The sequence below is a fragment of the Tamandua tetradactyla genome, chromosome 2 (genome assembly GCF_023851605.1).
Source record: "Tamandua tetradactyla isolate mTamTet1 chromosome 2, mTamTet1.pri, whole genome shotgun sequence".
In the NCBI taxonomy this organism is placed as follows: Eukaryota; Metazoa; Chordata; class Mammalia; order Pilosa; family Myrmecophagidae; genus Tamandua; species Tamandua tetradactyla.
Window position 1 is genome coordinate 38,984,225 of NC_135328.1, and position 144,179 is coordinate 39,128,403.

The window sequence follows — 144,179 nt, forward strand, 5'->3', positions numbered from 1 at the left end:
CAATATTTATAATCAAAGTTCTTCCATTATCATGGGGAAATACAAACTAAATCCACAAGTATATGTCTCTTTATTCCCACTAGAATGGCTAAAATTAAAAAGACTCATAATTTCCAGTGTTGATGATGATATGGAACAACTGGAATGCTCACACATTGCTTATGGGATTGCAAAATGGTACATCCGTTTTTTAAACAATTTAGGAATTTCTTACAAAGTTAAATATGTACCTACCACATACCCTAGCAATTCTATTCCAAGGTAATAAAATGCAAATTTATATTTACAAAAAACTTTTTTATAAGAAAGCCCAGAGAAGCATTATTTATAATAATGGGAAATGGAAACAGTCCAACTTCAATCAACAGGTATTTTTGAAAGGCTCATAATATGGAATGTTATTCAAAAATAGAAATGAGTTTTGATATGCAATAATATGAATTTTTAAGACATTATGTTGAGTAAAAGAAGACAGACACAAAAGAATATATAGTGTATGGTTCTATGCAAATGAATCTGTAGAACTGGCAAAACTAGTTTCTGTTAAAAGAAATCAGGCAAGTGGTTTCTTGAGTGTTGGAGTGCATAAACCCCAAGAGGAAATTTTCCAAGGATACAGAAATATTCAATATTTTTATTTGAATGATGGTTGTACAAGGATATACATTCTTAAAAATCAAACTGTACGCTGGAAATATATGCATTTTAATTAATTTTACCTTCAATAAACAATAAAAGAATCTGGAGTCGCTAACGTTTGTTTCTTGAGCGCTTTCAATTTGCCAGGCCTTATTCTTAGCGCTTATATGAAGCGTGGCATTTATTTCTCACAGCTATCTCACAAGGGTGGGATGCTTTTCCTGATTTTACGGAAGGGAAGTAGAGGCACTGGAAAATTAGTCAAGGCCAGATTGCTAAAATGTTGCAGAGCTGAGAGTCGGTTCCAGGCAATCTTAAACTGAAGCAAGGACTCTCACCATCTATTTTGTACTCAAGCCTTCTTGAACATATACAACCTTAAGTACTGTCACTCACCTCAGAAAAATCCAAAGTCACAATCTATGCCTGTCATTTCTGAAAAGTTACCATCATTTAAATGTTGCTTACAATGGTAACGAACACTAAAAGACACCTGCAATAAATGGTGGGGAAAGATGTTAAAATTTAAATGGCAACTAGAGGCTCCAGACAGCATACTTGAGCTGCAAGCAGGGAGGCAGGCTGTCAGGAACCCTCAAGGGGAAAAAGCTTCTCAATGTGAGGTTGATCAGGCAGCACCTAGAATACTGTAAACAGTTCTGGGCATCTCAACACAAGAGAGCTGTCAAGAAATTGGAAGAGATTCAAAGAGCATCAGGGAGCATGACTAAATGACTGGGGGAATTGACTTATGAGAAAAGATTAAAAGAACTAAGTACTGTCTGCATAGTGGAGCATAACTAAGGAGGGACATACTAACAACATAAATATTTGAAGGGTATGCACACAGAAGAAGGAGAGAGAGATTGTTAATGCTGCCCCATGGAAGTATAAACCCAAATTAGAGGAAGGAAGGCAGAAATGAAAATGTTGTGCAAATATCAAGAAATATGTCCTAACAAGGAGGTCAATTAGTCTTTGAAGGAGCTTCCCAGAGGACACATAGAATTCCAGTCATCCAAGCCATTGACAATCAGTCCTGACACAAAATAACAATATTCTCACACTCTTGGGTCTAGAAGCAGAAAAATGTGCTTCTATGGAGGAAGTCCCCCTACTACTTGAAATATATTAGGAATAATAATGTTAATGATATTTACAGTGCTTCAAATATTTTCATATTTAATCCTTACAGCAATTCTTTGTGGGAAGTATTCAACTTGCTTTCCAAAATGGGATGCTAAGTTTCCGAAAAGTTATATAGATCTTGCAGCTGCTAAGGTATAAGGCAAGGATTCCTGTTTTAAAATTCCTGTTTTAAAATTTTCAGTTTTTATCTATTCCACGAATGGATAGATAGGAGCAGGTTCCGTGTTGGCCGTTCTGAACATAAGACCAACATTTTTCTGTCAGAGAAGAGCCATGACAGGTTAATGTCTGATGCAGTACAATCTTAGCTGGATTTCAGGACAGCAAATATCTTTTCAAAGGAATTACAAGGCTTCAAAAACTTTATTCTGGGGAATGTGTGTCGCCTCATGCAGTTTTACACTGGTGGTACTGAAAGCCTCATAAAAATTTTCGTATATTTTGATTCCTTAATTTGTTTATTTATAATTTATTGATTATTCATTAACTAATAGATATATGTAGTGTAATATATATGCACTGGACATTACTCTGATAATATAGCTATATAGCTATGAAAAAGTTGAAGTCCTTGCCCTCAAGGAGCTTATATTCTACTTGGGGAGAAAGATACTGAAGAAGTTTGTATTTAAGGGAGCGGCAGGTGCAGTTAAGAAAGATAAAACAAACTGAGGTTATAGATCAGGATGGGGGTTCTTATTAGTAAGATCGCATCTAGTGTTTGGTGAAGGTCATGCTAGAAAAGTAACATCTGAGCAGGAAACTCGATTGAAGTTAGGGAGTAAGCTACATGAAAATCTGGGAAAGACCATATCAGGCAGAGGGAAGAGCATGTGCAAAACTCTGGGGTGGGCTAAGGTGGGTTGTCACAGGAATTCACTGTGACTGAGTGGAGCAAGGGAATGGTAAGAGATGACATAGGAGATGTAGGCATGGGTCAGATCCTAAAGCATGATATTGTGATTTTAAGTTCTCTGTCCTCTGAAAATGAGGAAGCCATTATAGGATTTTGAGTGGGCAAGGAATTTGAGCTCTCATATGTTTTAAAGTAATCATTTTGGGTGCTGTGCTGAACACGACGTAAGTAGAAGGACCGGTTAAGGGTGTTCTGCAGTAAGTCAGATGAGAGACGTTGGTAGCTTGGAAAACTGGGGTAGCAGTAGGGGAGATAGGGAGAAATGATCAAATTTTGAGGGTGTAACCAATAGGATTGGTCAATGAGTTTGGTATGGCGTAAAGAAATGGATCATTATGTCAGAGATCATAATCCATTTGCATTTATTTCTCTTATTGTCAGTCCCTTAAAAATAAATATTAATCAGTATATTTATAGCACCAAGAAATGTTTGGCACATATTAACCAGCTAATAAATGTGAATTTATTCAATGAAATGCTAATCTTCTATTTCTGTGTAGCATAAAGAACAGCCAACTGAGAGATCTGCTTATGTCACTTCACATGTCTCAGTCTCTCCATTAATATTTTGAAGATTTGGGTTAAATCATTGGCATTGCCAACTATTTTCAATTTAAGGCTGTAAACCTTTGAGAAGGGGCGATTGCAGCATAATCAATAAGGGTCCTGTTCAGGATTAAGGTTTGCCTGCAATCAAATCTGAGCTCTGCAATTTATTTGCTCTCTGAACTTGACCGATTTACTAGTACCTTTACTTCCTCATCTTCAAAATGAGGGTTTCCCTAGAAGCTCCACACAGATTTTACAAGTGGTTTTGCAAATGGACATAAACAAGATTCTTGGCTTGGATCCACTCCAGTTTCATCAAGAAGAGTTCTACTTTTATCAGTGTCCATATTGATTCTCTATGAATGGGAAAACATTTGTCAAATAATACCTATGGTCTCTTCTAATTTCATGCCTATTGGTTCACTCAACAGAAGTTTATGGAGCACCCACAAAATGAGACAGGCAATGTGCTGGATGCTTTAGATATAATACCAAATTTAATAGGTGGAACTCTGCCCACAGAGGGCTAACAATGGAGAACTATATTATTACCTAGGAAGTCCACGGAATCCTAGAGGATCTGTATACTGTTTCAGAGAGCCAGGGATTCTCTGATATTATACATAATGTTTTTAAATTTTTCCTGAGAAAATCATGTATTATTTTCATGAGAAATTTCTTTAAAAACTTGTTTATTGAAATATGATGAATCAAAGTCTTTTTGGCTCTTCAAAAATTAAGAACCACTAAATGTCAGGTTTAAAATGTATTCCACCTTTCCGTATTCTAACCTGTGTGCATCCTATGTTCTATTGTTTCTTCTGCAATTTTGCTAAGAAGGTAGAAGGATATGTGGGCAGTAGACACATGTAGTGTTTTTACTTTACATATATAAACACAGATTTCCAGTAGAAATTTTAAAAGTGCAGGCCAGAGTGACGTCATCAACATAAAAGCATAAGACATCCCCTGTCAAAGCCTCACCACAGATTTAACAAATGAAAGGACAAATCCCAACAAGAAAAAGCCCAGGAACAGATGGTTTCACAGTTAATTCTACCAATTATTTCAAGAAGATTTAAAACCAATCCTCCCAAACTCTTCTGATAAATTGAAGAGGAGGAATCATATACTACGAGACCAGTATCATCCTAATACCAAAACCAGATTAAGATAGTACAAGAAAAGAAAATTACAGACCAAATACGAATATATGCACAAAAATCCTCAACAAAATACTTGCAAATTGAATCCAAAAGTACAATGAAAGAATTTTATGCCATAAATGGCTTTTATCCCAGATATGCAAGGTGGCTCAACATAAGAAAAACCAGTTCGCATAATATACTACATTTTAAAAATGAAGAAGACAAAAAACCAAATGATCATCTCAATTGAGGAAGAAAAGGCATCTTGACAAAATTCACTTTCTTTATAAAAACAGTTAGAAAAGTAGGAATAGAAGGAAACCTCCACAAAATTATGAAGGACATAAATGAACAGTTAACATGATGCTCAGTGGTGATAGACCGAAAGCTTTACCTTTAAGATCTGGAACAGTGGTCAAAACCACTGTTATTCAGCATTGTACTGGAAGTTCAAGCCAGAGCAGTTAGGCAAAAATAAAGAAATAAAAAACATCCAAATTCGAAAAGAAGAAGTAAAACTTTCACTATTTGCATATGACATGATTTTATATATATATACACATGCATATATATATATATATATATATATATATATATATATGTAGAGAGAGAGAGAAACTCCTGAAAAACTGCAACAAAAGCATTAGAGCGAATAAGTGAAATCAGCAAAAGTGAGACAGTATAAGATCAGCATGCAAAAATCAGCAATGCTTCTATATACTAGTAATGACCAATCTGAGGAGGAAATCAAGAACAAATTCAATTTACAATATTAATTAAAAGAATCAAATATCTAGCAATAAATTTAACCAAGGATGTAAAGGCCTTGTACACAGAAAAATACAAGCATTGTTAAAGGAAGTGAAAAAGACCTAAATAAATGGAAGGGCATTCCATGTTCATGAAATGGAAGACTAAATATCATTAGGATATCGATTTTACCCCCAAATTATTTACAATCCAATGCAATAACAACCAAAATTGAAACAACCTAGTTTGCAGAAATGGAGAAGCTAATTACCAAGTTGATTTGGAAGGGTAAGTAGCCCAGAATAGTCAAAACATCTTGAAAAAGAAAAAAGGAATGATGTTGAAGGGCCCACACTTTCTGATTTTCAGCCTTATTACAAAGCTACTGTAGTCAAAACAGCATGAGTCTAGCATAAGGATAGATATATGGACCAACGGAATTGAATTGAGAGTTCAGAAACAGACCCTCCTATCTAGTACCAATTAATTTTTGACAAAGTTGTCAAATCCACTCAACTAGGCCAGAATAGTCTCTTCAACAAATGGTTCTGGAAGAACTGGATATTCATATGCAAAAGAAGGGAAGAGGTCCCCTATCTCATATCATATACAAAAATTAACTCAAAATGGATAAAAGCTTACATATTAGAGCCAAGACTATGAAAATCCTAGAAAATAATGTAGAGAAGCATCTTCAGGATCTTATTTTAGGCAATGGGTTCTTAGATTTTACACCAAAAGCACAAGCAATGAAAGAAAAACTAGATAAATGAGACCTCATAAAAATTAAAGGCTTTTGAGCATCAAAGTATTTTTTCATGAAAGTGAAAATATAACTTATTCATTGGGGCCAGTATTTGGAAACCACATATTGAATAAGAATTTAATATTCAGAATATATAAAGAAATTTTGCAACTCAGCCACAGAAGGACAAATAACCCAATTTAATAGGAATAGAAATTTCTCCAAAGAGGACGAATGGCTAAAAAGCACATGAAAAGATGCTTAGTATCACTACCTATTAGGGAAATGCAAATCAAAACTCCAATGAGATATCATTTTATACCCCCAGAGCAGCTACTATAAAAAAACCCTCAAAATTACAAGTGTTGGAGAGGATGTGGATAAATAGGAACACTCATTCTTTGCTGGTGGTAATGTAAAATAACACAGCCACTATGGAAGACTGTTTGAATGTTTCTCAGGAAGCTAAGTATGGAACCACCATATGACTTGGCAATCCTACCACTAAATGCACACTCAGAAAAACCGTAAGCAGGGACTTGAACAGATACTTGCACACCGACATTCACAGCAGCATTATTCATAATTTTCAAAAGACGGAAGCAAGTGTCCATCAACCGATGAATGAAAAACAAAATGTGATACACACATGCTATGGAATACTATTCAGCTCCAAAAAGAAATGAAGTGCTGATGCCATGCAATAGCGTGGATGGACCTTGAGGATATCATGCTGAGTGAAATAAGCAAGACACAGAAGAACAAATATTTTAAGAGCTCACTGATATGAATTAATTATCATAAGCAACTCATAGAGTTGGAATCTAGAATCTAGATTACCAGGGGTAGATTGTGGGTAGAGAACGGGGAGTTGATTCTTAATTTGTATTAAGCATCAATACAAATTTTAAAATAATTACATACAAATTATTAAATAAATTTCTATTTAGGTTGATTGTAAAGATTTGGAAAAGGATGGTGGTGATGGTAGCACATTATTGTGAGTGTAACTAATGGTACTGAACTATATACATGAATGTGGTTGAAAGGGGAAGTTTTGGGTCATGAATGTTATGAGACTGAAAGTCAGAAGATAAAGCATGGGACTGTACAACACAGTAGACTAGATAGATGAATTATGGAGTTTTGAAAAAAAGTGCAGGCCGAATCCATACATAAGAAATCATCCCACTCTTTCCTCGTTTACATATGCAAATTGATAAAACATAAAATAAGATATGATATACCAGAAAATACTCACTCAATTGCATTTCTTTTTTTTTCTAATATTGATTTCCTTTTAAGAAATAAGTTGTTTAAAGATAATCTCCTGGAGAGAGGACTCTGGCTGGTAAGAGGTTCTATTCAGGCATGAGAAGGAGTTAAAAGTATTTAGGGTCACTGCCCATTGGAAATCAATCAGAAATGAAGATAAATCACTTCTACCATTGTAATGGAAGTCATTGGGAAATAGGATTCCATTTACGCAATTTGGATTTGTACGCAATTTTTTAGTTTCTTTATTATTGTCAACAGACCTGAGATCTATTCTCAGTGCTACCACAAATTAAGTTAGTGATAAAAAACAAATAAAAAAACTCAGTTATTCTAAGCTTTAGTTTCCTTATCAGTAAAAACCATACTTAAAGTTCCAAGTTCATTGGAAATGTATCTGTTTTTTTTTTCAAATCTAAACCTCTAATACTAGCACATAATAGGAATAATAAGTCTTAAACAAATGAATAAAAAAATGGATGAGTGAAGGGTTTGGAAACACCATCGTATTTACAGGAGAGCTCCTGTAAAGAATTAAAGACATGAACTGTGCATTCTAGCTTCCACAGTTTAAAGGTTATGTGCATGACTTTAGAAAATTTCCTCAATTTTCTCTGTTTAATACTAATATATTTAGTATATCATTTCTCAGCTTAATACTAATATAGCATAAAGAAGATGAATTATAAGAATTAAATAAAATAATATATGTGGAAAAAAATTTCCCAACAAGAAAATACCTATGCAGTCCTTATCCATTCCATTATGATCTCCGAAGTAGACTTTGAGTTCAATTATTCTCTGATTGTACTTTTATCAATCTTTGGAGTCCAAGAAGGAAACTAAGAATTTGTAGCACTCCATTTTGCTTCCCACTAGTCAACAAATCTTAGCCAATAAAATCTAGAGCAAAGACCTGAGAATCATGGCTGCTGCTGAAGCCCAAACATGTATTTCAGTTTTCTTCTTAATTTCCCTCCTTTCTTAGCTAGTTCAATTGTCAGATAATATAGATAGAAAACAAATATAAAATTCCTCTGAACAAGCAGTGCATGTTCTCAAATTACATTAAAATATATTAAATATAATGCATATATATACTGTCTTCTTCATGAAAATTGCCAGACCTATTTAGGGGCTTAATTCAACTCCAACCTTCCTCTGAGGTAAAAATGTTTTTCAAGAGAAGAAAATCTGGCTTTATATAGTATGCTTCATATCCTGGATTCCAAAAGAACATCATAAAACAACATGTTAGAGCCTTGTCTTATAAGAAATGCAGCCAGATTCCAGAACATTTGTACATCCAGTAATGGGTCATGCTGAGTTCTGGTCAAGTGACTGTTTTACAAGATGGAAATAGCATGTTTTGCTGGATTGGGACTACAGAGAAGGCTTCCAAAGGAGTAACCAATTAACAGGATATGCATGTAGTGAGAAGTGGAAATTTGAGATTCAATAAACCAGATGCTAACAGACAGAGCTATATGATAAGAAATGGAAAATATGTAAAGTAGCAAAGTGAACAGTCTCAGCTCTGGAATTTCTACTCTTGCCCTAGCTTAAGCTACATGTGGGGGTCAGAATTCATCAGCTCCTCAAATCCAGCTGTTTTGAAGAGTGTTGCTATTTATATCTGCAGTGTACCTGCCATCTGCAATGAAGTTAATTAATCCCAAACACTTGCTGAGCTGTTTTATCACTCCATTTCACTAGTTCTTTTAATGGTCTTGTACCCAAATCCACAAAGCAAAAATCACCAGTTAAGGTGACTCATGCCACATTCCAGCAATGTCTAGTGTATCTTCCAATAGTCCTGTGGAGTAGATACTATCATCCCAATTTTATGATTGAGAGAAACACTCAAGAACTTTGAAACTGAGAGGTAAAATTCATTTTCTATTATGTGTGCCCCAAATCATGCATTTGCATAGTATTACTCTTAATACATTGTCATATGATTTTTCCATCCACATATCCATCTTTTAAACTAGACTATGAATTCCTTAGGGGCTGAAAGACCATTTCATCCATCTTTATATCACTGGTGCCTAGAACAGAGTGATTGCTATTTAAATTTTGGGGATGAATATATAAATGCACACAGGCATGAATTAATTAAAATGAACAGTGTGGACTGTTCTCTACTTCTTTAAAAAAGGGACAGTGTATTTTTCCCAAAGTGTGTTTCATGAAATTTAATGTGATAATCTATGGAAAATGAAAGGTTCTAAGGTCTAGTAAGATTTTACAACTTAAAGAAAACTCCCCTCTAAATATTTTCAAAACAGACTCTGAGAAGCCACAGTAGAGAAATTTACTTAATTTCATCTGGTTTTCCCAAATTTATTTGATTGCAGATGCTGTCCTCCTTCCCTTTCTCCTCTTCCCCCCCTTTCTCCTCCCCTTTTTTCTTCCATAATCATAAAATAAGTTAACATTCCCCCTTCAAAATAATTATTACAAAAACAGTAACTAAAATCTCTGGGCAAGAAAGTTATCTGCCCTGAGTCTTTTGGATACTGTCTATAGCCAGTCTCCTCTTTAGGCAACTTCCATATGAGTTTCCAGAGAACTAGGCAGAAGACATCTCAGAGGTGATATTCTTTCTCTGAGTCATTTGTCATATTCTTGAGAGTTTAATATAAGCATTTGATAGTTTACTTTTCGCTGATGACTGTAAGATTCCAGGGAACATTAAAAACAATTGAGCTGAAGCTTCGGGTGTGTGGGTAAGGCACAGTGTCAGTACCTGCATCAAACACTCAGAGTGTTTTATTGGAGAACAGAGGCAGGCTCAAAGCTCTGTGTATTTTTCCAGCCTGAAGAAGGCTGAAGAAATCACTAGTCAGTTCTTAGCACTGACTCACAGTCCCTGAAATGGTGAGGATGGAAAAATCACTGTTCTGAGTAGCAATAAAATGAAATATTTCTGAACACCTTTCCCTGACAGGTTTAAAAAAGCAAAGGAAGCTAAGGAAGGAGGGCTGCTGCCTGTGAAAGTCTGGGATGAATGTATTGAGAGCAGTTATTTTAGTGGCACTGGTGATAAAATTAAATGGGGGCTGTATGGGAGATGTACTTTTCCTTGGAATGTGTTAAGACAAATGCAGGTTTTTAGAGGCATTCTCTGAGGCTGGGCAGAGGTGGCAAAGCATTCAAAATCACAACAGTGGCAAGGCGAGGTGTGGGAAAGAACAACCAAGACACACTTTGCAAAAGCAGAGGAGATAACAGTTAAGAAATCTAGGGCAAATGGTACAATACCCAACTCTAGCAGAACAAGGAAGAAAGAGGAGGAAAATGGGAAGAAAGAAATAAAGGAAGGAGAGAGCAGGAGGAAGGGGAAAGAAAGGAAGAGGGATAGAGAGAAAAGAAGTAGGAATGAACTTAAGGGAGGAAGGAGGAAGGAGAGGAAAGAAAGAAGGCATGTGTATTTGTCACTTCAAATGAACATGATACAGCTTAGTTAAACTGAAAGAACCCTAGGGTCACACTGACCTGGGTTAGGAACCCACTTCTGCACTTAGTAGTGTGGATGTTGGAAAAATTATACAACTATTCTGAACTCTGGTATCTCATTTTTGAAATAGTAGAAGTATCTATCTCACTGAGTCATTTTAGAATTTAAATTAGATAATGTACATAAAGTACTTAGCAACATGCCTGATATATCATTTACATTCAAAGCAAATTCACTTAAAAGAATGAATACCATAAATACCCAGGCAAAAAGTGAGAAAAGCAATATTCTTGGCATGATGAGTTCTACTATGCATGTTAGCTTATGTTATTATTTTTCATAGTAGTTGTGCCATCATCATCTCTTATTTCAGATAAAGATAAACCTATGATTTATGTCTGTGCTTCTGAAACTGTATTCTGTACACCATTATCCCTACTGATGGCTCATGAAAAGAAGGAAATGTTCTGATTATATCACCTTTGTCCAAATCAGAGTAGTGGTTTCAAGAAACAGAGAGCCATTCCCTTGGGAAAGGAAATTATGGGGGTGTTAGAGAGTTGGGCAGAGAACCCAAGTTCAAAAAGAGGCTGCTGGATCCCTCAAGAATCCCAGACTAGGAAAGAAATCTGCAGACAACTAAAAGGGCCCTGCACACAGTGAGCTTCTCCATCTCTCTGGGTGGACAGTCTCTAACATCTGCTTTTCTTTATGCAGGTCATATTTCTCTGCCTCTAGATGCAAGTGGGCTGAATCATGCTGCTCTACCATGGAGGTCCTGGGATTTTATAAGCACCGTTCTGGCAAGAAGACACATTGAGTCCCAATTTCCCACCTTCAGGAGAAAGACTGATGTGCCCAATTTGAAGCAGGAAACTTCCATGGTTTAACAACCTGAGAGCAGAGGGCTGAGGGAAGATTCTCAAGAAAGGGAAGAAAGGGTTAATGTCAACAAAAAGAAAAACATCTTTGTCCTTAGTCTTTGGTGAATCATTATGCTGATTGTATTTGAAAGACACAAAAAACTTCACAAAAGAAGTCTGTTCATCTTTGCTTAGCACAGCTTTATCAAAACTTTTTGGACGACAGAACCTTTGATTAACATCCGAACACACAAAGAAGCATCTATGATCCATGGGACAAATGGGATTTTAGAGCTAAGGGAAGAGTCATGGAGATTTAAACACAAAAGGACAATCACAATCATTGGTTGTACATGATCCCATTTCACAAGTGAGGAAAACTGAGATTTAGCGAAATTGAACAATCTGTGGTCACAGAGCTAGGTCGGGTCAGCACTAGTACACGAATCTAGTTCCCTGAATTTTTAGCATTATACTCTTATCCCAAACCCCACAAATTTGCAAGAGCTACTGTCATTGATGTACCAGCAGATAATACCTGAAGCTGGCTACCATCTTAACTCTTAACCCAGTAAACTCACAGGGATTGGTATGTTGAGATTGCATTTTCAAAGAAAGCCCGAGGAAAAATCACATTTAATTCTCATGGCTGAGATGTGGCTGTTCTATAAAGTGAAAGATCCCTAGAGAACGAATCCAATATGATACTCTTCTGGACTAAAAATTCCCTCAGCTACTATATTTATTAAAAGTTGGTAGAAATTATCAATCACTAGTGACCTTTTCCCAGATAGATTCAGTGATGGGCAAGTGAGCATTTTAGAATGTGACTGAACTCAGTATCCAAAACACTCCCTTCTTCCAATCAGCCTCTCTCTTCCACACCCTGCACACATAAACAATTCCATATCCTGGCTTCTTAATTTTATTGCAAGATCATAAATCTTTGAATAAATATGCTCCTAGATCAGCTAGTAAAAGGCAATTAGACGTTTCATTTGCATCCAAAGTATAACTATTTTGCAGGATTTGGCTCTTTAGCAGGGGACATATTGAAATATAAGATGAAGATAACAATGAAACTAGTCTTTACTTGCTCAATTACCTTATGTGATACCTTGCCTGCCTCCTGCTACCTTCAACTTTTATTTACTCTGTTGTGTGACTTGGCTACATCAAGATGACTGGAACCAATCCTGCATCACGATAGAAGGGCTCAAGAACAAAATATTTCATTCCTTTGGAGGGATGAGCACCAAAGTAATTTTTCTGGGATCTAGCCCTAATATATCTTGCTTCTAGTAACTGTATTCCTGCTCTGTTCTTCTGATTAGATAGCTGCCTTCTACTAGTTTTAGTAACTTGATCACGTTTTGTTCCTATGAGCCTGAATCCTAGAATGGATAACATGTCAGGTTGTGTTGCAGTTCAGACACCTATTATTTGAATCTCAGGCTAAACTTGCCAGCTTTGTGACCTTGGAGAGGTCCTTTAAACTAACCTAGATGCACTTATCATTTTTAAAATATGGGGCTGGTTATATCTATGATATAGGTTGTCATGAAAACCAAAATAAATGTTGCATATAAAACACCTGATGTTCCACATGCATTTAAGAATGATAAGTACTGATTTTGGTACTACTCTAGGCCTTTCAAAACTGGATACTTATTTATTCTTTTATTCCTCTTATTCCTCATCACCACCCTCCCACTATTCTTTGGTGCCCCTGCCTATCTCCACCCAGAGTTCTCAGATGCCAAAGGGCCAAAGAATCTCTGGGAGTGGGTTTATTGATTCTCCTTATGCTTCCAGATTTACCTTCAAATACCTTTTAGTGAGATAAGTCTGTAGCTATTGACTCCACAAAGTATGTTAGTTTTCCAATTTTAGAACCTGCCAATCTGATCTCTCTCTCTTTTGTACTTAGCTCCTATTATTAGTCTTCACATTGGATGGACACCTCACAAGCCATATGCCATTGTCTATGTTCTCAATTACTTGGCAATCGATTGTCTCAGAAAATGTGGGACAAGATTTTAAAAAAATGAAGCAGACAGATACTAGTACTTATGCCAAAGTTACTGCAATTTATATCTTCTATTAAACTTTCTCTACAATTAAATTCAGTTTGAAGAGTCTCCTGTAATGGGAATCAGGGACACAGATATTGCATAAGTAACTTCAGCAAGGCTTTCAAATAAACAATAAACTTGCAAAATATTTAAATTTCACTTGGGATGAAAATGTCAATTGGACATCAAGACGTTTATAAATTTTTTACTTATTTATTTTTAATTTTCACAAACATTTGAGTGAGTGCATTGTCTGAGCAATCCCCTTTATAGTTGCTGAGGGAAAACATAAACATGTCTGCAACGGGACCTTACTCTTTCAGGAACTTTCTCTTTGGTGAGGGAGACAAAGTTGGAATAGATAATCCAATGACTAAATAGGGAAAGATGATGGAAATTCAAAATGTGAAGCAGTTAATCTCAAGATTAATTTGATTAACAAGACTAACTTGATTAAAGCACTGTCATTTTGATGGAAAGACGCTACCTTCAAATACAATCTGAATGGTGTGGTCAATGACACAAAACATGATAGTATGAGGAAGTCTTCAATTTCATAGCAATGGAACTTCCAACATGGTAAAATATCAGAAAAAAATATTAATAGCAAGATACAAGGAGGAGACTGGCTCACGACTTTAACCCAAAAGCCTGTGATAAAGAGACCAATAACACATATCTGATTGAGAACAATATCATACAATGAAGGCACTGAACTCCAAATGAAGGTGGATGGGCAACTGGTACTGTATTGAGCACTAGCTGTATAAGGATAAATCAGGATTTGAGTCTACCCTCAGAGAGCCCACGTTCACATAAAGAAGACAGGAAGTCGATGAATTAGGAATGAATTTAGGGGAATCATAAAGAAGTAACAGAAGCATGCATTGGTAACAGAGAAAGAAGTGGGCTGAGCACAAGGGGTAACACTTGGGAGAGGGCAAGTGTCACTGGAGAAAAACATCAAAGGATCAAAGAAGCTTTCAAAAGATGGGGAAAGGATACTCCAAGACAGGGAACAACTTGAAGGGTGAAGGAAACTTCACTGAAGAAATAAGAAATATGTCTGATTTTCAGTAACTTATAAAGGGTCCATTGTTATCAGAGCCTTGCTTAAATTGGTTGAAACTGATCTTCAGGTCAGTGCTGTGGAGGCCATCCAAAATGCGACTTGGGTTGAAAATATAAATTATTTCAATAAATATTAGGGGGAAGAAACATGGGTTATTAAGATAAACTGGGTATGTGTTGAAGCACAACCTAATCTTTTGAAATATGCATAAAAGAGAATAGAAACTTTACACATTATGTATCCTATAGAAGTTGACTATTTAAGATGACAGAAACATTGGAGCAGGTCACTAAGCTATGGAGACCAGTCTTCATCCACCCTTGGTGATGGAGCAATCACTTATGGCTCCCATTATGAGTTCTTAGTAATAGAGCTGAGACTGTGGCTTTGAGCCATTGAATATTACTCGGTCAATGACATCCTTCAAGTGATATTGAGCAATGTTTGGATGAAAGTCTGAAGTCCGTAAGAATCTGTTTCAAGACCTAGAATTCCTTAAAGAATGATATGGCTTTCATTCACATGGAAACTGGTCTTTCCAATTAACCCTGACCTCCACTTTGATAAATGATCAAGACTGGAGTAAGTCTGGTTATACTCCCACGGTTGAACAATCAGCAAGATTTGACGTGCTGTTCACTCCTTCCTCCTCGATACACTTCTTTTCAGTTATCTTCTAGAACATCATACTCTCTTCATTTTCTTCTGTTTTCACTGCTTACCCCTTCTCAATCTCCTTTTCCAGCTTTTCTTCATCAGACAGGCTACTTAACATCAATGTACTTTCCGACTTAGTGTTGGACTTTTTTTGTGATATCTACCCACACTCTAATCTTACCCCACAGCTTTGAATATCATCTATACTCTGTCGGAAAGAAAGCTATACCTGAAAGGGAATAAGCACTCACCTGATTGTGGAGGAGAAAAGAATTTATTCATGATCTTGCAAGAATAGGTGCACACCAAAATACAGTGGCAGGCATGCCAAGTGACAGAATGGCACAGATTTTATACCCAAAGCTTAACATCCAGGTCTCTCCCCCATTTCTCTGCTGATTGTTATCCAAGGAGTTTCATGTATCCAAGGAGTCTAACTAATTCAAATCTTCTGCCCTTTTGATTATATTTTACATCACAAGGACCCTGGTCATTACTTGCTCAAACTTGGTTTTGCCAATATAAGGATCTGGCACCAATTCTAGGCTTGTGTCAGAGGTCCGCTCCTTTCCCTGCCCATGAGACCTGTCTGAGCTGGTTTTGCTGCCTTTTGTTTAGTAAGTTTTGTTTCTCCCATTCTGTGCCATTTTAGATGAAAGCTAAACTTAATTCTATTCTCACACATATTCCATGTCTAAAGTTCCCCATCACATCTAAACATGAGATTCACGTATACTATTGCCTACCTAACATCTCCTCTTGACATTTTAATAGTCATCACAAACATGAAACGTCTAAAATGTATCTCTGTACTTCCCCTACCTACAAAGATATCCACTTAGAGGCTTTCTATTTAAGTTTTGGTAACTTTATTCCCGTTTTCTCAGGCCAAAAACCTTGGAGTCATTTCTCTCTTTCTTACAAAACTCATTTCCAATCTGCACATATTATCAAAATATAGGCAGAATTTGATCATTTTTCACCACCTCCTCTGCTACCGTTTGGTCCAAGCCACCATTGCCTCTCGCCTGGACTATTGCATTAGCCTCCTGACTACTCTCCCTTTTCCTACCTTATCGTCCCTATTCCCATCAATTCTGAATGCCACATCCAGATCAATCCTGTTAAAATGCAAGCCAGAAAATGTCACTCCCTGTTCAAATCCTTCCAGTAAATGGGTTCTTGTCTCACTGAAAGTACAGTGGCTTCCAAGGCCCCGGGTGATCAATGTTCAAACCTCTCTGATCTCAACTCATTCTTTTGCCAGTCACAATGGGCTTCTTGCTTTTCCTTAAACATCAAGAAAAGGTAGTACTTGCTCCTTTGAATTTATTGTCCCATTTGCATGTAGCACTGTTTCCCAGGTATGTAAATGGATCATTCTCTTATTTCCTTCAGGTACTTGCCTGGGATAGCCATAGTAGGAGCTCAGTAAATACTTGTTGAATGAACGAATGCATGAATAATAGATTCTAAAATTACAAGAATATAATATGCTAGAGCCAGAAGTAATCTTAAAGAACATCTAGGACAAGTTAATTAACTTTACAGATGAAAAATTTGAATATTTGGAAATGAACTGATCTGAGACAGGAACATAGGTCTCCTAACATGTAGTTCAGCTGATCGCTTTTCAGGCTTTATAACTCCAGAACCAAATACAATGCTTGGCCTGGAGCATGTGGTCAATGAGTTCCTTTTAAGTGTATTTGTCCCTCACACAGTACTGACAGCCTTAATTTCGGATAGGTTGTGAAGCATTGATAGGTGGCATACATGATGTTCAAAGGTTATTTTCACTGTATGATTCTATGGCATAGTCATCCTAAATCTCCTTCCTAGTTGCTGTAATCATATTTTTCTTCCTTCTTTTATCTCTTTTCTCACTCTCTTTTCAAAGTTTTTGTGAGTCTCTGAAAGCAAAGAACATTAGAAAATAATCTCTCTTTGGAATGTGAAATAAAGAACTTTAGAATAAAATATAATGATTATGCATCCCTGGTAACCTGGCCAGATTCTTGGCCATCATTGGCATGATTAGGGGACCACAGGAGGGCCACTTTAGGTAGACAGAATTGTTGATGGGAATTAGGTGAGCGTCCAGGGGATTTAGGTTGGATCAAATTTACCAGGAATATTTTAATTTCTGAAATCCTATTTTTAACATTTTATCACACCCTCTTCCTCTTTCCCTAGTACAATTCATTCATTCTTTCATTCAGCACTTTTTAAAGTTCTAATTGTCTTTGTGTCATAATGTTGAGCATAATAGACATACATAACATCACCCACACAAAGTTACAGCCAAGTGAGGGGCAGACTTCAGTAAAATAATTATATAAGCTGACCATAAATTGTAGTAAGTATGATGAGTGAAAATAGCAGTTTGTCATGAGAAGATGTAACTAGTCTGGGAGCAAAGAGCCCCAGACATGAAGAAGTCACAGCTTAACTAAGACCTAAAAGATAAAGAACTTTTGAAGGTGGGGAGGAGGGACTTTTCCAGGAAGGGGTGAAAACCCATACAAATATTCTGAGGAGTAACAGTAGGGAGTTGTCAGCTTGGGTCACTGAGTAACTGAGAGAAGACCAATTTTACTGGAGTTAAAAGAACAAAACAGAGACAAGGCTACACATGTAAGTAAAGACTAGATTTTTAATCTTTAGGGGTAATGGGGAAGGTTTGAGATGGTATGGATTGAGTTCCTATAACTGTATCAGTGTATATGAACGAACACATTTAGATTTTCAGATAGAGTCATAAACAGGATTAGTTGTTAGTGGCTAAAATGAGAAACTGTTTTTGAACAGTACTTTTATCTAATTCAGACTTTCCCCAGATGCTATTACAAATCTGTACATAACAAATGAAATTTTTTAGCTTTACCACCACATACGCACATATTTTACGTCTTATTTTCCTTCTATAGAATTTCAGCTTAAATATATTTCCATCTTTGTTTTCCAGAAACCTTCCTAGTGTTTAAGTTAAAAAATAAATGAGTTCAATCTCAGTTCATGTTTAGGTTTTAGCAACAGTTCAATCCAGGTCTTGATTTGCCTGAACCATTTTATCTTCCCTGAGCAATATCAGTCTTGCCTAGATCTGCTCCTCAGATGAAATAGAGTTGATAGTTTCAATTTCAGAAGAACTCATATTAGAAGCTATTTCTCTTTTAAATAATAACAGAATTCCAGGCAAAGCTGGTCAGGCGGCAAAGTTTCATCAAGCTGTGAACGATAGCCTAGTGCTGGAATTGATTCAGATGTTTAATTATTCGTTGAGAGAAGGTTGTCTGGAGGCTTCACACAAGAAGAGCCCTTATTGATTTTATTATTCAAGGAAGGTAATAATTTTTATATTTTAAAAAACAAACACCAATTCCTCTGGTAAGCAATAATGATAAAATGTTTGTCAAAATACTCCTAGCAACAGGGAGAGTGAAGGGGCCAAAGTGCTCCTCTCCTTTATTTCATGTCATCAATCTTGTGGTCTCCAAATCTGTAGGGAATATCCCGATAATGTAGGCTGCATTCAAGATATTCTTGAACTTCAGAAAAGATACACCAATTTCTTTTGTATTTATGTCAGTATCAGGCTGATGTCTTGACTGTGTGCACTGTAATAACGAGCCCAGCCGCTTTAGACATCAGCCTATACTTTCTAAGGAAGCTTGCAGTCGTTTAACTTAGGTATGTAATGATCATGGGAGGTCCAAGGTAACTGGGTCAGGTAGCACAAAAAGATTAATGTATCTCATATGTTGTCAGTGAAACAAAACAGATGAAATTTGCAGAGAAATTGAGAATAGATAAAAGAATGAAAAAACAATGTAACAAATTGAAATACAGAAGTATTGTGATATAGAACAAAAAGTATTCATTGAGTTGAATTTGGAAATTCTACATTTTAGGTCTGGTCCCGCTCCTAACTAATACTATATTTTTGGGAATATCACTTTGCCTTTTTTGGGCTTCAGTTCCTGAATCTAAAATGAGACTAACAAAAAATCCCTCTGAAACCCTTCCTCAAGCCAGTGGTTTTATAAGGCCCAAAAATGGTAGAAGAGTTTGGGAGTGTTAATAAAGTTGGTTAGAGAGAAATTAAAAAAAGGAATGAAAAGAAAAAGCATATGCATATTTCCCAAGAATGATGGGAGAAGGAGGTGGGATGGAGTTTTCATCACTGAGATGAATGGACTTTTAGAAGAAAACCAATCTGGAAGGAGAAGTTTATTCTGAAAAAATGCACCATTCATGCTAGAATTAGGAATTCCAAGCTCACCTTGGTAGAACATACTACAAACACTAAATTTCAAAGGTGACAAGACTCAGTTGTCCAACAATTTAAGTTGTATTTACATGTTGCTGGAATATGGCTAGGAATCTAAAGAAATTAGATTCTGTTTGGAATTCTTTCTGTTCATCAGATTTAGAAGAGCTGTACATTCTACCCTTCACCCCCTCAATTTTCTGAATATCTCATTTAATCTTGAAACATAAGTATTGATAACCTCACTTTATACAGGATATGTGAAATACTGAGTTAGGATGTAACAGCTGAAAAGCCATGCAAAGCCAATATATATGTCCTGGAATTGGTCTTTAGCTGTTTCCATAACTAGGTGAGGACTACTTCCAAAGTGCTTTCTCCCCTCTGAAGCAGAAGGTCTTCAGTGAAAGGTATGTGAACTTGCATCTGAAAACCACTGGGACCATAGTGAACATATGTTAGCACTCAAGGAACTGCCTCCTACAGTGTACAGAATAATTTCTTAAATATCTCCTGAGCTAACTTCCCTGCAAAAGCACAGGAAAGATATAAAGGAGTGAACCCAGAGTAGGCTTATTTAATGATAAAGGGAGGGCACTGATTAACGATCTTCAGTGGTGAAATGGTAATGGGACTGGAAGGGAGATGACATGTTTGACAGACAGGTTAGAGGTGATTGAACTGAACCTGGGGGCTGATTGGATCTGGTAAATGAGAGACAGGAAGAAGTCCACAGTGCTTTTTTTTTAGCTTGGTAACTGGAGCAAATATCACATATGGGAGAAATTCATTTGTGTGGGCGAGGTCCTTTCTTTTTCCAAGCTATCTGTCTTACAACAGTGTTTACGCATGTAGTTTCAAACACCTGATGATGCCTACTTTGTTGCTTTTTACCCCTTTGAATAAGTCTCGTTCCAGGTGGAGAGTTATCCCAAAGCTTCATTTTCGTTTGCCTACTTAGAACAAACAAGAACAGGCAAAGGAGGTTGTTCATTGACAACTAGGTTGGTTTTTACTGCCCACTGTAAAATGGTATGTTGGCAACTATGCCAGTCGTGTCTTTATAGAACAGCCTGAAAAAGTAGATCCTTAAATTTTACTTGAGTAATTTGAGCAAAATAAGATTTTTATGCATATGATTGAAGACTTTGTGGCTCATTTAGAAATACATATTCTATTTTTTTTAGGTTTTGCATTGATTGAATGAAATAGCATCATTGTTAGGCTCTCTCATACTGTTCAATTCTGGGGCTGTCAATCTTTTATCACTTGAGACTAGGAAAGTATGAGAAAATTTAGTTATTTCTCTAAGATTTCAGAGGCTGTCCCTAGACTCCAAGGATTAGAATGTATATCCTTTTCCAGGCCCTTACCTCTCTCCAAATTGACTGGAATCTGCTTTAGTTAATATTGGTACATGACATGAGAAAAACATACAGTCCTATTCATTCCTCATTATTCTGAGGAGTGACAATGCCCAAGACTTGGAAAAATTTCTTATTATCATTCGACATTGATATGACATTAAGCTTCTGGTAGGTGTTGGTTTAAAGGAAGAGGCCATGGAAATAAAGAAAACCATAATAATAAAGGCTCATATGCTTTGGGAGAATATCAACAATTTAAATTATTAAACCACTGAGCTATTGGGACAGAAACAAACTCAAGTCTGAAGCTGAATTCTTCTGTGACCCCAACCCAAGCAGTGGAAAGCAGAGAGAAGGGGGAAAATAATGTTTTTAAAGTTCAAATGCCTCCTATCCTGCTTGTGAGGTTACAATCATTTCCCATGAGCCCTATACCTAGTGTGTCTCTTTCAGTCATAGATCTATTTACTTATTCTGAGAACAGTCCTTAGGGAGCAGAAGAGCTAAACAAGATTGGAAGCACGCTCTGGAAGAGGAAAAAGAAACATCATGGTACTGTTGAAAAAAATTTTAAGTGGAATTTTCAGCTGTCTTCTACAGATTAAGAAAAGAAATGTTCATTTAAATTGCCATGGGTTCAGGATATACAGTCCTTAATTATACTCCTTCACTACATATTATGAAATGCATTTTGGAAATTAGTCATAGAATGTGACTTGTTCAGGCAACATGATATTCTATTCTATAAGCAGTATAACACATTCATATTTAAATGTTATATGTATAGTTAGATAGGTAGGTAGATAGAGAGATGTTCATATGCTTATATAGTGTATACCAGCACTTTGGAGCTCTTGAGATGTACCTTCTTCCCTGACAACCTCTTCCTACCCCAAAATGTTTGGGGTTCTTGAAACACATGTATATCAGGGACATTGCTTTCAGAGTTTCTTGAAAGCTTTCTTCTTCTAAACAAATAAGAGAGAGAGGTGGGAGGTGCAGTGGAAAGCGGAGAGGGAACGAGGAAGGAAGGGAGGGAGAGAGGGAAGGAGAGGTGTTTTGAATCTTTCAAAATGACCTCAAGATTTTTGCAATGTGGTCTTGTGCAACACCCACCATGAATAATCTTTTTCTGAATCTTGCTCATGTATCACCTCTTAGAAGGATCTCTCCTCTTCACCTGAATAATTGCTACCCTGAAAATGAATGAATGAGTTAGTTACATTTGTGAAATGATTTGCAACATTTGAGGATCATGTCTTGTGTAAATTACAAAAGCAACAACACATAAACTGGTTATTAAAAATAATTTATATATATATATATATTTCTCTTATTTAACAAAGCTATTTTTTAAAAAAGGCAAGACTAGGGTCCAATGTTGCAATTCTATATTCCCTGTTTTTCCCATAGTGTCTCCCACATTGACAAAGCAAATATGTCAGCACTTACCTCATTTTACGTGGACATCCATTCAACATGTTAACCTTGAGTGTCAAAGCTGGAAGACGCATTAGTGATTTTGTTTATGGGTCTGATTTTCTACATTTCTCTTCAAAGTTCCCCTAGACTTAGATTTTACCAGGATAATTGGATAATCACCTTTTTTATTCTTTGATTGCCTGCTGTGCATAGCTTTTCATCCATGTGTTATTGTTCTTGGAGGAAATAGAATTCCCTGTCTTCTACTATTATCAAAATTTAATCAAGGTATTTTGATGAAGAGAAAATGTGAATTGAGCTTCAACTGCTTCAGTTTTGCCATGAGAAGAATCTTTCCTACCAAGGTTGGTCAACTTCTTTGGCCAAATAATATTTTCTTTCCCTTCTTTTATTCTATTCCTTCCCTCTGCTCCCCTTTTTTTCCATGTTTCTGTCTTTGCCACTATCCCTTCATCCCTTATGTCTTCTTAAACCTTTTCTACTTCTCCTGGTCTGTCTTATTAGATTTTTCTGTCACTGCATTATGTATAAATCATAAGAATGATAGTTTACTTCTTTGTCTCCTCCTGCCAGACTACAGATATTTTAAAGGCCAGGATTTTTCAAACTCCTAGAAACCAAGCCCAACCTTCTAGATAGTAGTTTCCGATAAATGTTGATTAATTTAAATAGCATCTCTGAGAAGTTTGGAAGATCAAATTAGACAACAGGATCTGATAGTAAGTGAACATTTATGAGTGAAGGTCCAATCATGCTGAATCAGTTTCATTCCCTTACATAAGTGATTATATATATAAATAATGTTTCCATTTCTGGCTTTTGCATATGTTTTTCTCTGTCTGCAGAACTCCCAAAGCAGATAGGAAACTTACCTGTCAAAATCCCATTCTTCTCCCAAGTCTCAGCAGATATATTATCTCTTCCAGAAAGCTATCCCCAGCCCATCTCTATCCTCCATTGAGGTAAGAAACCTCTCTAGTGCTCACATAACATTCTCATACTTTCATCATCGCAGTCTCATTACACTGTGCTATAAATAAAATAAACCTAAAATCTGTCCTAATGCTCAGCCTATGGAGGACTTACAAAGAATATTTATAAAATGAATGTATGATTGCTAAATGACCGATGTTAGTGAAAGATTATTTACCTTTCCATGTACACATATATTTGAGACAAGCTCATGTTTATCCCTAAAATTGTCCTACTGGTATTCATTTGCCTTCAGATAAGATTTTTTGTGTGAATAAAAACTGGATTATTTAGTTAGTCTGTGGGGACTATAGTACATAAGCCCATATAGACCTATAGAAGTTGGTCATGCACGTGAACCTCATCTATCAGGTGTATCTTTTTTGAAAAATGATTGACAGCAGTGAGCTCGGACAATGTGGATGAAAGTGTTTCATGGAAACGCAGATTTCTATAAACAAGCAAGGCAGGAATGTGGCTAGTATTACTTGTTGTGAAGACAAGTTCTTAAGATTTTCTAAATTGTGACTGGAAAGCATGGATAATTAGATGTGTGGTTCTAGGACTACAATACAAAACCTTCCCAACCCAAGGTTTTCTAAAATTTAAAGTCTCTTTAAATTTTAAACCATACAGATGTCTGTCAAGCAGATATAAATAGAATTGGCTCTTTTGAACAATTAGATATTATCCCTTGTTTTAGAAAATGATTGACCATATCAATTTTGCTACTCAAGCTCACTTATTCCAAAAGCGATGGTTGATTCAATTCAGATCAACTAAAAATACTAAACAAAAGCATCACAAATGAGGGAAATTTGATCTAGGTAATAAAGAGGCCTCTACATGCAGATGGACAGAAAAAGGACAAAAATATAAGAGGGAAAGAGAGCTCATGCTTTAGCATGTGACTGATTTATTTAGTGAATAAATGAAATAATCTAACCATAAAATGTACTTCCAGTAAAATGAAGAAAAGAATGACACTGTTGAGGAAATGAACCTTAAGAGAAGTGACAATATTCATTAAACCATTACCTTGATGCTGACAATCTCCTCAATGAGATTATCACATGCCAGCCCTTACAGCCTTAGTGAGTCAAGAAATGGATAACCTTTACTAAGGTTCAAATGCACAATCAGAAAAGAATGAATAATTGACCAATTTACATCTTAAAATTGTTTATTGATAATATAATGATCACATTTTATTTATCCCTTTTTAGAGACTTGACAGAGTGAGGTCCAGAGCCAATAATGGTTATTTGGAAAGGGAAAGATAAAAGAAAAATGAGGGAAGAAAGAAGGAAATTAATACTTATTAAGGTCATGATAGAAACCATTACATTTTGGGGTGCTCTGTGCATCTCTGTCTATACTTTACAACAACCTTATTCATTATCCCTATTTTGCAAAAAAAGGAAGGACAAATAAAGTAGCAAGTTTCCAAAGACCAAATACCTTTAAGGATTTGAGGGAACTGATAAAGATGAGTGGAGAATGGGAAGCTCAGAAACAATGTGGTAGAATTTGGGAGTAGAAGGAACTTAAATAAAGGAGGATGTTGGAAACATCACACAAATTCCAGAATCTGTACTGCAGCAAGACACAATGTGAATGGCTATCAGAGAGGATTCTAATAATTAAAAGTATCTGAAGCATATTTCAAAAGCTCCATTCCTCAACTGTGTGGGTAACACAGCAAACCAAAATCAATTTTGTATAGATTAGAGCATGGATTGTGAATTGCTTATTCACTAACTGAATCTGGATGACTATGGCATGCACACTGCTTCTAAAGCTTGGGACATTTCAAGTAAAAATTCAGTTGCTAGCTTTTCTTGAAATGAGGCATATTGGGCCTACATTCCCATATGGCAACAATCACTTGGATAAAAATATGCGTCCTTTTTAAATAGGGCCTGCAGTCTCGCATTTGTCATTCTCCCTCTCCAACCTAGTTAGCCATTTGTATTATTTACATGGCTCACAGAAGATTACAAGTTTGTGAAATTAACTTTTCTGAAATCAAAAGTATGTTTGAACACTTGTGCATCAAATCCTGTGCTGATATCGAGTAGAGAAAGGTAAAGAAGATCAAGAGAGAGGTAATAAAGGAGTCTGAACTCCCCCTCATAGTGTTCAGACTCCAGCTGGATAGACTAAATCATTATAAAAAAGAATGAAATATGAGAATGCTTCTATTAGAACTAGTGGAAAGTGCTATGGAATCACAGAGGAGGGAGAAATTAATTTCTTTGGGGAAGAAGGGAAATATTCGACAGCGGAAGTAATATTTAAGAAAGATATTGAATGAGAAGCAAAGGTTTACAAGTCATAGATTGGAAAGACATCCAAGGGAGGAGGAAATAGCAAACACAAGTACATACTCAGGAAGAAATAAGAAATTGAACATGGCTATAACAGTAAGTGAAAATTGTGGGTAGGGAGTAATGATAAATGAGTCAAGAAAAGGAGATGAAAAAAAAAGACTGAAAACTGTTAAAGGACACTCAGACATTATTTTATAAGCAAGGATGGTCATTGGAAGGGATTTGGGGGGAAGGCTGGATGGATCTGATGGTTGGAGATAAGATGAAAGAGGTGAAAAGGGAGTTCAACTAAAGTTAGTGACAAGGAAAGCAGAGAAGACAGATTTAACAGGCATTTTTTAATTTAATTAAACATTAAACAAACTAAAAGACTGAAAACTGTTAAAGGACACTCAGACATTATTTTATAAGCAAGGATGGTCATTGGAAGGGATTTGGGGGTAAGGCTGGATGGATCTGATGGTTGGAGACAAGATGAAAGAGGTGAAAAGGGAGTTCAACTAAAGTTAGTGACAAGGAAAGCAGAGAAGACAGATTTAACAGGCATTTTTTAATTTAATTAAACATTAAACAAACTCAATTTAATGTTAATTAATTCAAAACAACATTTGTGAATCTTGTGTGTCTCAGTAACCATGGCGGATATTGGTACTAGAATCCTGAACACGACCCTGTCATCCTACCCACCATCATGTTGCTGAGTCTCTATCTACTCTATTGAATCAGAGTAGAATCAAACAGGAATAGTTGAGGCTGGAAAATGAATAAAGATAAGAAAGAATGCATTTTTAAAATGTTAAACAAGGGCGGGCAATGGTGGCTCAGCAGGCAGGGTTCTAGCCTGCCATGCCAGAGACCCGGGTTTGATTCTCAGTGCCTGCCCATGCCAAAAAAAAAAAAAAAAAGTTAAGCGACATTGAAACACTTTTAAGTACTCTGAAACCATGCTTCTTTCTAGGTTCATTGCCCTTCCAATGGAGGACTAGTAAATAATTAATGAAACATTGACTGTTTGGTTTAATGATCCCCAGGACTGGAAATGCAATTTCAAGTTCTGGATTGATCCCAGAACAGTGAAATTCAACTTTTTTTTATGCCCTAGTTTTTAGTCCCAATGGGAAATTTGGAAATGCATGCAAATGTGATATAGGTACATACATATATATATGTGTGTGTAGGCATATTGTGTTAGTTTGCAAGCTTTCTAAATGTGATATATCAGAAATGGAACAGCTTTTATAAAGGGAATTTAATATGTTACAAGGTTACAGTTCTAAACCCATGGAAATGTCCAAGTTAAGGCACCAACAAGAGGTTAACTTAATTCAATGAAGGCCAATGGGTCGAGAACATCTCTGTCAGCTGGTAAGGCATGCTGATTCCTTGTTCCTGGGCTTGAGCTTTCAGCCTCTGTTCCTGTGGGGGTTCCTCACTTTGCTTCTCCAGGGCTGGCTTTCATCTCTTGGCTTCCCTTGGCTCTTCCAGGTTCTGGTTAGCTTAACATTTCATGGCAACATCTGCTGGGCTCCAAACATCTCCAAACATCCGTGTCTCTGTTCTCCATGTATCAGCTCTACTCTGAGAGGCTTCTGTCACTTCTGTCATTTCTGACTCTCTCCAAAATGTTTCCTCTTTTAAGAGATTCCAGTAATCTAATCAAGACCTACCTGTAATAGGTGGAGTCACATCTCCATTTAATCAAAGATTAATACCCACAATTGGGCATGTCACATCTCCACAGAGATAATCTAATCAAGCATTCAACCTAAAGTGATGAATGGGGATCAAAAGAAACAGCTGCTCCCACAAGATTGGATCATAATTAAAATATGGCTTTTCTGGGGTACGTAATACTTTCAAACCAGCACACATATGTATTCACTTTTTGACTATTTTGCTCTAGTTTGCATCTTCATTGTCTGCTCTTGTAACAAGGTAATGTTTTCTAAATACCTACATCTTAGCTCTGAGCACAGTGCCTTGCTATACTTTTACGAAAGTTTCTGTTTGGAGGTAGGTAATGTACAGTAGAATAAAGAAAGAAGAGAAAAGAAAGTTTGATTTGTTAACAAGAACCATTTCTTAACCTGTATTTTCTTACTTGTTGGCAAGAAATAAGATGTCTCAATCAGATCCCTATGTTTGCAGTGTCCTCTTTGCTATTTCTTCCTTGACCTTCAACTTTTAAAGTTTTGCTTCCTTGACTTCAGAAGCTAACCTTTAGGGAAATAAGAAGTGGATGTATGGGATGCAAGCTTCTGCACTTTCAGCAAATTCTAACCCTTTCTTGCCCAGAACTCTGTGAATGGAAAATAACCAAAGGGTAGTTAGTGACTCATCATTACCTGGGTGAGATGGAGTGGGGGGCAAGGGCACGAATTGAGTATCAGCAGGCCTATGTATATGATATTAACAAGTCACTTGCCCCTTGTAGGTGACAGTTTCCTCATCTACAAGGTGGGGGAGAGGCTGGATGTTCTGTAAAGCAGCTCTGGGCTCACATAGACGAACAATTCAAGCATAGTGCATTTGCCAAAATAGGATTGGTAGTTTTCAAGCCATTGCTTAAACAAGAAGATCTTTTCTCCAAAAGACATGGTACAATCACTTCCTGGCAAATTAGGGTGAAATGATCTTTACCCTTACTTTTGGGTCAATCAATTCTTGCTTTAAAATGTATATATCTTTGGAACCATTGAGGGACCATTAGTCATTTTCACTTTAATATGAAAGTGAAATTAAAATTTTCTGTGTTTAGTCCTGTACAGAGCAATGTTTTCTAGTGCCAGGGCTTTCTGTGCCTCAGCTTCCTCATTTGTAAAATAGAGTTAGCAATAGTAGAGTAGTTGTGAATGGGTTGAACTTATTTAAAATGTTTAGAAGACTGCCTAGCAAATACACAGTAATTTGTACTCATCTGTTTTTACAGTTAACACCTGAAAGTATAAAATTCCACAGAATAGGTGTTTTAGACTGTGCCTGTGCCATGATATCACATGTGCTGTGCATGGTGGAGAGTGGTGGTCAGCGATGGGAATGAATGCTGGTTGAAATTTGTGATGGTCAAAGTAGGAGTTTAAAAGGTGGTTCTTTAGATGCCAAAAGAACATCCAGTCTTTCCAGGGTGCTTCATTTGTTCACATAGCCACTACCAGCGAACACGGCTTAAATGTCGACAATGGCTGGATGACTTCAATGTCCTTCAATTTTTGACTTAAGGAATGTCTTTCTGCCCTAAGTTAAAATATTTGCATAGTGAGAGACTCTATCTCTGAGGTCAATTTTAAGTTCCTCTCCTGTGATTTTCAAATTTCAGAATGCCTCATTTATGTTTACATCTTTTTTTTATTCCAAAGCATACCTAGTAGAATAAAATCCAAAACAAAACACAATGTATACATATTGTCTTCTTTGTGCAAATACCCTCTCCAGTAAAGAACAGGTGTCATCTGATTTGGGTAGAGCTACATTCTCTGACAACTTCTAAATTTACTATCACTTTTAATTACACTATAATCAATTTAAGATGCAGAAATCTTAAGAAATTGACTCAAGTTCTCTAACTGGTAAATTCCAGAGCTTGGATTTAAATCAGATGTCTGGGACAAAAATCCATCCTGCATTTTAAAGTGTGTTTATAGCACTTTTAAAATTTTTTTCTGAAACTTAGAATAACTCTGGATGATGATAATTAGGAAAACAGATTACTGATTTAGACCTAGTCAATCAGAATTTTTGTAGAAGAGATCTTGTAATCTAGTCATTTAATAAGCATTCCCAGGTGATTCTTATCATCAATAAAGTTTGGAAACACTGGATTGAAGGAATGGGGAAGAAAAGAATGAAAGCCACCTATGCATTGCAAGACATTCAGAAGTGTGTAATCTAGCTATGTCTGTTTCCAAATAAGCAAATTGTATGTAGAATCCAAATATGTTTAAATAATGGTAGAAAGTATAATAAACCACTCCTGGAAGGGAAAAACCAAAAGTGAGTCACAGAGAGATGATGCATACAAGTATACCAGAGAGTCTTCAGAGATTTGGGGTTGCATGGATCTCCCTAAGATGATCAGCCACTTCCAGGAGGCACACTTTTTCTGTATGGAAGTTCAAGGCCTTGGGTATCAGGGCTATAACAAATATAATGCTTCCAGAGAAGAAGGTATAAAAATAAGACCAAAGATAATTTTCCAAGCTGATGAAGGGAGTGGAAGGGAGGAGAGAACGTCGTTTTCAGGCCAATGATCCCCTTTACACAGCTGCTGTGAGCTGTGTGAATCACTGAGCGCATTTCAAGGAATGGCTGTCAAGTGTCACTAACTGATTTTCACTGCAGACAGGCTGTAGGGTACTCAGGATCTATTTTGGGGAGGCCACAAGCAGAGAAAGCTTGCTGGTGCCCTGCAAGCAAAACTCAGCTACCTCTGAAAATGTGGGGGAATAAAGCCTTTAGTCCAAGCACATTTTCCCCTTGCTCTGATTCCCATCACTTAAATTTCTTCTCCTTCATTCTCCATTCCCTCCTTTCCTATGCTATACTGTCTTGTTGGGCAACTTCACTGCATTTCTGGCTCCTAAGTCAATGATCAGAGCAAAGATATTGGAGTTAGAAGAGCAGGGTTCCCTTTGATTGGCTGTATTCCTTCAGGCAAATTAAAATTCCTGAATCTCAGCTGACTCAACTGAGAAATGGGGATGACATGCTAATTTAAAGGACTGTTTCAGGTATAATTGAGATTATGTTTGGGGTGCTCCTTTATAACTTTTATAGTGCCAAATCACCATCAGCTTCATCTCTTTCTCCCATCTGCCATCCTTCTTCTCTATTCTTGCCAAATTTCCTCCTTTCCTCTTCCCCTCCTTCTTTGTCCATGGATATCACTTGCTCCTTCCTTCTTCTTCCTTTTCTTATGGCTTACATTTCTTTCAACCTTCTCCAAATATGATTAAAATCAAAGAGATTCTCCTGCCTTAACCATCACTGTCATAATAGAAATGCAGAGAAAGTATGACAGGAGTGAGCTAGTGTTTGACCTTAATGAGGAAGCTCATTTTGACTGGATATATGATTCTTAAACAGCCTGTATTAGTTATCCATTGCTATTTAACAAATTATCCTGAAATGTTGTTTAAAACAATGTACAATTGTTATTTCTTATAGTTTCTGTGGGACAAATATCCAAGGGTGACTTAGCTGGGAACTTATGACTCAGGGTATCTCATGAGGTAGCAAGCTGTCAGCAAGAAGTGCAGTCATTTGAAGGTTTTACTGGGGCTGGAGAATCTGATTCCAAGGAGGTTCATTTACATGCCTGGTAACTTATGCTGCTGTTTGGAATGAGACATCATTTTCTCATGGGCTATTGTCAGGAGGTCTCAGTTTCTTGCCACATGGGCTGCTTGACTGAATTTATGACTTGGCTACTGACTTCCCCCACAGTTAGTGATTGAAGAGAAAGGAAGGGGGAAGCTACAATGTCTTTTTTTTCCTAGCCTTGGAAGTCATACTCCATCATTTCTACAATATTTTGTTGGTTGCACATCAGTCTTGTCCAATGTGTGATGGTGTGAATATCAAGAGGTTAGAATAATTTGGGAGCCATCTTGGAGGATGGCTACCACAGAAGTACAGAGGAAACTGGAAGTCAAATGATGGGTTGATTGAATATCAGCCTAAGGGGATGTTTAGATAAAATTTTTGTTCAACATGGTTACCTATTGTAGGCTTTGGGTAAGGAATATAAACTGCTTTTAAAAAATCTTCAGGAGAATAAAGTACATAAGAATAATTTGGTACAAAATAGACTCTTCCTCCATATATTTATTGCTAGTCATTATAGAAACCATGTTTTTTTTTTCCTTGAAATTTCAATGGGGAGGGAGGGCTTAAAAGTGATCTGTATCTCTGTATCAGATATCCAGCTAATTGCCAACCCATTTGCTCTTCCTGGGAAAACAGTTTACCTGCATTTCCCAGCCTCCCTTCAAATTGGGTATTGACAGTGAATTGTATGAGAAAGTGATGTTGCAGGAATGAATATCCCCCCAAATGTTCAGCAATTTAATACAACAGGAAACTTACTTCTCTCTAATGCAATATCTGATGCAGGTAAAATAGGATTTTCCTCCGTCCTGATGACTTAAGGAACCATGTTCCAGCCATCATATGATACTGTCATCTCGAATCATGGTGTCATCTTGAATCATGGCTTTACAGTCACAGAGGTGGGGGAGATGAAGGGAATGGTACAGAATATTTTTCAAGGCAGAATATGGGAATGATTTTATTACTCTTACTGACATAATTTTAACCAGAACTCAGTTACATGTCCTTTGTGGTAAGAGGTATTTGAAAATGGAGTCTTCCACATTACCAGAAAAAAATAGAGTGAAATAAGAGCTAGTGCACATGTTGCATTATTTTTTGCCAGTTAAGTGTCTTAAAAACCTCCCAGATGCAATCATTTCTTTCCCCATTTGCCGTCTAGAGGTTCGTAACCTGGACTTCCTTGGAAACCTTCTACTGAAATTGGCAAAGCCTCCTTTAGCCTTTGTCACTACAGCAGGCAGAATAATGACACCCCCCACCCCACCCCAAAGATGGCCCCATTCTAATTCTCAGAACCTGTGAATATATCACCTTACACAGAAAAAGGGGCTTTGAAGATGGGATCAAATCGAGGATCTTGAGATGGAAAGATACTTTGCATTATCCAGGTAGGCCTAAAGTAATCACAAAGATTGTTGTAATAGGAAGACTGGAGAGTCAGACTCTGAGAAAGAGAGGTGATATAGAAGCAGAAATCGGAGTAATGCAGATCACAAGTCAAGGGATGCAGGCAGCCTCTGGAAGTTGGAAAGGCAAAGAAAATTATTATTTTTTATAGCCTCCAGAAGGAATGCAGTCCTACTAACCCATAGAAGACTTCTACCCTCTAGAACTATACGATATTAAATTTGCATTGTATTAAGTGAGTAAGTTTGTGGCAATCTGTTACAGTAGCAATAGGAAACTGATTCATCCCTGAATGGCTGAGTGATGCACAGCCCAGGAATACTCATATTGGACTATTACGAATGAAAAAAAAATTCTATTACATTAAGCCACTGAAATGTTGACATGTGCTTATAAAAGTGTGTAGTATTATCCTAAATATTATACACTATAGTTATTACATTTCATGATTATCCTTAGAATTTATGTGGTCACCAAAATGGATATTACTCTGTCTCTATTTTTTCCTAATTCAATCATCCATTTTCTTCTCACTTTCTCATAGTCTCAAGTTCAATTTTTTTTCATCTCCTCTTCCAAGGTAATCTGTGTGGCTGTGTTAGGCCCAGAGTGATAGATTTGCCAAAAATTTTGAACAGTTATGCATTTTTTTCACGCACAATAAATAAGGTAAATAAATATGGCAAAATAAACAGAGCATTTCAATGAAGAAATTACCAAAATGACAATTTTAAAACACAATTAGCTGCAGTACATCTGTTCAAACACCCTCATTCCCATTTTTCTCTCTGAATTTCAGTTTCCCCTTCTGGTGGTCCAATTTTAACTGACTTTGGAGTGGGTTTAATTGGTGGCTAGGTTGGAGTTTTAGACAAGATAAGGGAGATTGTTTATATACCAATATCGTTTCACTAAAGTTTGCTCATTTTTCTTTTTTGTTTTATGAAAATGTAGATAGATAGGCTCACTGCCAAAGCCAGAATGCATTTTCAAAGTATTTCACAATTGTTCCTACCCACCATTTCAAGTCCTGTTTTTATTCTACCTTCCACTGGGATAAATGCTAGTCAAGGTAGGCTAGAAGCAATATATTCCAAGGCTCTGTATAATAACGGAGTTGTTAGATATAAAGTGGCTAGGCAACTGAGTCCCTTAGTTACCGCTTGGAGATGAGCTACCTGATGTAGAACCCATATTTGGATATTTGTGAGAGTGAGAAGTAAACTTTAACTCTGTTAAGTCACCAGTTGTCTTACTTTTTCCAACACAGATGGAAGAAAAAGTCTGGAGAGTTGTCAGGGAATTTTTTAGGCAATACATGTTGGTGTGGAGCACTACTCCTGCCAAAACTCTATTGCAGTGGGGCTCTGATGAACATAGAGCAGTCTCCGAAAATTGCTATTATTTAGTAAAATCCCTGGTGCACCATAGCATAAGGAATGCTATGACTTTAGCATATAGAGTACATTGGTGTGGTGGTTTGAAGCTGTATGCAGTCCAGAAAAAACATGCTTTTAAAAATTTAATCCATTCCTGTGGGTGCAAACTCATTATAAGTAAGAAATTTTGATGCAGTTCCTTCAGTTAAGGTGCATCCCACCTCAATCAGAATAGGTCCCTATTGTTGATACTTATATACTGGAGCGCAGAAAGAGGCTGGATGTCAATAGAACCCAGCCAAGAAGGAAGAGACCAGGAGACACTGCCATGTGCCTTGTCATATGACAGAGAGCCAAGGACTGCTAGCAGCTAGCCCCAGAATGCCAGTCTTCAAAGAGAAAGCCTCACCTTGATGATGCCTTCATTTAGATTATTACTTTAGCCTCAAAACCATACGCTAAGAAATGCCCAATTGTTAATCAAACCCATTTCATGATATTGATTTGAGTAGCCTAGGAAACTAAACTAATTGGGAATGTGGAAATATGGGTGAAGTGAAAAAATCTGGGAGTAGAACCACCACACCATGCTATCTTAATTCTTCTTGTGCTGGTTTGAAAGGAAGTATGCCCCCTAAGAAAAGTCATGTTTTAATATAAATCCCATTTCTTAAAGGTAGAATAGTCTCTATTCAATGCTGTGTATTTGGGACTGTGATGGGATCATCTCCCTGGTTGATGAGATTTAGTTAAGAACAGTTGTTAAACTGGATTAGGGGATGATATGTCTCCACCCATTTGAGTGGGTCTTGATTGGTTTATTGGAGTCCTATAAAAGAGGAAACATTTTGGAGAGAGAGACTCAGAGAGAGCAGAGAATGCTGCAGCACCATGAAGCAGAGTCCACCAGCCAGCAACCTTTGGAGATGAAGAAGGGAAATGCCTCCCGGGGAGCTTCATGAAACCAGAAGCCAGGAGAGTAAGCTAGCAGATGACGCCGTGTCTACCATGTGCCCTTCCAGCCGAGAGAGAAGCCCTGACTGCGTTCGCCATGTGCCTTTCCAGATGAGAGAGAAACCCTGAACTTCATCGGCCTTCTTGAACCAAGGTATCTTTCCCCGGATGCCTTTGATTGGACATTTCTATAGACTTGTTTTAATTGGGACATTTTCTCAGCCTTAGATCTGTAAACTAGCAACTCATTAAATTCCCTTTGTTAAAAGCCATTCTGTTTCTGGTATATTGCATTCCGGCAGCTAGCAAACTAGAACACTTCTGCTATAGGAAATTGAAAGATAAGCGCCACCAAATCAGAGAAAAAACAAATATGATGGTCCTTATAGGTTTCTGTCCAAACCAAGTGGTCTTCTGTGATTGATGGACACAGCAAAATAATTTATATTTAGAAAACAGAATCTGGCACCTGCCTTCTTCATGGATGTGTGTAGTTTAGATAATTGGCAGCAGAACTCTAGCCAATGACCAGGAAAAGTCAGTGGGAAACTGAAGTAAGGTAGAAAAGAAGGCAAGAAGAATAAAATTATGTCTCAAGGCAGATATCAGATAAGAAATAGGGAATTGTGGTCATAGTAAAAATCAGCTGAAATTTGGAGCAAGATTCTTGTCTCAAGTGGTTATAGGAAACATTAGTAAGAAAAGAAAGACAAAATAATATATGATCTAGGGCAGAGATTAAAGTTTGCTATGCACATGCAGGTGTTATCAGTCAAGGACTCTTCCATGAAAGGAGCATGGCTAAATATGAAGACTATATATTTTATTTAATATTGGTTTAGAAATATGCCAATTCTGAGGGGGGAGCTATAAGTTCTTGTTACCTGCAGCAAGAACACCAGGATCTGAATGCCAGTATAGAAGGAAAGTGAAGACCTGGTTATCTGGTGAACAACCCAAGGCATCCTACAAAATTTCTCTTCCCATATCATTGGCAATGACATAACTGGGAAAACGACATGGCTTCAATCCAAAATCAGCTCTGCTATAGAAATAATAACTACTATGATTTCAATGCCTACCAGAGGCTAGACACTGTATTATTTCACAGAACACTCATATGGAGTAGGATTTTATTATTCTACTTCACAAAAGGGGGAATTTAAGAGAGTTTGCCTAACTTTCTCATGTTCCCATAAATGTTAAGTGACAGATGTGGGGTGAAAATCCTAGTCTGCCTCTTCGTTTTCTATCATGAAATACTGTCTTATTCAAAGTTTTAGGGCAAAGGAGATTGTGAAGTAACCGAGTGTCCTGGACTGCTTACAATCAGATTGTGAGGACATTAGAGAGAACCTGGTTGAACTTCATCCTTGAATATAGAGGACAACCAAAATGAAGTGATTTGCCTAAGGTCAGACAATTGGCCAGTGGCCAAACCAAGAGTTTCCAAGTGTCTTATTTGATTTAAGCACTATGCCCACTTGCCCAGTGTTTAAAACTTTCATATAATTATTTTCCAATCCTTCCCATTCTCTATTTTTGTTGTACCTGCCAAGCTCTCAGCCCTGAAGCAGCCAGGAAAATGTCTTTAAGTCTAGCTCATAGCACTCCTCTTTGCATTGATTTTCTAGGAGATTTATGACATTGACCCGATCTCAATGAAGAAACTAAATCCAATTCGCTAAGGAATTACAAGCCTGTCTGATCAATAATCTATTTATCTCCTTCACTTTGCCATCTTTAGACACTCCACACTTGTCATGGGAAATTGAAAGCATTTTAAAAATATAATTATGCAGCCTCAGGAAAGGTCTTCAATGTTTCCAAAGATTTTCAATTGCCTTTGAGGAAATACTACCCTGGTTTGGATAATAAAGATCTCAGTCTGGTCAACAGCCAAGTGTCTAGCTTGGACTCATGAATAGAAATACAGTATTAGGATATTAGGGACCCACAATTGCAGCATTTTCCATACTGGTAACATACTATCTAGGAGTTTGAGTCCAGTTCTGGGAGGCCGATTTTTGACCCACCTAATAAATGGAAGCATATCCAAAGAAATTTAATAGTGAGGATAGTAAAATATTTTGGGACATGATGAATATTTGAAGTAATTTTAAGTAATTGGATATTCTTCAGTGGAAAAAAAAATCCTTCAGTAGAAGATATCCAAGGAAGCCCTGGGTACCAACCTCTAGATAGCAAACAGAGAAAGAAATGATTGCACCTGGACACTTACCGGCAAAAACAATGCAACACGTGTACAAACTCTTGTTTCATCCTGTTTTTCCTGGGCATATGGAAGACCCTAGTTTCAAGTACCCCTTGCACCTAAGAACTGAGTTCTGGCTAAAATAACGTCAGTAAGGGTAATAAATATCATTCCCATATCTGACTTTGAAATCTATTCTGTACCATCTTCATCATCCCCCCACCTCTGTGACCATAAAGCCATGATTCAAGATGACAGCATCATCTCCATGCCATCAGAGAAATCCAAACCAAACTCTATTTAATGACCTCTCAGGAGTGAAGTATGCACATGAAATTGGAAGCCATGGGTGTGAAGTTAGAATGAGCGTGCCAGATGTTGTCCTTGTCCTGTATATTGATGCACCTAATCCATACAGCCTGCTGCTACCACCTTGCTTACATTGGCCCCTTGTACTTGCTCTCTTCTCGATTCTTGAATTTCCAGCGACATGCTATGAGTTTAAAACTGACTGCTGATCTCTTCAGAGCAGTGATGCCTGAGATCCCTCACTGGGGCTGCTTGGACTATGAAAGTTGGCTCTATTTTCTCCAGTAGTTGTATGTGTGAGTTTGTATGACCATGTGCATGTATGTTTTGCATCCCTGGGTAAAACACAAAGTCTCTATTTCCTCAAAAAATATTTAAGTCTTACTATAGCAGTTGATAGAATAAGTGAGATTAAATGTTAATACCATCATCATATTATATTTATTCATAAAGATATTACTTCATCCTACTTCACACCATTTCTGTTGCTTATCATGATTGCTTTTTTGATTCTTAGGAGTATCATGGTACTGCTAGATTCTTTGCCCTAAAACTAGCTTGGATTCCTGAGGTCTGCAGCTCAAAACTTTTCATATGCCTAAACCTATCTGACCCCAGTTGTTCCCCTTGTGCCACCAATACTCCCATTCATGCACTTATTCCTTAAATTTATCATTCCTTGAGCATATCATATATTTTACTATTTCTTACCACTGTTCATACTATTTCCTCTCTTACTCCATTCCAACCAGGTAACATACTACCCATGTCCAAAGCTCTGCTCAAAAATTGTCCTCTTGTTGAGACATCAGTGATTTCAGGCTCTCTACAACTCTTTTTATGGGGCTTATCTCACCTTAATTTTGGAGTAATGATGTGTGTGTTTCTATGTCTCTAACAAGCACCTCGACCGGTGGTTCTCAAAATTAAATGTGCATCAGAGTCACATGGAGGTCTTTTTAAAACACAGATTTCTGGGTCCCAACCCAAAGATTGATTCAGTAGGTCTGAGGTGGAGAACAACAATTTGCTGTTCTAATAAGTTCCCAGGGGTTGCCAAGTCTGCTGCTGGTCTGGGGACCACACTTCAAAACACTAAATACTTGGTAAGTAGGGTCCATGATATCTGTTACAGGTGTTAGTGGGTTTACAATGTTAGCTGGTGGCACTACTGGCATTGTGAGTCAGCTAATTCCCTATTTGGGAGTGGAGGATGAGTTCTGTCTTATTCATTGTAGGCTATTTAGCAGGATCCCTGGCTTCCACCCACTAGATGCCAATGATATCTCCTGAGTTGTTAAAACCAAAGATCTCCTCATGTTGACAAATACCTTGCAACTGATAACCATTGGACTAGAAGATACAGAAATACCTTAAGCTTTTTTGTTGCCAATTAGTTGACATCTCAAGAGAGCTAGCGATGCACACCCCAGTTAAAATCAAATGAGAATAAGAATTTTGTTTTTGTTTAAAACAAGTGTCTGTGCCCTATTTATCCCAACATGAGGCTTCAGTACAGCTGGATTGCAATGCAAGTGATTCTATCACACTATAAGCCAAACACTGGATCTTGGAATCTTACCATTATATGACTAGACTCATGGTACAGGAATTAAAGTTATGGTCTTCCCACTTATGTGCACAGCTGGGCCTCCCCAAGTTACACTGTATTCTTTTTGTTATATCCACAGCATATATGTGGGGAGGCAGTAGAAGATATATAGGCATGCAAGGAAGCATGGCAGTTGAATACACAGTGGCTCTGTGCAGTGGTAAGCATGGCCCTAAGAGTTTCCTGTGATCTGAAGGATTCATCTGTCCTTTCCTTGGGAAAGAATAAAAAAATAAACAGGCAGAGAGGTTGCAAATGCTCCATTTTCTGGTTGTCCCTCCCTCTCCATCCCTTGTACAGAATAAACATTCTATGTTTGTCGAATAAATATTTGAATGAACAAACATGAGTAAATGAAAGCTATGGAGGAAGCTTAGCTAACATTGTCTTGAAAGTGCTGCTCAAATTGAAAATTCTACTTTTCTATGTGCCTTCTGTCTGACTTCTCAGAAATGTGTCGCAAGGCCTCCTTTGGCCTTGGGGGCTAATATCTGAAAAATATGATGGTGACACTCAGACCAATTTCAAATTAAAAAGTAAGTGCAGGGGACTGTTCTGCAAGGGATTGCTAAGCTGAGGGCATTCTGACTTCACCTCAATTTCAGCAGAGCAGTTCTATGTTCATTTGTTTTATAAGAGTTTCCAGATAAATAAATACATCATACATGCATACATACATACATAAATGAACAAAAGCTGACTTCCCATAAGTACCTCTTAAATGACTAATTTGTGCCATGTGTTGCATTCACTATTTTCTTTTTAGCCTCACCACCTGGCCCTGTGAAATCAACATTAATGCTTGTGTTTTACTCAAGAGAAGATCAAAGCTCAAAATGGTGCACTGACTTGCCCATGTCTGGGCAACTGGTTAGCACCAGACACTATCTCTGAGCCAAACTCTTCTGATTTCACGTTCTTGCTTTGCTGATCACAGAAATCTCAGTGAGCAACACCCCCAAGCAATACCCATCTCCTATGTGGCTAGGCTTCCTCCTCTCCAAGGATGTGTTACTGAGTTAGCTCCAGTGTGATGATGACAGCACTGTGCTTCTTCCTTGTTACAAGCTCAAATATTCAGGTTTAGATATACGACTCTCCTCTTTGTGCTGAAAACGTCTAGACAATGCAAGTACTACCAGGGCCTTGAACATCAATAGTCATAAAACTTGAGATCCAACTGGGCTGGAAGGATCATAATGCATATCACAATCACTAATAACAGTAGGTGAGATTTATTTACTGACTATCCTCACCCACCAGGCATACCACTAAGCTTTCTATGTCAGTGATCTCACATTATCCTCAGGACCACCCTATAAGGCAGACACTATTATTCTCAGTATTTTACCAAAGAGGGCATGGAGGCTTGGGGCACTGGTACTAAGCTCATTTTGCAGAGAGGCTCAGAGGAGGTGGGTCACTTTTTCAAGATCAAAGGTGCTACTAGAACCAAAGTATTCTTGTCCCTACTCTTACAACTGTTTCCTCTAGAGCAGAGTAGGATTAGGCTGTTTAAAGACATTCTGCATTTTCTACAGAAAGTCTGTAGAAGATACTTTCTGTGTCTTTTACAGAAAGTCTGTATACCTCTCCTCGTGAGTTGTCATGAGCTATTCAAGGATGTATATGGCACTCTCTGTACTTTCAGGGGTAGGAGATAGCAGCTATAGACCTAAAGAATCTTTAAAGACAGATAATTCTGGACTCCAATCCCAGCTCCAATTTCTGTGAAATCTTCAAAAAGCCAGTTACTATCTTTGGGTCTCAATCCCCCAGGATAACAATTTTACCTTTTGCATCATTCACTATAATAATTAAATCATTTGCCCTCTTGAACATGCAATAACCATTGAAAATGGTAGTGATCACTGCCTTGATAGCTGGAAGAACTAGCAGCCTGGCTGGGGAATTAATCTACATGTGTGCAAAGAGAACCGACAGCATTGAAAAGTTTATGTAAACCACCATATACTTTTTTTTTCCACCATATACTTTTAATGTAAGAAGAGCTAAGAGGAAGGCTAACTCAGGATGGGCTAGAGAATGATTAAAACAATTTTTCCCACGAAGAATGCTTTGGGGCAGCCATTGCACTTTCCTTTTAGAAGGGAAGTTAGATAGAGAGTCTGGAGCTCAGAGACAGAAAAGTACTGCATAGTGGCAGATCAGAGATTTGGATTCTGTTCTTGTTTCCAGTTTAGTGCATATGTGATCAGTGATCATTTTATGGAGTGTTTGGGCCTTAAAAGATGAGAAGTTTTGGCCAGGCCACGGTGACTCAGCATGAAGAGTTCTTGCCTGCCTTGCTGGAGACCTGGGTTTGCTTCCCAGTGCCTGTCCATGTGAAAAAAAAAAAAAATAGATGAGAAGGTCCTCTGGGAAAAGAGAGATAGGACTCTTATGTTAGAGCTTGTTTTACATTGAAAGACATGCATTTAATATGTCCTTTTCAAATTTTCTTCATTTCTACCATCCTCTATATAAAACGAAAGGAATTAATATTTTCTGAGAAATCAAATCTATGCCAAGATAATTACATGTATTATATCATTTAATTCTCAAAGTAACTCTGTGAAGTGGGTGTTCTCCTGATTTTAAAGATAGAGAAAGTGAAACCCCAGATATGTTAAATTACTTGCCCAAGATTATACAGTAAATAACTTTCAGAGCCCCTCTAACACTCTTGCCTTTTCTCGAGCACTATCTCCTTCACACAACAGATGTTGGCTAGAATTTTTCTTGGTACCTGTTTTTCTAGGCCAAACACACTATTTCATGTTTTCCTCTCTCTCTCTACAGGGTTTCTCAGCAATGCTACATTTTAATCTTGTAACAATGAGAAATAAAGAGAGAGAGAGAGAGAAATGGGATCTTTCTTCCAATGACTCCATTTCATTTATTTTTTTTTTCTTTTTTACATCCAAGATTTGCCATAGAAGCCCAGACATTAGGTTGTTTTTATATACAGTGGCACATATGAGAGAAACTAACTTTTGTTCTGGAAGAAACCATTGGAAAATATTCTATGCTCCAAAATAGCATATTTGGAGCTGTACAGAAGGACTGCAATTCATAATGCTTCATATGTCCCCCTGTGTGCTCACCCAGGCATCCTGATCTTGAAATGCTTGTACAATATTTGTCCCAACTTCGATCAAATAGCTCATGCCTTACAATTTTATTATGAAGGATAATCCATCTTGTACATAGCACCAGGCTGTTCTCTAAAATACAATTGTTACTGGTCATTCAGGTACATACTAGGTACCTTTTGAGGTTTCCCCTAGACGAAAGCATAATGGGTCCTTAGTAATCTTCTAAATATTTCGGTCCTATCTGATTCAATATTTCTGTTTTACTTGTGCCCTATTCCAATTCTATAATGGATTCCAAATTGCACCCAATCTCTTTGGGCTTAGATAATTTCCTATTGAAGGTGAGAACTAGAGGGATTTTACATATGTATTCTTCATCTAGGTTCATCACTGGGCTTAACAGCTTTCCATCCTCTGTGCAATTATGCACATGAAACTGTGACTGAATGGGACATGTGCACGTTTCTAAATGAAGAGCTCATAGTTATTTCCATAGTTATTTTTCACCACTATCACATTAAAAGGCTACTGCAGGATTTTTCAGTCACTAGAATGTTTATGGATTATGATGATGCTCAGGGAATATGCAGCCTTTCCTATCTTATTTGGCTATGAAGCCATTTATCATGAAGTACAGGAGAAGCTAAAATTCTGGGGCCATCATTTGAGAAAGGTATAATGACTGTTCTTCAAATAGTGATTTGGTGATAAAAACCCCTTGTTAAAGCTTAAAAACAAGTCCTTTTTTCTATTCTCATAGATCCAAGCTTTTGTACCATTTTAAAATTATAACACATCCCAATTTTCATTCATTTTGTAAGATTCTACCAAGCATCTGTTTTCTACACTGAACCCTACAAGTTTCTACAAATCACAGTTTTCGTGGAAGACGTTGATTCTGTCTTTAAGGAGATCATGAATTAGGAATAATAATTTTGACATATAAAACACCTATAACTTCAATTTGGTCACCTATTCTCCAAAATTCTTTAATTTATCTGAAAACAATGGTTCTGCATCAAAATTCACATTCCAATCAACCCTTCAGTCTTTTGCTTCAGTATTCCTATCATATTCTATATTCTGGTTAAATGGGATGATTCAAAATATTTTGTTTGACATTTCCCAATACCTGTGACTTTCCACATATTGTTCCTTATGTGTAGAATTTCCCTACCAATTTCTTTTATGTAGATAAGCCCTAATTTTCTTTCAAAGAGAAGTTACTGGAATCCTACATGACAGTCATTCCCATACTTTTACATGCCCCAAAACTGCAGAAAATACTATACCTATCTTCTCTATGGGGATTGAATCATGATGGTGTCCTTCCTGATAAATTTATCAGTTTAAATATGGGCCTTTTACTCAGATCTGGCCAATAAAGACTGCAAGGAAATTTCTGTTGGAGAGGCTTTCAGAAAAAAAAAAATCATTGTTCTGAACACATTAATTAAACACATAAGAAGAGCAACCCTTTCTGCTCTGGCAGTGGTCAATCAATATGAACCTTAGATCAACTGCAAATAACTTGTGTCTATGAGGAGACCTGTTTAAGGGGACAAGTTTGCATGCTGAAGGCAGCCAAACAGAAAGCTCTTAGGAACCTGGTCCTTGATACATTTGTTGAACCATTGAATGAACTAACCTAAACTCTATCTCAGAGACTTGTTATGTGAATAAAATGTCCTAATTAAGTTACTTCGAATTAGGTCTTTAGTTATTGCAGGCTGTGTCATTCTAGGTGGTACAATTATCAAATTCTGGCTTTAATTATATCTTTCCTTTGAAGAATTCTTTGCTCCTCCAAATTTAGATAATAAAATCTATTCCTCCATATCTGATTCATAACCAAACCATCCTGTTAAAGTACTATGCTGTTAAGCACTAAGTGTGCCAGTTACCAAACTGTTTCTTCTTAGCTCTGATTTCAGTCTTTTTTATTCTGCTTATAATTCCAGAGCTGACCCTATAAATATTACTCCTTCTGCCATTCCTATATTCTTTGGCATTCTTTTTACCCCTACTGGCAGTTAATACTTCTTTACTGGTTAATGATTCTTTATAATAAAAGTTCCCTTTTCAAATTACAGGTGTTACTTTCATCTGACCCTGACAGACACACTATGATACACTAGGCAGAGGTAATTTGTTCCCACATTCTGCTTAACATGTAGTCGATTGTTCATTGATTCAAGGAATACAGGTAAAATGCCTACCTGTAAGCACTGTCCTGGATCCTGATGGTTAGGTGATTGTTCTAGTTTGCTAGCTGCTGGAATGCAACACACCAGAAATGGACTGGCTTTTAATAAAAGGGGATTTATTTTGTTAGTTCTTCAGAGGAAAGGAAGCTAACTTTCCACTGAGGTTCTTTCTTACATGGGAAGGCACAGGATGGTCTCTGCTGGCCTTCTCTCCAGGCTCCTGGGTTTCAACAACTTTCCCTGGGGTGATTTCTTTCTGCATCTCCAAAGGCCTGGGCTGAGCTGCAAGTGCTGAAATGAGGAATGCCGAGCTGCTTGGGCTGTGCTACCTTGCGGTCTCTCATTTAAGCACCAGCCAATTAAGTCAAATGTCCTTCATTGCAGCAGGCACGCCTCCTAGCGCCAACTGCAGATGTAAATGAGCAACAAATGAGGTTCATGTACCATCGGCTCATGTCCGCAGCAACAGAACTAGGTAAGCTCACCTGGCCAAGTTGACAACTGAATCTAACTACCACAGTGATGAACAAATAGGTGCAGTTCCTAACCACACTAAGTTAACAGTCAAATTATTCTTACATTCAGTCATTTAATATTTGAACACCTACAGTATACTGGAAACTCGGCGAGGTGCCAGAAATAAAAAAGTAAAAAGACTCAAGTTTGCTAATTTTGTGCAATTTAATATAAACACATAACCAAATACTTGCTTTAAATTATGATAAATGTGCTATGAAGAGAAAGAACTATATACTGTAACAGAGACTATCGTGAGGGCCACATATAAGGAAAAATTACTATGAAGTTTAGGAATGACATCTATAACACTGAAGTTGAGAGCTTAAGAATTTGTCCATTGAGGCGGGTAAGAAGTTGTCAGTTGAGGAGAGCAGAACAGCGCAAGTAAAAGGAAGATGTGCAAAGGCATAGAGAAAGGAAAATGTATTATACTTCCTAGGATCTAAAATCCTAGCATAACAGGTGTTGTGAATAGTGGTATGAGAGAGGGTTGGACAGTGGCAGTTCCAGATTAGTTAGGGCATGGTAGCTCATGGTGAGAAGTTGAGGCTTTATTCTAAATGTGATAGGAAACCACTGGAAATCTCTAAGAATGTTTGTTAATATGATCTAACAAACATGTTTAAAAAGAAACACGTTGACTATTTTCATGGTGAATGGATAGGGAGAGGTAAGAATTAAAGAAGAGAACCAGTTCAAAGGTTAATGAGATAGATCTGGAGAGTGTAATGTGAGAGAAAGAAGTTCAATACATATCTCTAGAACAAATATAGGCTTAATTCCAAAGAAATATATATAAAAGCATAATTATGTAATACAGGCTGAACACACAACCATTAAGAGGATGGACAAAGGGATTAAGATCAGAATCACGGAGAGGCCATCAGGACACCAGACAGCAGCTTGTTTTCACACTGTGGGAGGAAGTTGGTGTCTGTACCCCAGGGAGAAGCAGGCAGGCTCTTCTCTTTGTTTTTTTCTCTGCAAACACTGGACTCCCTACAGGAAGGACACTGCTGAATGCAACTACCTTTCCCATACTCATGATTGCTTGTGGTTCTGATTAAACAGCCTCCTGGCAGGAGGAAGCCCTTTCTGGGAAGGGCAGTGAGAGGTTTGCTATTTCCCAGAAAAAAACTGGCAGTCTTTAGGCCTTGCTAATAGTAGCTGATGAGTTAATTGTCAACCCTAACAAGCCTTCCTTCAAGAGGCAGAAATAAACACAGGCAGGGGTTGCATGAAAATAGCCAGGTGCTCCGCTCCAGTCTTCCCAGGTTAGCAAGAGATGGGCAATTTGCTGTTCTCGCCTAGGGTGAATTGGCTGGTCCAAGTCAGGGAGTTCAAGATGCTGAGAGGAATGATTTAAGAGCAAATGCAAAGTCACAGTTTTCTCTCCATAGGGTACAAGTGCACCTTGACTAAAACCTCTCCTGCCCTGTAATTTAAGCATCAGGCATCCTCCCTCATGCCCTCGCCTGGGAGCTGGCATCTACTAGAACAGCAGTGAAGGGGCTGAGGCTGGTCACCTCTGCCCCCCTTTTGGCTAACACACACTGAAAGTTTCCTGCTCGAGTCTCAAACCCTTAAAACCTTCCTTTTATGTCCCCCACACATCCGAGAAAAGGTTTCTCCTCAGATACCAAGCCACCTTGTACATGTTAGTTTTGCTTTTAGGTCTTGACTTGTAAATTTGTCAAATAATATTTGCATGCTGATTTCCTGGTTCTAAGGGACCCTTTATTTAAGAGGGATTTTGCCCATTCATAGAATGATAAAATGTTAGAGTTGGAAGTTTCCTTATAGTTTATCTAGTCCAAAAATTGAAAATGACAACTTTTCTGTATGTTATTTTTGTCACTTACTCTGCCCATGAAAGGTATCTCTAATCAATCATTTTATACTCTCTCAGTGATCATAGGTATGGTCTCATTCCTTCTAATATGAGCACCATTTTTGTTTTCACCACCAATCTTTTCATTTGGATCAGAGGTAAAATCTCTGTGTTTCGTAGTTAGTACTTTAATTTTACAGATAAGGAGAAGCCAAGAGCACGAATAAGACTTTGTCAGCATCACACAACATGCTATTGTTAGAGCTAGAACTAGAATTAAGGTTTTCTGGGCCCCAAGATGAAGCTCTTTCCTTTGAGCATTGCTGCAATCTCTAACAAGCAGAATAGGGCATTTATTATGACACACATTCTAAGGTCCTATCTGCAACTCTCCTGTCCTCTGGTCGTCATTAGTTACTCAAACACTTATTCTTTATCTAACATAGAGCTAGGTACCCTGCATGATGAGATCCTCAAATAGGGAATACATTTTTCTAGATTTCTCCCAATAGACTAAATTAAGGATCGAGGGAGTGTGGTAGTAGGTTACTGACAGGATTTACAGGTGTCCTGAAGGAAACTCTTTGGTAGACACAGATTATTGGAAGCAGAAGGAAACACAGACTTCAACCCTCTCATCCCCTAGACACAACATCAGAGAGTTGCCCACAGTCACGCAATCATCAGTGTTGGAATCAAGGCTACACACTCAGTCACCCGACTCAGTAGACTGTGCACTGCGTCCCCGAACTGTCTCTGTGAGCTGTAATAAAGGGAAGAGGGAAATTTATTGGTCACTTACTATCATCTACTTAGTGATTTATAAACATCATCTCATTTCACCACCAAGATCCTGTGAGAAAGGTATCATTCTCATTTGCCCATAAGAAAAGTGAGACAAAGAGTTCAAACAGCTTACTCAAGATGATCACAGCAGATATTACTATTATTCATTCTTATGTGGTCCCTTCTCTCTTCTGAGCACAGGAAGCCTCCTTGCCCTTGCACAGAGATATTCAACCAATTCTAGACAATGAAGTCTGAACAGAAGTAACGTGCCAACTCCAGGCTGAGACAGTGAAAACCAATGTGGGTTTCACATGCCCACCTTCCAGCTCTCTCTTACCCTTGCCACAGCAATTGTGGAGGCCTCTTGTTGCAGTGATGAAGCTACAAGACAGAACTGCTGGAATCACTGACCATTTCTTATAAGAAAGCCACCATGGAGAGTTGCTGAGTCCCTGTTATTTGTTGAGGCACTGATTTGTCAGCAGTTGTTTATTACCCAAGCATGGCTTATTTTATCCTGACTAATGTAAACCACAAAGCAAGAGAGTTTAAAAATCGAGTCACATTGGTTGGTTTTCTTCCTGTTATATTGGAAATATACCTTGACTTTGCCATTTAAACAAATTATAAATGTCTTCCAGCCTCATTTTCCTCGAATATGAAAGAGTTATTGTGCCAGCTACTTAAGATGTTGCAAGAATTAATTGAGGCACTATATGTGAATTATGTGAAACATGATAGGCACTCAAATTTTAGTTCACCGTTTTCCTCAGCTCCCTCACTCTGTTGAAATTAACCAACTCCTCCTCTGGATACCTTACATTTTTTGTCATGTATTTCCCAGGCTCAAAGGCACACAGGGAGCTGCTAGCTATGACTGATTAGTAATTTAAGCTGGGTAGAGTGAACTGGAGATCTCTAGACCCTAGAGGAAGCAACTCCTGCTCACATGCAGCTTGTGGTTGCTGTGTAAGATTTTATGGTACAGGTCAGAGAGATACCAGAAATCCTGAAATTTTTGTGAAATCTATTTTTTGTTTTAATTTAGGAAACTGATTACTGTTTTTGTTTTTGTTGTTTTTCAGTTAGGGTGGAAAAAACAGAGTTTAAGTCAAACACACATATCTACAGTCAAATAGGCCTGCTGACCACTAGTTTGTAAACTCTGCATTGAATTTCTAATAATGACCCTCTATATCTTGCTTGAAATTTGTCCACATGAATGCCGGACTCACTGCTCACCAACTAGGCAGTGAGTCCCTTTCATTTCTGAAACCAGAAATGGTTGGTAACTGGTGGTTACCAACAATAGGAAAAAAAGGTAGATTGAGGGGCTAAAATGGGTTAAATTAGCAATGCCTTATGAATGGTAGACTTTAGGAACTGGGAATTTGATTAGACAATTTAAACATAATTTTTTCCAAATCTAAAAAATAGTTGCCTGACGTTGTTTCTTCCAAAAAAGGCTAAGAAGTGCCCTTAATGTGGGTTTTAATTAAACTCTGCCCCATCATTTTTTACATTCTAATGTCAAGGCTGATGAGTGGCCTGCCTTACAATGCAACCCAAAATCAAAGGTCCTTAGAGAGCTAGTCCAGTGTTCTCCACTGAAGAAGCGCTATTCCCTGAGGGCATGTAAGAAAATCTCTAAAGAGAGGGTAGGCCTGAGATAGTTTACAAACATGTACTCTACATTGTCTACTACTTTAAGTTATTTTTAGCAACAGTCATTATTTTAAAATATAAAACCATCAAAGGAAGGTGGTGAATCTGAATGTGGGGGACCTAATAATAACAATAATAATAACAATAATAATAATAACAATAATAAGAGTAACTTTCATTTATTGAATGTTAAGCATATGCCAAGCATTATGCTATGTACTCCACCAACATTATCTCATTTAACTCATAATGCCTTCAGAGTTAGGTACTAGTACTGTCTTAGTTTTCCAGGACCGCTATAACAAATACCACAGTATCATTGGCTTAAATAATAGGAATTTATTGTCTCATAGCTTTAGAGGCTAGAAGTTCAACACCAAGGTTTAGGCAGGATCATGCTTTCTCTGAAGTCTGTAACATTCTGATGATGACTGGCCAGCAATCCATATCTCAATCTCTGCCTTGGTCATAGGACCATCTCTCTCCCTATCTGTTTCCTCATGATGCCTATTGACTGTGTTCAAACTTCCTATGCTGATAAGGACTCTAATGATATTGGATTACAGACTCACCCAGATTCAGTTAGCTAACATCTTCAGAGATCATATCTACAAACGGGCTCACATCCACCGGGCTGGGTATTCAGACTTGAACATATCTTCTATGGGGGACATGATCTAATCTATCACAAGTACTTTTATCAGTTTTCAAATGAGGAAACAGAGGCTCAGACAGGTTAAATAACTTGTCCAAAATAGCATAATCTGCAAGTTGCTCAGTAGGAGTTTTAGCTCTCTATAGTTCCAAAGGCCTTGATTTAACAAAATGAGTGCTCTTTCCACTATCAACTCTGACTGTACCACTCATCTTTTCCAACACAATCTCTTGGTAGGACTCTACTGAGGTACATCAATGAAATCTATTCACTTCCTTTGAGACCTCACAGGTAACTCTTAGTGACATATCCTTACATTGATATAACAGATTTCTTCCAAAAGTTCTTAAACCCTTTGTAGGTGCTAATAATATATTTTTATATCAGCGTCCCATTTTCTGATAGGCAAATTGAAGTATAAGACAGTTAGCTATTTTATCCATGATCTAATTCATTTAATTACTACAAAAGTTTAAACCCAGGACTTTATTCCACTGAGTCTTAAGTAGATTTTTTTCAATAAATTCATTAATATATTCATGCCTGTTTCCTTATAGTAAAAATGGGCATAGGCCAGTACAATGGTTGGCTCAGTGGTGGAAATCTCACCTGCCATGTCAGAGACCTGTGTTCGATTCCTGGAGACTGCCATGCCAAAAAAAAAGGGCATAATAATAGACCCTATGTCATAAAATTGCTTAATAGTAGACACTATTGACCCATAGTAGGTTCCCAATAAATGCTAGTTATTATTATTGGTATTTAATTACCAATATTCTTGTTATCTGAATCTTTTAGCATCTACTTCTAAGCACTAAGACCTCTAAAATATTCATACATATCTAACAAACATGACAGATGAATAATTATTATCCTGCAGTAAACATCACAGATGATCAGTTATGAGATCAGGGACACACAGGTGATCAAGCTGATTCTTTAGGGTACAGTGATAGAATGTTATACGATGAAAACATTATATTTAGAGCATAGGAAAATATTGTGAAGGATTTTGAAAGATGTTCACCCATCAAGGTTATCTCTGCCTCTTATTTTATTGTCTTTGTATTTTATAACCCTGCAAGCTATAGAAAACTGACAGACTAATAATTTCAGTTCATAGAAATACAAGTTTTGTCCATAAGGTTATAATCTTCTGTATATTGCAAAGTTTTTGAAAATTTGGAATTTAAAAATTCATTTGTAAATTCATGTCAGCACTTCTTTACTGGCCATAAATGTGTGTAATATTGAGATTTCCTCCGAACCAGTATTGACACTTTACTGATCCTCTCATTAATTAATGGCAAGGGAGTAACATCAATGGTGTGTTTATTTTATATTTATTTTTGTTTTATATTTATTTGAGAGGCATAACTCTACCGTTATGAAAAAAAAAACACTTTTATCAAGAGTCAGAAGTCAGGCATACTACATCATTTATTAGAGTATAACCTTAAGCAATGATTTAAATTATCAGCTACGAGTTTCTTTTTTAGCAAAATGGTAGAGAAATTCCTTTGATATTTACATGTATATTACCCCACCCACCTCGTTAAATAATTTTGAGAATCCAGTGGGAAAAAAATGAATGTGAATATGGAGAGAGTTTAAGTGTTTCGTGGTTCAGCAATTTGCTGATAGAGATAGAAATACAACCTGGCTAGTTGCTTTGTAGTTCATATCCTCTCTGGATTACCCTGTTTTCCCATAAAGAGCAGAACATATTGGTCTGAAGTAAAGGCAAGTTGATAGCTAAGTGATTGTGTATGGTCTCTACAAGATAATAAGTTTAATAAAGAGTCCATTAGGATGGGGCTGCGAGACAAGTGGATTTGCTTTGTAAATAATCCCTCACTGTCTCAAATGCAACCATTTCTTTTTATACAGCTCTGGCCCAGAGTGAGCCCTGATGGAAGAGCCAATTCTAATGGAATAAAGATGCTGAATTCAGAGCTCACACATGCAATTTTCAAGTTTAAAAAAAGCTCACCTAATCTTATGTTTCTCTTCAACATACCACCAGCTTGAAACTGCTAAATTTAGTGAAACAACTTTCCCAGAGTTGTGAACTCGTCATGACAGAAGAAATTTTTAAATCATAATGGCCAGTCCCTCTCCTTCACCTTTGCCAGTTTAACCTTCATCTAAGATGACATTTACATCAGATGCTTTTTATTTGCATTTTTGAATATTTTTGTTGTTTGGCCAGACACAACACGTGATAGATTCACACTGAGCTTAATGAGTGGTAGGGATTCCAGTTCCTAAACTGAAGAGGTAATATGTAGGACTTAAAATTAGACTACTGTGTCTCAACCACAGAGAGAACAAAATCATCTCAATGTATGCTCCCTAATTAATCTTGACAATTTGATTTTACTGTCTCATTTATCTAAGAACATAAACTTTTCATCAACAGTCAAATCTTAGAAGGAGAGAGGTAGAGAGAAGAGGGGGGAAGGTGGAAGGGAGGGAAGAAGAAATGGAAGGAGGTAGAGGAAGAAGGAAAAGAGGGAGGGAGGAGGAGGATGGGAGGAAGGGAAAAGAAAGGAATGAGAGGATGGAGGGAAGGAAAAGAAATCTATCCTTTTTCCTGAAGAGCTTACCTGAGAAAACTAGCTGTGTAACTCCTCTGGGATGTCATGACTCCTCCATGGGTGTCGTTTTCCTATTGAACTGTAAGGGCCCTTGAGTTGCTTATAGTTCAGAAATTCTAACCCAGACCATGAAATGACTGTAGCTTACAGGAATGCACTTCACGGAGTATCGGAATGCAAAGGAACTCTCCACAAGTACCAACGGTGAGGGATATTTACTACCTGTGGGTGAGGAAAGAGACCAGAGCTCTACAAAACTCACCAAATATTAAATGGCTCACTTAAGGCCCTTGTTGGCCTTTTTTCTGGCTGCTAATTTATCAAACCCAAATTCCTCTTTATGTTTCTTGACTACGTGCATAAAGCAAAATGCTATGTGATATGAAAAATCAAGCTGCATTTAGGGAGCCTTTTTAGAGTGGTGTTAAAAGGCTGCTATGCATCTATTTTGGGGAGATACACTAGCATCCCAAGGGAGCACAGAAGAAGAATAGGATTGAGGGTTAATAATCTACCCCTATTTTGACCATACTCATTCTTGAACATTCTCTGGAGTCAAGAGATTGACAAGATAGAGGGAGGTCCCAGGGACAAAACAGACAGGGAAAAAGACAGGTAAAAATGGTATCATCATCACCATCATTGGCTTCCACTCTATAAAACCTCTTTCTATCTCAGCTTCTCTAATTTTTCTAAAGATGTTACACTCTAGGTAACTACTCTGCTAACATTAAACTCAACCCTCTTCTTGCCAGCTCATGGCCTGCTACAATGCTGTGAATTATTTTCATCATAATGTCCCCCTTTCCTCTCCCAATGTCCACCTTACTTCCATATATTAAGTAGTAGTTACTTATATCCTAGGAGATAGGCACTAATTCTATGTCTGTTTTATAAATTAAGACACTTAAATAACTTGCCCAAATTCCCCCAGCTACATCCAGTTTTGTCTGATCCAAGAGCCTTGGCAAACACAGAATGCTGCTGCCCTCTGGAGCAGGGTCCTGAATCACATCAGTCAAATTCATTCCTTCCCCCTACTCTCCTCTTTTCTTTACTCCAGGTGTTTCAAATGCTAATGTGTATGCAAACCACCTGGGAATCTTGTTAAAGTGCAGATTCGGATTCAGTAGATTTGGGGTGCAGCATGAAATTCTGCATCTCAAACAACTACCCTGGTACTGATGATACTTTGAGTATCAAGTCTCTAGACAAAGTTTACTTTGAAAAATTATGTAAACTTTGTATGACTTCAACTGTTTTATGTAAAGCACCGAGGTCTGTTTAATTAGAATGTTTTATTTGGCTATTATCAAATACATAGCACTGTTATCCCATTTTAATTTTTACTGTATATACTTTTTAATATGAAATCCAGAAAAATAATGTTCTATAATTTAAGTCCCCCAAAATATCTTGTTTGGCATTTTATACATATCAGACACTCATGAAACTTTATAGAATTAATAAAAAATGAAGTTAGGTATGTAAGGAGCTGCTAGCGACAGGAAGGTGCTGAAGTTTCAAAGATGATCCTGGAATACATTGCTGTCCCCATGACCTATCCATAGAAGGAAAAGGCAGGTCTTTTGCTAAGCATGGGCAGCTATTTGAAACAATACTAGGTAAGTGAAGAGAGATGGTATCGAAATGGAAAGGACATATGATTAAGGTTTGCGTGACCTGACATCTGGTCTTGGCTGCACTTCTAATTCTCTGTATGATTAGCAGAGCATCACATAACCTCCAGAGCTTCCTTTAGCAATGAGGAGCTATGCTGCATTAGATCCCATCCAACTATGACTATCTGTGAGCTTCCAATGCTCTTTGTTGTGGGAACAGGAATAATAGGGACACAAGGGCAGAGTGTGCTATGGCGCTTCATTCTGTCACCATTCTCAAAAGAGGTAAAAAGGGCATCCTGTGCTATGGGCATCAAGGCAGCTGCAGTTGGTCTGCTGATTTTGGTCTTAATCTGTCACAGCTGCCCATAAACTGTGGCTGAGTTGTGGGTGCTGGAAGCTGCTCAAATGAGCTCTATCAGTGATCAATTTGCTACCCTCTAGAAATTCAAGATTGCACTTCATTTACTCAAAGAATGAACTGTTGCAAGATAAAATCTCTGCCAACATAACTGAAGTAGATCATGTTTCCACTGTGACTCAAGCAGGTGAGTGTTGTTGTATTCCCAGGCACAACAAGGGTTGTACTAGGGGAAGAGGTGTAGATGATACATGGTGTTTGGTGCCTAGGGAAATGTTTCCAGGCTCCCAGTGGTACTTAACTAGGATAAAAAGATTCTTGGTCCAGGCCAAATGAGGGTCAATGATTTATAGCTGCAATATTCTTAAATGTTATAACTAAATGCTATCCTATTATCATCTGCGAATTAAAGAAGATATCTCCTTTTATTTTTCTCAAGACACATCTGTGTTGAAATATTTAGCACAGTGCCAAGTAGACAATGTACATTAAATGGATAGATTCATTAATTTAACAGATTTGTTGAACCCTAACCTAGGAATTTTATATCCAAGTGTTTTGGTTATTAGAGAGCTGTCACTGTTGTGGGTTGACTCAGGTGTCAACAGGGGCTGGTCATCTAAGAATTGGGCAGTACTGGAATGTCTAAGATGGCTCAGTCACATGATGTTGGCTGTTGGCCAGGAGCTCAGCTAGGGAAGTCAGCCCAAGTGTCTCAGATCCATCCATGCCAGATGACTTCCCCATGTGGATAGGGGAACATAACATGAGTACCTAGAGGCAGGAAGAGGAAGTTGTCAGGCCTTTTAAGGCTTAGCTTCAGAAGTCCTAGAACATTGTTTTATTGTTCGAAGCCAGTCAAAATGTCAGCTCAGATAAAAGAAGAGGGGAAATAAGCTGTAAATCTCTTTATAGAAGAAACAGCATGCAGGGATAGGGAGGAGAAGGATGGTTGGGACATTGTGGTGGCTTGGAGCATGTTCTGAGAACATGTAAAACATGTTATTAATTTTGACCCATTCCTGTGGGGGTAAACTCATTGTAAATAGGACCTTTTTATGAGGTTATTTCAGTTAAGTTGTGGCCCAACTGAAGTAGGATGGGTCTTAATCTTATTACTGGAGTCCTTTATAAGCAGATGGATCTCCTTTTGCTTCAGACACACAAAGAGAAAGCCACAGGGAGAAGCAAGAAGCTGGAGTTAACAGAACCTGGAAGAGAAAAGAGAGGATACTCCCATTTGCATTGCTACATGACAAAAGCCAAGGACAATGGATCGCTGGCAGCCAGCTCCAGAATACCATGGTCTTCTAGAAGGCAGCATCGCCTTGGTGATGCCTTGATTTTGGACTTCTCCTAGCCTTAAAGTGATGAGCCAACAAATTCCTGGTGTTTAAGCCAATTCATTAAATGGTATTTACTTTAGCAGCCAGGAAACTAAGACAGACATCCATTTAGATAAAGATCAAATTTTCTATCACCTGAGTTAGTCCCTTTAGTTTACATATGGCACTAGAACTAAAGGCACAAAAAATATACAAACTAGATATTTTTAATTACTAAAATTAAAAATATTGACAATGGCAAGTGCTGACAAATTTGTGGAGCAACTGGAACTCTCATACATGCTGTTTAGAATGTAAACTAGATAATCTCTTTGGAAAACAGTTTGGCAGGTTCTTAGAAAATTAAATGTACACTTATTACATGAACAAGCTATTTCACTCGCAGAAATATTTCCAACAGAAATATTAATATATGTTCACACATATAACTATAAAACACACAGTGAAATATAATATAAACTGTGAGTTATACTCAACAGTATAATTAAAATAATATTTTTTCATCAATTGCAACAAAATTACCACACTTGTGCAAAATGTTAATAATATGGAAAACTATATGTATAAAGAAGGGGGTGTATGGAAACCCTATACTTTTTGCATCATTTTTCTGCAAACCTACAACTGTCCTAATTAAAAAATGAAAATAAATGTTGGGCATCACTATCCAGGAGTATCCTTCCCAGCCTACCACAGGAAATATATCAAAAGCTAATTCTTAACAGAGCTCACATGCCGATATGTTGCTATATATATTATAACTGCCTGGTCTATCTCTCTTTTATATTATTGGTATTAGTTAATATATAAACACCATGTAATTCTAATGTGCTGTCATTGTTTGGAACCACTGACTTTTAGAAGAGTATATATGAGAAACTTGTGTAAAGATATTCACCCTCACTATTATATATTAATAAGTGATGCATAAATTAAAACCATGACTTACCTATCAGAATAGCAAAAATTATAAAATAGGCTAACTTATTGGTCAGGCTGTTGGCAAACTGATACTGTCATACATTGGTGATGGGAAGAAACATCAGTACAACAGTTCAGATGAGAATTTGGCTATACTAAAAAAACGCATTTACCTTTTGATCCAGACATTCTGCATGTAGAAATTTAACCTATTTTTATCCTCCAGAAATACTAATGTACATATATGCTAATCATTGAAGGATGTTTGTAATTTAAAAATACTGGATACAACAACCTAAAACCCCACAGACAGTTGAATTGACTATAATACATTTACACAATGGAGTACTATAGCGTGTAGTTGAAAAAGAATGAGTACTATCTCTACGGACTAATGTGGAGAGAGTTGCAGGATATACTGTTAAGTGATAAATGCAAAAAAAAAATGTGTCTATGGTAGCTACCTTTTGTGTAAGAAAGATGGGTAAATAAGAAAATACACATGTATCTACTTAATTTTGCACAAGGAATCAGAAGAATGCCAACTCTGAGACTAATGAGATTTTTTACCAATAGGGTTGAGTGTGAGTGGGGAGAACAAACTGAGGGTGTAATGACACTTTCCTGTGCATAGCTTTGTATATAGTTTCACCTCCTTTGGTACTAACTTAATGTTTCATGTCATTAAAAAAATTAATAAGAATAGAGAAGAAAGGTAAAATAGAATATGAACAGCAACACATGTTCCTCATTGAATTTCAAATGAATAGCTTCACTACACTGAAGGGGGAAAACAGCTAACCCACAGTCTTTTGAAATAGTAGTTTAATAAAATTATCAGGTGATTTTAATGTGCAGGGACAATTGTAAGCCATGGACATAAGAAAAAGTAGTATATCTTCCCATAATTTGCAGTGAGAAGGATAAGCATTCTTCTTGAAGTCGCCCCTTCCCAATTTCTAATTTCTCCTTATTTTTCATTGACCAGATTAGATCAGCAACTATCCCTGAATTACTGGCTTAAGCTAATCAGGCTCTAAAGATCAAAGATGAGGTAAATCCCATTCAAAAGATAAGTGTCCTGGGCGGGCAATGGTGGCTCAGTGGCAGAGTCCTGCCTGCCTTGCCGGAGACCTAGGGTTCAATTCCGGGAGCCTGTGCATGCCAAAAAAAAGATGAGTCCTAATGGAACAGAGTGATCATCTCCCCCAAATCCATGTGATATTGCTTAAGAAAAGAGAAAAACAGGAAAAAATATATTCAGGGATGATGAGGGGAGGAGACTGATACATCCCTTTGGAAATTTTGGGACAGGGATAAAAGAAAAACTGGTCCAGGAAGCTAAGTATGCTATTTTAAGTGAATAGCAATACACACTGTGGAATTCAGGAGAATATTCAGTTCTAGAGTTTCTAACTTTTAATAAGGGAGATGACTGGTAGTTAGATTGAAAACATAGGTAGGGGATTTTAAAGATCCAGACAGCAACTGAGAATAGTCCCTCCAAACATGTGGGGAGGAGAAGATATCCTGTAAGATCCAGACAGACCATAGTTATGGAACAAGATAGGCTTTTCAATCCCAATGTGTACAAGGGTAAACTGGGTGACATTCCTCTCTTTGAGCTGCACCCTCAGAAATTCAAAGGGATAAGGGTGAACCCAGAGATTTGATTTTAGACAAGCTTCTAAGAAGATTCATAGGTGGTCTGACCATTAAACTTTGAGAAACCCTGTACTATAGGAAAATTATGCCAGTTACCTAAACAGTTTCAGGCACTGAATAGAAAATTAGCATCCAATTAGCATTATTTAGGTTCCAGATAAGAACTTGACCATTGGCCTAGTCAATAATATTTATCCTAATAATAATGATAACTAACATAAATAAGGTGCTGGTTACTATACACTCACCATGCATTATTTCATTTAAACCTCATAAGCATAAGAGAAAACTGCAGCTAAGTGTCTGTGTAACTTCTTTAGCATCACCTCAGTAGGTGAAACAGGTGGATTTCTGTCTTACTAAGGAGTTTGAAAGATTAATTATTATGCTCTGCTACTTCCTTGAGGGTAGAAGATATAGAGGGAATAACAGACTTAACAGCAGTTAAAGTCTAAAATTTGAGGACCTATAGAATGTTGCAGAAATCCTAACTAGGATCCTTTTTGACCTTAGAAATAAGTATAAGTAAGATTAGTGGTAAAGATTAATCTTAGAGGAAAATAAAAAGCAATTACAAAGATAGAGAAGTATAGAGGCAAGAAACACGAAAGTGCATATGAAACTTGTTTCTTTAAAACAAACAAACAAAAAATAATTTTTGGTTCTAGCCATTCTCAAGCAAAGAACACTATCATGGGCCTTGAACTCTGATTTTATTGATATTCTCATCCTCAAGTTTTCCAATTACAAAATAAGAATACCAGCCAATGTAGTTCAAAGAGGAATGTGGGAATATAGGAAATGGGAAATTTACTCCATGTTCTTCAAAGAAAACAGTCATAATAAAGTCACCCAAGATAGACTCCTATCAATACATAATCCTGCTGGAGTAGAACGTCTGTGAACCAAATAATCAGTGCACATTTCAAATCACTGTTGAATTATTAAGTGAGACTTACCTGCAAAATCATAAAAAAAAAAAAAATGGTTTGAGTACAATGCAAACAAAGGGCAGTCCTCTTTGTTGTATAAGAAACTATATCCAAGATTTCTGCCTGCAGGAAAAATCCCAAAGAAATTCATTGCAAAATACCCAGTTAAAAATGATCATAAGCTGCCATTTTGTTTTAAGATAGAACACTGGTCCAAAGTTTGTCTGTGAGAAGTATTTTGAAAGCACATCAGCAATGTTGAAATTAGCTCGTGCTCAGTCAACCCCTTCTCAATGTCTTTGTGGAAGCATTGCCTTGAATGAGAAGGGACTTGAAATTGTCTTTCCCTTCACTCCATTAACTGCAGATCTTCTCTCTTGTATCATAAAACAGTCAAGTCCTGGACAAAGATGAAGTAGAGTTGCAACCCAGATTCTCAAAAATAAGTAAGTAAGTAAAGGCACCTACTCCAGGATAAATCACTACCTATTCCCTCAGAAGCTTTTGCATATCTAGCTAAACTTCTAAATTGCTAATGAGCAAAAATCATTATGTACAAATGCAGTGTGATGAACTGAGAGTGCAAAGACCACTTGTTCCACTGAAGATTTTATAGGCACCTAGGTCCTATAATAGCCATTTTATGTGCATGCATTTTTTAAATTTAATCTAAAATTGGTCCTCTCTCCTATTTTTCTGATTTTTCTTGGCTACCAAGTAGTAGCCAAGAACTTCTGTCTTTGGCTGTGCTGAAGATACCTACAGAGTTTCTGATCCCCAACCTTCACTCCCCTGGCACTGACATTAGCCTTATGCAAATTGACTTTTACCTTCAAAAACTAAAAAGTGAAAAAAATACATCTAAATCAAATAGTATAATGCATTTTGATTATGGATAGAAGATCATGTTTAATGTGCCATAAAAAGATAAAGTCAGCTGCAGGAAAAGTTCTGACTTGGTCTACAAGTTAGAAGAAGCTTCACAGAGGAAAAGTTATAAGGAATGACCCCATCAAAAAATATTTTCTCCATGAATGCCTGAAATTCCACTGTTCATTAGGTTGTACATAGCAACAAGGCAGGGGGTTAAAGCAAAAGATTTTTAGTGGAAATTTCCTCTCACCCTCCTTCTTTGCCCACATATCCATCTCCCTACATTGCCTGCTCCCTAGTTCACAGACTTCACCAAAACCAATGCACGCGCACCACTTTTCTAGCACTAGTCAGGATTCCAATTCTACCAAGTAGAAAATAGTGTTACAATGACAATAGGACTGTCACATACCATACTGGTCATGATAGGGGCCCCCTCTTAATGTACCAGTGGGAAAATTGGGGGTTCACTTCATTACCAAGTCATTGCTTTTGGAATTCAATTTCTTCTCTGGACATCGATTTTCAGTAAGAGGAGAAAAGTTTGAGGAATTCAGAAGGGCTTTGGCCATTCCTTTCTCCTCTTTCTCCTCCCCCTGTGTGCATTTTTTTTTTGCTTTTTTTCCCAGGCAGAGGGTAATTTGTATACTGGCTGAAATAAAAGCAGCGTAACAGATGAAATTCATGGTCAAATCCTGTGGACATCACTGAAGAGTTAATGAAATTTCTGTGCCTGGAACAGATTATTAGGCAACAGCCGAGATTGGAAAAAGATTAAGCTACTGAATTGCTGGCAGAACCAAAGGAAGGAGTCTAAAGTCAGCATTCATCATTCCCCATAGCAGATGAACAATTTGGGAAATAGAGTTGGGTGATTTGTTCTGAACTCTTAAGCCATTTTGCCTTGTCCTTCTCTGACCTAGAAGGGTGGACATTGTGTATCCTGCCCAGTGCATTCTGCCCCTCCTTTTCAATGCTCAAAAACCCTCAATAGCCCCCCAGTGTCTATACATTCATAGTCCAAGATTCTAGGATTTCCACAACCCTCTCTACAGTCCCTTTTCACAGTATATCCCAATTACTTCCCTGCATAAATTATCTGTTTGGGCACATCTGGCAGTTTTTGCACAGAACAGACATTCACTATGTTTTCCTCACTAATCTCTGTTTTCACATCTTTGTTTACATCATTGCCCCATCTGGAAACTTTCCCTCCACCCTTTATATTTAACTACAAGATAAATAGTAAAATTGGGACTTTGCCTTAATTATAATAGAATTGAATGAGTGTATGCCTATGTACTTCACTGTACGTGTGTGTGTTGATACACAGATGAATCAGAAATATTTCTTGCTCACAAGGAAACCAGTCTTAGAAAAACAATGAGATAATCAGAGAAAGTCATCTTCCAGTAAACTTATATGGTGTCCTAATATTAGCTATCACTTACTGAGTGTTTATTATGTGCCAAGCATTGCACTAAATGTTTCCATGGGATGCCAATTTTATTAATCCCCCAAATCTTGTGGGCTGGGAACTGTTATTATTCCCAATTTACAGATGAGAAGACTGGGGCTCAGAAAGGTTAAGTACCTTACCCAAAGTTAGTAAATACCTAAGCAGAGATATGGACTGGCGTCTCTCTGACACCAAAGTATATTGTCTTTTGACCATGTAACTAAGACGGAATTGGCTTTAGTTTACATTGAATGAATTGTAGAAGCAAGTATAACTAAATAGAGGAATGCATAGTGAAATAATGGTAAGTATTCTGGGAAAGAATTAATGAGACTGTGGATGAAGAAAAGGCAATTGGAATGGGAAAAGTTACTACAGGTAGATTCCAGATGGACCATTGACTGCTTGGGTGCAGGATATGGAGAAAGAAAGGTATCAAAGATGGCACGAAGAGTCAATATCAGTTTATGAAAGTAAATGTAAAAAGAAAAAAATACACCCTTGGAAGCAATATTTCCCTGTGATGTAAACCACTGGCCAAACACTGTTGTGGATAAGATTTTTCAGAGTTCTCAAAAATTCAATAATATTTGTAAGTTGTTTCTTCTCTAAGCTAGTGAACCTCAGATCCTTTGCTTAATTTGTCAGGACCTCCTAGTCTCTTATTGCCGCCTGCCTCCTGCTTCTTCTCTAAAGCAGAGGTAGGAAAGGACTAGAACAGGTTGAGAGGGGACAGTTTCTCTTCCTTTGATTGTGGCCTCGAGGGACAAAGTCACTTGGCCTGGATTTCATATTTTATTTAACTTGTTAGTGTGGTGAAATGCTTTGGATGCAGATTAACTCCCATCCCCCACCCTACAACCCCACACACAGTACTGACTAATTGATTTACCTAGCTTGAAGCAAAAACTTGCAAGGCCTTTGATAAAGAGATTGAAAATCTTTCTTTGCTGCATAACTGCCTCTGTAAACAATAGCTAAACTAGGACAGAAGATCCTAAGTGTTCCCCATTGAAAAGAGCCGCAGATTTGGGGTCAGAAGGAACAAATGTTTTTCTCCTCCACAAATGGTATACATATTTTATTGGGTGATTATAAATGCTATGGGAAAGATATGCTGGAGGCAGTGCAGGGACAATGTGCTTTGAGCAAAGTATGGGCCAGAAATTGTTTTCAAAAACACACAATATCTTGTTTATCTATTAAAACAGTCTTACGAGATAGGTATTTTAATTCAAACTCTGTGAACTGTGACTCAGAGAAGTAAAGTTACTTTCCCAAGATAAAATAGGTAGGAAATGGGGGAGCTAAAATTCTAACCCTGATTTTTCTAACAACCTAATTTTATGCTCTTGCCAAACTGCCTCTCTCATTGTCAACAGAGAGACCAGGAGCATTGCCTCTCACTAAAAGAAACTCAACAGTTTTTAAATCAAGGAGAATAACATCAAAAACAAACTGTGACAAAATTGGTGCTCTACAACCAACTCAACTGCTCCTTCCTTGCTAAGAAATTCTATCAGCCTGAAGGCAGTGTGTGTGGGGGGGACACCCTTTCTCCAGGGGCATATGACAAAGGTGGTGGTGAATGTGGAATGGAAGGGCCTTTGATCACTGAACAAAGTAGTTGCTCTCACAAGAAAGGAAACTGAAACAATCATCAACCCTGGCCCCTGGCCCCAAGATCAGGCAGGGGCCTCGGGGCCTGTCTCCTGTACAAAGGCAAACACCAGGTTGCCTCTCCAAATGTGACTGTGTAGTTACTATTTGATCACCAAATGGATGCACCACCTGCAAAGAGAAAAGGCATCTCGTAGACTTTGCTCACAGTTGTTCTTATGGCTGCCTGAACTGAAGCCCTTTTCCTATCTTTTCCTGCAGTGTTTCTTCCATAATTGTATATATATATATATACAAACACATGAGATAGGCAACCCTAACCCATAGGTCTTCATACATATACAAGCTAGGTTTTTTGAGGAAATTACACATATTGAGAGTCTTCCATTCCTTCCTTCCTTCCTTTATGTATCAAGCTCAGAAAGTGAATGCCTAATGTTTACATGCACTATTGTTTACGTAATATAAATCATGGTCATCCCCTTTAAGGAGCTCACAGATTAGTGAGAGAAATAAATGGGACAACTTCGACAATGCATTGTGGCATTGCGATACGTAATGAGAGATTACAATTGTGTTTTCAGTGGTTTATGTGGTGGTTTGAGTGGCCTAAGGAAGGAGAATCGAAACTGAGTGAGAGAATTCAAAGAGGAAAAGAAGCCTCCAACAACAAAAATATTTATCCTGTGCCCTCCTGTGTCTGGGGTTTGCTGCGGAATGCTGACAAGGTTTAGAAAATAAAGTATTTAATAAGTCAGAGTAACTCCTGTTCTAATGGAGTCTTCATCTAATGAGGAAGACATACAATAAACAAGTACTCAAATATATAAGATAATGTTGGATAGTAATTTAGGCTATAGAGAAAATAAAATAGGATAATGTGATAGTAAGTTACTCAGGAGCAAGCACAATTCTGAATTACACAATCAAACAAGACCACTTGGAGAAATTAACATTTGAGTTAAGATTTAGAAAAATAAAAAGAGCTAGCTTAAGATCAAATGGCACATAAAACAGTCATAAGGAAAGACCTCAGCCCCCAAATATTGAGAAAATCAATGCTTATAATCTCATTATTTTTCATTAACCAGATGTAGCAGTCAGTAAAATGCACTTCACAGATCCCCTGCTACAGGGGGCAAAGTTAATGATATCTGGAGCTGCTGCTTTTATGGATCCACCAAAACAATGCTTCCCATGGGCTAATCCCAGACAATGACTAAGCACAAAATGAATACTGAAGCAGTCTACTCTAGGGAAATGAAAGACTCTTTCAATTGGTGACTTTTGTACATGGTCTCCCATTGTTCTGGTTGAAATTTATTGCCAAGTATACTTCCAATCTGAGACACAGTCTGAGATGCCTCCAATCCCAATCCTTCTTTCCCTCTCTTTTTCTAAAGGTGTTACACATGTATCAAAGTCCAAAAGCTCTGTCTTCTTTTCTTTTCTCCAAATAAACCTCTTGTACATTTTTACCATTACTGGCCTCTGTTTATCAGAGGGCCAAAATAAGCACAGCTGTGAGCAGTGGTTATGCATCAGGGATCTTGCCTTGAGAGAGCCAAACTGGGAAAAGACAACACAGGCGTTAAAAAGTATAGAACTTCCAGAAGTCAGAGTTAGGGTAATGTACACAAATGAATAGGATTTAGATGGAAATTGTGAAAGTAATAGAGAGAAAGAAAGATTGTGAGTCTAAAAAGGACTCAAGGCCATGGGCTCAAATGGGGATTTAAGCTCAGAATACAGTGGAAGAGTCTGGTGCTGGAAACTTACTTTATTAGGAATGACTTCCACAAAGAACTGAAAGTGTTACTCTGAATATGTCCTTCAATACATGAGAACTGGAATAAAATTTTGCCTAACATTTCTCCTATTTTTTTTTTATTAATTAACGGAAAAAAAGAAATTAACCCAACATTTAGAGATCATACCATTCTACATATGCAATCAGTAATTCTTAACATCATCACATAGATGCATGACCATCGTTTCTTAGTACATTTGCATCGATTTAGAAGAACTAGCAACACAACAGAAAAAGATATAGAATGTTAATATAGAGAAAAGAAATATAAGTAATAATAATAGTAAAAAATAAACAAACAAACAAACAAACAACAACAAAAAAACCCTATAGCTCAGATGCAGCTTCATTCAGTGTTTTAACATGATTACTTTACAATTAGGTATTATTGTGCTGTCCATTTTTGAGTTTTTGTATCTAGTCCTGTTGCACAGTCTGTATCCCTTCAGCTCCAATTACCCATTATCTTACCCTGTTTCTAACTCCTGTTGGACTCTGTTACCAATGACATATTCCAAGTTTATTCTCGAATGTCCGTTCACATCAGTGGGACCATACAGTATTTGTCCTTTAGTTTTTGGCTGGACTCACTCAGCATAATGTTCTCTAGGTCCATCCATGTTATTACATGCTTCATAAGTTTATCCTGTCTTAAAGCTGCATAATATTCCATCGTATGTATATACCACAGTTTGTTTAGCCATTCTTCTGTTGATGGACATTTTGGCTGTTTCCATCTCTTTGCAATTGTAAATAACGCTGCTATAAACATTGGTGTGCAAATGTCCGTTTGTGTCTTTGCCCTTAAGTCCTTTGAGTAGATACCCAGCAATGGTATTGCTGGGTTGTATGGCAATTCTATATTCAGTATTTTGAGGAACCGCCAAACTGCCTTCTCCTATTTTGATCTCTAACATGGGTTTCTCCTATTATCTTGTTTAGTTTACGTTCCCTTATTGCATCACAAGTGAACTCAGTAATACACTAGATCTTTTTTAGTCTTTCCTTCAATTGACTGACAGGTCTTAGACAACTATAAGAGTTGGCCAATATATTGATGTTTAATAGAGGAGAACTGCTAAAAACTAGCCAAACTACTTAAAGTTGAGCAATGACAATATCTAGAGAACTATTAGAATGTAAAAGTAGAGGATTATATCATAATATAAAGTCCCGAAGATAAAAAGAAAGCAAAAATGAATTGATGCACCTTCTCTGTTAGTATATCCTGATAATCTTCCCTCTGGTTGTTTTCAGATAGAGGTTGTTTTAATAATGGTGGTGAGGTAAGAAGGCAGAGAGAGGAAGCTGTGGCTGAAAGAAGTACTTTATAATATATATAAGATGTAGTCAAGATGCATATTTAGATGTAGGTTAAAATTGTCCAGAGTCTTGCTACAAAGTCTTGCTATTCATAATGACATGAATAAAATATCCTATTATTCTGATAGCTAGATCAGTTATGTCTTTTCTGCATGATCTTCAAGGGGACACAAGTACAAGAGGGTTAGGACTAGATTCAAGTACTAGTTATTAGCATGATAATGCAGAAGGACCAAAACTAAGACTACAGTGAAACCCTCCATGTAGGCAAAGTATTCCATGAAAAGTTTGTTGAGAGGACAGAGAGGTAATCAAAACATGAAGACCCAGGGTAAAAAAATATAGAGAAAGAGATCGTATTTCAGGGCTAGGTTAAGGAGTACCATTCAGAGATACAGGCTGCCAGTTCACACTAGGGATGAGATTCCAAGTCTTCTGAAATATATGTGATCATCAAGCTGCAGGATCAAGAATTAGATCTTTATATTTTAATTCAAGTCCTGTGAATGTTTTAATATATAATACACTGTAGAGAAACTGTGTTATAGTGAAAATTATAATTATATTAGAATATCATTCAATAATAGTTAAAGGACATTAAACCAAATATAAAATAGTAAATAAAAGAGAAAAGATAGATAAGAAAACAAGAAGGGAGTAGGAAAGACAAAAATGTCATGAAAATCACCAGATAGCCACATATGAGAAAACTATGCGGCTAAAGAGACTCTCAAAATTACAAGTAAACAATGTGGCAACAAGTTACCAACTGACAAAACAGAGTTTAGACAATATCCCTAGTGTGCATACAGAGTCCAGAATAATGGAGCTGTTTCCAGTGAAAAGAGAGAGCTGGTTAAACATATGCAATATAAATAAAGCTACGCCTTGAATGCTCTCCTCCTGTGACACAAAAACCTAAGCCAGGAAGAATATTCCTCTACTTGAAGTGAAACTTTGACACTACTGTAACAGTACCTTCACCATCCCACCCCCCAAGAGATGCTAACTGAATACCTGGATATACTCCTGATACCATCTGAGTACCGTGTTCGAAAACATACGAATTAGCCCAACTGGTCTGTATCCCAAAGCAAAGCAATGGGACATCACCCTGGAAGTGGAAAGTGAATAATAAAAGTTGAACTGAACGTGCAAACAGTCACATTAACAGTTTAAGAAAGAAGGGCTGATCAAAGAAATGAGGCAGAGTATATGAAGGACATGAGGGAGAAGGGCTATGATAAATACAGGCCACAAGCTAGGACTGAAAGCCACCTTATATCTTCCACTGAGTAAGTTCAAATTTACCATATTATTTTCTTCCACACTGGAAGCCATTTGATGGGTCTAGTCAGAAAAGGGTCTATCTCTGTTCTGGAAGATTTCCTTACAACCCCTTTTTGATGGAAATACTTAAGAAATTGAGGATTCCCCTCAATTCCATATGACTATACTTTTTCTGATGATTCCTGGAGGCTTGGTACCTATCTCTTAGATTCCAAAGACTTTCCTTGAATCATCAGCTTCTTTGAAAGGTTCTTAACCAGTCGCTCTCCCTCCATGATTTACACCTGAAGCTTAGTTTCTCTTTAAAAATGATACCCAACAGCACACTCATGTACTGCAAGCCCTTTACAGGTAAGTAACCAGCATTGATATCTAATTCTCTTTAGCTGCAACTGCAGAGACATATCATGAAAGTGATCTTTGTCTGATGGATCACTGAGTCAAGAGGATTGTGAAACACTGACTTCCTGCTATAGGTAAGGCGTAAGAGGTGCAGTAAAACATTAGACTGAGCGCAGAACGATTGGGTGTTTATTGGAACATTTGAGTACTTATTCTCACAAGAGATTAAGAAAGTTCAATGAGTAGTAAACAGTTCTCTTCAAATGGCGAAACAGTGCCAAAGAGTGCCAAGTGAATGGTGTAAGAACTGTGGGTGCTTGTATGGGCTCTGTGAGGCATTGTTACACCATGGTAGTGATTATATTGTAATTGTTACTGTCTTGTTTAGAGCTGTGTTGAGTCATTTTGTGCCTTCAAGAGGGACAGCAAAAATTCTGGTATTTTAATGTGTGCTGCAAACCATCAGTGTTGCTCACCACTGCTATGTGGATTTGACCAGAGTTGTGTGTTCACCATAGCGTCGTTCATGTAAGCCAGAGGGTGTGTATACAGATGAGTACCTAAGAATGACATTTTCTAAAGGGGAAAACTCGAACACTGGAAGGCTGAGTTTATGGATAATTTTGCCATAGTGTTTCTTATCATGAAATAAACATTTTTTTTTTTACCGGACACTAAAAAAGTCATTTCCAAAAATTAGAAATGGAAAAACATTCTTTGAATTTGCCCTAATTCAGTAGGAAAGAGTACTAGGGTGGAATAGCAGTTACCATGGAGGCAGGAGGGAGCGATTTGGTATTTGTGCTGTTTATATGCTTACCCAAGAATACATATTTTTAAGAAAACTTCCATTTTTTTTCTGATAGCTCTATGACATTCCAATTTGCAAAACTAGGAGTCCTGAAGTTAGAGTACTATGTTTCTAGTATCACAAGAATCTGGAAATTTTACTTCACTTCATTCTCCATCATCCTCCGGTAATACGACAACTCAGCATTAATCCTTGGTTCCAGTCAGACTGGCCTCCTTCATTTGATGATGCCATTTTCTATATATCTCCAGACACTATGCTAAAATATTAAATAAATTATCTCTAACCATCACAAAAGCCACATAGTATTGGTAATATCATCATAGTTTATAGGTGGACAAAATCAGTTGCATAATATGCCAAAGTTCATATGCCTGATCTGTTCCAAAACCTGGATTTTAGCTCAAAACTCTGTGGTCTAAAAATCTATTGTGATGATAAATGTAGAGCTATATGATACAGTGAACCACTGTGTGTACGCTTGGGATGATTATATGGGAAGTAAATATATATAATATTTATTAAAAAATTGCATTAAAAAATAAAGCCCATCAACATGTAAATGCAAAACAAAACAAAACTCTGTGATCTGAAGCCTGAAAATTTTCATTTCCACTGCTGTCTTTTACATCATTCCTCTCTGAAATCTCCTTTTCAAAGAGACTAGGTTTGTTTGCATATTTTTATTTAATTGTGGTTCTTAACCATTTTTTCCTTATGGGTTAAGGGAAGACGTTCTTTCTCCTAGTCAGGAGGCAGGCATGATGGAGCAAGCAATCAAGACTAAAACGGACTGGCTGAAGGATTGAGAAATTTATTCTATTTCTCTTATTGATCAGGAACTAAGGCAGGGGACCAGTTACTGAAACCAGCATAGATTAAGAATAAATCTCTTGCAACAAAGAATCCTAGATAATTCTAGATCATTCTAGAATCATTGATGTACATATTTGGAGAAATGCTATCATAGCTGGCACAAGGTTGAGTAACTATGTTTAAAACAACAAAGATGCCTCCTACTAAAGCATGTGTGTGATCTTAGGATCCTTCAGTCCTGTGAAAAAATACCCAGACAAGCATGTTTTGAATTTTGTTGATAGCATCTTGCAAAACTCCACAAAAAGAAAGTAGTGATGGAAAAACCTATGTCAAAATTTGTTTCCTTAAAATAAGAAAAGAGAAAGATGAGTGAAGAGGGAGATGTTGAGAAAGGGGGTTTCAAACACAAGCGGCAAGACAATTGAGCCACTGAAAAGATGGGAAGAGCAGAATCGGCCTCCAGGGGAAGACTCTGGAGCTTTTCCAACTCCACTCCTTTCTCTAGTCATCAAGTGATAGAGGTTTGTTGAACATGACACCTGGCTGCTCTGCATCATGGATTCAAATGGAGAGACAAAAGAGAAAGCTAATTGTTTCCCATGCATTCAAGTTTAATTTGGTGCACTTTTAATTAGGGCTCTGATGGGACTGGGAATCAGTTACTTCTGCACAAGCAGCTCCTGACAGCAGGTGACTGTGCAGAGGAAAGGAATTATTATGGCAGTCACTCAGGCCATGTTGGCATCCACAGTGTAGCCATGGAGGCTGTACTGGAAAATGTCACCCCTGATTGAGACTGTGACCTTACCCAAGATCAAAAGCACTCAGCAGAATGTGATACATCAGGGCTTAGCCAACTTATAAAAGGAAGTGAGATTCAGAACTGGTAGCAGAGGCTTATGGATGAAATCATCCCTAAGAAGGAAAAGAACTAACATTTATTGAGCACCTCTTTAGTGACATAGGAGCATGCAGCCAATAGACTAAAAACTCCCTGCCTTTTACCACTCACAATTATCCCTTCTGCACAGCACCCTTTTATATATGAGGAAATTAAGGTTGAGTTGGGCTAAGTGATCTTCCCAAGATGGCATAGCTTATGAGTACTAGAGCCAGGCATTAAACTCTGTCCCATTTAACTCTCAGGTTCATATTTCGTTCTTTGTCCTCTCAGTTTCCCACCCCAGCCACTAACACATTCTATCATTTCTGACTTCTCTAGTGATTGCAAGAATATACTTTTACTTCCAGAGAGAAAATGATAAATGTGTAATTGGTATGTATATTACCAATGCCACTTATTTGTAAATATCATTTCTTTTTGTATATAATTAAAATGTATTTTCTTACATCTAATTTTGAATTCAATTTATGAAGTACTTACACAGCACTTCCTTACACTGGGTCCTTCAGAAAGTGTAGCTGGAGACCCAGTGAAAAATCAGGCAAGGTCCCTTCTTAGGAGCTAATAACCTATGATATGTGTGATATCAATGAATTTGTGAAAAACTTGTAGGCAATATCTGCTTGAACTTTCCTTCGAAAATTGATATGACTCCTCCCAATATGAAATAATAGTTACTAGTACTATTACAAAGCAAGAAATATAGGAAAAGCATTATATGGAAGATGGCCTTTATGAATTTCAAATATCTACTGAAGCAATACCCAGGTTGGGAAATTAAGTAAATATAAGATTTTTAACATATTGTCCTGATTTATTAAATAAAAATATGTTTATCTTCCCTATATGTGCACAATCCCCAGCGGTACTTAATATGATGTGTCAATCAAACAGGAAGTTAATTAGCTTTAAGTCAGAACACTCCTATTGGCACATCTGTCTCATACCCCTTTCAATGGTTTGAGAAATATTCTACCAGGAAGAAGAATGCAGCCAGGATGACTGCTCTCTCTTCTCTCAAGTCCAGCAGCAAGGCTTTGAACATCTCTTCTCCATCATCATGTCTGAACTACTGTAATAGCTCCCTAACTTGATTCCTTGATTGCATTTTTGTCCCCATTAAAACTATTCTCCTTAAAGAAGGTAAAATAATATTTTTGACCTGTGTAAATTGTAGAATAAACCAGATGGGGGAAAAAACAAAATAAATGTAGGTGCTAATGGATTATTATAAGATGAACACCCTTGAAACACTGCAAAGTACAAAAAAATAATTTGCCATGCATCCTAGAAGATCTGCTCTGTGCCTAACTCATCCTAATTCAAAGTACTTCCTCCCCACAAAAGCAGTCACTGTTCTGAATTTTACAGTAATACCATCCTGTGTGTTGTTTTAGTTTGCTTAACAGATCTTGTTTAGTTTTATCTATATTTCAACTTACATTTACTAAATTTGTTTTAATCCTTCCCAGAAATTCTTTTTTTTATATAATTTATGGGTTGAATAGCCTAGGGCATTTTACTTGTAGACTATCCCACAGTCTTGCTTTTGTTGATCATACAACTTGGAATAGGTCAACACACTCTTCTGCCCTAAAAATTAGCAGTGAGATCCAGAATCCTCACCATGCTTAGGCTCAATCCCTTTGGCAAGACCAGAGGTGGTACGGTATGCTTTCACCAAAAGGTCCATCGTTGGTCTGCTCGTGTCTATTTTTGAGATGTTCCCTGCTGTTGGTTCTCAGGGACTGGATCCATTAATTCACTGGGAATTGCCAAATATTGATATTTGATTTCATTCATTTCTATTTTCTTTTAATAATTTGAGTTGAATTAGTCAGGGTTCTTTGGAGAAACAGAGCCAACACAAAATATCTGTAAATACAAGAGTCATAAGTGTCTCACACAACCATGGGAATGCAAGAGTCCCCAATCCATCAGGCAGGCTGCAAGGCTGGCAACTCTAATGAAGGGTCTCAACAAACTCCACAGGAGAGGCTTGCTGGCTAAAAAAGCAGTGAAAATTCTCTCTTTTCCCTTAAAGGTCTTTGACTGATTGGCTCCAATCCAAATGATTGGATTTTCTCATTTGTGGGAAGCACGCCTTTAGTTGATGGTAGATGTAATCAGCCACATCTGCAATCAACTGAATGATGATTTAATAAAACTGCCTTCTAGTTAATCAACCAGCCATGAAATAACCTTGCAGTAACTGTTAGGCCAGTTCTTCCTTGACCAGACAACTGGGCACCATCACCTGGCCAGACTGAAACCAGAACCTAACCATCACAGGAGTACTTTTATCAGGGGGTATTCCTATCATCTATTAGCTGCTTACTCAGTGATACCATTCCTATGGGAAGAACAGAACATAATTTGATATTTTCTCTTTCCCTGACAATGTTGAAAATACAGAACTGATTGTTTCAAATATCATCAGTAACTCACATATTTAATCATATCTGATAGATTTAAATTAATTATACTGACTATTCATTTTGAAGCTCAATTGTACCATATTGACTGGTAGGAGTCTCTTGATAACTCATGAGCCCTTTTAACATGACCTTTTTAGTCCTTGACTGTGTCCCTCTAACTTGGATTATAAGGTATTCCGTGCTCATCTTGAACATTTTCTGCCCCAATTGTGTTAACAGCCATTTCTTCAAACAAAATGTCCATTTTGCTTGTTTCCCTTTATATAAAAAATACTATTTCAAAACTGACCACAATCTATATACTAGGTGTGCCTCATTAATACTGGTATGATCATTAATAATACCTCTTTTTTGGTAAAAATAAGAACAAATGCATAATTATGTATGTAGATACAGATATAGTACAGATGTATTTAGATATAGAGGTAGATAAACAGATACCGATACAGGTATAGGGTGTTCTAGTTTGATAGCTGCCAGAATGTGATATACCAGAAAAAGAAAGGCTTTTAAAAAGGGGAATTTAAAATATTATTGCAACTTTACAGTTTTAAGGCCATGCAAATGTACAAATGAAGGCACCAACAAGAGACTCTCTTTACTCAGGAAAGGCCAATGAAGTTCGGGTCTTCTCTCTCAGCTGGCAGGGCACATAGCAATGTCTGCTAGCTTTCTCTCCTGACTTCTTATTTCATGAAGCTCCCCCAAGGGTGTTTTCCTTCTTCATCATCAAACATCTCAGCAATATTCAATGACGATTAAAGGATGTGGCTTTTCGGGGGTACACAACAGATTCAAATTGGCACATGCTATCCTTTGGACCCCCAAAAGACATGTTCTTTCCAAATGCAAAATACATTTATTCCTTCACAATATCAGAAAGCCTTAAAACATTTCAGTAACAATACAAATATCATACAAAGTCAGAAAGAATACAAAATCTCATCAAAGTCAGCTTCAGGTATGATCTGGCCTAAGGTAAAATTCTCCTCTGGCACTGGGCCTGTGAAACTCAGAAGTTATTTGCTGCCAATGTACAAAGGAGGGACTGTCATGGTATGCATAATCCCATTTCCATAGGGAGAAAGTGGAAGGAACACAGAGGTCACTAGACCCAAGCAGTTTCAAAAATCTGCAGGGCAAACTTCATTAGATTTCAAAGTCTGAGAGTCATTTACCTTCAGGGCTTTAGAAAGTAGCAGTCCCACCCTTTGCAAGGGCCTGCTCAGTGGCCTGCCTCTCTCTGAATGCAACTTGGGGGACATTGGTGGGACCACCTTTTTCTCGGGTCTACACTGTCCAAGCATTAGGGCTATACCCAGGCTCTATGCCCTCTCTGGGGCACATGCTCAACCCCTCTGTCATGGTTAGGGACAGGTGTCAACTTGGCCAAGTTGTGGTATCTGTTTATCTGATTGGGCAAGCACTGGCCTGTCTGTTGCAATGAGGATATTTCATAGGATTAGGTCATGATCACATCAGCTACATCCACAGCTGATTCCATTTGTAATCAGCCAAAGGGGAGTGTCTTCTGCAATTAGTGATGCTAAATCTAATCATGGGAAGCCTTTTTAGGAGGATTCAGAGGAGACAGGTTCCATTCCTGCTTTGGCTGGTGAGCCTCTCCTGTGGAGTTCATCCAGGCCATCCATTGGAGTCATCGGCTTCGCAGCCTGCCCTGTGGATTTTGGACTCTGCGTTCCTATGGTCACGTGAGACACTTTTATAAATTTTATATTTGCAAGTGTTCCCTGTTGATTCTGTTTCTCTAGAGAACCCTAACTAATACACCCTCCCAAACCATGGGTAGTCAGGCTATCCCCAATCTCCAAGGAATGTGCTCCACCCTCTCCAAGGCCTTAGGCAACATCACTCTTTCACTGCACTGAGGTGGAAGGTCCACCCTCTGCCTTAGGGGCAAACTCATCTTCTCCAAATGGTTGCGTGGGTCCACTCTCCTGGCCTGTGGTCTCTTGACTTCAGACCTTAGCTTCCATAGTTCTACCTCTGAAGTTATTTTTTCTCCAAAGTGTCCCTTTTCTTTCCCTCTCAATCCATTTATACAGATCCCACAATGCTTTTGTTGGCTTTCTATGTAGTAGGCAAGGATCATGTCCATCAGACAAAAAAGAGTTTCTACAAATCCTTCCTGAATAACTCCATCTCCAATTCTGGCTTTTTCTGAAATGGCTGACTGGTTCTAGGTTTGGTGGTCAAATCCTCACATGGGGCATTATTTTCTGGGGTCTCTCCATCTGAAAGCCCAGCATTTTCTAGACCATCAATTTCTGGTTTCTTTATAACCAAGAGTTCAGTTCTCAGCTCATCCCTTTCTGGTCACATTTCACTATAAGCTGCAAGTAGAAACCAGGCTGCACTTCCCATATTTAATTGAGAATCTCTTCTGCTAAATATCCAAGTTCATGGCTTTTAAAATCTACTTTCTCAACAAAACCACTAGTCAATTTTGCCAGTATTTTTTTTTTTTTTGGTATTTTAAAACAAGAATCACCTTCCTTCCAGTTTCCAATAATACATGCCTCATTTCTGCCTAAAGCCTTTTCAGAGGTATCTCTAGAGTCCACATTTCTATCAACAGTCTCTTCAAAGCATTCTAGGCCCACTCCATCAAGCTTCTGACAACTCTTCCAGAATCTTCCCCTTATCTACTTAAAAAGCCATTCCAACATGTTTGGTATTTGCAAACCACAGCAGCACCTCTCTTCTCCAGTACCAAAATCTGTTCTATTTTGAAAGCTGCTGCAATGTGATATACTAGAAACAGAAAGGCTTTTAAAAAGGGGAATTTGTTAAACTGCAAGTTTACAGTTTTAAGGCTGCGGAAATGTCCAAATTAAGGCGCCAACAAGAGATTACCTTCACTCAAGAAAGGCTGATGAAGTTCAGGGTTTCTGTCTCAGCTGGGAGGGTACATGGTGACATCTGCTAGCTTTCTCTCCTGGCTTTTTATTTCATGAAGCAACCCCAGGGGTTGTTTTCTTTCTTCATCACCAAACATCTCTGGCTGTGTGGGCTTTGTTGGTGGCTTTGTTGGTTTGGGTGGCTCTCAAGCTTTCTCCAAAACGGATCCCTCTTAAAGGGGTCTAGTAAGAAATCCCACCTTGAATGGATAGGAATACATCTCCATGGAAACTACCTAATCAAAAGTTATCAACCATAATTGGGTGGATCACATCTCCAAAGAAACAATCAAAAAGATATCACCCAGAAATATTGAATGAGGATTAAAAGACATAGCTTTTCTGGGGTACACAACAGATTCAAACTGGCACATATAGATAGAGGAAAAAGTATCTTACGATGTTGGTTTGAAGTCGTTATGAACCTCTGATAAGGTCATGTTCTTTTAATCCATTCCTATAGGTGGGATACTTTAGTTAGATTATTTCAATTGAGATGTGACCCAGCCCATTCAAAGTGTGTCTTAATCATTTTACTGTAGTACTTTATGTGAGGTTAAGAAAGATGGAACCAAGAAAGAGTTGTGAGAAAAAGCCCCCCGAGTTGTTGAGAGAGGAAGCCAGAAGTTGAAAGCAATGCAACCCAGGAGAGAAGGACTAGATCACATTGGCCATGTGCCTTCCCATGTGACAGATGTATCCCAGATGCAGGTGGCATTTTTTTCAGAGAAGGTATCCTCCTGTTGATGTCTTAATTTGGACATTTTCATGGCCTTAGAATTGTAAATGGGTAAACTCATAAATTCCCATTGTAAAAGCCAACTTATTTCTGGTATATTGCATTCCAGCAGCTTTACCAAACTGAAACACATACTTATACTTCCAATTCAAATTTATAACTGCAAGGCTTTTTTGTTTGCTTGTTTATTTGCTTTAAAACACACAAATGAATAACCTTTACCTCCTCTATATAATATCTGTATTGCCCCTTTTCCACATCAGAATCTTGGTTCTTGAGGACACATGGGTTTAAATTAGAAGTAAAATAGCCCATGTACTTTTATTTGCTTTATCACAAATTACATAAAATATTCTTAGAATAACAATACTAATATACACACTGAGAACAGTATTGACTTTATTTTGTCCCTCTGTTTTCTAATACTTTTACTCTATATTGTCTGAGCATATAGCATTTCTCATATTCTCTCCTAAACTTCATTTAATTTTAGTGTATAAGTAACTATATGTTTCATGTTCATCACTAGTGCTTATTTCAATGTCTCTTTAGTCATTTTGGTTTTCTGTAACTCATTCTTTAATACATTACTCAGGAAGAGCTCATCAGAACGATATTTCCTCTGTTCTTGCATATTGATAATAGTTAATGCCCTTTATATGTGAAAGTCAGTTTTGCTGGATAGAAAAATATTGGTTCACATTTTCAGTCTTTTAAGTATTACATATATTACCTCATTTTCTTCAGGCATAGACTATTGCTGTCAAAAATTCTGGTGATGAGTTTTCTCTGCATTGTAAGTCAAATAATCTCTTTGCCTAGATTCCCAAGAGACTTTTCTTATTTATGGCCCAGAAATTTTACAGGAATATGAATCAGTGCAGTCTTTCTAGGTAAATGGTCTCAAGAATATAATATATACTTTCAAGATATTTTTAAGTCTCCCTTATTTCAAGAGAATTTTATTGAATTACAGATTTTATTGTTTCTTCTGTTTCTGTGTTTTTTCTCTTCAGTGATTCCATTGTTGTACATTAAATTTTCTTTGTTTATCTTCAATGTCTGCCACTTTTTCTCAAATTCTTTTTTATTTTTCTTCGTGACTTTCTTCTACATCCTTAACTCCATTTATTTTCTTAAAGTCTGATTTCTCCTGTTCATTCATCTTTATGTGTCTTTCAGTAAGACTTTATATAAGGAATATTTTTCTCTTTAAAAATTTTCCCGAGTTTTTCATCTAATTATATACTTTTTCCACTTCTGATTTTTCCTTGTGTTTGAAGCCTTGTATAATTTACTAAAACATTTCATCTTGTTGTGAGATTGTTTGCAGGCCTGATCTGTTCCAACACAATAAACTAATTTTCTGAATTTTTTTCATTGCTTATAGTGATGTTTCTGCTACTTATTCGACTTATTCTCTTTTTTTCTTACCATAACTTTTATGATATTTAACCTCAATAATTTTCCATTGTTTATTTTCATATGAAATTTGTTTCCCAAACTCTTATATTGAAGAGTGTTTTCTTCTGGTCCTTGTTCTTGTTCTTCTCATTGGTCTTGTTGTCATTCTTCTTCTCCCTCTCCTGCTTCTCCTGCTTCTCCTGCTTCTCCCTCTCCTCCTTCTCCTGCTTCTCCTCCTTCTCCTGCTTCTCTCTCTCCTCCCTCTCCTCCTTCTCCTGCTTCTCCCTCTCCTCCTTCTCCTCCCTCTCCTCCCTCTCCTCCTTCTGCTTCTCCCTCTCCTCCTTCTCCTCCTTCTCCTACTTCTCCCTTTCCTCCCTCTCCTCCTTCTCCTTCTTCTCCCTCTCCTCCCTCTCCTCCTTCTCCTGCTTCTCCCTCTCCTCCTTCTCCTCCTTCTCCTGCTTCTCCCTCTCCTCCCTCTCCTCCTTCTGTGTCTCCCTCTCCTCCTTCTCCTCCTTCTCCTACTTCTCCCTCTCCTCCCCCTCCTCCCTCTCCTCCTTCTCCTGCTTCTCCCTCTCCTCCCCCTCCTCCCTCTCCTCCTTCTCCTTCTTCTCGTTCTTTTCTCTCTGCTCCTTCTCCTCCTTCTCCTTCTTCTCTCTCTCCTCCCTCTCCTCTTTCTCCTGCTTCTCCCTCTCCTCCTTCTCCTCCTTCTCCTTCTTCTCTCTCTCCTCCCTCTCCTCTTTCTCCTGCTTCTCCCTCTCCTCCTTCTCCTCCTTCTCCTGCTTCTCCCTCTCCTCCCTCTCCTCCTTCTGCTTCTCCCTCTCCTCCTTCTCCTCCTTCTCCTACTTCTCCCTCTCCTCCTTCTCCTTCTTCTCCCTCTCCTCCCTCTCCTCCTTCTCCTCCTTCTCCTTCTTCTCCCTCTCCTCCTTCTCCTGCTTCTTCCTCTCCTCCTTCTCCTTCTCCTTCTCCTTCTTCTCCCTCTCCTCCTTCTCCTTCTTCTCCCTCTCCTCCCTCTACTCCTTCTCCTTCTCCTCCTTCTTCTTCTTCACCCTCTCCTCTTTCTCCTTCTTCTCCTTCTTCTTATTTTGTTCTTTGTGTGCATGGTCTGGAAATTGAACCTGGGTCTCCCACATGAAGGCGAGCATTCTAGCACTGAATCACCCGTGGACACCGAGGAGTATTTTATGGTAGATTTTTTTCTTTTCTCCAGGAGGTTCTCCCAATCCTTGCAACTTAAAAAGCATACTGCCAAGTCCTTGTCTAGTAAATCACTTATCTGATTATGTTAACTATTTACAGATCACTTATCACAAACCAACATTGTTATGGTTTTTATATTCACTTGTGTGTTAATTCTGTTGTCACCAAACCTCAGTCTGCAAGTCAAATTTGTCCTGCTGTTGTTTTGTATATACAGTTTTATTAGAACACAGCTACACACATTCAAGTTTTATCTATGACTGTTTTTTTTTAGCATGGGCAGGCTCCAGGAATTGAACCCATGTCTCTGGTATGGCAGGTTAGAATTCTGCCACAGATCTACCATTGCACCACCCTCCATGATTGTTTTTGTCCTACAATATTAGAGTTTAGTAGGTAAAACGGAGGTCACATGTGCCTCAAAACTTGAAATATTTACTATGGTCATTTATTTTTAAAAATTCCAACCTTCTCATAGTTCATGGTTTGCTTCCCACCCCCACCTCCACCTCCAACTAGAATATAAGTTCCATAATAACTTGGGCCTCGTCTGCCTTTCACTATTTTATGTTCCTCCTCAAGGTTAATCTATTAGTACCTACCACGTGGTAAGCAATTCTAAATAGGTGTGAATGAATGAATATGTAGCTCTCTTCTTTCATATCTAAACATGTTTCAAAAAAATCTATCAAATTCCTTTGTAAAAAGGCATATGCATAGATTTTTGTCTCCAGGAATCTTCCAGTTTCCTCATCCTAAACACATTTTAAATATGCCCAGTGTCATACCATGTCCTCTTCAAATATTGCTCTAGGTTATGAAATTATCCTTGTCTCCTTCCCTGGAAACTCATATTTAGTCTGCAGACCATAGCCAGCTGTCAGAAGAAATCAATTGGAAAGACTGATTTCACTGAGGTGTTCACAGTGAAACCTGTTTAATTGCTCTTAATTCTCAGCTCAGAAATAAGCTCTTGTAAATTTGGATTTTGTAACTTCAAGCTTGTTGGCATAGGAAAGGTGCCAACATAGTGGTGGGGCCATTAGTTTAGTTGTTTTGTAATAAAAAGAATATTGACTACTCTGAGGAAGGAATAGCCGTAACCCCTATACCTATGCTCATGTTTCCCAACTCTTGTCTTGCACATAAAACGAGTACATTTATTAATATTAGTAGCGGTAAAAATATTATAAAAGTAATATGGACTGACAACTTAGTATGTGCCAAGTAGTGCAATAAGTATATTGTATTACCTCATTTATTCTTCATAACAACTCTATAAGGAAGCAATATACCATCCCTATTTTATAGATGGGAACATAGGGCTTAAGATTTATTAAATGATTCAACCAGGGTCACATTGCTATTGTATCTCCTGACCTTGTGTTCTTTAATCATGATTTGATATTGTAGGGTAGAAACCTTCGATTTGACTGTTTCCATGAAGATTGACTCACTCAGTTGTAGGTGTGGCCTTCTGATTAGATGGAGATGTAACTCTGACCATTCAAGATGGATCTTGATTATTTTACTGGAGTTCCTTAGAAGGGGAAACATTTTGGAGTTGCTTCAGAGCTGACAGAGGTAGGGATGTTTCGAGATGCAGAGCCCAGCAGATGTCAGCACGTGGCTTCCATGAGATGCTAAGGAAGCCAGAACCCAGAGTTGTGTCCTGGAGAAGCTAAATGAAGGCCCACAGATACTTAGAGAGGAAATGACTGTCATCAGAAGCTGGAAGCAACAGAATCTGGAACAAGGATCAGCAGATGCCAGTCATATGCTTTTCCATGTGACAGACATCAGCCTTTCTTCAGTCAAGGTATCATTCTCTGGATGCCTTACTTTGGACATTTTTAGGGCCTTAGAACTCTAAACTTATAACTTAATAAATTCCTTTTTTTAAAAAATAAATTCCCTTTGTAATATATGCATTTCTGGTATAGAGCATACTAGTAGCATATAACAAACTGTGCTGATTTGAAAGTATTATGTACCCCAGAAAAGCTGTGTTCTAATCCTGATTCAATCTTATGAGGGCAGCTGTTTCTTTTAATCCTGATTCAAAATTTTAGGTATAAACTTCTGATTGGATTATTTCCGCAGAGATGTGGCATGCCCAGTTGTGGTTGTGACTTTTGATTAGATGGAGATATGATTCCACCCCATTCCAGCTTGATCTTGAGTAGTTTGCTCAAGTTCTTTAAAAGAGGAAACATTTTGGAGATAGTGCAGAAACAACAGAGTCAACAGAAACTTTAGCGCAGAGCTAGCATGGATGCCAACACTTGGAGAGAAGAGACACGGATGTTTGAAGATGCCTGGAGCCCAGCAGATATTGCCAGGAGATGCTAAGCAAGCCAAAACATGGAGAGAGCCATTGGAAGCCAAGAGATGAAAGCCAGTACCAGAGAAGCAAAGTGAGGAACCCCCACAGTAATGGAGGCTGAAAACAATGGAGCCCAGGAGCAAGAGACTAGCCGATGCCAGCCACGTGACTACCAGCTGACAGATGTGCTCCTGACCCATCGGCTTTCCTTGAATTAAGGTATTTTTCCATGGATGCTTTAATTTGGACATTTTTATAGGCTTAGAGCTGCAAACTTGTAACTTATTAAATTCCATTTTTAAAAGCCATTCCATTTCTGGTATGTTACATTCTGACAGCTTACAAATTATCACACAAACCAAAACAGATTTTGGTACCAGAGTTGGGTGCTGTGATTTGCAAATACCTAACATACTGTAATGGTTTTTTAAATGGATAAGGGGAAGATTATGGAAAAATTGTTAGGAGCTTGATAGAGAAGGCCTAGATTGCTTTGAAGAGACTGTTGATAGAAATGTAGACTCAAGATACTTCTGATAAGGCCTTAGATAGAAATGAGGAATATGTCATTGCAAACTGGAAGGGAATTGACCCATGTTTTCAAGTGGCAGAAAATTTGGCAAAATTGTATACTACTGTTGAATGGAAGTTAGAATTTGAAGGGGATGACCTAAGATACTTTAGCTGAGGAAATTTCCAACTTTAATGTGGAAAATGCAGCCTATTTACTCCCTATAGCTTTTAGGAAAATGTGAAAGGAAAGATATAAGTTGAGGTCTGAACTGTTGGGTACAAAGAAAACAGCAATTGATGGTCTAGAAAATTCTTGACTTCCAAAAGGGGTGACCCAAGAGGATAGTTCTCCACATGAGGATTTAACCAAGTATGGAAGCAGTCAGCCATTATAGGACAAGCTAGGATTGAAGATGGAGTTATCCAGAAAGGATCTGTGGAAAGTCCTATTATCTGATGGGTGTGATCACTGTATATTGCATGGAAAACCAGTGAATTTCCAGATCTGCATGAATGAAACTATTTCCAGTCTACACTAAAAGGGGCAGAAAAGGGACATATTGAAGGAGAAATTACTTCAAAAGCAGAACCATGGGGGCAAAGGTCTGAAGCCAAGAAACCTCAGGCCAGGAGAGCAGACCCACCCATGTACTTGGAGAGGGTGAATTTGCCCTGAAGGAAAAGGGTAGGCCTTCCACTTCAATCTTCAGTAAGAGTTTTGGTGCCTCAGGCCTCAGAGCGGGTGGAGTGAATAAACCAGGGATTGGAGGGGGAGCCTGGTGATTTCTCCATTGTTCTGAGGGGTTTGATCATGTTCCCCAGAGATAGCAGACAACCTGAATGTTGCCTTAATGCTTGGAGAGGGTGAGCTGAGAAAAAGGTGACCCCCTAATGTGCCCCAATGTTGCAACCCTCACCCCAGTGCTCGGTGAGAGCAGGGCCACTATATACTCCTTGGAAAGGGTAGCACTGCCACTTTCTAAAGCCCCAAGGATAAATGACTCTCAGACTTTGAAATCCAATATAGTTTGCCCTGCAGATTTTCAGAACTGTTTGGGTCCAGTGACCCCTATTTTCCCTTTGGTTTCTCCCTATGTCAATGGGAACATGTATCCTTTGACTGTTCCTTCTTTGTATATTGGAAGCAGATAACTTGTTCTGAGTTTTCACAGGTAAATAACCAGAGGAGAATTTTTTGCCTTAGGACAGACCATATTTGTAACTGACATTGATGAGATTTTGTACTTTTTTGATTTCATATTGTATTTGTATTGTTACTGAAATGATTTATATAGCATGATGGAATAAGTGTGATTTGTGTATGGAAAGAACATGTGTTTTTGTGGTCCAGAGGGTGGAATATGCTGGTGTGAAATTGTTGTATACCCCGAAAGCCATGTCCTTTAAACATAATTCAATACTGTAGGGTGTAAACCTGTGATTAGATTGTTTCTATGGAGATTGACCCACTCAATTGTGGGTGTGATCTTTTGATTAGATTACCCCCATGGAGATGTGACACACCTAATTCTGGGTGTGGTCTTTTCATTAGATGGAGATATGATTCTGTGCATTCAAGGTGGGTCTTAATTATTTTACTGGAGCCCTTTAAGAGGGGGAACATTTGGAATTGGTTCAGAGCTTGCAGAGATAGGGATGTTTGCAGATGCAGAGCCCAGCAGATGTCAGCAGGTGCTTTACATGAGATGCCAAGCAAGATAAAATTCAGAGTTGTGTCCTGGAGGAGCCAAGTGAGGGTCCACAGATACTTAAAGAGGAAACCACTGCCATCAGAAATTAGAAGCAATGGAACCCTAAATAAGGACCAGCAGATGCCAGCCACATGCCTTCCCATGTGACAGACATCAGCTTTTCTTGAATCAAGGTATCTTTCTTTGGATTTCTTAGTTTGGACATTTTTATGGCCATAGAACTCTAAAATTGTAACTTTATGAATTCTCCTTTAAAACATGTTCCATGTCTGGTATATTGCATTTTGATCACATTTAGCAATCCAAAACAAATCACTACACAATATCTTCTCAGAAATCTATAATTATAGAAAGTCAGGACTAATCTGACTTTCCATGGAATAATTCATCCTAAATATAGAAAGTCAAGACTAAACTGACTTCCTATGGAAGTACTCATCCATTTTACAGATTGGACAATTGAGATCCATTAAGAGTGTGTATTTGTGCATTTTCCCCCACTGTCCATCAGAACCATGATATTTGTTTTATTGCTAAATGCCAACATACACATCAGAATATTTATCCTTAGATTAAAATGTCTAATATAAGCTGTTACACCCTCCCTTCCCCCCCTCTCCCCCCCGCCCCCCCACTGCAAATCACTTGACCAAATCTGTTCAGTAACATGCTGGCAAATGTTGAACTGATTCTTCAGGAGGAAAAAAACAAAAGAAAATTCTGATTTGTAGCATTTGCCAGTTTCTATATTGTAATAACTCCCGCAATGGCTGGTTTCAAGCTGTCAATGTGAAATCACTGAACATGGATTTGTGAAGAGATGCTAATAACAGTCTTCTGTAAGTTGATACAAACAACATGTGTCTTCCTTCTCCAACCTACCTTCCTTTTTACCACAACCTGTATTCTTAGAAAGTAAGAAGTTAAACCTAGAAAGTACCCCAGGCCAACACTGAAATGAATAATGTGAAATATACTATAATGTATTGTTACATCGAGTGCTTGCCATACATGTTTCCCATTTCCTAGAAGTTCTATATTTTTAATATCAATATGAAGACTGAAATTTACATCAGACAATATCACTATGTGATCATGAACAAGTCTTTTATTTCCTGTGAGCCACAAGTCAGGAAAGGACTGAAAGAAAATATTTTAAAAATATCTTCTTGATTTAATTTCCATGTCTTGTGTTTCTACGGTTCCTACTTATTTTCTAGCTATTGTCCTTTTAGGGATTGTTGAAAATCTGACATAAACACTCTAGACTGTCTTGAATCCTAGTATTGACACAGTAGAGTAATCATTATTTTAAAAGTATGGTACGTAGAAAAACATTAGTAAATGTACAAAAAATTTCCCAAGAAGATCATAACACCTGGTCTCTGACAAGGGAGACTTCAGATGGGATTTCCTATCGTTAGTTGTGGACCTGTCTCAGGGTAAGTACATTAGAATTACCTGAATAACTTATTAAAATAGACATTCTGTGATGAACTACCAGACTAAACCTAGAAACTTTATAAAGTCATTTTCTCATTATTAGCATTAAACAAATTAGCAATATGCTTAGAGTTAGTGAGGAGTAAGTAAAAATTGATGATGGAATAAAAGTCAGGAGAACCATATTTTAGTTTGAGCTCAGCCACCAAATAGTTCAATGATCTGGGATAAGCCATTTCCTTTTTCTGGATCTCAATTTCCCCATGTGTAAAATAAATGAGTTAGGTTAGACCTTCCAGCCCTAAACACTTTAACTACCTACTGATTAATATCAGAATATTAGACACTTTTTCAGTGTCGAGGTGGAAAGTAGTTTTAACAGGACATGGCTTACTGGGGAAATTTCAAGCCCAACAAATCATAACATATTGACAGTCCTGTCCTCTAACTAATCTTAGATCTGGCCCTGGCTTAATATCCACTAACCTTTCTGTTAACAGAAAATATTTGGTCTCAGGCATCGTCACTGCCCTGAGTCCTATTATAAAGATCCTCATGTTTGCATGAGTAAGAAATCAATTGAGAAGTCAAGAAGAGAGGTGACTTTCAATGCTGTGATTCTGCAGCACCCTCCCACCCAAATTCCTCCGAGTTAACTTTCAAAGTCATTCGTAACTCTCTAGAGTTTTCTGGAAATATCTATGATTCTCAAGAGTTTTAAATATAAAGGTTAAGAAACGTTTCTTCATTACCAGAACCTAGCACAATGACTGGCAAATAGTAAGTGGTCAGTGAACTTTTGTAAATGTGATGAACTAGAAAGGCTTGACTGTTGGTTCTATTATTCAAAACAAAATAATATACAGTGCCTGTAGTCATAAGGGTAGAGTAGAAGTAGCCATGGACTCTCAAAGGATTGTTATAAAACTCAAATAAGGTGATGGTGTTTTACAAACTATAAAGCTCTGGATAAATATAATTTTTTGTGTTGTGTTGTTATATATGTTTTCCTCTGAGAATGTTCTCATTTTCATCTTTCTCTTGCTTTATTACATTGCTTGACAATGGTCAGAATTTAGTACCTAAAAATTGTTTGAAACATGATTGTAGCACCGAGCCACTGAATATTAGAAGCTCAATACTCTGAAAGTACAAACAAACAAATTTCCATCAAGTTGCAATGACTTAGACCAACTGAGCTCTAAAGATATAAATCCAAGTGTGAAATCTATCCAAGCAACGCCAATAAGGGAATCAAAGCACCAGAAGCAGATAACGTGAGGAATTTACCTCAAGTGGTCTTTGGTTTTTATTCAGGATTGAGAGGTTGTTTGATATTGTGAGTGTCTGTGTATGTGTGTGTGTAAATTTCCCAACTCCACACATTGCTTCTATTGTTCTTTGAAAAAAGTGATGCTGTTTTTCAAGAAAAGAAAATGTACTACTGAGAGATGTTTTCAGAATTAGGGTTGCAGGCTTCATAATTACTTTTCAGGCATGGGTATTGGCTGTTCTTCTAGAAAAGATGAGGCTATACCATTGATTATTTCTATAAATCAGTAGAAGAGAAGTTTTGGCAATATGGAGGTGAAAGAGCATGTCTGCTTGTGTGATTAAATCCTGAATCACAGACATAATCTTAGCTCATTAATTCATACCCTAAATTAATAAGTTAATAAAATAAATATTCATACAGTTAAGTTAATAAAAACTGAGATGAACAATTTTCCTCAAACACGCAGTTAGAGACTCCTAAAACACTAGCAGGTATTTGAATATCTTTTGTATTGAGAGCTACAACTGGTTTTATTTTCATTTGCTTTCTTGAAATCGCCTGGATCATTGTCATAACCCAGAATGGAATGAAGGGGCTAGTAGGAGTCATAAAGCCTTGTCACTTTGGTCAACTAATTGGGTAAACTGACGCAAGGCTGGGTCCTTTCTGAATGTACTTTGTCATCTCTAAAGTGAGCAGCTTGGATTAGGTGAGCAGTTCCAACACTGATCTGAGAGTTGACTGTTTTAGACCACCTTTTACATTGTCTGTAAAAATACAAAATCCACTAAATACAGGATTGAATCCTGAAAGAGTAAAAGGACATTAGTGTAAAAGTTGGTGAAATCTGAGTAAAGTCTGTAGTTAATAATGGTTTATCAGTCTTATTAATTTAAGCTGGGAAGCTAGGTAAGGAATACAAGGATTCTCTGAATGGTCTAGGCAAAATTTCTGTAAATCTAATATTAATACAAAATGAAAAGTATTTTTAAAATATTGATTCCATGTCACCACACCAAAATGGGCATGGAGCCCAAGAATGCATGTTTGATAAAAGAAATCCAAATGATTACAATAAGCAAGCAGAAATAGTACCCATGGGAGTAGGGGAATATTTTCAACTTTAAAATCAATGACAGACATCAGCCATCTGGATCAGGGTTTTTGGATGATCTATGCCATTGTATATCAACATTGGCTTTGCATTAGAATCATCAAAGGAAATTTTTTAAACTATAGATTCCATACTTTCCTACATCTATTAAGTCAAAATATTCCTAAACTATCTATCTAACTCTATATGTGTGTGTGTGTGTGTTTATGTGTAATTCTTATATACAACCAGAATTGAAAATTACTGCCCTGAACATTTTAATTAATGGAGAAAAAGAAGATTCTGGCAGTCAACTACTGTAGTACTAAAAATGCCTGTGAATTTAAGTACATCAACTCCTGCAACTGGAAATTGTGTAATATATAACTCATGTTCAAATTTTCTGAATATATTAGATTTTTTAGGATTCTTTGGAAACATTTTTATTTAACACTTACATAAAATCACTCAAATACAATTGCCCATACTGTTGGAATTCTAGCATCTCACTCATCACTCTTAAAACATCCTTCCATGATTTGAACAGGCAGGGGGTGCTGTCATGGTGACTTACACTATTGCATTTTCTTCCATGACAAGTCTTGAGCATCAATCTTAGCTACACCTCTTCAGGGTCAAGATCAGGGAACTTCCAGGTGGGCCACGGTGGTTCAGCAGGTAAGAGTGCTTGCCTGCCATGCTCTGAGGACCTGGGTTCGATTATCGGTGCCTGCCCATGTAAAAAAAAAAAAAAAAAAACAGATCAGGGAACTTCATGATATGGAAAAGTAATCACATTTGAAGCAAGAGTTGCATCTAGTTAAGGACTTAAGCCACGTGTAGAAAGTCATCCAACTTTATTTTCTTTATACCCCTATATGTAGTCTGCCTCTGTTCCTTCATTGCTGGTAATGGCTTCACGTATGCTGAAAACTGGTCCAGTCTTTCTTCTTTACTCAGATGAAAAACTCCACCCATCCTTCAAAGGTTTGTAAAAATCCCATTTTATTTATGAGCATTTTCTGACATCATTCCTCTCTCATTTTTCAGAATTCCAATGTTGTACTTGGTACCACAAAATTAAGCAGTTAATTGCATTTTGACATATTGTTGTTCTCTGTCCTTTCATTGCACCAAGAGGCAGCAGGATGTACTGTAGAGAAGGAAATCATCATAGTCATATAGAACCAGTTCAAATATACTCTCTACCTGTGTCTACGCTCCTTCACAGTCATTGTGGATATTAGCGTTTATTTTGTAGAACTATTGCCTAATTTACATTGTGAAACATCTGTAAAAGTGCTTAGCATATTAATGATAGATACTCAATAACTGTCAATTTCTTCTTTATTTTTCTACATTATATTTCTTCATTCAGTGCTGTCTAAGTGCTAAACCTATAACAAGCACTTAAAATTTGCAGAGCAATTTGAAGTCCATAAACTCTTACAACAATCTTCTGAAATATGTATCACAATCCCGTTTCATAAATGAAAAAGATCATGAGATCTTGAAAGGTTAAATATCACCCACAGGCCACAGCATTTATGGAAAAATCTGCTAACATAGTCCAGCTCTTGTTGCTCCCATGTCAGCACTCTTTCCAGGATACTGTATGAAATGTTTTGAAAAATGGCTATATCTGAATAATACAGATTTAAATTATGCTTTCATAGAACTTACAGGTTAGCAACTGGGACAATGAGTAGGCAAATCTGGTAAAAAATGGATCCGTTTATGTTGATGCCAAACTCTTTCTTGTTAACTTCAGTTTTACAGAGGGTTCCTGTAAGAGTGATTGGTTAACTTGAGTCAGCAGCTCTTCTAACATTTATGACCCTTATAGTCAGGAGTATTCAATTAGAACATTAGTGGCAGAATTGAAGTCAATTTGCCCCTCTGTCAATCAAACCTTAGACCTCATTAACGCATATCAGAAATGTCCAATAGCTAAGTGCTATAATAAGACATATTGCTACAATTATTAGAAATAATAATCATTTGTCCTATCTTCTTCTACATACAAGAGTGTCTTTTTTGTGCACAGAACGGAAAGAGCTTCTCTTTTAAAGTTCTCCTTTCCCTTATGCAAAAGTTCATCTTGAACTAGAAATATCTTCACTTATGGTTGGTATCTTTTTACAAAATGGATTTCAGAGATCCATAGCATTGGATGATATGCAGACTTAGAATTAGATTACTGCTTGTGTAGTGAGGAAGAATATGAGATGGGAGTTTGAGCTTATCTCTCTCCAAATCTGTGTGTACCCTAAACTTAAGATACTCGAGCTCCTCTTGAGAATTATGGCTTATATGGCACCTCAATGTCTACTTTCCACCAATTCACTGGCATAGGACTCAGTAATCCTGATCTAGATACCTACCTAGAGGCACTCGCCACTTCTCTGAGCTTCCTACTGCTCCTAGCTTCTACCAGCTTATAGACACGTATGTTTTGAAGAACAGGGTATTTGTGGAAATTTTCTAAACCTTTAGAGAGAATAATAATACATCAACATTATTTCTTATCTGTCGTATAGTTTTTTCTGAAACAGGATGTTCCTTCAGAACACCTAGTCTACCATACCTTTCAATTAATCCATCAATCACCATACAAAAAAGAAAACAAATCATACACAAAAACAACTATCAATGATAATTCACTCTATTTTCTTTTCTGAAGATTTGAATTCCTACATTTTTTATTCCTATTTTTGTCTACAGCCTGTATATATATTTCTATATCTGTGCATATCTAAATGACTGATTTTGTGAATTGCACATATTTACCAAATGGCTCAAGAGAGAAGCTCGGATGTTCAGGTAGGCACATGGCCCAATTTTGTGGTATTTTGAAATCCTTGGTGGTTAGGTCAAATTTGACATTAAGTGAATATTGACAATGGGGATTTCTATACACCTGAAGTAGGAAGAAGATATAATCTAGGCTCAGGTGGAGAATTATTCCTGATGGAAGAACTGAAACTCATTACTAATGAAAATGAACTGAGAATAAGGGTGGGGTCTTCAAGAGACTCTAAGCAGCAATAAAACCAGTTTACTCATCTGAATCAGTGGCGTAACAGAACAAAGCCCCCCTGGAGATCAGTGAGCATGCAGTTTAATCAACACACTTGGAGACATGGCACACAAATGGGCCCTGCACAGCTGGTGTGCACAGCATCATGCTGAGATAGAACAAAGCAATCATCTTATACCACTTAGATCTTCCTAACACAATTTTCCCATAATCCCTATCTAGGCTAGTGGGGTTCAGTGGACCAGAAATCACATATGAGACCCATGTGGGTAGAGCCTATGCCAACTGCCTTCAGGAAAGCCTACATATTGTCATCAGGTGTCAGGTACAGTGTGATTCTGGAGGTCTACCCTGAACTGAAAATGCAATTGGATGAATGTTGAGTAAAGAAGATGATTTGTGTCCCCAGTCCATTTCTTGCTTTTGATGTGCATCTCCAACAGCCTCCTAGACAGCCTCATATTTGATATAAATAAAATTAAACTAATAATTTTCTGCTCCTTATCTAGCTTTTGCTTCTGTGTTCCCTAGCACTGCCAAGGCAGATCCATTCACCTTGTTTCAAGTCTAAACTCCACCTTCTCCCTTCACCATAAAAGCATCAATGTTCTATTCTGTTTTGTTCACTATCTTATCTTAGGAAATCTAAAGAAATATTTGTAGTATAAATGAATGAATAATAACAACACAAAGTTTTTAATGGACTGTTAGGGACTGCTGCTCACAGTATGCAATTTCACTGAGGAAAAATAATGGAGCTAGAGAGAACAAGCTTCTTGGTGTTACTTGGTAGGAATTATTCAAACTGAAAAGAAGACTTCCTGTTGATGTATTAGTTTCTTATTGATGCTATAACAAATTACTACAATCTTGGTGGCTTAAAAAAGAACAAATTTATTGCCTTATAGTTCTGGAGGTCTGAATAAGGTGCCACAAGGCTGCATTACTTTTTGGAGACTCTAAGGGAGACCCTTTTTTGGTTTGTTTTGTTTTTCACTTCTCCAGTTTCTAGAGGGTGCTTACAATCTTTAGTTCATGATCTCCTTCAAGTTTCAAAATCACCAAATGGCCAGTCAAGTCTTTCTCATCCTTCCTTCTCTTTGGTTCTGACTCTCCTGCCTTCCTTCTTCCTATTTATTGGCTGTTACAGCTTGAATCATGTCCCCACAAGCACATGTTCAAATCCATGCCCAGTCCAGTAAATATGAACTCATTCATACATAGGATCTCCAAAGAGCCTATTAGTCAAAGTAAGGCCAAACTGAGTTGGGGTGGGCCTTATTCCAATATGACTGTAGTTCTTGAAATAAGGCCCACGGATTCTGGAATTAGGGTGAGAAGTGCCCATTATTCTGTCTACCATAGCACGCTAGACAGATAACCACAAATTTCACATTATCTTATGAGAAGAAATTCCTCTGATCACAGGAAGTCTTAATGAAATTTGTGTCCTTGATGAATCTTGTTCCTATTTTGGCATGTTCAAGTCCAAACCATCCTTCAAAGGCAACCTCAAAAGCCACCTCCACAAATCCTTCGGTGATTATTTTTGAGAGTATCTTTCTCTTTCTCTTGAATTTCCATTAAATTTTATTCACATGAAAGATCACTTTAAGTTTTGTGTAACTGATAGTTATTAACACATATCTTGTCTCTTTTCTTTGAAGATAAGCTTCTTGAAGACAAAATTCATATCTGAACCCATATTAAGATGCAACGTTCACATAATACCTAATTACTTTGGCAAGACACTATACCTCCTGGGACTTCAGCTTCTAGGATATTTATAAAGTTTCCTCATAAGGTATATTAATCACAAGCACAATTCTGGCACCAGGGTGCTGTTCAAAGTTATTTCTCTTCCCAACATCTGTCTGAGGTATGTTTACATATATTTGTATGACAGCATGTACTAGGCTAAAGACTAGCCACCTATACGGTTTTCTGGAATGACAGTGATCTCTGAGAATCCAAGGACCATGTCTTTCATGTTCACTGCTGTGTTGACTCTCAATAATAAATATTTGCTTGATTAATGCATAACTCTCAGCAAAATTGATAGGAATGGTTCTCTGTCTTCTGGCCGTTATCCTGACTAAATATCTTGTCACAAAATTTCTTTGGTTCATCTGGCTCAGTGCCTATTCCTAAACCATTCTCTACCATATACAAAATGAACATTGTCAAAGTTTAAAATATTTGCATATCTAAAGCCTCAAACTCATTCAATCTGCCTTCCCGATTCTTGTGTGATCACCCCTCCCTGCAGACATCACTATTTTTTCCTTTCTGGTAATGCAAAGACAAAAAGAAGTGTAATTCCAAAAATGAATAATTGATATTTCTTCAGAGTGACTTACCCTATTCTACTTGTTCTCTTAATTTACTCGGTTTATACCAACTGATGACAGAAGCCCATTGTTTTGCTGAGACATTAACTTCACAAAGTCATTCCGCTCCCATCTGCAGCACTAAAATTAATGATTCCCTCTGCAACATCTGTTTAATTAACTATCGGCACCATAGAAGAGGCGTCCAAATACCCCTGCGACTAAATCAGGCTCAAATTAGGGAAATACGATGTTAAATTGTATCAGGGAGAAGCTGAGTTTATCCTTCTACGCACTGGCATTCATTAGCTAGCAGCCATCCCATGCATCTTCATAATGAAGTAGTGTCAGCAGTGTCTGGCTGTAAAGTTCTCATTTAGGGCTGCTCAGATCCCTCCAGTCATGGTCATTGGAGGGAGTTGGGAAGAGGGACTTAGAGCATATCATACCATCATTTGTCTTGGAAAGAGCAATGGGATTTCAATTGGGCATGTATAGGCTGAAGGATTCTGGGAAATAGTGAATGTCTGGACAAAGTGACATTTGTGCATCATTCCTATTAGCAATGGTCCATCTTCCCTGAATCCTTTTAGTTATACTTGCATAATTATTTGCATCGATTTGCACAAGGAAGAAACTTGTCTGGCCTCTTCAGAAGCACTATGGAGTCTCTTTAGTTTATCTTCATCAGAGCAGTCATTTAAGAAAGATCTATAAAAACCTACTATGCCCACAGCATTGTGCGAGATAACTGAAAAAGGCAAATTAGACACAAACCTGAATACCAATAATTTACATGAGAGAGAGGACACTGTAAACATTAGTATAAGCCTGTTTGTACATATATAAATAAAACCATTCAAATCATTTATTGAACAACTAATATGAATCAAGCCCTGTGCTAACTCTAGGGATGAGAGTGCACATGCTGAATATGCTACCTGCTCTGACAGTGAAACTAGACAACCACACACAGATACATACCATTTAAATGCAAAGAGCAAAGCAAGGAACATTATGAGAGAAATAGAGTTTGACTATTATAGGAGTATAAAAGGGGAGACAGCATGTTTAGTTTTGGGGGGGATAGTGTAAAAGAAAGAGTTCAGCGCATATATGACTCATGAGCTGGGTTTCTGATGAATGACAGGATTTGTAGATGCAGGTATAAATAGAAAGGACCATTTAGAGGTAGAGCCCAGGAACAAGGTAGACAATTGTTGTAGAACTTGGGGGATGGTGAACTATCAAGTTGTGTTAGTGTAAAGGACTTTTGGAGGAGAAAAGCATTAGCCTCGACTTTGCCCTCTGAGCTGCTAACCTTCAGAGATCTGAAATAATGAAAGCTAGCTTGGCAGGCAGTATAGAAGGAGACCTTTACTCACTCCACAGTGCCTACTTCCTTTGTCCTTTGGTTCTGGTGAAGAGACACTCCCACTATAAGGACATGAAGACCGGCCCTCCCTACCTAAGCTTGACATTTTGAACAACCTGTCTGTCTGATTGGCATTCTCTCTAAGGCTTTGGGCCCCTGATCCCACTTTAGCACTTCTCCAGAAGTTGACCTTGAAACACAGCTCAACTGGTTGGCTCCTGTCACCAATCTCAGGTGCTGACTGACAGCAATTCATACATGAGTGTGGTAGGTTGGATTACATACCTCAATGTAGAAATGTTCTTGGTCTTGATCTGCATCATGTTGTAAGCAAACCCATTATAAATGGGACCTCTTGAAGTTGTCATTAGTTGAGGTGCAGCCCAACTGAATGACAGTGACCCTTGATACAGATTACTGGAGTACTTTATAAGCAGAGGAAATGCAGACATAGTAGGAGAGAAAGCCACAGGGTTGAGGCAGAAGCCAGAGGTCAGTAGGAATTGGGAAGAGAAAAGAGAGGACATTTCCATGTGATGGAAAACCAAGGAACTCAAGGATTTCCAGCCAGCCAGAATGCTACCAAATGCTACTAACCCTGGGAGGAAGCAAGTTTGCCAGTTTCTGAAACTTTGAGACAAGAAATTCCTGCTGTTTAATACAATCCATAGTATGATATTTGTCACAGAAGCCCATAAACTAAGACAGAAATTTCTCTTAAACTATAACATTCATATTTGGATAAAATTATCTCAATATATCATTTGACTGACACTGACAATTGCAACAGATGCTACTTCCTAAACTTCTGTTATTTCAGTCTGGGTTCATTTTCTGCCCTGAGGAAGAGCTACTGAAAACAAGACTTGAAGTATGGAGGGAGGAAAAGTCTTCTTGGCTGACTACTAAGCCTGGGTAATAAAACAAGGTCAGTTAAAGAGAAATTGAGACAGGTTGGAATTAAAGGTCAGCTTCTAAAGCTCTAAGGGAAAATACCAGGCCATTGCACAGATCACCTAAAATAATCTGATGTGTTTGACTCAACACCAGTGAGATGCAAATCTGGTGACTGATTTAACAAATTTTCCACTTTGTGGGATTTTTTTGGCTGGTATGGTTACAAATGTAGTGTGAAATTGCAAGCTTGTAAACTACAGTCAGGGAGCTCTTGAAACCAAAGGCCTTGAAAAGCCAGAAAACAGAGGGAGTAGATGAAACCAAACTGGAGTGGAGAGGTCCAGGAAATCATGACCTTCCCTCTCTACAACTGCTGCTAAGTCCCTTAATCTAAGTAGCCATGTGTTCCTAAATATTGGATTTCAAATGTGCACATCTGTCATCTAAGTCACGTGCACCAAAGGAATGCCATGTAAGGTTCTGAGTTTACTTCTTGAAAGAGTTTCTGAAAACTGGTAACTTCTGGCAATGAAAACAAAATCCTAACACGTTATTATCTCATGACCTTGACTTGTTGCCTGTGGGCAGTAAGAGATTTTTTTCCTCCCTCCTTTTTTTTTTTGCTCATTCTCCTTCCCTGCAGACCACTGTGGATCAATGACTCAACTGAAAGCAGGTTTCAATATGTATCCCACTTTTCTTGGTTAAAAGGCAGGATGTTTTAGCTCATTAGTATATGTGCCCTAATATTAACAGACTTATACTCTAATTCTGGTTCTGCTGCTTATTCAGTTTCAATTTTAATAATTGACCTGATCTCTCAAAGCCTCAGGTTTTAAATATTTATTCATTTTAATTTTATTTTAACCTGAAAAACAGCACTGAAATAGTACCTACCTGTTTTACTTTGTTAATGCTGCTGGAATGCAAAATACCAGAAATGGAATAGTTTTTATAAAGGAATTTATTAAGTTACGAGTTTATAGTTTAAAGATCATAAAAATGTCCAAACTAAGGCATCCAGAAAAAGATAACTTGATTCTGAAGAAAGGTTGATATCTGTCACATGGGAAGGCATTTGACTGGTGTTTGCTGATCATTGTTTTTGGTTCCACTGCTTCCAGCTTCTGAGTCCTGGGGCTTCTTTTCTAAGTGTCAATGGGTCCACACTTAGCTGCTCCAGGGAAAAACTCTGGGTTTCATCTCTTAGCTTAACATCTCCCAGGGCCAGAGATTTCTTCTCTTCAGGATCTGGCTATTTCTGTGCATGCTTGCTTAGCACCCAGGCTATTTCTGTCTTGATCTCCAAATGTCTCTGTTTATACTCCAAGCATCTCCAAATATCTGTATCTATGCTGCATCTGGGCTTTCACCAAAATTTTTCCCCTTTTAAAGGACTCCAATAAACTAATCAAGCCACAACTTAAATGAGCAGGCTCACATCTCCATTTAGTCAAAAAGGTCACACCCACAAGTAAGTGAATTGCATTTTCATGGAAACAATACAATCAAAGTTTCCACCTAGACAATAGGTCTGGCCCCTACAAAACTGGATTAGGATAAAACATGTGGCTTTTGTGGGGTACTTCACAGTTTCAAACTAGCACACTACCTCATAAGATTATTATGAATATTAATGAGTTACAAAGAACTCTGTATAGTGCTTGTCATATGGAAAGCACTCAATACACTTTAGTTATCATGGGTAGTATCAGCTAACTTCTACAATAACTTTTAAAGAGGAGTGGATATTACTGTCTCTCTTTTTGTAAATTAAGTGAAAATTAAGCCTCTTTGTGATTAATGGGAAAAGGAGTTGTGGTGAATTGAACTGTGTACCCCAGTTTGGATACATTCTTGGTCTTAGTTTGCATTTTGGTGGGTGTGGCTTCAAGGTAAGTAGAATCCCTTGAAGATATTACTTCAATTAAGGTATGGCCCACCTGAATCAATTTTAATCTAGATTATTGGATGCTTTATAAGAAGAATGGGATTCAGAAATAAAGAAAGAAAGCCATGGAGAGAGGTCAGAAATCAACAGATCCCGGAGGAGAAAGAAAAAGACATTGCCACATACATTGCCAGATGACAGGAAAGCCAAGGAGCAAGAGTCACCAGCAGCCAGCCCAGACCACCACCATATTTTTCAGAGAGAAAGCCTTGCCTTGTGGATGCCTTAATTTTGGACTTAAAGCTGTGAGCCATTATATTCCTATTGTGTAAGCTAATCCATTGTATAGTGTTTGTTTTAGCCTCTGGAAAACTAAAACAGGAGTAAAAAGGGAAAAAAGTTGAAAAAGATTTCTCTGAGCTCTCATATATAATGACAATAACTCATTGCAACCATCTGGAGGGACTGGTCCCCAATGTGAGGATGCCCTGGGAGTGAAAACTCAGGTATAGATGATGGAAGGAAGTCCAGGATGACAAATCAAAATAATATCCAGCACAGATGGTGACAGGAGACAGGAGGGAAACACAGAAGAGCAGTTAGTATTAAGAAATCCCAGGAGAATACCTGGACAAGAAAAGAAATAGTGCACTCCCTTAGACAATCTGGAAAGATACCTCATAAATTGAGGTATGGAGACAGATATTTGATATTAGGACAAAATGTCTACAGGCATTAAGATATCAGCCCCAGGACCCAGATTCAGGGCAAGTTTTGAAAAGTTGGATACAGAAATTGCAAAATAAAGTAGTAACCCCTGTCTGAACGTGACACACATGAATCTGATATTGGGAGAGATGCACAGAAGAAAGCAAGCACATACCCTCAAATTCTAAAGGGGAAGAAAATGTCTAAGTTTGAAGTGCACCAGGAATGTTGAAAATACAAATAATCCAGTGCATATATGATAGAATGAAAGCCATACTTCTATTTTATTTGTGAATGTGAATTGTAGAAAAAAAATAGTAGAAATGAAAAGCAAAAATTATGACTATTATAAATGCACTACTTTGTAGGTGAATCTTCATCTACCATCTCCACATACCTTGGGACTCCCAATAATGTTTGTCACACAGATTTTATTGAGTATTAGGCTACTATGTAATAAAGATTTGTACTCAAATAAAATGGTCTAGTCATTAGCATTGTAAAGAACAGAGTTTGATCTTAAAGAATAAGGCAGAAACTGTTATTCTACTGGAGGCACGAGATCAGGGCAGATCAAACAGGCAAGACATTATGTCCAAGCTTTCTGGACTTAAGTTCTCTGAACACTTCCAATTACAGGAATGATTGGGTTCAAAGTCTGCCATCACCTGTGTTTTTTTAGGTTCCTAGTATATTATATTGGAACATGAGGAAATATACAAATAGCTATTTAAATTGCTATATTTTAAGAGTTTACATTTAAAATTTTTATAATTTTCTCAAAACTCACTAATACAAAGATGATTTTATATGAAAAGACAATTTGTACTGAAATGAAAATTTCCTTAAAAGGTAATTTATAAAAGATTTAATAAATTAGATCCTTTAATATTCAAAGTATATGTGTCACTTTGAAAATATTGTGTACGCCAGAAAAGCCATGTTTTAATCCTGATTGAATCTTGAGGAGGCAGCTGTTTCTTTTAATCCAAATTTCAATACTGCAGGACAGAAACTTTTGATTGAATTATCTCCCTGAAGGTATGGTGCACCCAGTGTGGTATGACCTTTGATTAGATGGAAATGTGACTCCACCACTACAGGTGGGGCTTGATTAGTTTACTGTAGTCCTTTAAAAGAGGAAACGTTTTGGAAAGAGCCAGAAATGACAGAAAGGACAGAATCCTCAGAACCAACAGAGGGAGAGCCTACAGAAATGACTGAGTCAGCAGGAACTACAAAGCAGAGCTGACACAGATACTGACACGTAGAGAACAGAGACACAGATGTTTGGAGATGCTTGAAGCCCAACAGACATTGCCATGAGATGTCAAGTAAGCCAGAACCTGGAGAGAGCCAAGGGAAGCCAAGAGATGAAAGCCAGCCTCAGAGAAGCAAAGTGAGGAACCCCCACAGGAACAGCGGCTGAAAGCAACAGAGCCCAGGAGCAAGTGACTAGTGTGCCTTCCCAGCTGACAGAGGTGTTCCAGATGCATCAGGCTTTCTTGAATTAAGGTATCATTCACTGGATGCCTTACTTTGGACATTTCCATAGGGTTAGAACAGTAAACTTGGAACTTATTAAATACCTGTTATAAAAATCATTCTATTTCTGGTATATTGCATTCTGGCAGCATTTAAGAAACTAATCCAATGTACAATACAAGTGTTAAGCCATGAGAGAGAAATATTTTCAATTAATTTAAATATATTCATTTATTTATTTATTATCAAATCAGTGAAGCTCAGTGACTACATGTGTAAGTTCTTTTGTCTAAATTTTTAGACCTGCTGAACATAAGGCCCCTAGGCCAAAATAGCCAGTGACAGCTCATAATAGTCCTTGATCTTTGTTTGGGATTCCCAAGGTTTTGGCTCTGGATGGATAAGCAACACTAAACCAAAATGATGGTAGATAACTCTTTGGAAAATGTCACCACAGAGAATGACTACAAGATGTTACTGCTCTTGCTTCCTCCACTTTTGGAAGGGCAGTAAATTAAGGGCACAGGTACTAGAGCACAAATGCTAGCTTTCTTCTCCTTGGTAGGGAGTTGTTCTTTGCTTTAAGTAAGCAAAACAGGAGGTTTATAGCAGAGCTAAGACAAACCTACGTAATGGGTCAATGTAAAAATCCTAACTAGATATAGATTGAAGCTTGACCACTGGTCAAGAAAAGACATATTTGAAGATAAGAATGAAAGTTTCAAATCAGGCAGAACCTAAAAGATTGGCAGGGGTGTTTTACTGACATCAGAGAGACTTGAGGTAGCAGTTCCATTTTCTAGGTCATTTCATAAAAGGCCACTTTGACTGTACAGGCTACAAACTAATAGGAAATTTAATCTTTAGTTTCCCATGTCCTCTCTGGTTACTTCACCCACTCCTTGGCTTTCTGCACTTTTAAGCTGTACTTATTCAACAATGTAACACTTTTGTTTGTTTTTGTCTATCGAATCAGAGGATTCACCTTTGCTTCTTGCTGGGAGTTATAAAGAAATGGCTATAATTTGGAATATGTAGAAGATTAGTCTTAGTAGCCCACGTCTGGATCTTCATTGCATTGTTTATTCTTGGACATGAGCTGTTTTCAGTTTCGTTTCTGTTCTGTTTGCTTGTGCTGTTTTCCCCTGAGATGAAAATGGAGTATCAGAGAGAATCTTAATTGTTGGCTTGTCAATATTGTGTGGGAAACCTAGGAGAGAAAAACAGAAAAATATCACTGAGAAGTGGGAAGTATTCCAACATGAATCCAACTAATCCTACTAGAGAGAACTTAGCTAGCGGATGAGAAGCTACTGAGTTCTGATGCCACATTAACCTAAATCACAAAAATAAAGAACAAACTGGAAAAAAATCTGGTCATCATCATAATGCTTGAAGCTGGTTTAGAAATAAGCATTTTAATCAAGTTTGTGTTTAAGACCAAGACCTCAATTATCTTGAATTGCTCTAAAAGGCAAGATTTTCTGGGAAAACTTATACCTAATATACCTAAATTTTATTTAAAATATATTCGCTCAATACTTACTAATGAACAATGAATGAAAAGTAAAATACTTTTGGTATAAGCCTGCTCTTTAGACTTAAATGGACATAAAAAGACACAACAATAACTTCCTAACTGTTCTAGTTTGCTAGCTGCGAGAATGCAACACACCAGAGATGGATTGGCTTTTAATAAAAGGGGATTTATTTTGTTGGTTCTTCAGAGGAAAGGCAGCTAACTTTCCACTGAGGTTCTTTCTTACGTAGAAGGCACAGGATGGTCTCTGCTGGTCTTCTCTCCAGGCCCCTGGGTTCTGACAACTTTCCCCAGGGTAACCTCTTTCTGCATCTCCAAAGGCCTGGACTGAGCTGCAAGTGCTGAGATGAGGAATGCCAAGCTGCTTAGCAGTGCTACGTTGCAATCTCTCATTTAAGCACCAGCCAATTAAGTCAAACATCACTCATTGCAGCAGACACGCCTCCTAGCTGACTGCAGATGTAATTGGCAACAGATGAGGTTCACATACCGCTGGCTTATGTCTGCAGCAACAAGACCAGGTATTCTCACCTGGCCAAGTTGACAATTGAATCTAACTAACACACTAACCTTGTATCTTAATTGCAATTGAAATGCTAAATACACCACACATATATATACACGTTCAAAAGGAGGTATGCATCAATGAGATTTTGCATATCTATTGCGATAGACTAATATTCTAGAATAAGGAACCCTATGACATTTAGTATGTGCCCTGTACAGTGGGCTCATATACATTATTCCATTTAATTTTCACAATGACTTTATTTAGTAGGCATTTTCTCCATTTTATAGATGGGAAAACAGAGGCTGAGAGAATTAGCCCAAAGTTACTTGGCTAGTAAATGAAAGAATCAGATTTATGTTAATGCAAATCTTTTGCTATTGTCTACTACACAATGCTATCTGGAATGAGAAATTGCTAAGTAAGTGAAATTATTAAGTAACTGAACAAACCCTATATTTGGATATATTGTATTTAATCAAATTGTTGGGTGGAATTTTCTAACCAATATAATTCAAAAAGTGCTAGCCTGGTAATACAGATATATGATCTGCCTTCAATCGTTAAATTGGGGTCCATTGGATAAATGTACTAATCTCCACTGCAATCAGTTTCCCTATAAATTGAGGAAGTGGCTTAGATGAATTAATTCTGAGGTATACCCTTTGATTACCAAGAAATAAGTACTTTCTAGAACTTGAGAGACCTTTCCCTGGGAAAGATTCTGAGTCGCCTGTCAAGGCATTTTGTGTGGGTCATATAATAAAGCAACTTAGGAAACCATGGATTGCTTACATTTTGGTACTTGAATCCCCTTCAACTGATTATTGGACTATTATATAAATCTATACTGAGTGCCCTGCCACAGGCTTCCAGGATGGGAGCCTTGTCAGCACTTCTCTCATAGAATTTCAGTTAACATACAAATGCCTGTTCAATGAAATTTGATTGCCGAATTGGCTGTTCTTATGGTGTTCAATTAATAACCTTTTTTTTTTTACTGAAGTATACATTCAACACAGTAAAGTGGATGTTATCTCATAATCTGGATTTCAGATATTCAAATCAGCCTTCCTATAGATTATCTGAATGAGCAAGAGTCTAAGCTTAACTATATTTTTTATTATTGCCAATATTACGGTTATCAAATCACCTTGAGTTTGTCTATATCAGATATGACAAATATATTATACACTGGACTCCACATCCCACCTGCATCCTGGTGAACATTGCTAATATATCATGGGACACATGCAACATTACAGTCCTTAGTACTCAATATTGAAGTCTAAGCTTCTCACTAGCAATTGATTACAGTCGATACATGAATTGAAATCTACTTGCCTTTCCTACCCTAGCAGAAATAAAATATTAATAATCAAGTTGGACCTGGGGCCCAATATTGGACTAGAAAGCCTTTCTTCTTAAGAGGACATTTAATACGCATTAAGAATCAGAGGACACCAGACTCGCCTTCTCCTACAAAGAACGGTATGAAAAATAGAGGAAGTCACAGTGAAGAATGTATGGGAGTTAGGTAGCTGCCAATGATTTGATATTTGCTATTGGTCCCATTTAAGTCATTGGGCACATTTTTCTTCCTGGTGGGAATTATAAACCTGGCACATACCAGGAGAGTCATAAAATCCCCCTCTTGTATCTTTAATCAATCATGACTAGTATATCTACCATACATTCTCCAAGTTTAAAATAGAATAAAGTCACATAATAATCTTTCTCCTAGCAGCTAGACTGCCTTTCAGAACAATGACCCACACTCTACGACTGTATTAACAGATACAATCTATTCTTTAATGGAGCTCAGCCATGGGGATTAGCTACCTGTAATGCAGTTTGGGCTGTCAAGCACTCTACCAAACTGCTAACACATTACAAGTTATAGGCATCAATTCTTTCTAAGTGAAAAGGCATTTCACATTCAAAACACTTCAAACCTAATAACAGGAAATTATCATGATGGATCCCCTTCAGCTGCTGAAAGGTAAAGAGATGGAGAGAAAAAAAGACAGGCACCCAATCAAAAAATTCATATAAACTCTTTTTGATCTACCTAGGGCAGATTAAACCCAAGTAGTGGATAAGGCTGTCAAAAAGCTTGCAGGAGCTCAGCTGTGGATCAGAAGTGTTTCTGCTTGATGAGAAGAAGCAAAATCCTTTATAGAATAAGAACAAAGTCCAACAGAAGGGAGACTTCAATTTGCCTAGAGTCATAGCAGCCTGGGAAGATCAAGAAGGTCAGGTAACCTATATCATATTTAATTTCCCTCATGTTCACTGTTATATCAGGACACTGATTCTGATCTGGGACAGAACAGAGTTCCAAATAGGAAAGGGGAAGCTGGAATGTTCTAACTTCCCTGTCCTATTTCGTACAGTCTCTCAAGTATTCTCAGACCCTCAGTTAGTCAGAAGCATCAGTTGTCTATGCAGTAAACCATGGACAAAAATGCTGACATTATCCCACACTTGGGGTCTCCCAGCAAGATTAAGGGTCAAATTGTTATTCCCACATAATTAATTACATCCATTCATTCATTGTTGAATAGGCAATTCAATCACTTGTCCATTCTTGGTTCGAAGGTATATTCATGGGTATGTTCACGGGTATACTAGATTATACGGAGGTTTAGGGGCTTTTTGGAAAACCAGAGTAATCCCCTACACACCTGAAAAATCTAAACCACTGCCTTACAGTACTACTGTCATAGAGATAGTATAGCATTCATCATCTTTTACCATTAAAAAAACTTTTAATTCAGGGCTGGCAAATAAGATTCAACTGGATGGTTGGAGAGATGTATTGAGAAGGAATTTGAGGCTCAATCTCTGGAAGACAGTGTTAGCATTGACTATAAATGTCTATTGTGGGAAGAAAGGAAGTTGAGCACTCCTGCTGACTCTTTGCCATTCCTAACCTGATAGCATTCTAATTTTCAGTTCTCTTTCTTTTAAATCACATTATATACTACAATTAGGTTAATATCATACCTTTTAATGAATGGGTGATCCTGATTATTTAACCAATTTTAATCTGAATTTCAGAGTATTTAAAGTGGAGGCATAGCACAGTGTCTTCATCTAGTCCATCAACAAATATTTATTTAACACTTTTCAGACACCTTCAGGCCCCAGAGAAATAATATGCTCAATTGACAAGGTCCACACTTGTCAGAATCATCAAACCAATATATAATTTCTAATTTAAGTAAGTGCTGCAAAAGGAGAATGCATGTAATGAAAAAGTCATATAACAAAGGGTTCTGTCATTATCTGTGATGGGGGTTGTCAAGAAAGTTTTCCTTTAACAAATGACCTTCAGACTGAGAAGCAAAGGACACACAGGCCTTAACTAGGCAAGTAAACTAAGGCAACAATACATGCAAAAATCCTGAGGCAGGAAGGAGAGTGGCATTTTTAAGAACAAAAGTCCCATGTGGCTAGAGGCCAGAGAAGAAGCCATAGGTGGCTGAAGGGCAGGTGTTGAATCATAGCGCATCATTGGTTGTGTTGAGGATTTTGCTTTTCACTCTAATAACAATGGAAAAACACTGAAGGATTACAATTTTTGCAAAGCTCACTGTCACGGTGGTTTGGAATCATATTGAAGAGAAGCAAGAGAGGAAACAGCAGGAGACTGTTTTAAGTACATGGAAGAAATGATGAGGCTATCTCATTGTTAAGATTGGATCAACCATGTAGTTTAAGAGTAAAAATTGGTGGAAAAATTGATGTCAGGATTAGCCACAAAAGGAACAGGTCTATGATTTTAAAATAATGAAAAAGAATAATGCTATTAATATGCATTCAGCACTTATTCTGGGCAAGGTACTATGGTATGCTGTGAATCAGTATTAAATAATTCTTATTTAAACCCTATCAAGTAGTCATTACTATAATCTCTAGTTTATGAATGGAAAAAAAACGTTTTGAAAATGCCCTGTGGAAAGTAGAGAAGACTGACCCATGCATCAGGAAATGAAGGGAATTAAAACCAAAACAACAGCTGAACTGCTGCCCTGCTCCAGTCTCCTGACTCTGGCTGGCTTGCCTCCACCTTAGACCCTCCGGAATGGATTTTCTGCTCTGACCTTCTGCTCCTTAATGCCTGTTTATCTTTTGAGTCTGCAGTATCTGTTTAGTTATGTGACTCCCCATCCTGCCCATAGTCCTGCTTCTGGAAGGAAAAAGACCATGTGGCTGAGGAAAGAGACATATGGGATGGAATTAATTTTTTTTAGAACCCATTTTATGAAAATCCTTATGACTGAAACTCTTTCTTTACTTTTTTGACTCTGCCAGAAGCCCCAAGGGGAAGACAAATTTTCATCCTTGTCAAAATGGGGCTGAGGAAACCATGCCTATTTCAGTCTAGTTAGAGGACACAGTTTAAGAGACTGTTAAGGCTGTCTCATTAGTCATACAGCATTTGCACATTGATGACTGAAGGCAGAATATGACCTTAATCACATTATCGTGCTAAACATGTTTTCCTGAGGGCGAGGGTTTGAATGGAGAGGGATGGAAGCAACAGCATTGGTCCAAGGATGGAAGCCTCTAAGCTATTATGTGACTGATAATTAAGGGTTGGGGTGTGGGAAGGCAAGAAAAAGGAAAACAATTCATACGTTCTGTCTGTTGTTTCTCAGAAATTGAGCTATATGTCCCTACACCTTTTATACAAAATAATTAGTAATAATGTGCAATACATTTATATTGTGAATAACTCATAAAACACAACCATAATATGCTGTGTTCTGGTTTAAAGAGGTCAGTGAATCACACGCCTTTTCTCCCCTTAGGTTGAAAAGGCCTGAGAAATGGTCCCAAGGGCCAGACAGATGGGAATCAAAATAGAAGTTTGTCATTGCTAAAGCTGTATTGCAGAACATGTTTTAGGTCTGAGACCATTATCCAGGTTCTTAATAAAATACCTTCCCCCAGACAGGGGGTAGGGCAGTTAACTCACAGGAAGCTGGATGTGCCAAGGAGCCCCCTAGCTGGGGACCCCTCCCCCATCCCATCATCCAAGTATGACTTCTCCTCCTTGGAGAGAAGCCAAGGCCTGAAGTGCTCCTCTCAAAAAGTTCCCTCGGGAAAATGTGAAGATAAGAGAACAAAGTTCCCACTATCACATGGTGACTGTTTAAGAGAATGGGCTTCAGAGGAAAGCACACCAGGAACTTAATAAATAGTGCCTCCCACAATTCTCTAAACAAATCCCTAAGGCAGGAATCATTACTTCGGTTTATAAATAACTGATTCATGTTTATTTTAAAGTTTGAAGTTTTGTGCATCGTAGAATCTTTGTATCAATTTTGATTTAAAACATTTTTATATTTTAATACTATGTTAAATAGTATAATATTAACATTATACTGTTCTTTATTATTGAGATTTAGGTGTCTTAGCAAACTAACTAATGCACATCAGGTGCTCAGTAAATTTCTTGAATATTTTGCATTGTGTAAGAAATGGTTTTTCTCTGCCTAACAATGTAAAATGGGATAGTGTTTTGTAAAGACTGATATGAATTTAATATGTAAGATAAGAACTACTGGTGATATTACCAATGATTTGAAATAATATATAAATAAAATTTTAAAATATGGGTAGTTATGCATTTAACTTTGAAAGGCACCCAAATATATATGCATATATAATAGATACACAGATATATACTTCCATCAAAATGTCAATTCATAGATGTTATTGGTTAAAAGAGTGTTTTTAAAAATCATTTAAGAAAATATTATAGAAATGAAATATACCTGGCATAGAAATTTGTCAAAATATTTCATGCAATTGCACAGATACTTGGAGTTTGGGAAGATTCATAATAAATGCACATATTTTAAAGTCAATTGGTAGGAGAATGATAAATACCCATCGATACAGCAATAGGAACAGCAGTGATTAGGAGAAAGGAAAAACTAACTCTAACGGGTGGGAGGATGGAAAGACTTCAAGGAGGAAACAATTATTGAACTAGGCCTTGAATTTTGGAAGGAATGTCAAACAACAGATGTGTTTGCTCTCCAAAGATTCAAGGAGCAAACTTCATACTGCTTTTTATTGTGAGACCCGATTCTGCGTCATTTCAGCTGGCCACATCTCTAACGAAATGCTGCTTGCGTTTCTAATCCCCATGATGAATTATTTGTGTTGCACTTTAAGGTCACTTCGTTGATGAAAATAATTTCCCACTTCTCTTTTAACATTGCCTGATTGTCTTCTAAATTTGTTTATGATGCATTTATAGCCAAGAGCCCTGTTAAGGGCGTTCATATCCCACTCAAGTGTGATCAACAGCACCTGGAAACAATAATGTGTCTCTTCCCCGTACCCCACATACTCCTGTTTTCTTGTAATTTTATATTACAAAATTAAAGTCAGTTACAGGCCCATTAAGTGGGGGGTTGGCAGCTTGGAAGGGAGGAGCAATGAGCTCTACCTGGGCTGAAGAAGATAACCTGCAGACATCAGTGCACCTTGCAGCTGAATATTTCTTTAAATAGCTGAACAGGAAAAGAACATGCTTGTGCTATTAATATCACCAGCGCTTCCTCCTGTCTTAACTGGAACCGGCCAGAGAGGTTGGGATGGGGAAAATGTGAATACACTGTGCAAAAGTGCTGCAGCTCCTGCCACGATGGTGCATCTGTCAAAGCTGCAGAATTGAAATTGACCCTGGGGCAGGCTCTGTCCCAGACTATTCTTGGAATCTGTCCTCTGTCTCCCTATAGGATCCCAATTTATCCATTTTATATATTTAGTCTAATAGATATCCTTTCTCTTACCTGGAGTTGAGCACATCTTAGGGTTAGTTTGTTTCAGAAGGGAAAAGAAATGTGCCACTTGGTTTGAGCAGGAGCTTTCTCAGCTTCAGAATTTTCTTTTTCACGTCAGTAGGTCCTACCTAACGTTTAAATTTAATTTTGCTTTATTTATGCCATTTTATTTATTACACAAAAAAGTCTATTTTAGATTTATTATCATACAAGAAGTTTGTTGTAAGAAAACAAAAACGTCCAAGAGTCAGCTGAGGCAAAAGAAAAACAAAAAACAAAATTCAGTCAAAATCATACCAATCAAGGATCACAGTTTTGGTGTGATGATAGATATAATATACCCACAAAGCCTCTTGTAAGAAAACCTTGCGGTCAGAAGCATTTCAGAATTTGTTTAGATTAAAAAAAATTAATTTGCAGTACATACATTATATGACTTATCACCAGTAGTTCCCAGGCAGGATCGGTGAAAATTATGAATATTCACATTAAGTGGAACTAAAGTCTATAAATAAGTTCATGTCATCTCAGGTTAAGTTTTGCGGCCAACTGTGTTGGCAACAGATGCGAAAAAAATATATGTAATTTGTGGAGTGTTCTGGATTTCTGAATTAGACATTAATGCCTACGCCATTACCACTCGCCAAACTGCTCTTCAATGTGAGAAAAAAACCGGCATCGACACCATCATGGAATATCAGTTTTTCATGGCAAAAAATTAAAGACATCCACATTTTAAATGTAAATTATATAGAAATGCAAAACAAAGATGCTAAATATCATTTCATGCCACCTCCAGAAATTACTATTAACCAGCTTGTGCCCTCTTTTGTCCCCTTTTTACACACCTGCAACCTTACATAAAATTATTTCTTTATAAAAATGGAATAATAGGCCTTCTGCTCTGAAATTTGTGATCTACTTTGGGAGTATTTCCATGTCATTAATATATATCAGCCTCTTTCTTATGAATTATCTCATATTTATAAATATAATTGACATTTTCCTCTCTCTCCTCTGTCCTTCACTCCTTCCTTCCTTCCACTCCTCTCCTTCTCTTCCCTACTTCCACAATTATTTATAGCTCCTAGTACTTTGTACATTATAGCAGTGTTTAAAGCAGATGAAAACACCTGTCCCATTTAGAGAGCACATTTTCTAGAGGGAGAGAAAGGCAATGAACAAAATAAATGTTATATATATATATATATATATATATATATATATATATATATATATATATATATATAGTTTTTGTTTTTGTTAGAATCTAAGATGAAAACTAAATCAGGCAACAGGATAAGAAATATTGAGGTGGGACTGCAAATCTTGATAGGATTTTTAGGAATGCAGGATGGTTACCACTAAGAAGGTAAATTTGATTTAAGTCCTGCTATTGATAATAGGTGAGGGAATAAAGCATGCAGATATCTGGGGAAAGAATATCCCACGGGACCAGATGAGATCCCTAAGACAGTGCTCTGGTTAAAAGGAAAGACATTATTAAAACACAATGTAATTTTTGGTCATAGGTTTGTTTTATTTTTTCACCAGTATAAAGCGTGGAAAAGTTGTTTTACATATACATCGGAATGCAGGTATGATGTGCTTTTTTTTTTTTTTTTAACTCTTTTATTGTATAGTATAGCATATATACAAAGCAAAGAAATAACAAAGCAATAGTTTTCAAAGCACTCTTCAACACGTGGTTACAGGACAGATCCCAGAGTTTATCATGGGCTACTATATGATGCTCATGTTTTCCCTTTTAACTGCTCCAGAATATAGGAGGCTAGAGGGTTTAAATATTTTTTTATCATCACAATCGACATTTTTTCCTTTTTTTTTGTGAAAAATAGCAAATACACAAAAAAGCTATAAATTTCAAAGTACAGCAACACAATTAGTTGTAGAACATATTTCAGAGTTTGACATGGTTATAGTTTCACACTTTTGGGTTTTTACTTCTAGCTGCTCTAAAATACTGGAGACTAAAAAAGACATCAATTTAATGATTCAGCATTCATACTTATTTGTTAAATCCTATCTTCTATATATAACTCCACCATCACCTTTGATCTCTCCATCCTTCTCTTTAGGGGTGTTTGGGCTATGGCAGGTCTAAATTTTTCATATTGGAAGGGTCTTTCACTAATATGGGGTCAGGAAATGGAACTATCTTATGTTCTGGAGAGGCTGGGCTCTTTGGCCCATTTTTAAATTGGGTCATTTGTCTTTTTTTTTGTCATTGACTTGTAGAAGTTCTTTATCTAGTCTAGATATTAAACCCTTAGTATGCTGGTTTTTTAGGGTCAATACTTTCATGTATAATTGATTCAAGAACCTGGTAAACAGATTGAAATAAACATGGTTATTGATGTTTCAAAGATGGGGAGATATTTTTGTTGGGTGAACACAATGAGTAGAGTTTATGATACTGCCTGAGAGAGTCAGTGAAGGTTTCTTGAGGAAATGCCCTTTAAACTGCCTCTTAAAGGTTGTAAAGGAATTTTGCACATGAAGAGGAGATAGAGGGGGAAAGCCCATTCGATGTGCATAGAATAATATGATCAAGTATGGGATGAGGAAAGAAAGTCAAAAGCACAGAGGATAACGAAATACCTGATGAAGGAGCACATGGAATCTGGAGAGTAATGCTGGTGGGAAAGTGGTTACTTTGGGATAAGACCCTCAAGGGTTTTGCATTCCAAGCTAGAACATTGTTATTATGGTCTAGAAGTAAAATACAAAGAAATAGCACAAGTATCTAGAAAGCAGTGGGGTTATTTGATTAAATCTCTATTTATATCAGGGGAAAGCCAGTGGAAACATGGACAGTTTCAAACAGAAGATTCAGCTCCAAAGGACAGTGAATGAGCATTAGATCCACTTGTGTGTAGGGGGTGGGGGCGGCTCCAGATCTTGAACGATTGCAATCGTATCGTTCAGAGATGAAAAGGGCTTGGGCATATTGCAGCGTCAGGAGGAGTGGAGAGGAGGGCATTGATTTGAGAGAAGTTTGTGGAGGCATTCCCTTCTTGGTCCCACTTCCACGTCTTGGCTTGGCCTTTCATTCCTGCCATGCTTTAACATGCTCAGCTGGAGCTTCTTGCTCCATCTTTGTGATAAAATGCCACTTACAGCCCAAGGCTATGCTCTTAACTTTCAAACTAATTACTGTGACTTGTAAAGCATCTGAAATAGAGATGCAGTTTTTGTGTTGAAATCAAAAGGCTTTATTACTTTCAAGCATGTAAAATTAGGGATGGCAGCCAGTGCATTGGACATGAGTCTGAACTGAGATCCCGGAGAGGCCCTTGCCTGGCATCTCCCATCTATAGGATCAGCTTAGACAAGCCATCAAGAGCATCTGAGCCTCCATTTCTTCACCTCTGAAATGGGCACTCTCCCATAAACCTCTCTCACACCTACCTCAGAACACTGTGCTTTGTGACTTGAGACATACATACAGAGGTTCTTTGTACTGAACTCTACAAATATGTTGTGTGCCATTGTATTAGCCACTGCAAATTATTTTTGGAACCATACAGCATATAAATAAATAATTAAATAATTCTGATGCCGGCTATTTGAGATATTTAGGGACTCTGTTTCAGTGAAAAGGCATGAATGAATTACTAGTGGCATTATGATTATTACAGTTAGCAGATAATTGGAAACACCTAGTTCTCAATTTTTTAAATATATATTGCCTTATTATTAGCACATTATTTTTCCTTCCACACCATGATTTCATAACCAAGTGAAAATAAATTTCAATCTAGCCCGGACTGAATATGAACACAATTGAATTAATGACCTTTTACAGTTTAATCAGCCCGTTTGCTGGAGTGACATTTTTATGTTAGTTGACGTTCTTCTAGATTCCTATTTCTTTCATGATAATTCCTCAGAAAGCAGAGGTCTTCTGAAACAGAAAATGATCTTTTGCAACCAGGACCTTCCAAGTAAGAGAAAATGAACCCACTCTATTTAGAGAGATGTAAAGTAAATTAATAACAGATGAGGCGAGGAGGGGAAAAAAAGACAGCTTTGAAGAGAAGCTTAAGCTGGGTTTTCTGTCTTTTGCAATCTAAGAAAGTCTAACCAATAAAGGTCTTTTTAAAAGTTTGGAATCTACCTCTTAATGGTATATATTCTAGACTCATTCTGTCTTTTTAAATTAATTCTATAAACTTTTAATAAGCACTTGCTTTGGAATAGACAATTTTATGGGCCCTGAAAATATGAAGACAAAACCTGTGGTTTTCTTCTCTTCCCCTCAGGACTGTAAATTCTTTTAGAACAGGTTGGGACAGGAACTACATCCTCCTATAGTGCATAGCAAAATAATGGGATTGTAATATGCATTCATAAATCACTACTGCTCCTTGCTCATTCTAGGTATTGGCAAGTTTTTGACCACTTACCAATTGGGATAGTCTCTGGCTGGTCCATGATCTTAGCAAAATTAATCCAACAGGTAGAGTTGATGTAAGACATTTTCATGCCGGCTTACTTATCACTCAATCTCTTGCAGGTACTCACATGACATTCAATTTAATAAATGCTTGATAAAGATCATTTTAAATAAGGTCTTCCTTGATAGGGAGAACAAATTTAAACATTCCTGCCTTCAAGAAGAGCAGAATCAAGTGCAGAAAATATATTTTTTACATCTATATCTGAATCTAGTCTTAAATGCTCAAATACAGTTGTGCCTGTTTGAAAAGATTATATACCCCAGAAAAGCCATGTTTTAATTCTGATCCATCTTGTGGAGGCAGTCATTTCTTTTCATCCCTATTCAGTACTGTAGGTTGGAAACTTGGATTATCTCCACCAAGATGTGACACTCCCAATTGTGGGTATTAACCTTTTATTAGAGGGAGATGTAATTCTACCCATTCCAGGTGGGTCTTGACAAGTTTACTGGAATCCTTTAAAAGCATTTCAGATAAAGCTTCAGAGCAACAAGAACCACGAGATGCAGAGCCCACACAGTCAGAAACCTTTGGAGATGAAAATGCCCCTGGGGGCGCTTCATGAAACAAGAAGTCTGGAGAGAATACTAGCAGATGTTGCCATGTTGCCCTGTGCCTTTCTAGTTGAGAGAGAAACCCTGAACTTCATCAGCCTTTCTTGAGTGAAGATAACCTCTTGTTGGTGCCTTAATTTGGACATTTTTATAAACTTGCTTTAATTTGGACACTTTTATGGACTTAGAACTGTAAACTTGCAACTTAATAAATTCCTCCATTTAAAAGCCACTCTGTTTCTGGTATACTGAATTCTAGCAGGTAGCATAGGAGGTATTCTGGGAGGTGCAAAAAAGGGAGCAATTGAATCAGGCCAGAACTAAAAGGAAAACATCTGTGGCAAATCAGACTCCAAAATTCTGTAAGTATAAGGGCAGCCTTTGGGCTAATGGACCTTGTCATGACTGGGTTTGTATCCCTGCTTTCTAGGTTTGGGTAAAGTCATGTATCCTCTCTGAACCTCAGTGTCTTTAGCTTTAACATGCAGATTACAATAGCCCTAACCATCCGTCTCCATCACTGACTTAATGTTACACTAAGTTCTGAATTCAATGTCTGCTATATATTAAGATCTAAATAAATGGTGCCTATTGATATTGTCTTAAATTGAACCATCTTGTCAGTTGGCTTATCTTATATTTCTCCTTTACATGTTGCAAAACCTTTGCCCCTTTAACATTGTGCTAGGATCAGAGAAGAAAATATCAGACAAAGGCCGCTTCTCTTATATCCCTGAACCAATACAGAAGAGGGAAGTTAAGAAAATGACCTATGGAAACCTCTCCACAGGAGATTCCCAACTCAGTTTGGAGGTCTTGTGGATGCTCAGAACATGTCTCAAAGTTTAAGTTGTGAGGATTTGGCTTCCTTGAATCAAAGAGAAACTCAAAACTGTTTAGCATTCAGAAATCAGCTCCAGCTGTTTCCTCCTGGAACAAGTTATTCACCTTCTCCTTCTGTTATCTTGATGGCCTTTGTCCCACTTTGATGGTATGTCTGTTACTCTGGGTCACATCTCTTCTATATTCCACACAATGCCAGAGACACTGCTGGCATTCATTAAAAGTTGCAACAATTGGGACTCTGATCATTCGAAATCTCTAAAAATTTGAACAAACTTATTGAAGTTTACTTTCCTTTATTCAGAGAAAGGAAAGATGCTGAAAATAGTGCATATTCATTCATTCGATTAATCATTCATTTATTCATGAAATAAAATGATCCACAAATGGAACAAAGCTCCCCGTTATTTTCGCAGCATGGTAAGAGTTTACAAAATATCTCACAAGTCTAAATCTAACTTGATAATTACTATATTCTTGTAAGGTAAGCAGGATACTTGATATCATAGCACCTCTCATCATGCCTAGCATATGGTAGATGCTCAATATATATATTTGTCAACTGACAATGAAAAATCACTTAAAGATTCTGAGTCTCGGTTTTCATGTGAAATTATAAAAAAAAGAGCAATTTAAATAGTGTCTAACTTTCAGGACCATTCTGAAGATTGAATGAGAATGTGTAGGACATTCTTAGAACCATGACTTACCTATGTAGATATTATAATTGGACACAAATGGGAACATCTAAGAAAATACAAGTTTTGAAATAAGGTAGATCAAATTATTTACTGAAGGATGGGCCATGATCCCAGCCCATGATGGGTATGAGCAAGAAAATGCCAAGGCACTTTAAAGACACAGAATTTTTCCAAATCACTCAGAAATCTAGTAGATGATTAAAAGCCGTCTATAGAAAGGATATAAAAATATAGGTTAGAAGTGTTCATTTGCAACGGAAGTATAGCACAATCTTTGGATTTGCTCTGTCATGGAAGAACATTTTGTTACCTAAAAACATCACCTATCTGGTTTTACTTGCTGGAATATACCTATTTAAATTGAAGTATTAAGCATTTGCATCATATAAACTTATCTCCCTTGTTTCAGCCCTGTGTTCTTCAGATATCCTTTCTACTAATTTATATTTCTACTTGTCTGGTCTTTAGGTAGAGAATGCACAGTCCAGATAGGAATAAAATGCCATCTACATTAAATTTATATTTCTCCATGTAAATTGTACATTGTCATTCTGGTTTTATTCATCAAACTCTAGTGAGCTTTGCTAGTATGAACTATCATTCCTAAATCTGATAAAATCTGGAAAGCTTTTAACAGTAAGTAAAAGAGACAGGAAAACTGAGGGGTAGTCCCCGGTCAGAATTGGATCTATCAAGGTAGTGGCTTGCAATGGGGACTGGTATGACAAAAAACTGGACTTTGCCAACTGAACTTCTCTGATAACTCTACTTTTATGCTCCACTACCTAGCAGGTGGCTGCTGTATTTTCCACGCTTTGTATTCTCTTTTTGTTCTATGAAGGAAATTTTTCATTCATTGGGGAATAAAGCTATTTTACTTGAGTTTAAATAGCCAGAAACTCTACTAGGAATATGGTGGATTTATGGATTTCAGAGTTGAAGGAGAAAGAGAAACTTTGAAAAGAGCTACTATGTCTCCCCCTTTATTAAACTGAGGGTATGAAAAAGTCTGGTTGATTCTTTAGATGAAGGTGGAATGATCATCAGATTTTTTCCCATCTCTTTCAGGATTGACTCCACTGTCGCCAAATAATTTGAGAAGAAAAAGACTGTGCTTGAATCACTCCCTCCACTGATTCTGAGCCCCATTTCTTTGCTCATTATAAATTTCTTCTCATATCAATGATCAATTTCTGTTGTGGGCAGAGAAAGATGGTGCTTCATTGATTTAAAAGAACACTTGAAGATGATATGATTATTTACACAGAAAGACCCAAGGAATATAAACATAACTATTAGAATTAATAAGTAAATTGAGTAAGGTTTCAGGATAAAGAATTAATTCAAAAACCCATTTTTTTTTACATACTAGTGGCAAAATTTTTGGAAAATAAAATAAAGCAATTCTATTTTCAGTAGCATCAATAATTGATTATTTTATAGAAATTAGCAAACTGATTCTCAAATATATATGGAAATGCAAAGGACTTAGAATATCCCAAAGAATCTTTTTTTTTCCTAAGAAAAGATGCTCATCATCACTATCTATTAGGGAAATGCAAATAAGAATGAGATATCATTTCACAGCTATTAGAATGACCACTATGTAACAAACAAGAAACTACAAGTGTTAGAGGTGCTGTGGAGAAACAGGAACACTTATTCTCTGCTGCTGGGAACATAAAATGGTATAGCCACTGTGGAAGGCAGTTTTGGCAGTTCCTTGGAAAGCTTAATATAGAGTTGCCCTACAATCCAACAACCCTGCTGGATATTGTTGGTATATACACAGAAGAACTGAACGCAGGGATGTGAACAGACATTTGCACACTGATGCTCATAGCAGCATTATTCACAATACCAAAAGATAGAAACCCTCTAAGTGCCCGCCAACTAATTAGTGAATAAGCAAAATGTGGTCTATAATATAATGGAATATTATTCAGCTTGTAAGAAGGCATGATGTCCTAAAGCATAATAACCTTAAAACAAATAATCTTAAATAATCCATATAATCTTAGAACAGAACTAAAGAGTTAGGAACTTACACTACCTGACTTCAAAACTTAGTGTAATGCTCTAGTAATCAAGATAAGGTGGTACTGTAATAAGAATCAGCAAATAAGTCAATGGAACAGAATAGAAAGTCCAGATATAAAGTGACACTTACATTGTCATTTGATTTTCAACAAAGCAATCTAATGCAGGCAGAAAAGTCTTTTCAAGAAATGGTTCTGCAATAACAAACTATTTGCATTAAACAACACATCTATTCTTACCCAGACCACATACAGAAGTTATCTCCTGAAGGATTATAGAACTAAACACAAGGGGTAAAATACTATAAAGCTTTTACAGAGAAACATAGGTGAATAGCTTCATGTCCTTCTGGTGCACAAAGGTTGTTTTTTACACAAATGACAGAAATAAATAAGCATAAATAAAACGCAACGTTATAAAATAGACTTCATCAAAATTAAAAACTTATATCATGCGGCACTATTATGAAAATGAACAGACAATCAAACAAATGGACATAAATCATAAGGAGATACTTCACAAAAGAAGACATACCAGTAGTCAATAATTGCATGAAAAATGCTCAGCGTCACTAGTCATCAGGGAATTAAAATTATAAGCAAAGTGAAGTACTATTATATCTCACTAGAAAGGCTAAATTTAAAAAGACAACACAAAGTGTTGGTGATATTATAGAGCAAGTGGAGCTCTTACTCATTTTTGTTGAAAATGTAAACAGGACAGACACTTTGGGGGAAAAAAATTGTAGCTTTTTTTTTTTGTTGTAAAAACAAACATACTTCTATTCTACTGTATTCCACTGCTAGGTACTTACCCCAAAGAAATGAAAACATATGCTCACAGAAAGACTTGGATAAGAATGTTCATAAGAACTTTAATCCTAATACTCGAAAACTGGTAACAACCCAGATGTCTATTAATAGAAAAATGAATATGCAAGCTGTGGCTATTTACTCAGCAGTAAATGGGATGAATTACTGATGCAGCAACATGGATGAATCTCAAAAATATTTTTCTGAATGAAAGAAGCCTTATACAAAAGAGCATTTACTGTGTGATTCCATTAATATCAAATGCTAGGAGAGGCAAAAAAGTCTAGAAAGAAAGTAAAGAAAAGATTGGTAGCTTCTGTAGGGTGGTGCAGGTATTGCCAAAGAGGGATTTGAGAATTTTCTGGATTGATGCATATACTCTAATATGGATAAGGTTATAGAAGTATCTGCATTCATGTATTTCATTGTATGCAAATTTTACGTTAAAAACTGCAAACAAATATGCATGCTGAAATACTTAGGAATAAGCACACAGATATCTGCAATTGATTTCAAAATGCACCATAAATAATGTGGATTAATAAATAAATAGAGGGATTGTTAGGTATGTGATAAAGCAAGTATAGTAAAATGTTAATAGTACAATGTAGATGGTGGGTATATGACTACTTAAAATTCTTTCAACTTTGCTGAATGTTTGGAAAGTCTCATAACAAAATGTGGGGGAAAAATAAGCACTGGCCTAGGAGTCTACCTGCAGTTTAGGGGCCCTACCTTTTAGCATAATATATGACCCTAAATGAGCTCATTTGGATTCCATGTTAGTTTTTCAGATCTCTAGCTCTTCTGATTTTATTAGATTTTTTTTTCTTTTGTCTCATTTTGTCTGGCTTCCTCTGCTTGTTCATGATTTTTCCTCAGACCCCCCGGTTGGCTGAAAGTCCGTCCACTCTGACTCTGGAGCTCCATGACCTTCCAGCCCAAGTCAACAGTCAACAGTGATTCCCTTTTGCTTCTCCAGCTCCCCTGAGTCACTCTCCCAGGAGTGGTACCTGCATGTTCTTTCCTAGGCTAGTTCCTTTTCCTGGGATGCACTGATCTCCACCCTAGCCTGCTCAACACTTTACCTTTAGGACAAAATTTTACCTGATCTCTAGGATCCAAGTTCACATCCCCTGTACTAATGGCATGAATTCTGATTGTGTTAGCTAAAGAAGATATTATGGCATCATTTGTTTTACCTCAAGAAACAAAGTTTAATGGGAAGAATATATATAAATATGAATAAGAAACAACAGTCAAGTGAAGCTTCTTAAGAAGAAAGAACAGTTTAGGCACAGGTAGACGTGCAGTGCTTTGTCAGCCCTATTGACTACCATGTTGCTTTGACTCATTTATGTCTTTTGCTCCTTTCAAGGCTTTGACTGCCTCAGGTTTTCTCTGTTCAGCCTCTTCCCACGATTTCTTTTGTTTTGTTAATAACTGCTTAACTATCCTTAGGCCATAAGTTTAAAAAGTCTCTGAGAGGAAAGCTAATTGGTTTACTTAATCTTCAGTCTTCTTGTTTTTTTTTCTTTTTTTGTATTTGAGGTATATTTTACTCAACTCATTTCACATTAAAATCATACTAGGTTCAAATGCATGAATGCATAGTTACATACAAAGTATAATTTTTCCCACATGTTTATTTTTTGTGGTTACCCTATAACTCTATTTCAATTTAGCTCTTAAGATATTTAGAAAGCATTCATAAGACCACCTGGTATATACAATTATTAGATTTAAATATTTCCACTCAAAAGGAGCCAATACAGTACTAAAGATTCTTTATACTTCTTTAATATGTATAAAATATTTAATGGCTCCAGCCTGCTGTTTAGGATGCTACATGAGGGATTTTTACTAATTTTCTCTGTACTGTGCCCAGATTTTATTAATCACCATAAAAGGCTAACTTGGAGTCACTTCTTACAAATGAGATTGTACTTTCAGTTTCCCCAAAGATGATTAGGAAGTCCTGATTATGATAAGGTTATGCCTCACCTTAGAGAAGTATTTTAATGACATCAAGAAAAACTACTACATATACAGGTCCCAAACGTGGAGGAGAGCACTGTGGAAAGCATTATTAGGTCTTCCAGGCCAAGAGTCAGCATTACCGGAGCCTCGTGATTCCTCAGGTCTAACTCTAAAAAACTCCAGTTAGTAAAACCATGTCTAATGCCAAGATGATGTTTACTTTTCGACTTCTCTGCATCAACCCTCCCTCCCACCAGATGCAGAAGGGCTGGCCCCATAAGTCAAAAGGTTAACAACACACACAGCAACAGGCCTGCTTATTCCCCTAAGGCATGGACTCCCCTCCAAGCAAATGGAGTAGGAGAGTCCTCACTAAAGCCAAATGGTAGGTCATCACCAGAATTCAAATAGACAAGGACTGCACCAAAATGGGGGTAATTCTGCAAAGAAAACATTTTCAATGTTTTTGGTGATTACTTACTTAATCCCCAAACAGTCCATATTAATATATTAAGACCCCTACATAATGGTAAACTATCCTGACAACCAATCTTTGAAATGAACAGGTAGTATATCACAGTTTTTAAGTATCTGCTTATAATGTAGATATTATCAAGTATGAGAGCCAATATAGAGATGACTTTTATTCATTACAGTTGAATACAAACCAAGTTCCCCCCTTCATATATGAAATCACATATTCAGTGTATGAATAAGTAGCAAAACCTGACCTGGGGTGTAAACTTGTACCAAAAAAAGGACCTGAAATCAAAACTGGAGGAAATTGCATTGTTCTATTTCAGGATGCCCTTAAACTTCAGTCTTCCTGCTGTTTGGAATAAATGATTAAAAAAAAAATTATGATTTAAATATAAGGATGATGGGTTATTACTTAAACCTCTGTTAATGGGTTAGTTGTAAAGGAAAGAGATAGTATGAAATGAGCAAGGGACCAATAAAGTGACTGCCAATTGGTTGGCATGTATATGAAAAATGCTGAAGGAGGCCAGCGGACTGATAAAGGGCATCCTACCAAGATGCCTGCAGAACTTCTTCTCCTCAATGCAATGGAGAATGGCCTTGAAGGTAATCAAGACTCTTGCAATTTTTGGAACTTGAACTAATCTAAATTATAGACCCAGAAGAAAATATAGGTTGTCACTAGTGCAAAGTAAAATTGGACTTACAAAAGTGTTTTCCGAATGATTTGCCTTATAAAACCAAAATAAAAAGAAAAGAAATAGTAACTTTGCCATTAATTGGGCAAGCAGGCACTTACATAAGGAATAACCAAGGCAAGAGGTCGAAGTCTTGAATCCTTCAGGAGGAGGTCAGGGGTATCACCTGCCTTTTGAAGCTTGATCTACTCATAAAGTGCATGCAGTGCAAATGTAGTAAATGTATATTTTAATTATAGCACTGAAACTATGTCTTTCCTACTCATCTCTCAAATCGTACATTCTAACCATACTGAATTCTTTAAGTATATTTGTCTCCACCCGTGAATTTGCCCAAGCTTATTTGCTCGGCAATGAAATAGTCCTCCATCTCCTTACTCCTTGACAAAATGCATCTCACCTTCCCCACCCTTCCCTTCTTCTCCTTTCCTCCTCACCTCCCTACTTCTCTCTCCCTTCTCGTACCCCTCCCCACTAGTACTTTACCTGGTTGTCTCAGACATAACACTAACTTCTCACTTACCTTTTCTCACAGAAAGTGCATAGGACCAACTTCATCTGTGCTCCTCCACAGCTCTCAGCACCACGACTGTCACGCAGTAGGTAATCAATCGGTATTAGCCAAATAAGAAATGCCTCTTGATGGTGCCATAATTACTTGCTATGATGTGGGTCTGCTATTTCGGAATGATCCAACTTAAGTTTGGCAATGTCGGCTTCATTCTTTTCTTTCTTTATTACCAATAATTTCTAAGTAAAAATGAAAAAGAAAAGCTTTTTAATCTGTCTATATTTAGGTTGAGAATATAAATCTTAATGATCATACAACTAATTGCCGAATAGCCCTCAGTAGGTTTAGTTGCATAGTTTTGTAAAAAATAAATAAATAAAATTTAAAAATAAGAAATGTACAAAAAAACCTCCTAGAGATAATAAATTAGTTTAGCACAGTCTTAGAATATAAAAACAAAAACACATAAAACCAATCATAGTTCTATATATTAGCAAAGAACAATGAAAACTAAAGTAAAAACCTCAATGTCATTTACAATTATTGCAAAGAAAATGAAATATTTAGATTTCAACTTAACAGAATGTGTATAGGATGTGTCTGCTGAAAATTACAAAGTGCTGAAGAAAGAAATTAAAGACCTAAATAAATAAAGAAGTGATGTACCATTTTTATTGATTGGAAGATTCAATATAGTAAAAGCATCATTCCTGAGCAAAGAGAACTATCGGCTCAATGCAGTTCTATCAAAATAACAGGAAGGCTTTTTTTCCCCAGTAAATTATTGAGTAGACATTGACAAACTTATTCTAAAATGTGTATGAAAAGGGACAAGCTATAATATCTAACACAATCTTGTAAAAGAACAAAAAGTGGGAAGAATTGCCCGACCTGATTTTAAGGACTATTATAAAACTATAGTAATCAGGATGGCATGGTACTGATCTGAGAACTCATGCACACACCAGTGGAATAGAATATAGAAACTAGATGGAGACCCACACACATATGCTTCAACTGATTTTTTTTTTGCATCGGCAGGCATGGGGAATTGAACCCAACCTTTGCACTGCCCTTCAACTGATTTTTGACAAAAGCCCAAAGGCAATTCAGTGGAGTAAGGACAGTTTCAATGAATGGTATTGGGGCAATTGAACTTCTATAGACAAAATAATAATAATGATAATAATAATAATCTCGTCCTAAGTTTCACATTTTTTTTTACAAAAGTTAACTAAAAAATGAATCACAGATTTAAATCTAAAAATACTAATTTTAGGGGAGAAAACATAAGAGAAAGTCTTTTGGATCTAGGGCTAGGCAAAGACTTCTTGGACTTGCCACCAAAGAGCATGATACATAAAAGGAAATATTTCTAAATTGGACTTCATCAAAATTAAAATGTTTGCTCTACGAAGAGGATAAAAAGATAAGCTGCAGATTGGAGAAAATATTTGCAAACCACGTATTTGATAACAAAGGACTTATTTCTAGAATATACTCTTATCTCAAAACTCAACAGTAAAAAAAAATCAATTAGAAAACGGACAAAAACATGAACAAATATTTCCTGAAATAGATATTCAGACAGCAAATAAACTCATGAAAAGAGATTAAATCATGAAAATGGCTAACTTCATTAGCCATTATGGAAATGCAGATTAAATCCAAAATGAGATATCACTGCACAACTATTAGAATGAAAAAAATAAACAAACAAGTAAAAAAAAAAACTAGTACAACACCAAATGCTGGTAAGTATGCAGAGACACTGGATCCTTCATACACTACTAGAGGGAATACAAAATGGTATAGTGACTCTGGAAAATAAGTTTCAGTTTCTTAAAACTCTGAACATTTGACACAGCAATTGCACTCCTGGGCATATAGCCCAGATAAATGAAAACATTTCACACAGAAATCTGTACACAAATATTCTCAGCACCTTTCTCCATAATAGCTAAAAACTGGAAACTACCCAGATGTCCTTCAACAGGTGAATGTTAAACAAACTGATGTACATCCACACCATAAAATACTACACACCATAAAATACTAAAGAAATACAAAGGAAATAACTAATGATACATGAAACAACTTGGAGGCATTTTGAGAGAATTGTGCTGAGTGGAAAAAAAAAAGCCAAACCAAAAAGGTTGCATGATTCCTTTCATATAACATTTTTATGACAAAATTTGGGAAATGGAGAGAATATCAATGGACTGTTATGTATCTTGACTGTATCTATGTTAATACCCTAGCTATGATATAGTTTTGCATGATATTACCATTTGAGCCAAGTGCATAAAAGGTACACAGACTCTCTCTGCATTGTTCCTTACAATTAACTCAAAACATAAAGTTTAATTTAAAAAAATGAATTTATATAAGCCATCCTGAAAGGATGGAAATTAGGTAAGATCTTTACAACCTGATTCTTGAAAATGCATCCAGAGCCCTGCTTTTCTTCAGCATGATGTTGGGCATAGTAACCTAGAAGTTGATTTGTATCAGTGAGGGTCTATCAACAGCCACGGGATCTAACTTGACAAACTAAAATGAAATGGAGTTGATAGTCACATGCAATCAAACTAAGAGAAGGACAGGGAGGCGGCTTGCCTCGAGGATGATTAAATTCAGGAGTTTGAATTTTAGCAGGATTCTCTCTTCCCTTGTCTCTGATAACTTCTTACTTCTATAACTCTCTTCATTGTTTTCATTTGTTTACAGGGTGGGATACAAGACAGCACGTGATATTAGGTGGAAAGTATTAAAGCCACATGACTAGGTGGGGAAAAGAGCTGTTCACATGGATGGAACTGGTTGGCCAATTCTGGACCAAATCCTGCGACTACAAAATTGAGCTTTATGATTAGTCCAGCCTTGGTCACAAGTCTACAGTATGACCAGGATGGAGAAGAACAAGGATTAGCTACTTTCCACAGAAACCTATCATTGAGGAAGGAGAGGATTAATTCCTCAAAATAAGAGGGACATTTTTCACTGATACCACTTAACAAACAAAATATTCACTACATTTCTGTTAATACATATTAACAACACAACCGTCTCTGTACTTCCAACATACAATTTGACAAAAGTAGACTAAATTGGGCTAAATTATCTCTAAAAACCTTTCCAGCTCTATAACCATGTTATCCTATAAAGTTCTTATTTTTTATAACTTTAGCATGGGATACTTTGTGTTTTACCTATTAAATAAAATTACATACACAGATAGCCAACTAACGCTGGAGCGATTGTTATGAAATTGGTATATACCCAATTTTGGTGCTGCAGTAATTTTACAACCCTTTGGAAAGCAATTCTATATGGTGAATCCAAAGTTACTAAACCATTGCTAAAGACTGTTGGAAATATACTTTTTGGTACTGTATTTGAAGAAAGGAATCCATTATTTAATATCTGCATTTACTGTAAGATGTTCATTGTGCCATTGTTTACAATAAAGAGATTTTTAATGGTGTAAATGTATCCTAAATGAAGAATCATGGGCATAAATGAAATGTGATGCAGAATTTAGGAATTATAATTATAAAATCTACCTTGCCATATGCAAGATAAGTGCTTAGGTGTAATAAGTACAAAAATTAGAAGTTGTTAAAATATATATGCTTGTATATAAATTTGGGAAGAGAATATATAAAAAGTGTAGATTGCTATGGATTTTTTGATATTTGCTTTTTGTTTATAAATAATTTGCTCAAACTTTATAAGTATCCATACAGATGGAAATGTGTTAATGCTCCTTAGAATGTGTCTCTTCCTTCAAAAAAAGAGCTCTCTTCTGACCTCCATTTTCAAAGATATCATTTCACATTGTTATTAGAAGGAATCAGCTGTCAGAAGTTGATTAGTAAAATTAAGACCTCAGCATGAAAATTGTGATATATGTAGATGAGCAGATACAAATTTATTAGTGCTGCAATAACTATCCAGGAAAAAAATTTCTGGGACTTATTTGAGATGATATTTTGATGATGTTTCTAGTTTTCTGATTTTTGCTACCGTGCCTTCTGCCCCAGTTTCTAGATGGATTTCACTTGTAAATTCTGGGTTGCTTTCATACCATGCTTTACATCTAGATCCTGGATCCTGCATTTATCCACCACCTCCTCTTGGTTTCACATCTGGGCTTGCTGTTCCTAGAATCAAGCAGCCTGAGGTACCTCCAATCACCTACTTCCAGTTATAGCCCTTCTTTACTATAAGACTCTCTGTATGATCCTCCTTCAAGCCCAGACTGTATTTGGAGTGCATAAAGAAGACTGTTTTGGGATTTGCCAAATTATGGGGTCATTACCAGTAGTGAGCCAAAGTCATGAGTCCAGAGATCAGAGCTAAAATTTAGAGAAGGATCAGCCAATTGGTTGTCAGAATTTAAGGAACTAAAAGAGGGAGTAATGGAGATATTAGCCAAAAGTCCACTGCTAGGAATGGAGCAATGGAGAGAGAAGCAGAGAGTTTAGGACTAAGACAGTGATCATTTGCTGTCCTCCAGATTATTCAAATTCTAGATAGATAGGTCCTAATCCATCAGAAAGCTGGAGATAGAATTCTATAAGAGCTTAAGACAGGTGAATGGAACCATTATGATAAAACATAGTACCCTAGGATGTGGAATTTCTGCAAATATTATCAGATAGTAAAATACGTAACAGACCTCCCATAATCTCCGTGGCTAACACAATCACCCATGTAACATTTGTATGGCAAATCAAATTCATTCTCCAGAAAACAAAGCTTAACAGATTGAAAATTTATTAGCATCTGCTGTGTTGTGATTATGGCTTTTAAAATGATTCACATCACATGTGTAAAATGCACAAATACATTTTACCATTGCAAAATACATGGCATTTTGGCCGTATATAATGAAAGATTTTATCTAACACAGGATACTGCCTTTTTTATGCTTCCTGCCAAGAGAATGCTTGGAATGCTTTTATTAGTTTAATATAATAATAAAATGAGATTGCACCCAATACGAAAGACAGAAGGATGCCTGTATTGAAGAAGGTGGCTTAATTGATTTCTCTGAGGACATAAACTACCCTTTTGTCAATTTAACTTTGAGAAAGAAGGTTTTTTGAGTAATCGCATTTTGAGGTGTCCGCTCTCCAAGTACAGTTTTATTGTTACAAATAAAAAATACGTTTTTCCCCAGGAAACTGAGAGGATCATGTCTTTCCATTGAGCGTATGGGATCTCCAAGGCCACTCTCCTCAGTAGAGAGGCTGTGATAGCCGTGAGTAGAAGACTAGAAGAGTACACTTGGGTTTCAATAAATGCATGGTTTTCACAAAATCGAATTCACATTTGTCGGTAAATCAGTCCGTAGAGGATGTGGGTCCATAGTGATTTAAACAGCTTAATGTTTTGTATCTCTCTTAGGCAATTATAATTGTAAGAGACAATGACTTTCATTGAAATTAAATTGCTTTAATGACATTTCTTTAAAAAGATATCAAAAAGTGAGGAAAGGAATACAAGCAGTGTTGCTGTGCATGGTAACTCTTTAACACATGGTTGCCAAAGGAATGATGAATAAATGAATGATATGCAGAGTATGTATAAAAGTGAATGAGGCCTGCAATGTCAGAGAGCCAGGTTCAAGTCCCAGTGCCTGCCCATGCAAAAAAGAAAAGTGAATGAAGGGCGGGCCACAGTGGCTCAGCAGGCAGACTTCTCCCCTGCCATGCCAGAGACCTGGGTTCATTTCCCGTTTCCTGCCAATGCAAAAAAAAAACAACAAAAAAAAAAACGAATGAGGATTGATTCTGCTGCAGGTACAGAATGTTTCCTGCTTCTGAAGTAGAGCCTCAAGGCAAGATAGCATAATGACTAAGAGCATGGCCTCTCAAGGTTCAAACCACAGCACTGCTTCTTATTAATCATACGACCTTAAGCGTGATATTTAACATCTCTTTGCCTCTCTTCTCTTATTTGTAAAAGAAGTGTTATTAATAATTTCCACTATATATAACTTGTGATCATTATTAGAGTGAATATATGCTAGGTGATTTGGGTAGAGTAAGCTCTATGTAAATGTTAGCTACTATTAAATAGAAATGCTAGAATTGTCACTTAAAGCTGTATCTATTTCTTGAATCTATTCCCTATCACCTATAATATTAACTGTACCTGAAGATACCTAGTAGGTATCTTAGCAAGCTTGAATATGTTGATTTCTACCATTTTTAATTTTTTTTTTTTTAATTAGAGAAGTTGTAGGTTTGCAGAAAAATCATGTAAAAAATACAGCGTTCTTTCATGAACCCCCCCCATTATTGACACTTTGCAGCAGTGTGGTACTTTTGTAACACTTGATGAAATAATATTATAATAGTACTATTAACTATAGTTCATAGTTTACATTAGGGTGTATTTTTGACCATATATTGCCATGTTAGTAGCACCTTGCTTTATTGTGGTCCATTTGCTATAATTCATGAAAGACCATTTTTATAATTGTACTACTAACTGTAGTCCATCAGGGTTCGCTGTATTGTACAATCCTATGTTTTATATTTTAATTTTTATTCTAATAATATATATATGACATAAAATTCCCCTTTTAATCAAATTCACATATATTAGTCAATACTGTCAATTATAATAGCAACATTGTGATCCATCACCACCATCCAATTTCAAAACTTTACAGTCAATCCAAATAGAAATTTTGTGAAAATTTAGCATTAACTCCCTATTCCCTATCTCCCCAAAAGCCTTGGTAACCTATATGCTGGATTCTAGCTCTGTGAGTTTGCTTATTCTATTTCATATCAGTGAGTTCATATAATATTTGTCCTTCTGTGTCTGGCTTATCTCACTCAGCATAGTGTCTTCAAAGTTCATCCACATTGTCATATGAACCAGAACTTCATTCCTTTTTAATGCTGATCAATATTCCACTGTGTGTGTGTGTGTGTGTATATTTATGTATTTATTTATTCAGTCATTAATTGTTGACACTTGGTTTGCTTTCATCTTTTGTCCAATTGTGAATAAAGCCACTGTGAACATTGGGATGCAAATATCTGTTAAGGTGCCTACTTTCCATTATTTTGTGTATAAAACGAATAGAGGGGTTCCCAGATCATACAGTAACTGTATTTAGCATTCTGAGGCACTGCGGAACTGTCTTCCCCAGTAGCTGCACCATTTTACATTACTACCATCAGTGAATGAGTGTTCCTACTACTCTACATCCTCTCCAAAACCTGTCATTTTCATTTTTTTTGGTAGTAGCCATCTAGTAGGTATGGAATGGTATCTCATTGTGGTTTTGATTTGCATTTCCTTAATAGCTAAGGATGCTGATTATCTTCTATTGTGCCCTTTATCCATTTGTATATACTCTTTGCAGATGTATCTATTCAAATCTTTTGTTCATTTTTTAAATTGGGTTGTTTGTCTTTTTATTGTTGAGTTATAGGATTTCTTTATATATTCTGGATATTAAGCTCATATTAGATACGTGGTTTTCAAATATTTTCTCCTGTTAAGTACGCCTTCTTATCACTTTTATGATAAAATCCACTGATGCACAAAAGTTTTTAATTTTAATGATATTCCATTTATCTGTTTGTTTTTCTTCTGTTGCTTGTGCTATGGGTATAAAGTCTAAGAAACCACTGCCCAACACAAGATCCTGAAGATGTTTCCCCAAATTTTCTTCTAGGAGTTTTATAGTCCTGGTTCTTATATTTAGACCTTTGATCCATTTTAAGTTAATGTTTGTTTATATGGTCTGAGTTAGGATCCATTTAAGTTAATGTTTGTTCACACATGATGCGAGTTAGGGATAAAAATTGATATCCAGTCTCATCGCATTGTTTTGAAGAAACTATTCTTTCCCAATTGAGTGGCTTTTAGAATCTTGTCAAAAAATCAAGTGGCCATATACATGAGGTTCTATTTCTGAATTCTCAATTTGATTCCATTGGTCAATATTTCTATCCTTATGCTAGGCCTACGCTATTTCTGACCCCTGTCGCTTTGTAATAAGCTTCTAAGTCAGGAACTGTGAATCCTCCAACTTCACTCTTTTTTTTTTCAAAATGTGTTTGGCTATTTGGGGCTACTTACCCTTCCAAATAAACTTGGTAATTGGCTGTTCCATTTCTGCCTATGCTTAACTATTCAGATTTTCTCAGTTCTTTTCATCTGATTCTTGCCATGGATATGTGGTATAATTTCTAAAAATGATGATCTTAAACAGAATAGGAAGGGATCATTGAATTTTCTAGTTCAATGGTTTCCAAACTTCCAAAAGTAGCAAAAAAAATGTGTGATAAGATTTTATACAGAGATGAACATATTAAGCATATCAAAGTTGAACCATCCTACTTTAAGTGAAAGTAAAGGACCAGGAGTACTACTGCAATTGCTCTCCTCTTCCTCATTGGGACAACCTCTTGAGACAACCTTCTATAGTAATTCCATGGGTCTCTCCAGCTATAAAATTAGCAAAACACCCTCGTTGTTTCTCTGAGGATCTAGATTCTCTCAATGGAAAAGAATTTGAGAACTACAAAATGAAGAATTAACAAAAAACTATGGTTTACGATTTTACATCAGTGTACCCAAGTGTGCATTACATATTAGATTTGTGGCTATGTTAAAATATTGATTCACATCAAGAGGTAAAAGTATTTGTCTGTACTTAATTTTTTAAGTTAAAAAATAAGCCAGTGACCTAATTACTTTGGATATTTGCACACACACAAAAATACATTTCAAAGCCTCACCCATCTTTCTAATTATTTTCTTTAAAGCACCTTGCCTAACCCTTATCAACTTTTCCACCTCCTCCATCCCAAACTAGAGGTCTTCATGAGTTCTGAAATCTGCTAATTTATGACCCTGAAACTGCCTAGCTAGTTGCCTTCCTGGTTATATGTGTTTTCTTCTTGTAGACACCCTGTCTTTGTGCTCTAGCAGCCCACCATGTTCCTTCCCTCCTCTCACTGCCTTCCATAGTAGCTGGGTCCAATCCCAGGCCAGACCCTTTGCCTGATGGCCCCTGCTGCTAGATAGGAGAAGACTAAGCCCTACCTGAAATGATCAGAAATCATAAAAGCAGGAGCCATATCCTGAAAACCTGAGGCCCATGAGGCCAATGCTCATTGATTAATTAACCCTCAATTTTTTAAATAACTAAATATTCAGAGGTGAACTTTCAGTACATTTAAAGGGCATCACTCCTGAGGCCCTCAGTGTCCTTTCAGTCTCTGGAGTAGTCTAGCTGGTGGGGTCAAGGGAAAAACAAGCTAGGCTGCGAGTTTAGTCTATGCCCAGGAATTTAATCTTCTCTCCTCTTCATCAGAGCCAGCAAATTAAGTTCAGTGATGGAGGGATATAAAGGACCACTCCAGACAGATGGAGAATGGAATTGTAACAAATAAAACTTCTTTCATTGCACTTCATGCAGTTCAGTTGGTAGCACAGCATTTGCACTTGTTTCCTGTTTGTTATGACTTCATTTAAGGGAAAAGAGTGATCTGTGTCCCCTAGAGCCCTATGGAATTTGTCACCACTGCCCAAATAGAGAGTCTGATTAAGCACATAGAGACACACACACTCATGCAAATTTTTACCCATTTCACTTTAAAAATTCAGAGTGGAGACTGCTCCAAATTATAAAATTTAACTGTTACATCTCAGTTGTTTGCTCATTCATTATTATTCACAGGGGACTAAAGAATATCAAAGTAGGAATAAGTGGGTCTGGCAAGGGGAATAAGGCTGAAAGTGAATCCCTTTTTTCTTGCTCAATGCAGTCCTTTGAGAACAATCTTAGATCTGTGAATGCTTATCTGCATGTGACTAGATATATTTCTTCCTTCAACAAGTGTTTATTGAGCACCTTTTACATGCCATTCACTGTGCTTGCCATTAGAGATACAACAAAGGAGACGTCCTGCCTTCACAAGGTTTGAAAGTCATGAAGTCTATAACAATCTCCTACTCAGTAAATATTTGTGCCTGTCCTTCAAATGTAGAAGTAGACATCAACTTCCTACGTCTTCTGAGGCTTAGGGAATTATGCAGGGCAGAGAGAGGAGGAATAGTCTACTCTGCTCCAATACATGTTTTATTTTAACAAATAATTTGGATGGAGATAAACACATTGCTTATAACACCCTATGTGTCTTCTGTCTCAGCCCTTAGCACACTCCATTATAATTACTTATTTAATTGCTTTCTTCCCCATTGAACTGTGAGTCCCATGGTTGCAGGAATGGTATCTTTCCTAGTTACTGCCTTGGCAGATGCAGTGTCTGACATAGTGTCTAGCAGAGTGTCTGGCATAAAGCAGACAATTAATAAATATTTATTTTTAATTCTAATAAAGTTTGGTTGCACTGTTGAAAGAACAAAAGTATAAAATGAAGATATGTTCTTGATTTTACATATAATAGGAAGTTTTGAGATTCATTGAATGAATTGGATGAGAAGAAAAACAAATTATAAATATCCCCTTTCTTGAATTTTTCCAATGTACCAGACTCTGTCTTAAGTACTTCAGGAATATTATATCCCAGCAACCCTAGAAGACAGATCTTTTTTTTTTTTTCTTCTCATTTTAGAGACAAAGGAAAGGAAATAGCTCAAAGATTTCTAGGAGTTTTCCCTGGTCATACAATCACATAAAAGGTATTACTTATAAGCCAAGGTTCAAACTCAGATGTGCATACCTCCACATTCTGCATGCTTTATTAATATACTGAATATTCTTGAGCTATGTAGAAAGACCTACCATAACAAAATACAACTTAAAGAGCTAAAAATATGGTGCATGGCCTTGAATCTACAATAATTAAACACAGAAAAAAAAAAACAGGATCGACAGCAAATCTTATGGGAAAAAAAGAAAACATTTGGCAAAAGTAAGCTGAAGTTTGAGACAGCAGTACAATATACCTAGCCAAAAATTTTTTTTCAGTGATCAAAATCATTAACTGATTTATTAACTGAGAACATTAGTAATCTTATTATTTTTAAAAGATGCTTAGACCAGAATTAGAGAACCATGTTTAGCTCTAGGTAGAACACTTTAAAAGGGATATCACAAAACTGAAGCATGTGTAAAAGAAAATGACCATTATTGCAAAGGAGTCAATGACTTGCCATAAAAAGAATGGAACCATTTATCCTATAGTAGAGCAAACACGGTGTGTGGGGGGAGCATTATTGCCACCTTAAGATGGCCTAAAACCCCTCATGGGCACAACTTGTGGACATGTTTTATCTGGTCTTCCTGAGGAAAAATAGTGTGATCTTGAATCCTCAGGAAGGCAGCTTTAATTCAATCAGAAAGAATCTTGGGAAAATGGAAATGCTGCTGGAGACACTGGGAGAGCCCAATAGAGGGACATTGTAAAGGAATTGAAGTAATGTAGTTGGACTACATTGGTATTACCAAATACATGAATTGATCAGACCTGGAAACACCATTACCCTGCTTGGATTAGATATTAATTGTGTAAAAAAGAGCTCTGAACCCTGGCTGCCCATCAGAATCAACTATGGAGACTTTGGAGCTTTTAAAATTGCAGATTTCCAGGTTCCACCCTAGCTCTTTTGTGAAAAAAACATCTAGATTCTGAACCTGGGAATCTGCACATAGTAACTATCCCCAGTTGATTCAGATGCACCAAGCAGAGTGCAGATTGGCAAACTGGTTTTGAGCAACCACTAATAGAACATTTGCCCCTACCCTTTGGATCTATGATTCTATGAAACCAAATAGCCATGGACAAAAGTGTCTTGTGTGCCCATGAATACATGTGCTAATTTTATTTTTGTATATGAGTGCATTTATTATCTATACTTGCAAAAGTCACGTCTTCCGTGTTTATCCCCATGGATAAAATTTTGTGTGCACGCCATCTCACAATGCAGATTTATGAGTGTGTCATTCTCCTGACTTATATGGACTGGATGAATCACGCTACCTGTTAGAGTGTAAAAGAGAAAACATTAGTAAAACTGATAATATGCCTTGTGGTGGTGACTCAACCAAAACAAGCACATCTGTCACAGAGGAGCAGCTTGCCAGCCTTTCGCCAGGGGAAATGTGATTGAGTAATAATGCACCACACATAAACTAACTTCGGTAATGATTTCTGCCAAGTTAAATCCCCTTAAGTTGGTAATGTGTGCCTATACTGGGCAAATGAGCAGTTGCATAGTAAAGGCAGACCAAACATTTCTATATTTAGGATATACATCTTAAAAACATAGATTTATCCAGCCAGTGTTAGACACCGTGCTCAGAAGTGGGAATGCAATGGTGAGCACAACAGACATAGTCCCTGCACTGAGCCATCAAGCAGAGTGGTGGGAGCACAGAGTTCTAAGCTTGAAAGTAAGAGTTACAACTAAGAAGGAGTTAAAGGTGAATTCATAGAGCCTCATAAGACAAGAAGTTTTAAGGAGTTTGACCCCTTTTGTTTGGGTGCAGGAGGAATGGCAGGCTATGAAAGGTTTTAAGCCACATTATGATAACAAGAGCACTTGGGCTGCAGTTTGGAGAAAAATGAAGAGCCAAGACTGGTGGAAAATATATCTTTTAAAAAACAGCATTACAGTGGTGCACTGAGCCAATCTTTCCAGCTAAAGAGTAATGACTGAGCTACTAAATCCAATTCTAAGCTCTGTGACTTCAAGTTGGTAGTATGAAATCAGCCTGATGGGAGTGTTTACACCATGGACATTGGTAAATGTTACAAACAGGAAACTGCTTTATTTCCCCTCCCGTAAGAACTGGTCATTAGATATTTACCAGCACACCATACAGATGTGCTGCATCTATGCACAGTATGAATGAAGGCACGAAAATAAAGGCTTAGGTCTGAGGATCTTCACTATGAATGCTTGATGTAGGGAGAGCTGGTTGATGAGAATATCTGTCTCTCATATGGGGTTTACCATTCGCAAAGTACTTTTACAATTTTCTTCTATTTACCTTTATTCTTTTGTAAAATGAAGAAAGAAGTTATCCTTATTTTACTGAAATCAAAAAAGAAAAGCTTAACAGAGATAATAGAATTTTTGAGAGGATTGAATAAGAACATTCATGCAAAACAGTAAACAGAATGCCAGGAAAATAATAAGTGCTTGATAAATTTCACTTATTGTTGTTAATAGTGACAGTTTTGGTATAAAAGCAATCCTGTAGCCTGATTGTAAAGCTTCAGAAATGGATAGCTCCATGATGCTTGATGGTAGCACAACAACGAATGCAGCTGAATGTGAGTATGGGTGAGGGAGAAGGGCTGGGGGCACACATGACACTAGAAGGAAAAATCGAGGATAAAGACTGAGATGGTATAACTTAGGAATGCCTACAGTGGACGATGATGATGATTAAATGTACAAATATAAGAATGTTTTTGCATGAAGGAGAACAATTAAACATCAACATTACAAGGTGTTGAAAATGAGATGTCATAAAGGAAAAAATGCAGTCAATGCAAGCTGGGATCTATAGTTAACAGAAACACTGTAATATGCTTCCATTGAATATAACAAAAGCAGTATGCCAAAACTGAATGTCAATAAATGGGGGATATGGGGGATAGGTATGGAATTCTTTGTGGAAGAAAAGAAAATGTTCTTATAGATTGTGGTGGTGAAGGCATGGTTATGTGATTATACCAAGAAGTACTGATTTTTTTTTACTTAGGGTAGAGTATATGATGTAAGGATAAAACTGTTTAAAAATGAACAGAGAGATACAAGAGCTGGAGAAGAAAAAACAATCTTGTAACCTAGGTATGGTATAAGGATTAGTCATATGTCCTGAATGATGATAGGCTTTGGAACTCAGAAAATTGAAATGAAGTGAGTGAAACTCAGATTAAAAATGAGGACACCATGACTTAAAAACAGCAGTTCTTTTGACTCCTGGTCCAGAATTTTATCCCTAGAGCATGCCAACAATTATTTATTTATTTATTCATGTATTTATTTATCTGTGTATCTGTGCATCTGTTCATCTATTCAACAGCTGTGTTTTGGATACCCAGTACATGCAGGTACCTTTATGGAGAAGCAGAGATAACCCCAAAATACCTCTTAGAGAGCAAGCCTTCTAGTGATGAACAAGAAAATTAGCACATTAGAAACAAATCGCCTCCATCTTCTCCTTTGGAGAAAATCCACACTCACCCCTTTCGAGCATGTATTTTCACTATGCATTAAATTTGGTGGCTGTAATAAATAAATAAATAGCCAAATATATAATAACGATCAGGTGTTGATAAGTGCTGTGAAGAATAATAAATTACTTTTGTAAAGTACAGAGTGAAGAAGAATGATGTTTTAGGTAGGTAGTCTATGAAGGTGTCTCAGTGGAAATGACTCAGTGGAGAGAGGGAGCATCTTGAAAAGAGCATTGAAAAAGGAGAGTTGAGCAAGTGCAAAGGTCCTGAGGTGGAAGAGGACTTGGGATGTTTGAGAAAGGCAAGAAGCAATGTAAGCCTGGGAGGGGAGAGTGGTAGTAAATAAAATCAGAGAAATAGTCAGAAACCAAATTACAGAAGGTTTTATAGGCCAAGGCATGGTCTTTGTTTCTCTCCTTTGAAACGTGGACCTTTTAGTGACTGTAGATTATTTAGAGTAGAAGGTAGAAGATCTCAGTTAACATTCTGGAAACATTCTCTGTAAAGCTCATAGAATCTTCCCTTTGAGAAGAAAGAATATAGTTGGTCCCTCTGGGTACCTTCAGTCTCTCAGCTCTAATTTTTGCTGGGTGCATGGATATTCATTCATTTATTCACTCATTTATTATTTATGACACTACCACTATGTGCCATACATTGTGCTAAACCCTAGGAACAAAGCAGTGAGAGAGACCACAAGGACCCTTGCCTCAAGACGATGGCTGTGCAATCGGAAATACAAACAAAGTCACAGGAAATAAAGTGCACAGTGACAAGATATATATATGAAAGTATTGAGAGAATACATGTGCCCATGCATCTCTACAACCCACACTCGTAGGTTGCATGTTGTAGGACATTCTGAAATACAATTCTGTGATCTGCAAAAAATGATGGAGCCAGTGAATGTAGAGTGCAGCTTTCTTTGCCAAGCCTGAAGAAATTAGCAATAAACATGGGGAAACATTATTTTGTTGTTTTTAACTAAACTCTATAACTGGAATAATATTACCCTGTAATGCGGCTGGGGAACTTCCTCTGAGGAGTCTAAAGCCCTTTACCGATGCTATTCCATTAATTCTCCTTGTGCCTGGAACTTGGCACCTGAAGCACAATGCATTATGCAAAACCAGAGCACATTTTGCATAGAGAAAAGATTGTGTTCAATGTTTCCCCAGTGCTCAACTTCAAAATGTAGACAGATCTGCCATCAGGACATGCATCCTATATCTGTGCTTTTGATGTTAAAGTCACCCCAGATGTCATATCATGTAAACACAGAGAGAGCTGGAGGGAGGGAGGAAAACAGCAGTTATGGCATGGGGGAAGGCAGGGAGATGGCACACATGGGCAACATTTTGCCTCACATCTTTTACTGGATTAAGGGTAGGATTGTATAGAGCATCCAGTGAGATGGCATAATATGTGAAAACCTTTTTAAAGTGCTAGGCAAGTTGTAGTGCTAAAATGTTAGATAGATAAATACATGAACAAGAATCTTTGACGTAACTTCCATGTGCCCGGTCTGGTGCTAGGAAACTTGAAAAAGGAAAACAAGAGCAAGAGAAGTTTGCTGTTTCAGGCTGTGAGAAATGATTGCCTTATATAAAGCAGTTAATTTACAATGCAAAATTAGAAAAGTGCTAGATTGGGCGCTTTAGCCTCTAAGTGCTTCTTGGAGTTCAAAGAAGGCAGAAATCAATGTCAACTGGAAGGGTAAGAAAATCTTTATGATGAGCAAGAGATTTGAACTGATCTTTGAAGTGTAAGGGGGATTCTGAAAGGTACTTTTGCAATGCATTTCCAGGGATGGAGAGGTAACATGTCATCCAAACATTCCCAAATTCAAGAGCCGCCTGTGTTACCATTCATTCTTTACTGGGGGCGGGGGGGGGGGGGGGAGTGGAGTGCAGAGTAGGGGTGAAGGAAAGGAGAGGAGAGAGCTCCACATGAGGTTTCTGGGAGCCCAGGATTCTTCTCATACTCTTAAGTATTTGCTGAATGATGGTGTTGATGTTTAAACCATCATGTGGGCTGCTTGTCACCTTCCAACCCAAACTCCTTTGCTTTGCATTTCTTTGCTCTTCCTTGATCTGCTTTGGACATCCCCACTCACCATCACACTTAGGACATCTTCTCTCCTCACTTAGCTTCTTTCTTCTCTCTTGACTTAGCTTCAATCCATAAGCTTGATCTCCAAACACCCCCTTCAAACACCTCCAACCCAGTGCTTTTGGGGGTAGCATACTTTCTATTTTTTTCCTGAAAGATTAGGGCTAACATGGGTGGTCATGGTGGAAGGAAGCCAAAAAGGAACAACTTAAAACAGACATCAGAAATTACACTCCATAAGGAATTCCTACTTGGTTTCTGGCTCTGTATCCCCTAATCTGTAACCTATCCTCACAGTTTGCATCACAAAAGGTTTTTGCCACTGCCTGGAGCCAGGCTACTTGGATTGGTTCTCAGGGTCACCACTTTCTAGTTGCGAAGCTTGAGCAAATTTCTCCATCTGTAAAATGGGGTAATAGAACCTGCTGCAGGATTAGATGAGTTCATAAAATTAAAACACTTAGGGCCTGTGACATTTTCAAAAGTACCAGTACTCTATTTACTATTACCGTTACTATCACCTTCACCAAATATCTGAATCCCAGTTTATTTCTCCTAGGAAACCAGGAGGAGCTAACATTCCCTATTATTTTGATACTCAGAACAATTTGGCTCCCTCGGATTCAACTTCCCCAGATTGCCTTATATCAGTCCTCCCCTTTCATAACCTTTCATAAGATCTACTGAAGAGTTTCCAAAAAGAGAGAGAAAACATTTTATTCCTAAAAACACAACAACACGCATACACACAAAAATTATCTTCCTTCAGTGTTTTTCTCCCTTCAGTGTTTATCTCCCTGCCAGAGTTGCATAGTGGCATATAATCACAGAAAATAAAATCTGACGTATGAAATGGTCTCCTTAAAGAAGCATGAAAGTTAGCCTCTTCATTTTACAGATAAATAAACTGAGGCCCAGAAAGGTGAACTGAATTTCCCAAGGTCACTCATATAGTTAACAGTAAAGAGAACTATAAATTGCATTTCTTCCCCTTTTCTCCAACCTCATTTCTCTAATGCCCTTGCTTTATTCTTCTACTGGATGAAAATAACTTGCCTCTACTTATTTTGAAACCAAAGCCAGAGAGCTTCTAGGCATCAGTGCCCAATGTCTTGAATTATTATTATTTATTTCACATTTTTGAAGTCCAAGGAGTTGAACACAAAGGGTTGCTCCAAGTCAGCTTTCTCCTTTGTTTGGGAAAGCACATGCAAGTTAACTGGAAGCAGCCCAAATATTGCTGGATCATTTGCATTTAAATTGCCCAAATGGCATTTGGTAAGAGCTATTTGATGTCCAAGCAGGCTTTGGAGGCTTTTAAACTTCAAAATAGAAGGTCAGAATTGATCAGCAGGAAAAAAAACTCAGTGTTAAGTGGCAGGGTTGAGGTCCAAGTTTGTTTCAGCTAGATGCCAGGGGGAAGTGAACAGACCAGCCAGGAAAGATGGACAGGATTGGACTGGGTGGCAATGTCTTGGAGTCCTACTCACTGGTATGCTAAAGTGAAGTCTCCTCGTTTACATGATCTTCTGGAAAAAAAGCAAGAAACAAAGGATCACATGTAGATCCTCTAGCTCTCTCTTTCCTAGAAAATTATGCAGGTAAAACTGCTCATCTTTACCAAACTCAAACACATCATGTGTTGTCTCAAAAAACTAGTGCAACCTAATCATTGATTATTCCTTTGATTTATAAAATATAGATGTTAACTTCTCTTACCTCATAAAGTTAGCATAAAGAATAATAGCAATGTCGATAATAATAATGTGATGATGATGGTGATGATGGTGATGATGATGGTGCTCTAATATGCTTGCCACTTTGTGTGCCAGGCACTTTTCTAAATATTTCACATCCATTGACTAAATTAATCTTCATGACAACCTTATGCCATGATATTGTTGCTATAAATCATAATTTTATTTTCTCATTACCATTTCATCAAGAAATAGAGATACAGAGAGGTTAAGCAACTTGTCAAATGTTACACAGCAGCCAGAATACAAACATGGGCACACTGGCTGCCACAGAGTTAACAATACATGTGAAATATTTAGTTAGCTATTTTATCCATAAGAGGCACTCAAGAAATGGTAAGGTCATAAGCATTAACAATAATAAATTCAAACTCACTCTCAACAGTTTAGCTTTCCACACCAAACTCTGTCTTTGATGTCTACCTCCCCTGCTCCAGCTTTTGGTCCTGGTAGCTCTCTTGCTACCATTCTCTAAAGAACCACTTCTAACCAAATTCTAGATCTGGGTAAACTTTTCTATTTTCTTAAGTTTGACTCTGCTCTTCAGTTCAAATCATGCCTCTGTCCCTGACCAAACTATACACCAGGAGAAAAACAAACAACATAAACAAGTGGAGTGACACATTTGGGAAATTGTAATCAGAGGAAATAGGGAAGTAATGAAATGTTCACCCTTGGTGCTTGATGACAGGGAAGATGGTAGAAGCAGAAGGAATAATATGGAGAGGGCTTGAGACATGACAAAACTGACCATGACAACACTGTTTTGATGGGACAGACATAAGGAATTGGAGCAGTCATGTAGAGGTGAAAGATGACACTTAAGTGAAATGTGAGAGACCACAGAATTCTTACAATGACATAGTAAAGACTGCAGAAATATTTGCATATTAATCTCTCAACCACAAGACATTTCCTGGATCACCATCACTGAGGGAGAAGAAAAGGGTTTAGATTCCCAGGTTCTAGTCTAACCTGGCACATCATTAACTTCCCTAAGCTTCTGAGATCCACAGTGCATTTATTTGCCACCTGCCCAGTTTTGTGCGTTTACAATTTATCTTATCTTGCTTCATGAAATAGCAGCACTAAAACAAGTCTTAGAAATCATCCAGATCAACTTCTTCATTTTACCAGTAAACACAATTTGGCTTAAAGATGGAAAGAGAAATTTCACATAGCTCAGTGAAATGGCAGATCAGGGCTATAGATAGGGCTCAATTCTTATAGGAATGGGAGCCAATGAACACCCTGAAATTGTTTACATTGCCTTTTAAGATCAGACTTTTTTTTCCCAATGAAACCCTTGTATTGAAATTTTAAGAAACAAAGCTATGGATTTTTATCCAAGAAAATCTCAAGAGGTGCAAATAAATTACAGTTAGCTATCATTATTTTTCATTGACTCCTTTAAAAACACAATATCAAAAGAAATTTGGGAAACAAACTAAAATAAAGTCAATAACCCTCCTCTACTTCTTTCAGTTTACTGACTGGGGAGAATATATTTTCCCAGAAATATTACAATAGCAACAGAAACTACTTAGTTGAATCCAAGAGAAATAGGACTGTTAAGTATGCCACAGTTAATTGCAAATGATCCCACATCTCCTCCTCCAATTGCTTACACAGCTGGGACATCTGGTATCAGACATCCCTCCCACTCTTCTCTGCCTGGTCTGCATATGTCACAGGAAGCAGATTACCTGATCGATTGCTTTTTAGAAAAGGACTCCAACCTTAACACTAAAGAATGTGGCTCTTCAAACCCAACTCGCAAAAGAAGGAGATAAGGGAAATTTCCTGAGGTTTAGTCAGAGGACAGATATGAGAATAATAAGAAAAATGCTTACAGGCAGATGCCCTGCAAAGATGTAAAGAAATGAAAGGGGAAACTGCTCATTGATTTACATATGAAAATGAGAATGATGGTAGAGGAAACTGATCCAGAGGTTTTATGATACACTTAAAGTATTTATTTATTTGCATTCATTCATTTCCTTATTTAAAAAAATACTTGTATCAATTGTATTGGACATATGATTGTAGATGATTCTAAATTACCATATGCTCAAGCAGGAACTTGTGTCAGAGTTCAGATATAGAAAGACCTTAGTAGCTATACTAATGTAACAATGAGCAGAAGGAATATTGATACAGATATTTTAAGTCAGTTTTGATTACTCTATTTTTTTTTTTTTTTAATGTGAGTAGGCACTGGGAATCGAACCCTGGTCTCTGACATGGCAGGCGAGAAGTCGGCCTGCTGAGCCACTGTGGCCCACCCAATTGCTCCAATTTTATAATTAAAGAAACAGAAACTCTGAGAGAAGTTCAGCCCCCTGCCTAAAGTAACATGGCTGGTATCCCTTAGAGATAGGCTTTGAGACCATATTTCCACAAAGTCCAAGTATATCCATTACCACATGACTATCTCTTTAAATTAAAAAAAAAACTGCATTCATTGACTGCCTCATTGCTTTTGTTTGTATTTTTCCCTCTGCCTGAAATATATTTTCCCCACCCATTCTAATCGCCTATTTCTCAGCCTTTGAGAACTTAGTTCAAAATGCTTCCTCTTTGTAGAGCTTTACACAAATGCCCCTAATTAGAAATAGCCTCTTCTACCCTTGACACCTAATGGAATTTTATAACTACATTTCTTAACAATTGTTCTTACTCTTTACCCAGTATTACAGCTAATTGAATAAATGTCAATCTCTCCCTGAGAATTGAAAATTCTTATTTTTCTCTGCAAACCTCACTGTGTCTTACCCTCCAGCTTTACAAAGCAGATTGTGTGGTGTATGAGCAAGACTTTGGGGTTTGGTGTAAGAAATTCCACAACTTCCAGATCTACCATTACCTAGCGATGTGCAAATCAGTTAATATCTGTGATCCTCTCTTTGCCAATCCCTATAATAAATTTATAGGGATTAGGAAAGATAAATATACTAATTTTCTATTTTTATATTATATTTGATAGTATAAATATACTAATGTAACAATGAACAGAAGGAATATTAATACAGATATTTTTAGGTCGGTTTTGATTGCTCTATTTTTTTTTTTAACGTGGGCAGGCACTGGGAATTGAACCCTGGTCTCTGGCGTGGCAGGCAAGAACTCTGCCTGCTGAGCCACCGTGGCCCACCCAATTGCTCCAATTTATAATATAAAAAATAATTATATTATCAAATAAAATTATGATACATCACAAATGTCTTCCTTTCATTATATGTGTGAGACTCAATCAGTTTTGAAGAGTTAAAAATATCATGTACTTATTGGATATGAAGGAGTGCATTATTTAAGGTAAATGTTATGTTGCTGACAGAAAAAGGCCCCAAAATAAGTGGAGAACATGGACATTTATTTCTCTCTCATGTGATGTCACTGGGTGAGCATTTCAGGTTGGGAGAGGCTCAATCCGTGCAGTCATGCAGCCATCCATATTCCTTGCATCTTCTTGGTCATCACTATCATTGTCCTTTTCTTTGCCAACAATTACCTCTGTCCTTATCCTGAGAGCTGGGTCAGAGACTCACTCATGTTCTCGCTTGCTAAAAAGGAAGAAAGGACAATATTATCTTTTAACTTAAATGAGGCAGGAGTGGTACACATCACTTCTGCTCATATTCTGTTAGCAATAACTTAGCTTCCATGGCCATACCCAACTGCAAGTCACTAGAAAATGGTGACTCTAGCAGGGTGTTCATGAGCCCAACTGGCTCTCCATCATCATAATGAATGGAGCAGGGATTTTGCTGGACAACTAGCAGTTTCTGCCATAGGGAGTTAAGAAAAGTCATGTGAGCACAATAATTACCAAGGCTTTAAGACTCAATATAGGCCTGACAGACAGGTTTGATGTAGGCAAAAGGATGTGGCAAACTCTGGTCAGTGCCATTTAATACACATAATGAGGTTAGATTGTTAGAGAGATGATTGGGCTATTTGAATATAATAATTGTGGATATCCATAAACAGTCCTTAACTATACTCTCAGCATAAAAGTAGAGCTGTGGCTTTTAGTATTAAATCAATGCAGATGTTTCCAAACAGTTTAAAATAGTTAATTTTTGTTGTTAATCTTCTAGTCATTTGTAGAAGGTGAGACACGCCCAATGTGGTCTGATTCCATTCTTAGGTGTCCAGTGCTACCCACCTATTGGCTACTACTCACATGAATTTGCATTACAAGTAGGAAGAAAAATTAAAAGCACTTCAATTAAACATTAAGGAGATATCTCTAATTAAAGAGAGTGAGAGATAATACTTCCTTATCGGAAGATACAAAATATCCTCCACTGGTTAAAGACAGAAGGATCGATTGGACAATTTTACCTCATTTATAATAAAAGTTTAAAACAAAAAGCATTGATATGGAGTTGATAGCATGGAGGAATGTGTGACTTTTCCAATAAATTTTATAAACATGGATGAGATAGACACAGAGATTAGAACGTTTCTTTATCCTACAGTGGTAACAAATATTGTTATTTCTTATTTATTTCTAATAAAGAAATGCTTTTAGAAACTGCTTGGTAAATTTTAATTATTAACAGAAGTAATAAAAATATTTATAAGAAAACAACTATAAAGTAAATGAAGGAGCATGATGATGAATTTGCATTTAATTACCAGACATTACAAGAGGCGGTTAAATGCAATGCTGTGGTTGAACAAGTAGATGCGGGCAGACTCTCAAGATCTGAGGGTAATTATGTCTAGGAATGGGTGTTAACCACAGGGGACTGTATAAGGATTTGTACCCACAAATAACAAAGGGAAGCATCCTATTTGTTAATTTTCAGGCAAATAAAACCTATCTTTGCATCTCAGTGCCAAAGCTGTACTCACAGTGATTAATCAACATCAATCACCTTTAAGAAAAAGTTTAAGAACCTTTTTAAAAAGTTTAAGAATCTTCCAATTGCTTATTCCTGACTTTGGATAAGTCACTTACCCTCAATGCGTTTCTGCGCTTAAATTGTGTAAAATGG

The 144,179-nt window shown here is 37.3% G+C and overlaps 2 long non-coding RNA genes across 2 annotated transcripts; both read left to right on the top strand.

Annotated features, from left to right (window-relative positions):
- The first annotated feature begins 17,585 nt into the window (after positions 1-17,585).
- LOC143659767 (uncharacterized) lies at positions 17,586-47,918 on the top strand. The gene is made up of 3 exons (XR_013163711.1): positions 17,586-17,938; positions 18,492-18,648; positions 47,539-47,918. It is a non-coding gene; the product is annotated as an uncharacterized LOC143659767 (long non-coding RNA).
- Positions 47,919-57,498: 9,580 nt separating this feature from the next.
- Positions 57,499-61,170, top strand: LOC143659769 (uncharacterized). Its single transcript, XR_013163713.1, has 3 exons — positions 57,499-57,564; positions 59,501-59,553; positions 60,610-61,170. It is a non-coding gene; the product is annotated as an uncharacterized LOC143659769 (long non-coding RNA).
- The last annotated feature ends 83,009 nt before the right edge of the window (positions 61,171-144,179 follow it).